The 118,679-nt window shown below is 39.2% G+C and overlaps 3 protein-coding genes across 3 annotated transcripts; 2 read left to right on the top strand and 1 right to left on the bottom strand.

Moving 5' to 3' along the window:
* The first annotated feature begins 632 nt into the window (after nt 1-632).
* Nucleotides 633-68,651, top strand: LOC118821708 (transmembrane protein 65-like). The gene is made up of 8 exons (XM_036590443.1): nt 633-889; nt 4,992-5,263; nt 32,445-32,489; nt 34,779-34,846; nt 35,383-35,437; nt 52,482-52,524; nt 61,241-61,346; nt 65,689-68,651. The coding sequence occupies exons 2-8, from the start codon at nt 5,002-5,004 to the stop codon at nt 65,824-65,826; spliced, it is 717 nt and encodes a 238-aa protein (XP_036446336.1). The 5' UTR covers nt 633-889; nt 4,992-5,001; the 3' UTR covers nt 65,827-68,651.
* A 17,099-nt stretch (nt 68,652-85,750) lies between these two features.
* On the bottom strand, nt 85,751-99,909 carry mboat1 (membrane bound O-acyltransferase domain containing 1). The gene is made up of 13 exons (XM_036590432.1): nt 99,584-99,909; nt 98,311-98,456; nt 97,787-97,864; nt 96,849-96,944; nt 95,007-95,062; nt 94,680-94,734; nt 90,874-91,066; nt 89,862-90,054; nt 89,423-89,526; nt 88,738-88,802; nt 88,291-88,423; nt 87,303-87,454; nt 85,751-86,432 (listed from the first exon to the last, which is right to left on the bottom strand). Exons 1-13 carry the CDS (start codon nt 99,668-99,670, stop codon nt 86,309-86,311), a joined length of 1,482 nt encoding a protein of 493 aa, XP_036446325.1. The 5' UTR covers nt 99,671-99,909; the 3' UTR covers nt 85,751-86,308.
* A 6,520-nt stretch (nt 99,910-106,429) lies between these two features.
* Nucleotides 106,430-116,763, top strand: LOC118821690 (transcription factor E2F3-like). Its single transcript, XM_036590420.1, is given in 8 exon segments — nt 106,430-106,902; nt 106,904-106,930; nt 109,156-109,267; nt 109,428-109,647; nt 112,052-112,210; nt 112,802-112,916; nt 113,359-113,500; nt 113,619-116,763. Coding segments are annotated over 8 exon segments (1,266 nt in total). The 5' UTR covers nt 106,430-106,659; the 3' UTR covers nt 113,867-116,763.
* Nucleotides 116,764-118,679: the final 1,916 nt, after the last annotated feature.

The raw sequence follows: 118,679 nt of genomic DNA, 5'->3' as shown, positions 1-118,679 counted from the left end.
TAGCAAACTTTGTTTGTGAGAGGATTTTTTCTAAGAAATAGGCAGTGTGTGATTGTAGTATTAACTTTGCTGGCTAAAATGCTAATTTCATACATTTGTTCCATCTAGGCTGTCTGTCTTTTTTGGAGCCAAATGAGCCGACGTTAGTCTAGATGACCACCAGGTGTTAATAGCTATAACTGTCAACTCTTATTTTAGCAACATCGTGACATATCGCTGCTTAAATCCTCCTTATACTAAATTTCTTTAGAGAGACCTTGAAGGAAAACACTGCCTACGAAGACCCTTAGACCGACAGCAAGGCAGCAGGAAACATGGCGTTAACAACAGTTACTAAGTGAGGGAGGGGTTTGTTTTGCGCACTTCAGTTTGGAAGCACACTTAAAAACGGGCGTCTTTTGAAGTGCCCTACAGAGGCTGCATTTTTGCCGTTTGGAATGCAACCAGTGAGGCGCCCATGGACAACGGTTACCATGAGCGTTCTCCCTTCAAAGGTGCCCTACGTAGACTGCAAGTGTCTCGTTTGGAACGCGCCCGCCGAGTCACGCCCTAAAATGAAAACGTCAGCTACTGTAGTTTTACTGTAAAAAAAAAAAAACCTACAGCATCTGCCGAATGTCGTCATAGCGACGTAAAGACCGAGCCGAGCTAACGTTAGCCGAAACATTTCTAGGTTACTGAGGGAGCAGCTCGACTGGAGGGGAAAGACAAGGACATGGGAAGGAAATGTTAGAGTTTATGTCACTTTTGAGCGATTTCGAGTCGGTGCCGGCTGGTTTAGCGGTTGTTCTTTGATAGACTCGGTCAATGGACAGCGTTTCTGCGGTTTTTGACTCCATGCTGAGCGGCTAGCGACGATAACGGGACTCGGCGGAGCTCTTGGTTGGAGGTAACGTTACATTAAAACAGACACTCATGCTTGTTGACTTGTGTGTGTTTTCAACTCGTTTTGCGTAGCGTAACCGCTCCTATTATGCTTCTGGTCGGTTAGCGACATAGTGTAGCATAGGATATTTTATTAATCTCATTGTGAATGTGAAATATTTAGTGTCATGCTCCATCACCGCCAGTGAAGGTGTGTAAACTGCGGTGTGTCCCGCTTCTCTCGCTGGATGAACAGAGGAACCAAAGCTGTGTCCTCCAGTCAAAGAAGTCCGCTCTCTGATGGGACCACAACGGGACAGGAGCTCCAGTTGGGACTCAATTTTAGAGAAAAAAAAACAAACAAAACAAAACATATTAACGTTACATGAAATAATGAACACTTTTTAAACACAGAACGTTAAAGCGGTTATTCAGTATTAAGGTTAGCATCGACACAAAGCTCACATTTAGGTTCTCTGGTGGCTAACGGTCAATCTGTTACTGCTCCACGTCTGACTGAATATTGTGAAAACATTAGTGGACAGTAGGTGTGACGTCCTTGTTTTTCAGTTAGATGTTTGTCTGGGTTTCTCTTTGCAGGTGGGGCCTAACAATGCAATTAGTCGATATATATTTATACAGTTTTTTTTGTTTTTTTTTTACACTTAAACCATTAAGTCGACTTTTCAGTAGTACCTGTATCAGTGCATGTCAATAAAGAGCTCATAAACATAATGACAGTCTAGTCTGCTTTACAGACAGTGACCATGTCAGTCATTTGTGCTCGGTGTGGTAGCCTCTCTCTCTCTCTCTCTCTCTGATGGGTGAGTCTGAAACGCTGAGAGGACTCATAGACAGAAAGGCATCAAGTCATGTCCCCTCCAGTGTTTATAAACTAGTTTTGAACTGGAGGCAGTATCAACTACATTTAGATTTAAAGGTGGCAAAATCTCTTATTGTTCAGCCCCTAGCTGAGTACTTTAGGGCAGTCACTATTGATTATATTAATAATTAAGTATTAAGGGGCAAATAATTCATTCTTGTATCACAATTCTCTCTTAAAGATTCTGAATTGATTAAAAAATTGAAAAAGAGTCGTCATCTGTTTTTACTTAGGCTCTCACTTACCCATAAAATAAACTCACGCCCACCCAGAGGCATTAAATAAATAAATAAATGGTTCTATATATAGCACCAAAAAGGGTTCTTTTATTGTTACAATGTCAAGCTTGTAACAATAGAATAACCCTTTTTGTTGCTATATAGAACCTCAACAAGGTTCTGTGTAGAACTTTACACAACACATTCTTCATCAATCTGAGGAACTGTTTCATGAACCAAAGAACCCTTTACGCATGCAAATGGTTCTTTGAGTGTCCTTGGTCTTTATAGAACCATTTGTCTTCACTGAGAAACCCTTGAAGAACCGTCTTTTCAAAAACCGTACGTACACTGATCAGGCGTACCATTATGACCATCTCCTTGTTTCTACACTCATTGTTCATTTTATCAGCTCCACTTACTATATAGGTGCACTTTGTAGATGTACTCCATCTGTTTCTCTGTATACTTTGTTAGCCCCTTTTACCCTGTTCTTCAGTGGTCAGGACACCTATGGACCGTCACAGAGCAGGTACTATTTGGGTGGTGGATCATTCTCAGCACTGCAGTAACGCTGACGTGGTGGTGGTGTGTTAATGTGTGTTGCACTGGTCTGAGTGGATCAGACACAGCAGTGCTACTGGAGTTTTTAAACACTGTGTCCACTCACTGTCCACTGTATTAGACACTCCTACCTTGTCAGTCCACCTTGTAGATGTGAAGTCAGAGACGATAGCTCATCTGCTGCTGCACAGTTTGTGTTGGTCATCCTCTAGTCCTTCATCAGTGGTCACAGGACGCTGTTGACAGGATGTTTTTGGTTGGTGGACTATTCTCAGTCCAGCAGTGACATTGAGGTGTTTAAAAACTCCAGCAGCTCTGCTGTGTCTGATCCACTCAGACCAGTGCAACACATACTTACACACCACCACCACACCAGTGTTACTGCAGTTCTGAGAATGATCCAGCACCCAAATAGTACCTGCTCTGTGAGGGTCCATGGGGGTCTTGACCACTGAAGAACAGGGTAAAAGGGGGCTAACAAAGTCTGCAGAGAAACAGATGGACTACAGTCTGTAACTGTAGAACTACGAAGTGCACCTATATAGTAAGTGGAGCTGATAAAATGGACAATGAGCATAGAAACAAGGAGATGGTCATAATGTTATGCCTGATCGGGGTAATTTTGTGTATATTAAATAAAGGCACTGAATGACCTATTAGGCTTTGTTCTAAGGTGGGCGCTTTTATGTGCTTCGTTTAAAGAGAAAAAATAGCTCTGATTGCATGTGTTTACCACACGTGCAGTAACAACTTTAAAAAGAAGTGAAATGTTGAGCTAATCAGAATTATATGACACAACGTGATATTTAATACATTTTCTTATCGATTTTTATTGCAATTTTTGTTAAATCAGTTAATGTTAAACATACAGCATCAAGATACATTGAGGGTGGTTGTATAATCACATCTTAGCACCTTGTATGGTTATCATATTGAATTGTGAGGTGCACAGATTATTATTTGTGACAAGTAATCTGCAGATGAATTTGATAATAATTGAATATTTAGGATTTACTGAACAGTAACATACTATCCAGAGCCTGTTAACGCTTTATTGGAAAATAAACCAAGAAGCCTTATAATAGCTTATATTAGCAAGAAACATGTCGGGTTCTTAGCTAAGTCTGAGTCAGGTCAGTCTAGACCTGGTTGTTTCAGATAGTCTGACCCCTTGTTCAACTTTGAAAAATACTCAATAATGTTTGAGGGAAAGGGTGGAGACTGTAGTGGAAAACATGCAAATGGAGAAACACCACTCTGCCTCTGTCTCCTTAACTCAGCTTAAATCTGTGACACAGGAGTGTAATTATTTGAGTATGCGGCTATTCCAGCTCATATAGTGTTTCAGCTAGAGCTTCCTAAGTAATATTAAACCCAATGTATAAAGTATACATACACCATCTTTAACTTTGTGCTAACATAACCAAGCAAGTCACATAGAGATGGAAATTATTGTTATCGTAGTGGTGGTGATTGGATAAACAAAGGCAAGAAATGCATTCTTTAGTATTTCTTTTTTTAGATCGAGATTTGCTGTGGCAGGTTCCCTCGCAGCTGACCTTAACATTAGGTAGGAGAGTGACAGCAACTTTGTTAACTTTACTATCATTGTGTGTAACTTATGAGCAGTAGACAGTATTGTTTATTGATTGTTGATAATGTGACATAGCACAGTCATCTGCTGTGACATGTACACCTATAGCAAAGTTGAATCAGTCGCGTGCCAAAGATGTGAAACTGACCATGATGATGTTATTTTGACAGTTTGAAAAAAAGTGCAAACTTTTTAACAAGACTGATGTCATTTATTTTTACAAAGACATATATTTTATTATATTATTATTATATTAATGGTAAAAAGAGGTTAAAATACTCTTTAAAAAACTTTTGTAGAGAATGTTTAGTTTGGCTTTGGGCCTATAAATTAAGATACATTCAATTTCTGCCTAAAAACATTTTGTTGGTGTGGGCTCATGAGAGTTTCCTCTCTTTCAATGATGCACACAGATGCTATTTGATTGCTAATAGGGGACCTTGTGCAGAATCTTCAGCCATTTATATGGTAACCAGAAGACCCTGCTGATCATTACCACCTAATTATTGCAAGTTTGTTGAGAAGGAAAGTTGTATTTATTTATTTAAATCAATTAATCATGAGTAATCATGTAAGAATAATCATGTCACCCCTAGTGGGGTTATGATGCATATAGGACAAGTTTACAAGGAAGGCACTGAGATTGTACAGATCAAAGATCTGTGGGATGATCCAGTGAATATGTCAAATATCTGCTGGACTACTGATATACAAGACGTTAGAGATGAGAACAAGTTGGGTAAGGACTTCAAAATGAGTGTAATGTAAGATTACAATTTCAGGAAACAGGTTAGCAGTTTTTACTGTCAGTAAAAATGTTGATAGTAGTTGCTGTTAACAGCTTTCCTCTTTATTTTGCTCTCTCTAGGATTCCCTCTATGCTCGTTCCTCTCCCTCTCTCTTCCATGTTGCCGTGTTTGCGGAGAGCCCTGCGGCCCACGCTGCTCCGGGCGCTCAGGCCACCGCTGTGCGCAACCCCAGGCCACAGCGCCAGTTTGGGCACACATGCACGCAAAGAGCCTGTGGAGCCCCTGAGCTCGCCACAGGGGGCTCGCGACTTCATCTATGGCCTGATCCCCTCTGAGCGCTCATGCCTGTTGCGCGAACTGCACCGCTTCGAGTCCATAGCCATTGCTCAAGGTAAAAGGGGGTGGGTCATAATAACTGAAATTATAGTTGGATTGTGCTGTTATAGTGTAACATATAAACTTTGCATTGCGTTCTTACGTAGTATTTGGTTGTCGTACACACATTAGACATTGTAGTGCATTGTACTTCATAGAGTATAAGACCTTGCACTGCATTGTATAGTATATAGGCTGCCAAATATACCCCTTTTATTTAGTAAAGAAATGGTTCTGTATAGAACCATGAACACTCAAAGAACCCTTTACATGATTTAAGGGTTCTTTGCATCATGAAATTGTTCTTCAGATTGATGGAGAATGTGCTGTGGATGGTTGTATACAGAACATTTTTAAAAAAATGTTCTATATAGCACCCAAAAGGGTTCTTCTGTTGTGATGAAATCAAGCTTGTAATGATGGAAGAACCCTTCTGGGTGCTATAAAGGTTCTATACATAGCCAGGTATAGCACATTCATGCACATTTTCCATCAATCTGACAAACCATTTCATGATGCAAAGAACCTTTTATCATGCAAAGGGTTCTTTAAGTGTTCATGGATCTACATAGAATTTTGCAGCCTATATACTACACAATGAAGTGCAAGGTCTTATAATCTATTAACTACATAACAGTATGATGTCTAATAATGCAAAGGGCCTTTTAATCAAGCAAGAGGTTCTTTAAGTGTTCATGGTTCTTACAAAAGAACCCTTGAGGAATCATCTTTTTCAAGAGTATAGACAACAGGGACCTATACAGTTCACTAATTGACTACTATGTGCTTATAGAAAAACAGAAAAGAAAAAACAAATGCTCTGAATTCACTGAAGGAACACTCATTATCTAGTGTAAATGTAATTCCGATTCAATACACAATGAAACATTAACTCACTTAAACATCACTTTTTTTCAGGCAGCCATATCTGGCCTTACAGCCATCAATGCTAAAAGTACCTTAGTATATATTTGTATATATTACTCTCTATTATATTTTAGTAGACATTGAATTGCGATGGTACTGCTATACATAGACTATTAGACAATGAGTTGTATTGCAATGTAGATAGACTAGTAGACATTGTGTTGTATTGCAGAGTAGCATATAGACTGCTGTATGTAGACTATTGGACATTGCGTTACAATGTTGTATATAGACTGCTGAACATAGACTATTACATATTGCATTGTAGTATAGTGCATTGCATTGGATTGCAGTATAGTATAGAGACTGCTATACATAGACTACTAGACATTGCATTGTATTGCAGTGGAGTGTATAGACTACTGTGGACTACTAGGCATTGTGTCGTATTGTAGTGTAGTACATTGCCTTGTATTGCACTGTAGTTTTTAGGCTGTTGTACACAGACATGGCATTGCACTGCATAACAGTGTATATACGTTAGTAGACATTGCACTGCAGTGTGGCCAATAGACTGGACTGTTGTGTTGCATTGCAGTGTAATATATAAACATGCATTGCATTGCACTTTAGCTTATAGACTATTTTGTTTCACTGCATTAGACCTGGCATTTCATGGCAGTGTTTCCCATTAGACATTGCTCCAGTGCGTAAGGAAAGGAAGGGGTTGGAGTTGTGTTAGTTGAACATACAGTGGGGTCCAAAGATCTGAGACCACTAATGAAAATGCTTCGATTTTACATTCTTTTCTAATTTAATCAAACATTTTAACCACAAAACAGATATTAACAGCCTAACATTTGTAGTATAAAGTGGAGTCTGAAATTTTAACATTAACGCACTAATGAATGACAGTGTGCTCTCGAGCTGATATGGGCAGCTTTGTGCAAAAGCCTCTGATAAGTAGATCAAATCTCACTGAGAGTCGTCTGAACACCAGCTTCAAAGGAAAAAAATCTGACCTTTTTGTACAAAGGCTTTAACATGGTCAGGTCATCTGCTTAATTTTAATTAGTGATGTAGAAATAGGGCAGAATGTTGTTTTCATTTTTCATAATTTCTCTTCTAAAATGTTTAAATTTTTTCAAAATTCTGAAATATTCTGTTTATTTCCAAGTTTGAATGGAGAAATCCCAAATTTTCAATGTGGTCTCAGACTTTTGGACCTCACTGTATGCTACATTTTCCATAAGTGGAGTGTAGATCTATGGCTTATACATATTGATATAGATTATACTTTGCATACTTTTAGAAAATGATGTGAGTAAATGCAATTTGTGCTTGTGTTAGCTTTTATTAAGATGTCCCTCTCCCTCTCAGGACATTATGGCTAGTACCGCTGTACCAACATGCATTTCGCTCAGCAGCTCACTGAGTAGGCTGAAGGCTTTACAGTAGTAATTGGTGTGTTTATTCCATTTACGAGAGAGATAATGGATTAGCATGCTGTGAATCAGATAATGGCAGCTTTTCAGGACTGTAGTGTTCTTCTTCTCAGCAGGCCTGCACATGGTGTGCAAATTCGTGTCTTACTTTCCAGATCTTTTCCCAGCCTTTGTCATAGTCTTCACTGAATATTCAGATACAGACTCTGCAAAGTCTTGACCCCTTTTATACCTAACTCATGCATCTGAATACTCTAATACTGCTGAATTGCAAAAGCTACAATATTTGAGGAAACTTGTACAGCGTTTCCTCTCAAGTATGAGCATTTGGTCTGTGAAATTTCACTGTGTCAGCAGGGAAAGATTTCACAGAGCAACTGAGATGAAGACAAGACTAATGCATGTGTGCATACACGTAATCACGCACTGTGATTAAGATAAACATGAAAAAACAAGTTCTACCAGCCACCAACAGATTTTGGAGAGACATCTTTAACATGATTTGTGCTAGAATTGCACTAGCAAAGCTCAATCAAATTTGAGGTACAGGAGAGTCGTGTGTCTGCACGTATCTTTCATCGGTTTCTTTGTGTGTGTGTGCGTGTGTGTGTGTGTGTATGTATTAAACACTTTTATCTTTGAGAGAGAGGAGAAAATCAAGCCCCACTCTGTCCATCCTTCCACTGTGAGACAACTCAACACTATGGGTCTAAAAGGATGTGCAGCTGTCAAGAAGCTCTTACTGAAAAATGGAAACAGACAAAAAGAACAAAATTTGCAAATCAAACAACAAAGCTGCTGGTATTTTTACCAGCTGGACTCACCACCCCAGAATCCAGACCTCCACATCACTAAATGTGCTTGGGCTTTCTTGGATTATGAGAAGCAGAAAATGCAACCAACCTCTAAGACTGAACTTTGGAGGTGTGAAAACATATCCTTGCTTCATTTTGTCTTCATTTGTGGAAAAAAAAACCACATCATCCATTTGTGCGATATTGGAGAAAAGTTGGACATGTAAATGCAAACATTTAATTCTGTAACTACATTTAAGTAATTAGATAGTTTACATCGAATGTAAAGGAAAACGACAATAGCAACTCTACGCTTTGAAGGGTCAGACAGTTCTTAAGATTGTGTCTTAAGAGAGTCTCAACAACCACTGTAAGTCAAGTTCCCAGCAACAGAAATGTAATACATTTAGCTAATGCATTTGTCCAGTCAGCATTTGAAATGCAGGTATGTTTGTTTGTGTGCATCAGATATTGTTCCCTGAGGAAAGATCGTCATTAGATTGTAGGTTCACCTGCCTGATCGTTGTGCTGCTTACTACTCCCCGTAGAGTTGTGGGTTTACCTGGAAAAGATTTATCCTGCTGTAAATTGTCAGCACAGCTTTGCTTTTGAGCCTGCATTGCTTCTTGCAAACCAAATAGCTTTGTACCAACAAATCAACCTCCAACACCCAAACCATTCTAGTGAATGAAATTCATTTTTCACTCTAAATTTCGAGACTCACTGTAATCTGTCATCATGGATTTCTTATGGTGTGTTATCTATCCTTCTTATGTACAACTGCGTACTGTCCTTCAGTGACCTGCACTGGATCCACATCAGTCTTGGAGGACACAAAGCCATGGGGAGATTTTGCTCGAAGCTTGTTGTTTTATCGCTAATTGGAGTTTCAAGAGGGCTCATGTCTAATATCTCCCATTTCCCCCCAGCGTGAGAGACCACTCTGTGAGGTCTGTCTCTCGGGCTTCCAGCCAGCTTAAGAAGCCAGTTACCATGGCAATTAGACTTGAGCGTTTAAGTCAGTGAGTGCTTCCAGCGTCTGGATGGATTTCTGTTAAAGACATACAGCCTGGACTCCTGATGGTCCTCATGATTGCATCCCAAGCTTTCTCCAAGAAGCAGTCAGCACCTATTACTATGCATTCACTGAAAGCTAAAAAGAATTTGCTCTCATTTAAGGGGAACCAATTTTAAAGGAATAGTTGCTGAAAAATCTCTTTTGTACAGTTTTTCTTTACCACAGATGTGTCTCATCAGCCATGATGTTTGGTTAGCTTTTTTAATTTTGCACTGGGGCTACAAAGCTTAAACCTCTCCAAACAGCATAATGCACATTGGATTCCTAACTCATCACATGATTGCCTCAAAGTAGGGATGCATCAGACAGATGTCAACATTTCCAACTGATAATATTTAGACGGCGCTGGACTACTGTGCAGTGCTAGTCCAGGTAATTTAGTCCCAATTTTCTCATAATTTATAAATGTTTTTGTATCTGTATTGGTATTAGCATAGACAAATATATGCATGAAAAATATCAGATATCAGTGCTGGCACACACATCTTATACTGGTGCAGTCCTACCTCAAATTATATTAAATGTTTATGTGGTTTCTGTCAAAAATGTGTTGCATAGCTAAAAACAGTAATTGCAGGCATCTTAAAAACTACTTTTTGTTTGTACTTTTATCCATGTTTATAGATAAAAGTATTATACAGTGTCAGAAACCACAGAAGCAGGTCTGTTTGAGATTACTGAACCTCTCTATGGTTTGAGGCAAGTCTGTAATGATTTAGGCATGCAGTTTGCACAGTGGTAATTGATGGAATATGAGCTTCCATTACTTCTTAGATACATTAACCCCATAGCTCCAGTGCAAAATTAAAGAAACAAACTTCAGACACCAAATATGTCTTAGCTTAATGACTACATTTGAGGAGAACTACGTAAAATTTTGATATTGCTATTTTATTCTTTCTTGTTGCTTTGAATCAAAATGATTGTATTGTACAATTTCAATACAATATCGAGGAAAACTTCAAAATCTAAAACTGAATTGCTGATATGCCCCTTTTGGAAACTACTTTTGTGAAGAAAGTGGGCATTTTATCACAGTGTGGTGGGTGGAGACAGGCGAGGGGCTGATGCTATACATGCATCCACACTCAAATGATTGGGCTTTTTTTTAAGTTGCTTATAAATTCTATAGTTTGTGGTTTTTGAGGGTTATTTTGTTGTAGAACTGGAACGACCAAATCAGTCTGAACCACACTGGTCTGTATAGTATATTATAGCTCTGTACAATCAAGACATTTTAAATGTGCCGATATCCTACCTTACTCTTGTATTTTTCCATCTGAGGTCAACTAAACAATTTTTTTGGGGGGGGGGTTATGTACCAAAAACAGTCATAATTAATTTTTACATGACCATTTTTCAACCTCTCTTTATCCCCTTTAATAAAACAGGCTGTTTTTGTTACTGTGCCTTTAGGGCTGATATAAGTAAATGATATCTGTTCTGATTGACAGCTCTGTATTGTGCCTCCTTCAAAAAGCAGTCCAGGCTGAAACACTTCTTACAACTTAAGCATGAAATGGAAGAGCTGAACTGCTGTAGGCTTAACAGGTGGATTTATAGAAATATGTTGGTTTTCACTTTAACCATATTTCATAATATATACATGATACATAATTCATAATAACGTTTATTTAAAAAGTGAGGAAAATTCATGATGTTTTCCATGATATAGACCTGTAATACATAAAATATAAAAAAAAAATCAATGGAATATAGAAAGTGAAGCCATGTAAAGGCCCATTTGTGCATGTTCTGGCATGTTATAAAGCAATATGAAGAAGTGCTGAATACTCAAAAGTGCAAAATACAGTCTCCGTCAGCATGTTTACAGTCTTGATATTCATCTTGTTGTTAGGTACAAGACGTGACCGTTGTTACGTCTATTACAGGACCAAAATTAGGAAGTGTGTACTTTGTCCACAATGTTCTTAGATGCTTTTTTTTACTGTTTAGTCAGCTGAAGCAATATCCAGCTTCATCTTAAGCAGCTTCATCTTGGGGAGACTAATATCATCTTGTGTAAGCTTGTCACTTTTATCATGTACCCTAATGGCTGCAGTTTTGATGCAGCAGATGTTTTCACTGGGTATCTGTGATGCAGGTGTTGTGGCTCCAGAGGGGACTGTCACCTTCATGCTATGGTGCTGCGTGGCTCCTCTTACACTGCATGTGCACTGCGAGTGGTAAGGGCTTGGCTAATTATAGAGCTGCTTGTGATGAACAGGCCAGTGACCTTGAGTCAGCTCATTGACGCGCCGGTGAGGACGTCATGTGATGTGCACCATTCACAAAATTGCCCTACCCCATTTATAGATGCTGTTATGATTATTTAAGCATTTTATCATTTCGACATTTCATCATTCATCCTTTTCTTTCTTGACTCCTGATTTTTTTCAATAATTTGATATCTTAATTTGTTTATGAAGCTGGGTCATTGTATATCCATATACACACTGTAGGGTACTGCATGCTTACTGCCCACTTTATTAGAAACCACTACTAGAACTGTATGATATATACATGAAATGCAATGTTCAATTAAGCTGTCAGCTATCATGATAACGAAACACTTCTCTTAGGAAACATCAACATCTATTTGACTGTCCCCCCTTGTGGAGTATTTGTAGCCTGCTAAACACGAGTGAGGCCCATGAGGCTCTTCATTTTAAATCAGTCAGAATTCTCTTAACAGCTTTAGCTATCCATGTTTGCAGGTAGGCTGCAGCACAGATAAATATGTATATTGTTATTTTCTATATGGATCATTCTTCTGAATTAGTTCAAACCGCAGTCCCACTGTAAAATAAGAATATTTTTAAAAATATACAAATAATTGACATAGTAATAAGCTAAATATATGCAAAATCACTATTTATAGGGTTTTTTTTCTGTTGGGAGGTGTCCGTCACAAACCCTAACCCCTAAATTTGAACTTGTGAACTTGCTTCTTTTTACCTTTTTTCAGTGTTGTTTTGTTTTTTTTTTTCAAATATCTTTTTGATCACTTCTACAGTGAAGTTGAAAGATTTAGATTTGTAGTTAGGTTATGTGCTCTCCTCAGGGAAAGCAGGGTTCTAGTCCAGCACAGGCATGTGCTTATTGGGCTTATTCCCCTCAATCTAATTAGATTACTTTGCTGTTGTGCATCACGTAATTTGATCTGTTTCATTTTGTGATTTGTTTATTTCCTCCAGGGGGATGCTCTGTACTCTTCTAATTCTTTGTTGTATATTACTGGTATTTAAAAAAACAAAAGTTTATGATTCATGATTCACAAAAAAAATCCACCTCGGGTTTAAGCTATTGTGACGGTTGATGCCAAAAGTTTGGAAAATTGAGCTTCTGACTGGACGTTCCGCTGAGCACTGAGGTATGCTGCCATCATTGCTGCTCCACTGAAAACAATGGAATATCCAGTTTACTGTTGACCGCCCTGCTAACATGTAAATGCAGCACTGGAGACTGTAGCCCATCTACAGTAATGCATAAATTGAGTTAGCCGTCCTCTAGGCCTTTATCGGTGCTCTTGGCCTTTGCTGGACTACTCTCAGCTTAGCAGTGTACAAACTCCAGCAACACCGCTATAAGCTAATACCAGCACCACACACACTACCATGTCAGTGTCACTGCTGTGCTGAGAATGATCCATCACCCAAATAATATCTGGTGAGAAGCTCCTGTAGTCAGAAACTGACCAATGATGAATGGAGTAGAGGGTGGCCAACAAATAGGGCATGACAGCAAATGGGCTACAGTCTGTAAGTGTACACCTATATTGTGAACATATAAGGTAGAGATGTGTAATAAAGTAAATGTTGAGTGTGGAACATGTAGGAGGTGTTCATTCATCAAACAGTCATCTTTCTTAAATCTATATGGAACATGAACAAAAGACGTCTTTGACTCTTCAGCTCTGGCGTTTCATTCGTTCTTTTACTTGAATGTCTGCTTGTTAGCAGGCTTCTGAGGATCTTATTAAAGTGCTTATGTTATCTGTAGTCAAAGTAGCTTGACAGTTCTGGGACACCTCTTGGATGAATCTCTTGAATCTCCCAGTTTCAAAACTGCCTTAAAAGTGTCTCCCATATTATTTCAGTGGTTCTCTAAAAGAACAGCTGTGACAGAAAGATCTTTTTTGCTTTCTTTCAATTACTCACAGTATGTGATTGACAATAACCATACTGAGTGCTTTTGACTGCGAGGTGTAGTGCACTACAGTTACCATATTTGAAGGCAGGGACATGTTCTAAATGGAAGTAATTATATTCTAGCGACTCAATTACCATAAAGATGTGACGAGACAGAACTTAGAGCCTTTATGTGTGGTGCACACAAATGATGCCTGTCACAGTTATCACATATCACCTAATCGCAGTTATTTAAGCTGAACGCAACTATCTTCTCCCTGTCAAGTTTGTGTCACAACAGAATGTGAAGAATGTGCATTTGTTGAGTTGGCGCAAATGCATGTTAGTAAAAGAAAGCAGGAAATGCTTGGCTCTTACGAAAACAACAAAAGTTCTTACTTCTGAGTGGTCCTGTAACATCTATAGGGGGCAGGAGGGCTCGATTCCATAATTTTTGGTCATTGCAGAAGGCAGATACCATGCCTGCACAAAAAGCCACCTGTGTTATGGTACAGGTTCAAACATCAGACATAATGGCTTCAGGTCTCTGGGAAAGCACTGTTGTGCCTCAGCTCTCGCAAAACGGTCGTCAGTCAAAGCAGCCTTAAATAAAACGGCATTAGGCTGAGTGGCCACAGACTTTCTTGCTAGATTAATTACACTTTTTAGGCCAAATTAAAGATGACAGTATACTACAATCAAGACTTTTACTAAACTGTCTTCTTTTATTTGACTGGTTTTCATTTTGTTTGCTTCCATGTCTGCTTCAGTATTAGGTACTGTCTCAAAGTCACTGGAAGAACAATTATGTTTACGCTTTGTGGACAGTAAAGCAAAAAAGTGTACCAGCTTAACTGCTTACCATGGTTATTTTTCACACTATACTGGAATAAGAGGATTTTGTTACCGGCATTTACCAAATTTCCAACCTCCTCTTTATTCCACTTTGAATTTATAACAAAATCAGTGAAAATTATACACACATAAAAACAGACGTCTTAAACACATTCTTTCTTTAACCAGACACATCAGTGTGTACAGTTGGAGACATTGTGAGTTACTTTTAACACAAAATGTGTTGAAATGTTTCTGTGCCCACTCACAGATAACACATTTTAAATGACTTTTAACACAAAATATGTTAAATCAGAAACAAAGTTTTTGTAAATCACAAAAAGTGTTAAAACGGGTGACACAAGTAAGTGAATTGTTATTTAACACATCACTTTTTAGAGTGTACCAGATACTGATTCATTGTAAAGCTTGGCTGTTCTAGTGTATCTCACCTCACCAGTAAAATAATATTGGACAAAATATGGAAATAACATCAGCTGAGTGCTGCAGGTTTGCAAATTTACATATTTCTTTCTTGAATAACATTTCATGTTTGCCTACTGAAGTTATTTCCTTCACAAAAGAATTGAACTTGGACCACAGAATTAGAAATGTAATATGAATTGGTTATCCCTTTAGTAAACCAGCTAAACTAACTATGAAAACACAGATTTAAAAATATTTACAACTTGTACTTACAGTATCATCATTGCTTTCTAGGTAAGCAAAAAGTTCCTCATCTGACAAAGTAGTGACATATGTCTCATCTAGAGCTGGGCAGTATGACAATATTTACCACTATTGTGATAAATTACATCACTATGCTTTTCTGAGCATATTGAGCAACACCCCTGCTATCAGTGTGTTTTCCTCCATGTCCATTTCAGTGGTAGAAACCATCTCAACATTACAAGAAGAATAACGCTTTGAGGAGGTAAAGAAGACAAACAGTAAAGCAAAGAAAAAAAGAGTCATCGTTTACCTGCTTACTGTGGTTATTTCCCACATGATTAACTGAATAAGAGGACAGTTACTGACACAAGCCTGTTGTTATCATGAGCTAAATCGTGAGTTCCTCCACTTTATTGCACATTGAATTTATACCAGACTGAGATTATATCAAATACCACTTCATTTTGAAACCCGGCTTGTCTAATATATCTCGCCTTATGCAACCAGTAAAATCATGCTGGACAAAATACATAAATAAGATCAACTGAGTGCAAGATTTTGCAAAATTTCTAACAAAGTATGCAACAAAGTCTGCACTAAATATTGCATTACAAGCCTTTTCCCTCACTCTGAGACTTCCTCTTAAGTCCCAGCACATGACAGACAAACATGAACAGCAGCAAGGGCAGATGCCTTGGAATAATAGCAGTGCATGCACATAAATTGACCTTACACTTACCACATCTGTTAGTAAGCTTGATAATCCACTGTTTCAGCAGTTCATATTTGAGACTGCTTATTTTTAAACCTCAAATACTCAAAGCACATGAGCTGTTATGGGCATGTGTGTATGTCATTTTGAGTCAAAGCACAAATGCTCTTTAATGGAATTAGTCAAAAGGTCAAATCCTCCGGCTAGAGCTGTGACTTTTGCTTTCCTCATGGTCATTTCAGGGTTGTTCATGTGCTAAACCTCTCATGACCCCTGTAGTGGGGAAAATGAGGCGCTGTTATTCAGCGTTGCTCTTGCTTGCTGGAGGACACCTGCCATATTGTCATATTGCTCCCCTTAAGACATCTCCAATTATCATTCCAGTCACTGTTGCTGTTTAAAACACATGTAAAAATTGCACCTAAAGGCGATTTAACCAGTGAGAGTCGCAGAGATGATCCATGGGGCAGGCAGAGAAGGAAATGATGGATGAAGGGTCGGGGCCAGCTGTTTAGCGCTACGGTTAGGGCAGTTTATTCAGCGAGCTGCAAGTGGCTCATATGCAGCTTTAATATGTTTAATTAATCATTTGGGGAAATAAGATGTAAACTTTTGGGGAAAAACAAGATTATTTAGTTGATTTCTATCCTCTTCAATGAGGTTTGTTAAGCGGGGGAGTTTCTTAATGTTTTCTCTGAGGGTGTATACGTAAGAACATCACCTGCAGCTCAGTTCTCTAGCTTGAATAGAGTGTGGGGGAGAGTGGGATATAGTTTCTGCTAAATAATTTTAAAAGTATTTGAGGAACATTAATACACTTTTTTATACAAGCAACCCACGCCAAACCCCACGTTTCCAGTTTGTACTGTTTGTGAACAACCTAGCCTAAAATGGAGTGAGTATAAATATTACAACTAATCCTATAAGTAGGTTTAATTGTAACTAATAGAGGTAGTTAGTGGGTTCCTAGTTGTAGCAGTCGCTGAAAGTTTATTAAATCAAAGCAAAATACAATTCATTCAACACAGTTCTGTGTTCTTGGAACCAGACAAGCTTTCCAACAATAATACATAAAAATATATAAATCAAAATAAATATGATTAATGAAAAGAGGCTGTGTAATACATGGCTAATTTATTTTTGACCACAAATATCAGCAGAATAAAACTACAACATAATTAATTTCCATAATTAAATAGTAAATGTTTAGTGACTCTGTATAAAAACCTCGAAAAAATGAACAGTTGTGAACTTATATGGGTACTGCTGAAAACCCTATACACTCTATGTATGTCTTTCATGTGACTTTTGGACCAATAGCAGTCATGAGGAGGACTCAGAACGAATGTCATGGTGATCAGGAGTTCCGTTTAGCAAGCAGTGCCCAAGCGACCATATGAACTTAAACCACCACGTCCTTTTGGCTGAAAAGACCTACTTCAAGACTGACTTAAGTTGTAACGCTGCATCAAAACTCAACCCGCCATGTGGAGGCTGTACTTTAGCTTGGCTACCTCTCGGTGTTTTGTCTACCTTATTCATAATGGTGCTATATTATACACCAAGAGGAAGATTAAAATAATCTAGCCATAAACTCTGTGATTTACACGCACAACTTAGTAATAGAAAAACACCTATGATTTAAAAATGTGCACTTTCATAGTATAAAACTCTTCAGGTTAAATCTCAAGAAATATCTGATTGCTGTCAAACTTTGCAGATGATGTTAAATGACTAAAAGTGCATTTATTTGAACCTGTTTAACTATATGAACTACCCATGATACGTTTTACCCCATATTAGTTTGTGCTCTGCTCTCCTGTACTGTTACAATGTACAGACAACTTTGGACCACATCAATTGGAAGAGAAAGCTTTCTCAGTAATCTGATCTCAGTCCATCAGCATCACGTTGATCCTGGGCTGGGTGGTTAATACGCTGGATGCCATCTAGGAGAGGGAATTTGATAAAATAATGGAAGTTTATTATGTGAAAATGTGAACAGTGAAGACTTTTATCCCGCTCAGGTTTTCTTGTGGCCTAAGTTGGGGTCACAGAATGGTACAAAAACAGAAACACTGGGTTGGAGATGATCTTTGAGTGTGGGAGAAGAGCTGTGAGGCAGAATAGAATTGAATTGGATCAAATTGCATTGAATCGGGAGAGCTGAGAGAGAAATGCACTTACCCACACACACACTCCTTTCTTAAAATCCAATTCTAGTTTCACTGATCCTTCATTCTGACATGCCAGAGCTGTGCTGGTTTTCAGTTTGGCTCTGCTAGTGAGCTCTCCATTCTGTTGCCATATGAAGTTGTGCCAGGGCTGTCAAACGTTCAAAATAGTTAAGCATGATTAATCTCATTATTTTGTCTAGTTAATTAGAGTGAATTTCATTTCTCTTATGTCCTCAAACATGACCCTAAAGATTTTTCCATTTAAAAAGCAGGACAATAGGTTATAGTTATATAAAAGGAAAAAGAACGTATTTAATACTTTCAGTAATTTAGCACTGGATGCGTGTTCTAACCAGTGAGTGTATATATTATATTTAGACCATTCTGCCAAAGTAGTTGAAACTGCAGTCCCACAGTAAAACTATTAAAAAAAACAATTCAGTATTTGAGCCTTATTTATATTATATTTACAAGGATTATGTTATGATCTATATAAACCCAAGACATTAATTGAGGTAGTAAGCTAAAAATCATAACCACAAAATTTTAACTTTTGTAATTTTTTTGTATTTTTTCATTTTTTTAAGTGAAGTTGAAAGATTTAGATGTATCTCATGAGTTTAATTGAAAAAAAAAGACTTTGAGGAAAAAAATGCTGTCCCACACTTTCATGTCACTACTGAGTCAGAAAGAGTTTTTGTCCATTGGTGGAGCCTTATTTTAGCCACATAAATGCATTTTAGAGCAGGAAGTGAGACTGCATCCCTGTCCCTCATGGCTCAATAATGATTTTAAGAAGCCCTCGTCCATTTGGCCTCATCCATGGAGAATCCCCAGTGCCATCCTAAGGGCCGTTCCATTACTTTATTAGCTGAAGTGAAGAATGTTAGAGGAGCCCTTGGAGGGGTGAGGGATCGAGTGAACACCAGTGTCGACTTCAGCAGTGGAACCTCCCGAAACGTCCAGAAATTACAACCTGACGCATTTCCCTTTTCAAAATAATGGAGATAAACTACTTTAAAATGTTTAACGTTTTTGAAACCAAAACATTTTATTTGCTGGGCTTAAAGTTCTCCAAACTACAATTTCATCATTTTCCACTGCTAGCTGGCTTGTTAGCATGCTAAAGGGTACACGGCTAACAAGATCAAAAAGAAAGGCATTGCACTACAGCTCTACTCCAAATTTATAACCAGCCAAAGCATGTACTTAGAGTATGTATGTTATGCTCAAACTTCTTAAGCGTTTTGCATTGTAAAATTTGCATGGCTAGCCTTGCCAGGCTAACCTGCCGATGACGAGCGCGTTCCGTTTGAATAATCCGCCCCTCCCTGTCCACGTTGGGTCCCTCAGGAAATTATTGTCGCTCACATTTTCCTCCTTTGTGTGTGTTTCTGTGACAGAGTTCAAGTTTGCCAGCTGGTCCCCTTGAGCCTATTTGCATAAGACGTGAGCTGCGTTGCTTTTCTGTCTCTTTGTTCCACTCCTTTGACGTGCTTTTTATAATAGAGGTGCTCTGGGGGACGGATGCAGCCCTTATTATTTCCTCTCTGTCTCTGTACCTCCTGGTTCTAATTGGTTTTTGGGGAATTCCGGGGCAACGTTTGAACGTGCAGAGTCTATCTCGGTGCCTAGTCCAGTGAGATGTGTCCCTGCTGTCCTACTTTATTTACCTCTTAATTTATTCAGATTCCTATTCCCGTTTTTCTTCCTTTGTGCCACATACACCGAGCTCTCTTGTATTTCCACTGCGAGAAAGCTGCTGTGTAATGGGAAAGTTTTCCCAAACTCTCGTGGCCACTGGCGTATGACCAGGTTAGAAAGAAGTATGACATTGCATCGACATTAGCTTGCGAAATGAAATCTGATCTCGTACCATCAGGGTACTATCAGGATACTATCAGTCTTGAACTGGATGGGATGCGTATAACCTGTTTCATACATACTACATCTGCAGTACAATGCGGTAGCATGACTTCTGCTACTTGCACATGGTGGCCATTTACACTATAATGTTTGCGCTGCAGAATGGTACAGTGTAACTGTACTGGAAAATTTAGAGACGTCCTTATTACAAACAGATAAATAGTCAGATCATTTACTTCACTTTGCTTAAAGCTGAATTATGTAAAATGTGTTTGTTAAAATTTCAAAACAGTAGCATTACTGAGTCAGGAGAAAAAAAACACTAAAATACGGTGTACTCGCTGCTGCGAGCCACAACATATAGCCTGAAATAATAATTTAAAAGTTAGAGGTGTCAGGTCGGATGTCACAGGAGTTTTTCAGAGCACGTCATACGTCTTTATGTATTAATGTCACACGCACAGACTCAAAAAGGTGATCCAGCTCAAATGCAAAATCAGTATTATACTGTTGAAGATATGATGACAATACATTATTCACTTACATCCTCAGACGCCACGTACTTCACCAACTTTTGAACACTCTTTGAACATGCTCACAATTATCAGATTAATCCATTAATCCGCTACGAAGCAGTCTGAAGCAGAACCGATATTATAGACTCTTCTTCCACACGCTGCATGCAATTACACATTTCCACCAGAGAGGTCTCCAAATCCCCAAATCTTACATAGTGTAGCTTTAAGAAGAGCATGTTGCATTAAAGTCTGTAGATCTACAAGAAAATGTCCATGTTACATTGAATATTACAAGTATTGTATGCAATTTTATAGTTTATTTCACTTGTTTAATGAAATATAGGCTCAACATCTATTCTGTAGATGTAGCACTGCCTCTAGGGTGCACTGTCACTCGGCTCACACAGGCTGTGTGAACGTGAAGATACATACAGTTGAAGAGTTAAGAGCCTTCTCAAGTTTTCTTGTGAGTCACATAATGGTACCTCATTTTCTACCTAATATTATCATGGCTTAAAGAAATCTAATTTAGTTTTGTTTATTTATTATTTTTTATTTATTTATTTTTGTCCTAAGAAGGACAAATGGGGTGTCTCCAAGCAAATTGCTTATCTAGATACAGAGCATTAGCTGATTTATTAGTGTTTGTTTGTAAGGTTCATAGCAAGAGATTAAACCCCAGGAAATGCAGTCTTTGTGGAATTACCCTCTCTTAAAAACCCATTTTAATGATTTGGTTGAGAGAATGTCATAAGGGAAATAGAGGATTGATTCGATCTGTTAAGGGACCCTAATGTCTACAAAACTCAGTAATATGAGCTTTTGTGAAATTCCTGTCATTTATTTTGTTTGCTGTGTGTTGAAACTATTTCAAATTTGCAGAATAGCTATCAACTAGTACTGCACATTATAACTTAGACATACCAAAGATGATGAGCCAGAGATGAATGGATAACAAAACTGTCTGAAATTTGTGTTTGACTTCAAACTTCAGATTTGATTGTTGACAAGGGCCATTGTGTGCTGAAGATCCTGTATGTTTCTCAGCAGGCAGATGGGCAGTGAACTGAATCAGTAGGTGTGTGTGTGTGTGTGTGTGTGTGTGTGTGTGTCTCCAAAGACTACTGAGAGGCCATTACCCAGTGAGATATACGATCCTGCTACACCATGTCTTAGCACTAGCAGATTTAGATCACTATACATCACTACCATTCTTCTGCTTGATACTCCCGTATTGTTCCCGAGTGCGGGCAGATTTTTAACGTTCACCGCCATCCTTCTGCTTTTATATTCTTTCCGCTGAGAACTACGTGTCTAGAGGCCGGTTATAGTGGATTTGTCCAAAATTGATGCACATGCTAATCCCTCTGGCTGTGCTGTATCCAGGGCACCATTTATTTCTGCCCACTCTCTTCGTCTTCTTAATCCACACCGCAGCAATAACAGCTAGTCCACACAGCTTCTACAAACATTGAAATCAGCCTTTATTACTTTGGCTACTGATTGTATTACTGCGGTAGTGGACACAAGGGTGCTAACTAAATTTACACATTTTAGTGAGACAGAAATTATATATTCTATATTTTAAAAAGATTTGCGTAGGTCTGTGCATTGAAATGCAATCATTTGATTGAATTGCTTTCTTATTCCTAAGTAATGAGCACTCTGGGGATATAAAAGAAATAAGTATTAAAACAGTTAATATACTTTGGACATCAAGTTTGGACATCCCTGCTGAGAATGTTATAAAGAATGGCAATTATTGAGGTGAAATTGTTAAAGGCTTCTAAGTCTCTCAAGCCATTCAGAACCAAGATTAGTTCTGTTGTTCCTGTTGTAATTGCAGAAAGGTGTTCTAGATTTGTCTATTAATTTGGTTCCCAGGCAAAGCAAATATACACAATGAGCTCATTTGAATGCAAATGTTCTTTATCTGCGAATAATGTTTTTTGTGTTTATCAGAATGTGCAGACGCAAACAAGCTCGTAAGTTGCTCATTAGATGAAAGCTAACTGTGAGTGCAGATGGGGATGGCTGAATGTCTCACTAGAGGCCCAGGCTGTCCTCTTGTAGCGAAAGGCTAAAAGTTATGATTCAATTAAGGAAAATCCCATCTGTCCCTTCTGGCTGCACTTTATACTTCAGAGTCCAGACGAGTGCCTTTTTGCCTTTCATTTTCCATTACACGTGAGTTCATCCCATATGGCATGCATGCCGTCCTCCTTTCATGTTTGTGGCAAGCGTTCTGGCGCTTGCATCTGAAAGGGTTATTATTGCTTATTAATGATATTTAACAAATATGACACTCAATTCATTATGATGAGAGCCTTTTTGGGGTCTGAAACGCATCAGCCATCTAACAGGCAAGGCTCTGCTCCATATTGATTCACACAGGAATGGAATTGATCTGCTCAAGCAACACAAAAAAATCCAGCCCATCTTTATCTCCAGCCAGATTGTTCTGTTAAGGGCCAAGTGTGGCAGCGTTCTCAAAGTAAGACAGTTAGTGCCTGACTCTATTTTAGGGCCTGGAGGATTTTTCTGCACTTCTCCAGTGCAAACTTTAAAGATATAACAGGGACCAGTAGTTTCAGTAATGACTCTGATCACCTATGAGACTTACTGATGAGCCCCAGAAGAGAGTGGGACATGTGATAAAGAAATATATAATGTCTCTGCGTCAGAAAGTAATTAATGCATAGCTATGAAGTTTTGTACTTTCTTTGATCATTGTCCAAAAAAAACATAAACTATATGAATAAAGGTATGTGGACGCTCTTTCCAGTTAATGAGTTCAGGTGTTCAGCCACACTCATTGCTAACAGGTGTAAAATAAAGCAAATAGCCATGCAATCTCCCTAGATTAACATCGGCAGTGGAGTGGGTTGTACTGAAGAGCTCAGTGACTTTAAATGTGGCCCTGTCATAGGATGCCACCTTTGCCACAAGTGAGTTTGTGAAATGTCTGTCTTGCTAGATCTGCTCCGGTCAACTCTAAGTTTTATTATTTTGAAATGGAGGCATCCAAGAGCAACAACAGCTCAGCAACGAAGCAGTAGACCATGCAAACTCACACAGTGGTGCCTCTGAGGGCTGAAGCACATGGCATGTAAAAGTTGCCTATCCTCTGTTGCCTCACCAACAGTTCCACAGTGCCTCTGGAAATAGCGTCAGCACAAGAACTGTGCATAAGGAGCTTCATGAAATGGGTTTTCATGGCCAAGCAGCTGCACACAGGCCTAAGATCATTATGCGCAATGCCAAGCATCGGCTGAAGTGGTGTAAAGCATGCCGCTGCTGGACTCTGGAGCAGTGGAGACATATTCTGTATAGTGATGAATCACACTTCACTATCTGGCAGGCTGATGGACGAATCTGGGTGTGGCGGATACCAGGAGAGTGCTATCTACCGGAATGTTTTTCAGGGTTTGGGCTTGGTCTTTAGTTCCAGTGATAAGTAGTAGGAATGCTACTGCATACAAAGACAATTAGAGAATTTAATGCTTCCAACTTTGTGGCAATAGTTTGGGCAAGTTCCTTTTCTGTTCCAGCATGACTGTTCCCCTATGCTCAAAAAGGGGTCCATAAAGAAATGATTTGATGAGTTTGTTGTGGAGGAACTCCAGTGGCATGTGCAGAGCCCTGTCCTCAAACCCACTTAACACCTTAAGGATGGAATGAGCCAGGCCTTGTTTTCCAACATCAGTGCCTGACCTAACAATTGCTCTTTTGACTGAATGGGCACAAATTAACACAGGCACACTCCAAAATCTTGTGGTAAGCCTTGCCAGAAGAATGGAGTCTGTTACAGCTGCACAGAATGCCAATGACTTTACAAAACCTGAATAAAAGAGTGGAGAAATATAACGAGTGCGGGATGCCTCCAGACTGGTGTACTGAATCGTACGATTAAGTGATTAACATCCTGCCATTCTCTGTGGCATGTGTAAAAATACTGACCCACTTGATGTCAATTTTAGATCAAGAAGGCAGTAGGATTAAAAGTGTTCATCAATCACAAAGACTTATTAACTAACTAATGTTTCAGTAGGAACAATGACTAAAGTGCCAACTGTATTTAGATCAGTAGATAGGTTGGAAATTGTGGTTGAATGCACACATTCAGTGACCATGATGCTTGTGCATTAGTTTGATATGAAGAGCAGCTGTTCCTCAGGTGACAAAAACATCAGGACAGGATGTGGCCAGACTGTCGTCGAGAAGTCCATCCACAGCTACATTTACAGGGATTTTATAATAGGGTTATAGTGCATAAGCAATTGAATTCAAATTCAAGTATGTTTTAATATTTGTCAGACAAACCAGAGAAAAATTCCGATTTGATTTCTGATCCCATCTGACAGCCCTACTATACATGTCAACAGAAGGGACACAGTCTATAATTAACAGCTGCTAACATCAGCAAGATGGACCTCTATGGTAAGGGTTCAAGTAGCCAGTTAATGTAGGCACATTTAAAATGTTTTTACTCTCATCAAAGCAAATTGTTGTTTTATTATTGCAGTATTTTTAAGCAGCAGCAGTGTTCTGTGCTGGAACTCGAATATTCTCAGAATCAACTCACTGTCCTCTCTCCTAGCTTGACCTTTTATTTCTTACCTAGTTCTTTCTTGTGTGTTGCTTTTGGGGATATTAAGGTTTGAATGCAGCCTCACATAACACTAGCGTGGTGCCAGGTCTGCCATAATTAAATGCCTGCGGCCTTTACATTTCCTTACAGCTTCCTTTCTTCCTCTATAGAGCGCATTAGTGTTTTTGTGCGAGCTATGCCTTCCAGACACATTAGCCTCGCTGTACTAGATCCGCTACCCAATTCCCACAGGCCCTAATAAAAGACAGAGGATAGAGCTTTACCTCTGTGAGACTAATGTTGGGGTGTGCCATTGTCTGGTGGCTGATTTAGTCAGTGGGGACATGAGACAGCCCAGCAGATTGTTCCTCGCACAGAACTACTCAGTCAAATGATTTAGGGAGATAGCCTGCTCGTGCTGACATGACTCATAGGACTGTGGTATTACACTCCAACCCTTTCAAATGGCCTGGATGAAGCTTTTTTTGCCTGCTTGTCAGCCAATAGCCCTGTCACAGAGAATTGTGTTCACTTGTAAGGAGGCAGGCCTGAACCAGGTTTTGTGCCTCAGGAGTGGCTGACTGAAGCGTACAAATGCGCTAAAGCACAGAACTGCAAAAGTGTGACACAAGGCACCAGGAGACCTGATCCTTTTCACTTAACGTGACTCACTGGAGTATGGATTCTAGTGTGTCTCACGCTGTGGTTTGGAGACGCACTAACTGAACTAATGCAACTGAACTTTGCATTTGGACGAATTTCTCTTCAACCAAAGTGAGGATTTTCGAATAGCATTATCTCTCACCTCTCCTCCTGTTGGACAGGCTTGACTTTGGGCATAAGATATCTGTCTGAGAAATCCTGCCTTGTGAAATGTCTCCTCTGGACTTGGCTGGCCTGAAACAGTGGTCTGCATCATATTTTTACAGCGAGCCCAACCTGTCTCGTTTTCGTGTGGGCCTTAAATTGATAGTCTTTCTAACATTGTATTTCCACTATTTGTAATAGTATATTACAGGCATTTGCCAGACATTTTTAGGCATAATACTTCATGAGCTTATATTTTTTTAGCAACATTTCTGTGATACCAAGGAAAAGATATTGTGGCTGGCCTAATGGCATGTTGCTTTTGTTTAGGTGCTATCAATTATTGGTTAAGGTTACTATAACTGTCTAGGCTACCCTTGCTTCTGTTTTCTAGCTATGCTAAAGGTTCAGGCTTGATGCTTTTAAAGTAATGGTTCTGCAAAAAAAAAATGTTTCTTTAGCTTAGCGCTGGAGCTACAAAGCTTACATTGCTAACAAGCTCTAGAAGTCAAAAGTCATCCAAATCTTTTCTATAAACAGACTTCTCTTAACTTGCTCAGGTATATGGATGGTACAAATATGTTTGCAATTTCTGTTATTTCTTATTGTAAATAACTGTACACGTGTTTACAAATACAAACAACAGAAATCGCAAATGTAATCCAGTTTCCTTATATCTGTGTGACAACTGTGAATGCAGGGGTGTCAGATTCTGTGGGGAAGTCTGAATTCAGCACAACACCTGTTGTCTAAAATGACAGCCTACAGTGTTCAGCTACACGGTAATGGTTTGTTCAAGTTCACAGTAAGTCATATTGTGTACTAAACCACATCGACAAGTCCATGCAACCTTAATTAAGACCATGTATTTATTGAAAAGATTTGGCTGACTGTCGACTGTCCTACTGTTTGTTAGCAATGTTAGCTTTGTAACTAAAGCACCAAACTAAAGAAGTAAAATTTGTATGGCTTATTTGGGGTAGGTTTTTTTGCCAAACCATTCCTTTAAACACACGTAAAGGGATGTGTACTTTATTTTTTATCATGGAAAATCCACCTAGGTTTTGGGTTCCATAATTTGTTTTTATTTAACATAATACTTGTTCAATGGCCTAAACAGATCTTAATCAGATGGACAATGAGTCTTACATACTCTTAGTTAGCATATTTCCAAAACAAGGTTAAGGGGTTTAAGGAGAGCAGCTCCAGTGATTGCACCACCGCAGTAGTGCGGCAGCCAACACTGAACAGCAGGAATCAGCATTTCCTTCATCTGCAAAGCAGCTCAGTTGTTCCCTGCTCTCGGGGGCAGAGCAGAGAGTCAGTGCAGGATCACATCCGATCAAAACGTCTGATCAGTCAGCTCTTTGTTCTGCAGCAGTCATGAGACAGTGTGCACAAAGAGCACAGTCAAGCGCTCCAGATTCCCCACCATGACTTTTTTCATAGGAGTATCAACCCACTGTAAAAAGAGTGTCAGGTTTTTTCGCCTGCTTTATCTGCTGCTCTAACTGTTGAGATAATGTGGTGGGAAGGTGTCGAATTTGAACACCAAAGAATTTAGTTTACAAGCAGCCTGATTCTCTAGAAGCAGCACTTAACAGATAATCACTGTAAATTTTGTAGCTTTCGATCTTTATATAGCAATAGGGGTGCTTAAATAGCTCAGTGACTGGCATTGAACATTCATCCTTGGACATTTTAATGGAGGCTGCATCAGCATGAGGTTGGGAGCTCAACAAATGCACAGCATGGAGTAGGCTAAGCCTCATGTCCTTAATGATGGATAGTCTCTGGCCACAGCAGAATAAGTACAATCTATATTGTGGTGGGAGCAATCGGTTTTGAATAAAAGTGATCAATAGGGATGCCAAAAAGAATGATATTGCCTGAAGTGACATGAATTTTATCTCTGCATATGTGTGAACTGAGGCTTTCACAAAATGCTGCACCGTGTGTGAAATCCAGATATAAATTTGAGGGTGGCTGACCAGAAAACACACTTCATAAGCTGCCACGATGACTGCATGTCTGGCTGCCTTCTCTGGTAGGAAAGGCTATGTCTGTGAAAGGCTCTTCTAATGAAAAACAATGCCTGAATTCTTAGTTCATAACTTATTTATAGCTGGATTTTCATTCAGCCTGTGCTGAGATCCAAAACTGCTTATCTCTCATTCTTCTCGTTAGATGTGCCTGCACCTCCTTTCTTTTGCAGAAAAAGTTGAAGAATATTGAACTTCTCTGATCTTTTATCTTTTTAAGCATAGCTGTACTGACATCTCCCCTGCAGTGAATTTGGCTGAAGAAAGCAGTGGTAGGCCTGCAGTGTAGGAGTGCATAGATGTGGAAATGGAACTAAAAGTAAACTCCTTCATATTTCTGCATTTGTGTAACAAAGAATCTAAAAATGTTTGGTGGAGTACAACTACAGACTGTAGACTAATTACTGATTGTATGTGCCCTTAGTAGTTAATGTATTATCTTGTGGCTCTAGCTTGTTGGTTATACAGTTGGAGACTGTAGACCGGTGGTCACCAGAGGCAGCTTTTTACATGCAGGTTGGAACTGAACTCTGCAAGGAAGTAACTCTTCAGGAGGGTTGGTGACCACTGCTGTGGGCAGTTTGTGTTAGATATCCTCTAGCTAGGTTATTCTTATGAACATGACAAATAGTGGGACCCAACTTGAAAAAATTATTTTAAAAGCTTAATGTTTTGGATGTCTGGTTGAACGATTCAGTTGATTTTAAATTGATTTTCAGTGACATTTTCCAATATAAGTGACCAAATTCTCATTACAACACAGTAAGACAAGAAGATAAATGTGTAAACAATGTTTTTTCCAGCTTTTCTTTTCTTAATCTATAAGCTGCAGGCTGGATGTCAGGGTGTCGTTTAGAGGCACAGCACCCCAGTATCCAATATATAATAAATAAATAAATAAATAAATATGCAAAACAAACACTGCAGTAATCAGAATTGTGGTAAAGAATGCCAAAAAACTTTACAATAGAAACGTGAATGATTTAACTTTTGGCTGATCCACATAGAGCTCCAGTTGATCTACTAAATTTTAAGAATATTGTTTATTTGTGTGATGATTGTGACACCCAAACGTTTAGGAACATAGTTTGAGGCTGTTTCATTAGAATGACCCAGCCCCAGTTTCTGACCACAAAAGTTCTCTTAGCTGGATATTTTTGAGTGCCGGTCCACTCTCAGCCTAGCAGTGACAGTGTGTAGAAACTCGAGAAACAGCACTGTGTCTGATGCACTCAAATCAGCACCACACACACTACCATACTACTACCACTTCAGTGTCACTTCTGTGTTGAGTTCTGTGGTCAGAAAATGACCAATGATAAATGGATTAGAGAGTGTTTAATGATAAATTGTGCATTAACATATGGTCTACAGTCTGTAATTGTGCTCCTATGTAGTGGACCTATAAAGTAAGTGGGGCTCATAAACTGGCCAGTGAGGGGAAGGTTGGTGTTTCAAATAAAGTGGCCGGTCTCAGGTATACATTATTTATTACCTGTCAAGTCTTTGCAGTGTGGAGACCTGGATTGGCTGGAATGAGCACAGTTTATCCTGTGTTTTCATGTTGTGCAGACCGACTAAGTTTCCTGAAACAGGATGCCCCATATAAGCCAGATATTGTAAGATAGATATTAGATACTGTCCTCCTGTAAAATCCATGCCCATAAGTGGGATGGTTTTCTGTATCAACCTTAGGTTGATCTGTAAAAATTTCTCATATCGAATAGGAGGAGCACTATAATGTAGAGGAATATGGCAAACATATATCACAATACACAGTATGAATCATTATGTTCAGTTTTTCTGTGGTTTGATAAGTTTGAAAAGAGAAAAAAGAGCCAGTAGTGCCACAAAAATATTATTAAAACTATTAATACGGTGATTTTTATTTAACAATTTACATGCTGTGCTAAAGTAAATCTGGTTAAACAGGATTAATTATGCTCTCATGTGTGTTTCTTTGTTCTTTAAGTACTGACGATGTCCACGATATACTCAGAAAAACGTATTTTGACATAATTTATTACAGTAATCATAGAATATTGTCGTATTGCTTATCCCTACTTAGATGTAATGTGGCCCTTTGTCTGATGTCTTTTTTTTCCTCAGAAACTACTCCTTGTAATAACATGTTTTCTTCACCCTCTCTGTCTAGAGCAGAGGTGGCGAACTGCAGTCCTCGGGGTCGTCCAGCATAGTTGGTGATTTTCCTGCTCTTAACACACTATTGAAACCTGGCAGTGGGCTACTTAGTGGAATGAGGCATGTCTGAGTAGGAAAATCACCAAACTTTGCTGGACTCTAGTCAGGACTCTAGTTCACCACCCCTCATCTAGAGCATGGTGTGTGAGGTTGCACACAAAGAGGTATTTCGCTTTCAGAGTTGTGAACTCGACTGTCAAACTAAGACTATCAAAACTAAGTGATCAGAAAATTATTACATAAAAATAGAAACAAATAAGAAATAAAGATCAAAACAGTAATTAAGCACAAGTTATTCATTTTCAGCTGATATTTCTGAGGAGATTACATAGAAAATCTAATTGCTTAAAGAAAGGGTGAGACAGAAGAAAATAAATGAAAAAACAGGAGCTTTCAAAACTGAAAATATTAATTTTGAAATTAATAAATTCTTTTAAAAAGATATATTAAGAAAATAACAACCATGAAATACATGATAGACCATCAAAAAAGCTTTCATCTTTGAGAAAGAGAAGAAAATCAAGCTCCACTCTTGCTTTACGTCTGAAACAATCCACATGTGCTTCTGTCCAAGACAACTCAACACTTGCCTATACATCGATCAGGCAAAACATTATGACCACCTCCTTGTTTCTATGCTCATTGTCCATTTTATCAGCTCCACTTACTGTATAGGTGCTCTTAGTAGATGTAGTCCATCTGTTTCTCTGCATACTTTGTTAGCCCCCTTTCACCCTGTTCTTCAGTGGTCAGGACCCCCATGGACCCTCACAGAGCAGGTACTATTTGGGTGGTGGATCTTTCTTAGCACTGCAGTAACACTGATGTGGTAGTGGTGTGTTATGTGTGTTGTGCTGGTCTAAGTGGATCAGACAGCAGTGCTGCTGGAATTTTTAAACACTCTGTCCACTCACTGTCCACTCTATTAGACACTCCTACCTTGTCAGTCCACCTTGTAGATGTAAAGTCAGAGTCGATAGCTCATCTGCTGCTGCACAGTTTGTGTTGGTCAATCTCTAGTCCTTCATCAGTGGTCACAGGACGCTGTTGGCTGGATATTTTTGGTTGGTGGACTATTCTCAGTCCAGCAGTGGCACTGAGGTGTTTAAAAACTCCAGCAGCACTGCTGTGTCTGATCCACTTGTACCAGCACAACACACACTAACACACCACCACCACATCAGTGTTACTGCATTGCTGAGAATGATCCAGCACCCAAATAGTACCTGCTCTGTGAGGGTCCGTGGGAGTCCTGACCACTGAAGAACACGGTAAAAGGGGGCTAACAAAGTCTGCAGAGAAACAGATGGACTACAGTCTGTAACTGTAGAACTACAAAGTAAAATGCACCTATATAGTAAGTGGAGCTGATAAAATGGACAATGAGTGTAGAAACAAGGTCATAATGTTATGCGTGATCGATATAAGCTGTTACTGAGAAAAGAAAATAGACCAAAAAAAAGAACAGAATTTGCAAATCAGACGTAGAGGCTGCTGAGCTCAACATGCCTCAACATGACTGAATTTGTGTGTCAAAGACTGAACTTTGGAGGTGTGGACAAATATCCCTGCAGATTTCTTTGAAAAACTGAAAGTGAGTCTCCCAAAAAGAATAGAAACTGTAAGGCAAAGTGTAACATACTGAAAATTTTGATATTATATTTTTTTGTAGAGGCATTGCTATAATTTAAAAAGATATATATTTTTTTAAACTCTTTTTTCCTTGGTGCTGAAAAATGAGTGAAAAATGAGAACTTGCACGTAATGGTCATTTTGACTCTCATTTGGTCTCTGACTTTTGCACAGTACTATAAATACATACATACACACATACATAAAGATTACAGTTAGAACTGACTAACATAAGTAGATACCAAAAAAAGAACTGTCAGATGTAAGTAATCAATTAGAATGATTAAGTAAGATAAAAACTTAACAAAAGAGGAGAGCCAGCTAAGATCATATGACAGTGACATATGGTGTCATATGACATATGGCTGAGTGGAGGTGGTTAGAGATTAAACGTTTTGTCGAGTGACACAAGCAAGTGTAGTTTTAATGCTGTAATACATTCAAACTGGTGCACTGTAGCTAAAAGCAAATTCTCCCAGCTCGGTTAAAGCTAAAGGGTGATCCAGTCTCTGGATTAATTCTAATAATTTTCATTATTTACAGTGAGCACTGATGTAATATTGACCCAGGTATGTGTTTAGTAACAGTTTTTCTCATTACAGAAGTAATTTGGCTAACCTCAATATTGAATTTTGACGCATCTGTTTAGCTCAGGTTAGTTTGAGCTTCTGTGTGTGCTCAGCTGTGTATTTGTCTCAGGAGGGTCCAGTGTGCAGTCAGAGCTGTCTAATCCACCTTGCCCTGCTGCCCACAAACGACTCCAAGGTCCCGCTTCGCATTTATGTCTCAGGAGATGACGTGGGGATTTTTTTCTCTCTCTCTTCTTACAGAGCAGCTGGAAATGGCTCCTCCAACTGCAGCTCAGCTGAGATATGGTAAGTGTTTATGCATGACTGTGTGCGTGTGTGTGAGGGAGGAAATGTGTGCCCATTTTCACATTCCACAAACACATTTCTTTGTAAATTGCCTTGCACCTCTCTCAGCTAGGCCAGTTCCTCTCTTCTCATCAGTGAAATGGCTGACAAAGTTGGATGTGAGTGCAAAGAAAGACCAACCCGGAATACTGTTTGCCAAACCTCTATCACTTTCCAGCTCATAACTTGTTTTAATGCGCACATAAGCATAATGCTGCTTGTTAACTGACAAACTTAAAATCACAGACATGACCAATGAAAACATCAAACATAGCACTGCACAAGGCTTTAGGTTTTAATGAATGAAAAAACGCAGCCTAATATAACAGATATGATGGTAACCTAATGTAGTCTACTTACTACGTTATACCATGTTCTATTAGCCCGAATGAATAAACATATATGGCCTGACTGGGGCTAGTGCAAAGTTCAAATGCATAGTTTAAACAACAGTCTACATAAAGTGTGTCACAGTACAGCTTTCAAGCAATTTTGTCAATGGACTGACTACATTGGCTAACTGTGATTAGCTAGGTGATGTTTAAAAAAAGAGTCAGTTTTAGCCTTAGAACTGTCATGGTTCTAAATACCATTTGTCATTTTTGTTGAGAAATACCAACCTTTCCACATGAGCAGGGGTCAGTCTTAGACTCCAGCATGTCTGGGTGTCTGGGTCAACTCTTGGCCAGCTCCATCCACTCGAGCAGAAGGCGTAGAAAAACTTGTGCTTCACGAAGTAGGACTACCTTAATGAGCTGCACTCTTGCTCCCTCAATTCAAAAACAAATTCAAGTTCAAGTTCAGTGAAAACTTGTATAGTCAAATATCAGATGTTCACTGGAAATTACATTTAAGTTAAACTTTTTAACCAAAAGCATTGATAGAACATTTGTTTATCTGGTTGATTATCTGGTTAACAGTTAATCGGTTAATCATTAACATCCCTAGTCCAAAGGCTAGTTTAAATAAAAGCCCTTCTTTACTTCCCTTTACCATTTTTACCTAAAACGTCTGTTTTTCCACTCATTTTGAAGATACACAGTCTGTACAGTGCTGTAACTGCCATGTTTGGCTAATCAATAGGCTAATAGATGCACTATTTCCACTATCTCCACCCATACATTCCAGCTCAGAAAAAAGTAATGCATGCTCGGTGGAAAAGTACCATTAGAAAGGAGTTTTATATAGTAAAAATGTTCCACTTAACCCTTAGAGATCTTGAGTTGTAATTGTAGTTTGTCATGTACTCTTCAAAAAAATGGCTCTACTACATCACAGTTTAAACCGATAACATATTGTAGTCTCCCTCCATCTCTAATGAGCTGCAGCAACCCAACAAGAAGCTTAGCCATGAACCTCATTCTTGAGTGGCCTCCATATTTAAGCTCTAAGCCTCTTTGAGCACACTCATTTGAAGAGGATATTGAAGAGTGCTGTGGTCATTATGGTGGGCTTCAGAGTTCATCCTGCTGGGTATTAAGGGAGTGGCCTCTGCAGCATGTCCAGTTTTAATGAGTTGTTCCGCTCCATGAATGCTAAACATTCTTCTTCTGTCAAACTATTGACTGTTGTATTGTACAGTTGTGTGAACCCTTTGGACTAATCTGGGTTTTTGCATGAATAGCTTCTAAAACATAATATGATGTTTATTTTTTAAGTTATTATTATAAATTAAAACCGTTTTATGATATGCGTTTTCATCAGTTACTTTTGTTTTAAGCTGTTTGTTCCGACTGCTTGCATGCTGAACGTTTCTATGTCAAATATGTACAAATACAGCTTTTAAATGGCCATTCATGGCTCTCTTGATAGTGATGGCTCTCTTGAAGTTATTTCCAGCCACTGCTATGGTGAATTTGTTACTAAAAAATATTGTTAAGCAAGCCAAACACAGCTTAGTTATATCACTAATATCAGCATCAGAGGACAACTTTTGGACGCTATACCGGAGACCTATGGATAAATCAAGCTAAGAAATAACTCACATAGCTATAGCAATATGCACTGCTTTTTAAATTAGACAAATACTTTCTTTGGGGTCAAGCTAAACTAAATAAATGCAATTAATAGCAATTAAGCTACACAGTATGATTTGTTGCAATCGTTTGGCAGTCCTACGAAGTACACATAAAAACAGGTGGATGGAAGCCTATCTGTGCAATTGTCCAGTATTGTGTTGTTTTCACAGCAGTTATTGAAGCTCTTCTTATTTTATCCATTATAGTCTGATTGATCTGTTTTCTCTTCCAGTGCTGCTCCACAATGCTATCCCCTTCATTGGCTTCGGCTTCCTGGACAATGCCATCATGATTGTTGCAGTAAGTTCCATTTATTATTGAAGGGAAAAGGCGGCATTTTAGCCAATTAGCTGCTTGTGGTTGTGTGAAAAAGAAATACAATATAAGCTGCTTGTGGCTGTTAAAATGAAAGACACATTCATTCTCAAGCTTTTGAAAAGGCCTTAGCCACACGCTGATAAGAGGTGCATTCAGGCTGAGCTGAGCCCAGCAGGTGGTCTCATGGGTTTTTCTCAGGTCAGATAAAGCCCTCAAGTTCAGGCCTGAAACCTTTTTCTGAGCACTTAATGTCACAGCTATCTGTCTTTATTCAGCACAGCTCTTCAAGCTCATTTTTGCACAAGCCTCACTTATTGTGAGTCAGTATGAAGTGCTTCTCTTCAGACTTGAACCATTCAATTTTAATGTGTGCACTTCAGCTGCACTCATCATGACGGTTCTAGTGGAGCGACAGGATGTTCCACACCACAGTCAGTTCACACAAAGAAGGCTTTTGATGAGTCTATGTCAGTTTACCTGAATCTTCTTAAACTAATCACAGGTGCCTTTGTTTACAGGGAACACAGATCGAGCTGTCCATAGGAGTGATCTTCGGCATCTCAACCATGGCAGGTACAGTTTGGGAACGTTTGAGCTAAAATGTGTTTTTTAAGTTGGAATGTTCATGACCAGTCAAAAAATGTGGGCACACCTCTGTGAATGTAGTGCTGTGGTTCTCAAGTCTCAGACTGGTATTGGTCTCGACCATTGGTTTCGCCAAATTTAGTTTCTGGTCCTGTCTGAATCCAGCTATTATTACAAAAATGATATTTATTTGTATTTTCTTTCTTTAACTGTCAGTAATGTGCACTGACTTGTATTCAAGCTGCACAGAATCCAATAGTTGCGTATGTCTGTGTTTGATTTAGCCAAATGGATTAGAAAACTGCCACGTTTGTGTTTACAAGTAGATGAGATGATTTATTATGATTTGAACATGATGTAAAACTAATCTTGTTTGTTTTGTGTAAAGAAAAACTACTCCGCATATTTTGCCATGTTTGTGTCAATCTCTAACATCAGAACAAATGGAAAAGATTCAGATTCGAGGTGCAGACCCGAACCTGTGAATACAGAAGGTAAATTGAATACAGATGTAATTTATGGCTACCACTAATGACTATTTTTCTATTGATTAATCTCTCTACCATTTTACCATTTTACCATCTAAATGATTAATTTTCCTCCAAAAAATCTAATTATGGCATTCCCTACACAAAGAATTGTTCTTAAAGTAATGCCAGAAATAAAATACTTAGATAACTGTCCCATCAAGCAAAAACATGCAAGAACACACACACTGTCACTGTCAGTCAGCATGGAATAAGCCCAGATTGTAGCCTAAACATTTTCACTTATTCAAAGGAGGCTCTACAGTAGCAGGCAGACAACTTTTAGAAACTTCTTTTGCATTATTTCGCCATAATTTTTAAAAGTTGTAGCATTGAATGGAGCTGACCAATGACTGGAGCCAAAAACGACTGACGTCATGCATGCAGCAATTACATAGTATATTTCAGGAAAAGCATTTGTAATCTGAATTAAAGTATTTAAGACATCAAAAAGTTGAATTAATTTATTTTAAAATGTTGCATTGTTTAAAAATCTATGTTTTTTTAATCATTGCTTGCGTCGACTGTTCTTGGCAGCCCTAATGTAATTCATTATATTACTATGTAATAGATTATATAATTATATACTTTCATTTAAACAGTTAAGTAAAAAGCTTTAGAATGGTTGCAATGACTCAACAAAAAAATGTAAAAAGGCCAGGCATTTGGACTGAAAGCCATCAAAGACTAGTTAAGGCTTGGCCACCAGGGGGACTATATTTTTAGGGTCTTGATCTTGACTTTTTTATTCTTGACCTTTATGGTCTTGGTGTCACTCTCATTTGGTCTTTGTCTTAACGTGGTCTCTGCCCCCTTTAGACTCAGTCTTAGCACTCGTTTAGTCATAGTCTTTCACTTGTCTTGGCCTTAACAAAGATGCTCTCTACTAGAGTCCTATGTATTTCATAATCTTAGCCAATTTAATCTTAGATATAATCTAGAGGCTTATGCTTAAATACTTGAAGTTACAAAGAGATATATAATAAAGTCAGTGCCTGTGTATGAATTTATTTCCAAAGGAAACATTTGAAATAAAATGGATTTTTTAAAAATGCCCCTAAAATAAATAGTTTTCAGCAGCCAACAAGGTCTCAGCACTTTATTAGGAACATTATACTGGATAGGGCCTCTCTTTACTCTCAAAACAGTCTCAAATCTGAATTCCATAAGATGTTGAAAACATTCCTTTGAGAATCTGGTCCATGCTGACATGATTGCATTATGCAGTTGCTGCAGATATTTCAGATGCACTTTCATGCATTGGATTCAGATCTGCTGACTGAGAAGGCCACTGAAGAACTTTAAACTCATTATCATGTTCATGAAACCAGTTTGAGATGGCTTTTGCTTTGTGCCATGGTGCGTTATGATGCTGGAAATAGCAGCTCAATTGTGGCCATGAAGGGATGCACACTGTCAGCAGCAATACTCAAATAGGCTGTGGCATTCAAGTGATGATTGGAATGAACAGGCCCAAGGTGTGCCAAGAATACATTCCTCACACCATTACACCACCTCCACCAGCCTGGACTGTTGACACAAGGCAGGTTGGGTATATGGATTCACGCTGTTGGCGCTACATTTTGGCCCTAGCATCTGTTTGCCAGACCAGACTATGTTTTTCCAGACTTCAGCTGTCCAGTTTTGGTGAGCCTGTGCCCACTGGAGCCTCAGCTTTCTGTTCTTAGCTGACAGAAGTGGAACCCGACATGGTGTTCTGCTGTTGTAGCCCATCTGCCTCAGGTTTAATGTGTTGTGCATTTTTCTGCTCACCACAATTGCACAGAGTGGTTATCTGAGTTACCATAGCCTTTCTGTCAGCTTGAACCAGTCTGGTGATTTTCCGTTGACCTCTGTCATCAACAAGATGTTTCTGTCCTCAGAACTCCCACTCACTGGATTCCTTTTTTTCTTCATCATTCTGAGTAAACTCTAGAAACTTTTAGAAAGGTTTAGATACTCAGGCTGTGGTAAACCCAGGTTTAGATACTCAGGCTGCACTTAATCCAGGTTTAGATACTCAGGCTGTGATTAATCCTCTTGCCCATGCACAAGAAAGCGTGATGTTTATGATGAATAGCCAGTTACGTGAAACATGAGGAAAAGTTGCTAGTGAGGAGTTGCCAAAGAAAAAATACTCATACTACCTAAATATGTGGAAAGTAAAGCATTCTACATGGCGACTGCCACCAGAGTTTGACTGAACTAAGCTTAAAGTTAGCTGGGTGAGCAAGAAATACTGTGTGCTGAGACAGACCCCAGATCCATTTTCCTGAGAAGGTTATCTGTAGTTTAATTTGTAACTTTTTAGAGCATCCCAAATGAGCATCCAATCATCAGTAAAACAAAAATATTATAAATATATTTGTTTTAGACAGCATGTGGTCATTGTTATTAGTCAGCATGTAATTTTACAGTACATTAGCTAGCAAGTTGGAGGGCCCCCCCAAAAAAAACACCTTTCAAACTGCACTCACAGAAATGACATGGATTTCATGGCCGAGCCATGTTTTTCAAAATGAGCTGATCAGATATAACTTCATTTTTAATGTATAACTTACATTGTTCCAGAAAGAATACAGACTTACATCAATACAATGAACAACAACAATAAAAACTGTGGAAGAAAAGTGAAATCTACCACATGAAAGAAGCAAAACTGAGCTTAACTTGGGTGCATCAATTATAAGTTAACGTCATCGCCATAATAAACAGATTGTTTCTTTTGTGAGAGTTTATCTCTCCACACTGATGAAGTGATTGTTAAGTTACATTTCTCTTTTTCATGTGCTAGAGGAAGTCAGTGTGCTGTGGCAGGTAATTAAACTCTCACGAAAGAAAAGAAAATTCAGAATAAAATCTGCATTTAACAGTCAAATTTAGCTTGTTGATATGAAAGCTGGAAAGAAAATCACCAGGAGTGCTGTGTGTAAGAGTGATTTTAATTATCCTGCTAGTAGTCAGCCTGTTTTTATGATGTATCTGTAATCTTATTACTGTCTTTTTTTCTGTACTGTAACCGTTTTTTAGCATCATGATTACATAACACTGTTTCATACCCAACTCTGGTCCCAACTCTGGTCCTAACTCAGTCGTTTTTTTCCCTAAAGGTGGACAAGAGATAGTGTAAGAGAGAGAGCAAGTAAAAAAAAAATATCCTGCAGTAGTTTTTCTTTTGGTATAAAAATTGAACCCCATGCGGTCGTACTGCACGTATGGATATACATCTCTGGCAAGTGTAATTACAAGAAACCACAAATATCATCAGTTTTTTCTTATTATGCTGTGTTATGACTGAGATACAGGGAGAGGTCTGTAATAGAAGTGGAGTTGGGGGAGAGGAGCCAGCCAGCTGTGTGGAAGCGGAATATGTGGTGAAATTGCTCTCCCATGTGAGACGCTCGAGCGAATGTGATGTTATTGATTTTCCTTTTTATGGCTCTAGGTTTGCCCCCAGTGCTTCTCAGCTCAGGGTGAGAGACATACCTGGATCTATCGCAGCGAGCTGTGTGGAGCTATTTCAAATAACACAGTGCTGTTAAAAGGAATAGTTTGATGAAAAATCATATTTACAGAATTTTTCCTCCCTTATGTCATATTTCTATCAGTCAGAACCAAGCCATGGTTGGTGTCTGAAGTTTGCTTCTTTAGTTTTATACTGGAGCTGTGAAGATATGGCTAAAATGTAATGGAAGCTTAGCTATACCCTACAAATCAGCACTGTGCAACCTGCATACCTACAGTACTGTGCAAAAGTCAGAGATCACTCTTGCATTTATTTAATTTCCAGTCAAAATGGCAACCTAACTATTCAAGCTATTCATTTTTCAGCTTATATTGACATATATTTAACAAAAAAGTATCACACAAGCCTCAACAACTAAATAAATCATATTTTTCAGTATTTAGTGTGTCCACCCTTCACCTGTACTATAGCTTCCATTCTTTTCAAGTGACTTGCTATCAGTTTTTAAAAAATCTGAAGGGGAACAGAATATCAGTAAATCCTTTGGAAACAGCTTTTATTGGGATGGACACAGCTCATTGTTGTTAAGAGTGTAAGGATGGAAGAGTTAAAGTACATAAAAATGAAGAGTGGACCAATTAAATACTGATAGATTTGAAATTATACTTAGTGTTGAAGGCTTTTGTGTACTTTTTTGTTAAATATGTTTTCTGTTTTTTCCTGACACTGAAAAATAACTCGTACTTAATGACGATTTGACTGGAAATGAAAAAAGAGTGGTCTTTGACTTTAAAAAGTAGATTTGCTCATGTGATTTTCACACTGTATAACATAATATTACAGCTAAAAACAGAAGTAGCAGCAATTCTGCACTTTTGCTTATATTTATGGATAACAGTAGCCATACAGTGTCTGAAACCACGTAAGTAAGTCTGTTTGAGTTTACAGTACAATTTGGCATGGTTTCATTTAGAAGATTTTAGCTTGTAGTTTTTGGTGGGGTTTAAGCTGCAATTACTCATTTGCCCAAGTGCAAAACTAAAGAACACAAGCACTGGACACCAAATAGGTCTTGGCTGATTGATTGCATCTGTGATAACAAGAAAACTGTGAAAATTAATCTTATAATTCCAAATAAGAAACTACACCAGTACACAGACACACTAGTCTCATTCCATTTTAGGCTGCTGTAATCTGCTGTGTGGGTGGATTGTGTCTATTTGGCCATGTTAGTGAGCTCTGATGGAATGTGGGATAGGTATGTTTTGGAGGTAGGATGGTGTGCCTCCTTCTCTCAGCCACACTGCTAGTCAATTTTTAAACTAGATATTTTATGCAGTGCACTGACATTCAGAAGAAAACGCTACGCTCTGAACTGTGACACCTAAGCCAAATATTCACTGTGCCACATATTGAGGTGAGAGAATGTAGGAATGTGAACTTCAACTGTGTGATTGGACGAGCCATTACAAACATTGTGTTCCAGAAGCAGTGGCATGCTTCTCATACTGCTATTTGACATTTGCAGATGAAAGCTGTTTGCATCAGCCTGACAGCAGGGATTTGTTGAAATGAGTAAAGACATTCTGTTGAAAGTGCAGATTTTCAGTCTGTTACCACATTTGTATTTGTAAGTAGAAAAAAGTTAAAACCTCCTAATTGTTGAGTTCAGGTGATTCAGCCACACCCATTGCTAACAGGTGTATAAAATCAAGCAATGAATCATAGCCAGACAATCTCCATAGACAAACAGTGGCAGTAGAGCTGGTCATACTGAAGAGCTCAGTGACTTTAAAGGTGGCACTGTCATAAGATGCTTCCTTTGCCATGAGTCAGTTCGTGAAATTTCTGCCTTGCCACATCTGCCCTGTTCAACTGTCAGTGCTATTATTGGAAATGAGAGCATCTAGAAGCAACAACTTAGCCACAAAGGGGTAGACCATGCAAACTAGCTCCAAAGTACCAGACTGCCTCTGCAAGCAACATTAGCACAAAAACTGTGTATTGGGAGCTTCATGAAGGGTGGTGCAAAGTACGCTGCCACTGGACTCTGGAGAAATGGAAATTTGTTCTCTGGAGTGACTAATCGTGCTTCACCATCTGACAGTCTGATGGACGGATCTGGGTTTGGTGGATGTCAGAAGAATGCTACGTAACGGAATGCCTAGTGCTATCAGTAAAGTTTGGTGGAGGAGGGATAATGGTCTAGGGCTGGCTTTCAGGGTTTGGTCTTGGCCCTGTAGTTCCAGTGTGGGGGTAATGTTAATGCCATGGCATACAAAGACATTTTAGACAATTCTATGCTTCCGGGTTTCTGGCAACAGTCTGAGCTTTTCTGTTTCAGTATGACTGTGCTCCTGTATAGACATGGTTTGATGAGCTTGATGTGGAGGAACTCCAGTGGCTTACATAAAGCCCTGACCTCAACCCTAATGAACACCTTTGGGATGAATTAAAATGTCAACTGCAAGCCAGGCCCTCTTGTCTAACATCAGTGCCTGACCTTACAAATGGGCTCAAATTCCCACAGACACACTCCAAAATTTAGTGTATTGCAAACTGACAATAATAACCATAGGTGTCTATGCATTCAAAAAGTTAAATGCGAATGTTCTGCAGAATTACTGCATATGTCATGGATAATGAGTAACACTGTTATAATGCATTCCATTATCTGAACAATTATGCCCAATCTAGCAAATTAGAAACAGCAGACCTGTATGCCTACCATCATCTCCGTGCACGAAGTGCACAAGCTCTGGAGGGAACTGTGATTACACAAGCAGGCAGCCAAGCCAAGCTAGTTTCTTTTTTCACAAGGAGGCCAGGGCTGAAGACTGCCATTGATCGTGCTTATGGAAATGGAACAGTAGCCCCAAAAGAGCAGGAAGCTGTTGTGAAGTGACTGAGGATACAAAAGCGGACAGTAATACTGTATGGAGGGCAGCATTGTTGTGTTTTTGCCTGGATAGTTTTGATCTCATTCCCTCATAGTCAAGCATGTCTGTCTGTTGTCTAGGTAGACCGTAGCTAGCAGTCTGTAATCTGGCCTTGCCTTTGGCGTTCCTCTCTCTTATAATAATATCTTATTATTTTAATTATCCTGCTAGTAGTCAGCCTGTTTTTATGATGTATCTGTAATCTTATTACTGTCTTTTTTTCTGTACTGTAACCGTTTTTTAGCATCATGATTACATAACACTGTTTTATACCCAACTCTGGTCCCAACTCTGGTCCAAACTCAGTCGTTTTTTTTCCCTAAAGGTGGACAAGAGATAGTGTAAGAGAGAGAGCACAGGAGGAAAGACCTGTGAGGTTTTTCAGAAGTACAACACAGATTTCAATAGAACAAAACCAATCCAAACTAATATCTCTGATTCTAAGAAAAAAAAAGTTTTTTAATGAAATTCTGTGATTAAAGCCGACTGTGACTAGGTGTTAGAAGACTACGCTGCTCCTTTGGCTCAATCCAGCTCGCCTCTGCCACACATCTGCGCTGTTCATGGGATTTAAATTTAAAGGTAAATTTTCCAAAACAATTTGAAAATAGATTATTTTGCCCAAAACTGAGCATAACACATAAAAGCCATTTGCCTGCCAGTTACATCCTAATGTCTGTATCTCATCAAAGCCAGGCAGCACACGAGTTTGTTTTTGTAGCAGAAATGCTGCTGTCACGTGATCAGCATATACAGTAGCAGTCAGAAGTTTGGACAAGCCTTACAAAAACACTATTTCAGCACTTCTTCAATAATTCATATGCTTCTGATGTACATAGCTGCTTGTTTTTAGGTGAAACTCTGATGTACAGTACCTCTCAGTTTTAACACATTTTCCTAGAAGGGCTTTCCTTTACTTTGTTTGCTATTTTCAAGATTTTAGAACAATAGTGAAGACATCAAAATAGGACGATATCGGAATCATATCAGTATCGGCAGATATCTGCTTTCAGAAGAATCATCTAATAAGATGTTAACCAATGTTAACATTTGACTGATATTTCAAAACAATATTTGATGTTGTATTTATTGTACTGCAGAAGAGCTGAACATTTAGGCAAAACCGGACTACTGAGCTAAAATGCCTGCATGTCCCCACAGAAATAAATGTTACTTTGTCTGTAATACTAATTCAGTGGAATCTAGTCTCTGTTTCAACATTTAAAAAATTATTAAACAAGTCAGAACCATTGCATATTTTGGATTTTTCAAAGTATTCGCCCTTTGCTTTAATACAGCTTTTCTTAGCGCTTTCTTTTCTAAGAAATAAAATTATTTGTGTTTTATTTCAAAAGTTTGTTTTGGAAACAAATTTATACATGTGCATCAATCTTGCTGTTCATATTTGTCTTAGAAACTAATTTTGAGCATTTAAGTATAATCCTTTAGATCAAAAGATCTTATGGTCTGTGTGTATGAACATACATTCAGTCAGTTGTGTCCTAAACTTTTGACAGGTACTGTAAATATTTGCCTATGATTATTACAGTCAGGGGTGAGTAATGGGAACCATGGCAAAGAAAGCTCATTATAAATGACTGTGTTTGAGAGAAAAAATCTGCACCTGCTACACATATGCTTGCCAGCAAACATCTATAAATGCAAATCATTCAGTTCTGAATGTTTTGGCTCCCATAGTTCATCACAGCTGGTATCTTGCTCCAAATACATAATTAATCAAAACACTGGCAGTCATAGGAGCTCACTGAACATGAGTTTTACTACACCAGAGCACAGCAGGATTGTAGTAGATTGATGGTTGTTTCACACATTGTATATTGTGTTCAATATGGTTATAGCAATGCATATACTTGAGAAATCTAAGACATAATGAGTTTTTGCTCACAGCCAAAGTTTGTGGAAGAGAGTGATAGATGTCAGTTTTTAATTGAACTGTTGTTTTTCTCTGTTTAAACTTTGGGATGTGTTGAATAGTCATGGTTAGAGGCTCCTTCGGCTCCTCATTATTATTGTTACCACCTGTGTCTTGTCTGTACTCCTTAGTTTCGCCTGTGTCTAGTGATGTTTGTGTCTGTATAAGCTTGCTGTTTAATGATATTCATCATAGTTTTAAAGGTCCCATTTCCTTCATTGTATTGCATTTTATTCCTGTGCCTTTAAAACTGATTTAAGATAAATGAGCTCTGTCGTGATTGGCTGCCCCATGTTGTGCCTCATTTAAAAGAGATGAAACCCTCCATAGAAGTTCAATATGAATGGATGGAGCTAGCTGTTACCAAAAAGTGAGGGAAATTCATTCTTTTGTGTTATGGACTCTTTAAGCACCGTTTGAGCTGAAGTAGTTTTACCAGAGGAGGTTCTGTAAGGGAATTTGTAAGAGATTTGGCTGCTTAGTACAGGATAAAATATCTCTGTTATTTCACCAAATCGACCCATATTGCATGGATTAACATATCACAGCATGGAATTTCACATTAGCAGTACATGACCGGTGACAGGTAAAACACTCAATAACAATAACAACACACAGCCTTGTATATTAGCAGGTTTTGTTATTATGAGGTAAATATGAAAAGCACTACTTTTACAGAGGGAGCTCTGGATTCAGAATCAAAGATGACTGTTAATACCTATTTCGAAGATTTTTCTTGCCCTGTTTCTGAGAATGGATTGTTCTGTGAAGTATCTCTTCAAGTACTTTGACCCCTTGACCATGATGTTTGGCTGATCCTGAATTAAACAACTTTGTGCTTAACCTCAGTTCCTCACACATGGTGACAAATTGTTGATTCTGCATTTTCTTTTTCCAAACCAAATTTGGGTTTTGTGACATTGTTTCACACTGCAGTGGCTGAAGTGTACCAAATTATACACATGGGTGCTTGTTTATAGGCCAAAAATTGTACAGGGATACTGTCTTGATGTGTTACTGTCACATTTGCCACCATTCAAGACAGAAAAACCCCTTTGCTTGAAAATAGAGATGCCTAATATCTGTATGTCAAAGCAATAATAATAAACCTCACTTAGCTGCTTCTTTATGACTGATTCGTCAACCAATCACAACCAATCAGGACAGTGATGCAGTATGTTCCTTGATCTGTGTGCCAAATCAAACACAATGTTTCACTATTATTTTATTGCTGTTCGATTTCATTTATTGCAAATGACCACAGTTCCTTTGTTTAGTGTGAATCTCAGTACAGGTGAAGTGTTTGAGGATCTGCACCAAACAAGGTAGACATGAAAATGCCCTTAATATCTCACACCACCATGTGCAACTGTTTCCGGTGACTTATCACTGACAACAGCATTGTTATCTGAAAAAGCAGCTTAACTTGTGGTGTTTGTCACTTTATCTGAGACACTGTTAGCACACATGCAAGAGACTAAACAAAAATAAACGCTTAGCTGTGTATCTCTGAAAACACGTTCCATCTGTCAGGCAGCATTAGTTTAGGATGTTGTTCCCACATTTGGAGGATTCAGGGTTTCTCCACAGTTTGTGGTATAAGAGGAAGTTGAAGTGTGCAAGTGTGTCGTCTCAGGTGGTTTCGTTGTTTGTGAGATGTTTCCCAGACTGAAGAACAGCTCTGGAGAAAGTTCAAATGATGCTGAAAGTTCAGATGAGTGCTGCAGAGCTGTTTCAGTCTGCTCGTAAGGCCAGGAGGCTTCGCCAGAGCTGACAGTAGAACAAATCACTCACAGAGACAAATCAATGTATATGTGTTTTCTTCTTTGGAGAAAGCTGAAGAAATGGGTGCAGGTAGAGAAAGAAGTAGATGTAAGGATCATTTTTAGAGGACATCATATATGATGGATTTTCTTGGACTAAAAGATGCAGAATGCAGCTTTAGTGCAGGATTTGGGGAGTGCAAGCAGAATTGAAATTATAGTAGTTCTGCTTTTCTCATCTACTCAAAATCTTGGTGCCAACTAGGGCTACTACTAATGACTATTTATATAATCAATTAATGTTGTCTTTTTAAAAATTAATTGGCTCATCTAATGATTTTGTTTCTGAAAAACAAATAAAAGAGAAATAAATAATTAAATAATAGCACAATTTGAAAATTCACCACTGAAATATCAAATTGCTTTTGTTTACATTACTGTTACATTTATTTCTCAGTTGAAATTGTTGCTCAATCAAAGGCGTCATTTAATACAGTAAATTATGGTCATATACAAAACATTAAATGTCCCTGGTCAAATTTTGTTTTGTTGATCTTCTAAAAGAACAAACTTAAAGATTTTTTGTGCACATTTTCCATTTTAAGTTTAACATATTGGAAAAAAATAAATGTGAAAAATAAAATGGGCCATAACTTTTGCACAGGCCATATTTTATGCTTTATATTTTCCCAATATGTTACAGTGAGCAAATAAACAGTAATTGTGCATTCAAATCTGTTACATTTTCATCCAGAGTGTTAATGAAGAAACACAAAATGACTTTATATTTCTTCTTTATTACTCAATTAGTGGCTATTGTTATTTTTCTTGTCTGATTTATGATTCTAGCACCTGTTTAATTAATTATCCATTTCCAATTTGTGTCACCCTGTGATGCTGAGTGGGGAATATCTGACTGGGCAATAGCTGATACATGATTAGCTGAAGGTTTCTGTATTAAACATTACTATAATTATGGCTGGCATGAATGACTGGCACACTTGTGATTTATGGCTGTGTATACAGATAGTAAGTATTAATGCACGCAACATAATTGTCCTAAGAGCATCCTAAAACAGATTAAACATCATCCCGTGCACTATTTTTATCCTCACTGGAATAACTGGACGGTGTTAGTCATTATTGAACTGCTACGTCAGCAGGGCATTAATGTAACTACACTGTACTTAACTTCACTGAAATGTTCCTCTCTTCCGTTAGATGTTCTGTTTTCCAAAATGTAGCCTGTAATGTTACCTGTACTGGACTGAAATGACCCACTTAGCTCAGTTAGTTACAGCACTGCCCTCGGGAGCACAAAACATTGGAACTAGTAATTAGTTTCATTTTGTCTCTTTTCGTTTGTGCATCAGTGTTGTGCTGCTGTAAAATTCCATCTTCTTTTACATGCTGTACATTGTAATGCACTTTGGTGGTCTTTCTTTCTTATCTTCATTTGTGCCGTCAGATGTTTTAAGTGGGGAACCTAATAACATGGGGCTTGTGAATTGCCTGTAGATGAGTTAACCAGTCAGAAACAACCAAACACAACACATGTAATATGATGCAATTGACCCACATTAACATTATTTAGTAATAGTAAGTAGCACAACGACAACAGAACATGGCCCTTTTTATATAAATAATATAGTCAAATTTCTCGACCAATCATAGCAGCCCTGGTGCCAACCTTCACCTGATATTAGATAGCCGTATTGTAGCCAATGCCTGGAATCTCCAGCGCTTATTTTGCAGAAGGATGTCTTATTTTATGACAGATTTCACAATGAATGACCTGTTTTTTCAGACGCTCACTGTGAAAACTGCAAATCGAGATTACTCAAACCTGCTGCCTTCGGTTTTACGCTACTCATTTCTCAGCCTGATGGATGTGGCGTTTGACTTTTTATGTGCCTTTGACGTTGTGTGGTGTGTGTCAAACACACTCAACTTGGACCTGTGCCAGAAAGCCTCTGCTCTTCCTTTTTCCTCCCCGTCCTTTTTCTGTTTTCCCTCTCTACTTCACTTTCTGTTTCTCCCTCTCTTTGTCTCTCTTCCTCATTCTCTTTTCGTCTCTAATGCAGGACGTTATTGAGGCCCCCCTTGTTACATTTGTTTAAAGTAAACTGTCACAGTGTAATGAGATAAAGCAGCTTTGCGTGGTTTCCTTTGAGATCAGAGTTTGATTGTTCGCCATCTGATATGAGTTTGCGGCTTCAGTGAATCAGAGAAAGCCACGTAATTTGTTCCCAGTGCAAAACCTTTGGGACTGTTTTTACCCTGAAAATTCCCACTGAGGATCTAAACCTCTTTTAAAGGAAAAACATACATAAAAACAAATGCAATCAGCATCCACTTTATTAGAAATCCCTACCTTGTAGGGTGTACCTCTATCTTGCTGGCACACTTAGAGACTGTAGATCATCTGTTGATGTACAGTTGTATTCTAGTCATCCTGTGGTCCTACATCAATGGTCAGTTTCTGACCACAGAGCTGTCCTTGGCTGGATATTTTTGAGTGGTGGACCACTCTCAACCTAGCAGGGACACTGGTGTGTCCACTCCAGCAACCACTTTGTCTAATACACTCACACCAGCACAACACACTGTGCCATTTCAGGTATTCGTTGAGGCTTCAGCTGATTGGCAGTAGTATTGTAAATCGCCAATAGATTCCAGCTATAGCAACTCCAAATCAATTTTGGCCATTTAAATCTCAGAAATCACACTGTCTGTAGCTTTAAGATTCCAGAAGTACAAAAGTAATCAGACTTGTTTCATAATCTTCATTTTCTTTTAGTATATTTTCTTTCAATGTGTCCATGTTCATAAGCTCACACATGTCTACGTATGTTGTGTGGGGCTTCTGAACAGTCTGTAGCAGCACATGGCAGCACCATGGTTATACTTGTTAAACATATAAAAAAAGACTGCAGGGACCACTTTCCCTCGTGAAATATTAATAAGGGTTTAAAAGACTTTAAAGTTGTGGTTATATAAAAGTTAGTAAAAATACAAAAAGGCAAAGCTTATTACTGTTATTAACAGCCTTATAATAATAGCAATAAACTACAGTATCGAAAGGAAAGCTATAGTAACAGTAACCGGTAGTGTGATTTTATAGGATGAGCTTTAGCTGTTTTAATATTTAAACAAGAAGCAGTTTTCTAGGTTTAAATAAGTTACACATTCTCTACAGGGAGCATACTTAAAGATGTTCTGCAGATTTTAATGCACAGTTTAATGTATTAACATATTGGAAAAAAATAAATGTGAAAAATAAAATTTTAATTGCACAGTTTAATGTATTAGGGAAAAAAACAAAATATAGCATGTTTCTTAACTTTCACACAGGCCACTGTATTTTTCCCTGTTTTTTTCCCCAGTTAAATTCAGCAAATAAACAGTAATTGTACATTAAAATGTGCAGAAGTGTGTTCTCTGTAGAGGATGTGTACTTATTTAATGTGGTTGTGATTAGACCAGGGTTCCCCAAACTTTTGCATACACCTGTATAGTCTGTAAACGCATGATTTATTAAACCTGTAGCAAAAACAGTAGCATTTCTGAGCAGAAAAACAAGCTTGTTTACTGTCTCTGGTTTAGGCTTCTGTGTGGTGTTACTACATAACCTGGTGTGCTGAAACAGATAATTGGAGAAAGGAGCCACAAAAAGGAGCAGGCTCTCAGTCAGTATTTACAGCTTTTTTCCTGATTGAGACCCGTCTTCTACCCCCCACTGTCCACCCCAACACAAACACACACACTACTAGCATTAATCTCCTGATTGCAACGGGGTGCTGTTGGATGATAATACATAGCATATGTTATCAAGTCTAGTATTATTATGTGTTGAAAATCATCCAGTACCCAAATAACATCTGGTTAGTGGACCTGTGCTTAGAAACTGACCAGTGATGAATGAAGTACAATGGGCTAATAGCTTGTTCATCAACAGTTGGGCTACCCTCTGTAATTGTATACTTACAGTGGGGTCCAAAAGTCTGAGACCACTTTAAAAATCAAGGATTGTTTTCATTTAATACTACAAATAACCAACAGAAAGTTTCAGAAGTTTGCACTATTTCTAGGTCATTATTCAAATTTAAGCAATTCGGAAATTAGTCAAAAACAGTGACCATATTAACACCTTTGTACCAACAGGTCAGATTTTTTTTTAGTTTTTTTTCTTCCTGTAAAGCTTGTGTTCAGATGACTCTCAGGTGGATTTAATCTACTTATCAAAGTGATAAGTATCTGTACCAACTGTCTTAAAAGCAAAAGGGGGACTAAAGCTACGTTCTAAAAACTTCTTTACAAGACTCATCGCTCAAATCCTATTTTTTGCTCAAATCCAATCTCTCTGACAGGATGGTTCACACTCGTTTAAGTGATTCAGATTTGTCATTAATTCGAACGAAACTGGCGTCCTGAAATGACCTGCATGAGCACATCCTACTCAGTAACGTCACGTGAATGAACCACGTGCATCAAGTGCACCATCAGCAAACAAACTAACGAGCAGAACGAGCCTTCGCTGCAAAGATAATTAACTCTGAACAGCTCTCAGCTGTTCATTATTAGAGCGAGACGAAGGTGAGAAAGGTGAGATGTGTTGCTTTCAACCGTTTACAGACTTTAACTTCTGTTTGGCGCTGCTGCCATGGTAACGCTGAATTATGGCGCATGCGCAGTGGAAAAAAAAGCGCATGAATTCCGATCTATGCGTTTACATTAAGGTCGCATGGCCACAAATCTGATACGTATCCAATCTAGGACCACATATGAATGTGGTCAGATTTGAAAAGATCAGATTTGCGTGTCCACACAGGCCTGAAAACATCAGATCTGAGTCACATTAGGGCAAAAAATTGGATTTATGCTACTTCAACCTGATAATGTGAACATAGCCTAAGAAGTACTAAGAAATTTTGAAATTCATGTAAATATTTCAAAGATTCTACTTTTCACTGAGATTGCTGATAGTATCATTTGTAATGAAAAAATAGCGTTAGGTAAGAAGAGAATGCTAAATAGAAGCATTTTCACCAGTTGTCTAAGATTACTGTTCTCTGAGATACCAACAGCTCTTCTCTCCTGTAGCTGATTTCATCCACTGGTATTCAGCATGTCATCACCATTAAATAATAGCGCTGTGCTACTTAGACACTTGGATCAATGCCTGCTGACTGATTGTGTAGATCAGTACCCAGCCCCAGTATCCTGCACACTAGGGCAATGATTCAGTCTGCCACGCTTGGTAGAGGATATCCGTAACCAGACTGAGGCTCTAATGAAGACGAATGGGAGTCTGAGATGCACATCCTCGTGTGTTTGTCTGGGATATAATATTTATTGACGTGTTGAGAATTGTCCTGTTAACCAGCAGAACACTTGCACCCTGTTACATTTAGACTTAATAACTTTATGACCATTTGAGGTCAACATGCTTCAAATTCCACTTTAAACATTAAATTCCAGGCACAGTTCTACATTACATCTGCCCACTACAGCAGATGGATGTCGTTGGCGTTCAGAGCTTAAAGGGGAATTCCACCAAGTTTTCTAAATATCTGCATAGTTAATCCAATAAAATGTGAACATTCAGAAGTCATTCAGAGTGGTTCAGTGTGAAGTGTATTTTAGAGCCTTTTGACATTTTAGAAAAACTTAGCGAGTCAGAATTGTTCACAGTGGTGGTGATCCGGACGTCTGAAGAGTTTAATGCCTCTAAAAGCTACGTCAGAGAAAGTTTCAGATAGTTTTAAGATAAGCGTGTAGCCTAAAATGTACCTGTAAATACAAGCAGATTACAGCAGTACATTGCAGGGCAAAATAGTTCCCTAAGAAAACTTATTTTTTTCATATTTATCTTTATTTTATCTTCTTGAACATTACATACAAACATGTAGGTTCACTGGTGGTTTTGGATAGTAAATAAAAATGACTATATTTGTGTTGTAGACAGAGTGACCCCTGGTTCCTATCACTATCACTGTAAAGAAAATCTGAGTAAGTTTCTCTATAATGAAGCATTTAACCTTATACCTTTCTGAACGACTCAACTATTGCAGTATGCAGACATTCTGAAAAAAACAACGGAAGTCCCGTTTAAAACTGAACTCCCAGTATTTTGGTCCTCTCTTTCATTCATAAATTCGCTTCTCATACTAGAGCCATAGGCATAGTCTGAACTAGTAAAATGATATATCACCAAGTTACAGTTAAAAATGTGAGCTTGTGCTCAGACAGACACTTTTAGCCTTAAGTCTTATAGATAGTCAGCAAAGGATACTCTGCTTGCATGCTCTAGTTGGTTCTGTTATGCTGACCTATTTTGGAAACAAGTTTGGCCTTTCTCAGTATTGTTCATTCATTCTCTCTCTCTCTCTCTCTCTCTGCAGCTGCTGCTCTCGGTAACCTGGTATCGGACTTGGCTGGACTTGGGTAAGAGCCTTTCTTGAACCTAAAGTTAAAGGGATTCCTAAATCCTCCATCTCAGTTTTTCCTTGACATCAAGCTGTCTTTATCAGCTGGGTAAATAGTCGGAAATGCTGATAAGTGCGGCTGGAAGCCAGATGGAGCTACTTTCACAGTGAATTACGATGGCAGTTGCGAAGACTAGTCTAGTCCTCACAAAGAGGCACTAATGTCAGGTCAGCAACATCTTCAAGTGGTTACAGAAACAGATGTTTTACGCAGAGGCTTCATGGATACATGCAGGTCTGTAAGCACTGACATGGAGAGGGACAAAAAACTGGCATCAGGATACTAGAATAATAAAAAAATAATAAAAATTCTCAGAAATGCAAGTTTAAGTAAAATTGTCCTGAGTGGACCTGGCCTGCACAAAGTGTGATTCTATACAGCAAAAACTAATTTATAAGAAAATCTGCAAAATAGTACCACTGATCAAGACTAGGCCCACTTGTCATCTTTGGACTAGTATTTTAATTTCACTTTAAAGCGACTCTGAATTCATTTCTAAGAAATATCAGTGGTCAGACTGGCAGACTGGATGAGCTGCCAGGGGAATTGCTCTCTAGAGCTCTGCTGGGCTTCTCTGGGTTGTGCTCTATTGTATTTAGGTTGGAGGGTGCTTAAAAGGAGAGAGAAGGTTATAGTACCAGTCAAATGTTTGAATATACCTAATGGAATGTATGATTTTAGTAATTTTAAAGATATTTTAATCTAAAGGCGAATGCGTAAAGGCTTGAAATTTGTTCCTAAGGCAAACACTGCTGTTTATGCCTCTGCCTGAATTAAATTAGAAGATAGATTTGATCTGTTTAATTTTTGGCTCATTTCATATTTATGTGTTATGTAATAGTGTATCATATCATATATCTTTACTTAATAGAGTTGATGTCTTAAGTGTTATATTTAAATGTAGGATATTGTAAGAACAGGATGTAGGTGTGTCTAGGCCTGTGCCTGAATTACTATGGTAACAGCCCCCAAACTCATTTACCGTCGGTTTAAAAACCACTGCAAAACAAAGCAAGACACTAGTATTCCCACAAGTGAACATAATTGAGCTTGTAAACATGTTTTTTTCTGATGTGACATCCTACAGCAATATCATACTCATTGCACCTAGCATAGAAGAGACTGTATACTCGGCTGATTGAAAGTGCTTGTTACTGCAGGCAGATATCACAGCTGTACAAAATGCTGCCCGTGTTACAGTGTGCATTTTAAGACATCCTCAGACCACAGCATCAAGTTTCAGACATCAGACAAAACAGCAGCAGGTCTTTGTACAAAGTGGTTATTAGGCTTGGGTGGTATGATGGTAATACAGTATGTCACAAAGTGTAAAAATGATGACAATACTTAAAAATGTAAACATTTCACCTATTTTGCATTTTAGAGGACTCACTGAAGAGGATTCTGTTACTGGCATTGACGTGCATCTATTTATTTTTTTTACTGTTACTGTATATCAGTTACAGTGTTGCAGTGTACAAACACCCAGCTCCTTATATCAGGAGCATATGAATTTTTAAATTTATGCGACTTTTTCTGTTCATCTACACGTGATTCGGCCTGATAATTGCTCAGTGTCATGCCCCAGTAAACTTCTATCCCAGATGTTTGACTGTCTCCTCTCTCTCCAACTCCGTCTGTCTCTCTCCTCGCTCTCTGAATTGGGCAGTGAATCATTAAAAAACAAACATCCAGCCTGCTCACCAGCACACCACAGTTACATCTAAATATCACTTAACCCATCACTGTCCTTCAGCATTTGGGCTACAGGGCTGACTGAGAGTCTTAGTAGGCTGTGCTGCAATTACCCCAAGTGACTTTTCTCTCCTGCAAGCACTTACTCACTCCCTCTCTCTCTTTTTCTCCCTCACCCACTCTCTCACTCCCTCAGGAAGACACTCACGTTGCTGCTTAATCACCCTTATTGGCTCACGCGGTGGAGGAGAGTGACCGAGTGAGCCAATAAGGGTGAACACTGCACAAAAGGTGTGTCTCTCAGAACCCTTCAGAGGTCTCTGGAGGCACACCTTTTGTGCAGTGTTCCCCCCACTGTGTTAAAATGAAGCTGCTGAGGGATCTGCGATCACCACTGATCTCTCAAATGTGCAGCTTTGAACAGTCTCAGTCCATTTTTTTGAGTGAAAAGTAAAGTTACTCTTGCCTTTTTAATGTTTTTTTGATCTATAAATAAACTAATTATAAATTGTTCCCACTTTGTACATGTGATAAAAGCTCCCCCACCTCCTAAATTCCAGTTTAACACCCAACTGCATCTACCATCGTCTTTATGACTTGCATAAACGCACAATTAAAAGAAAAACCCAAATAAATGGGTGGAGAAACATGACGAGAGCATGTTTCCAGACGTGTACTGCATTATACAATTAGGTAATGGACATCATACCATGCTCTATGGCATGTATAAAAATGCTGAGCAGGCCCAGTTGATGTATTGCATAACTATGGCCTTCACAGTTACCAGATCTCAACCCAGTTGAACACCATTGGGAGGGTTTTGGATTGATGTGACACTCTCCACCACCACCATCAAAACACTGATTGAGGGAATAGCTTTTGGAAGAATAATGTTCAATCTCACCACTTGATCTGTGGCTAGACTATGGCCTTCAGAGTAACCAGATCTCAACTTAATTGAACATTTATCTGAGATTTTGGATTAGTATGTTAGACAGAACTCTCCACTACCATTATCAAAACACTGATTAAGGGAATAGCTTTTGGAAGAATAGTGTTTCATTGATCCAGTACAGTCCAAGAGACTTGTATAAGCTGTACTAAGGCTCATTGAAGCTGTTTTGGCGGCTTGTGATCATTAATTTATTAATTTAGGTTGTTTATGTTAAATGATCTTATGTATGTTCTTTGGAAACCAACATTTCTCTTCAGTGTTGATTATGTAGGCGTGTTGATTAGGGTGTGGCAAGGGCCCCATAGGAAAATAAGCCTCACAATTCCCTGCTGTTAGCACATGGCCTGTTTCAAACATTCTGCCCATGTGTGACACAAGCAACATGGATCACCTTGCTTTCCATTTCCACGTCCGCATTAACAGGCTCGAATTTTTCGCATAGCCTGTGAAAAAACCTTTTCTTGTGTCCAGTGAAACTAATGGAAAAAAGCTGAAACATGGATTCTAAAATTAAGGGCCATTATGAAACAAAAACACTTGTTTTTCTGTGTGTGCTTGTAACATGGTCTGCTTTACCAAATGCACATCACAGATTGATTGTGCTGTGCAGAAATTACGAACTGACTTCCTGTTTCACAGCACAAAAGCTGTGTATGTGTGAATGGCCAATGCATGCAAGTAAGATAGAAGCTAGGATGAAGCTTATCTGATCTGATTAATATAAGGGAGTGGCCAATGAATTTTTATGGCTGATTCCAATGTCTTTTCAACCAAATTGACTGATGGCCAATTTTTTGTCCAATTTCGATTAGTCATTTTTTTTCACCGCTCATAATGAAGCACGTTAGCACTTTTCCAGCACTTTTACATGGGCCGATTACCAATTTTATGTTTTGTATTTTGTATGTTTTTGCCCCACTCAGTATCTGTGATCATCGTCGTCTGCCACAGACAGCCTGTTATTACGTAGTTAATGATCTGTATTCTAGAAAAGATTGTTTTGTGCTATGATGAAGCTGCTCGGTTTGCTGGTATAAATGCCTGATGTATTAGCTTGGTGGTTGTATGACCCTCAGCAATTTCCCAGCTTTGCCAACGGGCCTCATTACACACATCATCTCGAGCCGTGAACCGAGTAGGTCAGAGGCCAAAGGGTCTACATCTAACACAGGACTGCATTTCTATATATTAACCCACAGCTTATTTCAGTTTCCACTATCGACCTATAGTTTGTTGGCTGAATGTTCCTGAAAGCTTTTTTCAAACAATGTACAATGCTATATTTAATATTTAATTGCTTAAATTCAGCTGGCCTGTAACAGTTCAAAACATGCAAATAACTATGTGTTCTCACCACCTGCATACAAATTCTGTTTCTTACAATAAATCCAATGCATATCTTATGCAAATCTGTATGTGCAAAAGCTATAAACCAGCCTATGAGCAAAATGCATTGCTTAATCTGAAAGCAAGGAAAGTGAACTTGCTTTCCATGAAGTGTACAGTTGGAAAGTGTCTTGCATTCTGCTGAAAGTAGATCTAGATACAGAGAAATGTCTGGAGCATAATGAAGGTGTAGAATAACTTGTTTTTAGGAATCAGATATTAGGCCGTTCTATTCCCAACTGTTAATACAAAGCACAGCCCGTAGAATTGATTGTGCTCAGCAGAGTTCATCTAGAGTTTGCTAGCATTACCAAGGACTATCATGACTTCACTTTTTTTCTACTGTTGCATTCTACTTATTCAGTCTAATCGTCCTAGTCAAGTTCTCTCCAAATACTTGTTATGTAATTATGTAGTCAGCCATTCAGACAGTTTAACACTTTATGGGTATTACATTTATATACCTGTTCAGTGTAGACACAGACAAGACCTCCATTCTATAGTGCTGTTTTCCAAAAGGGCTGTCTCAGCCACATAATGCACTTGTGCTGATGCTATTGCTAAAACTTTTTTTTGGTATATTATACATGTACTGATGAGTCACAACACCAGCCTAATATGCTGTTGGTCCTCCATGTGCCACCAAAACAGCTCTGACCCACTAAGACATGGACTCTAGAAGACTTCCGAAAGTGCCCTGGCACCAAGACGTTATCCGCAGATCCTTTAAGTCCTGTAAGTTGCGAGGTGGAGCCAGCGCATCCCACAGACGCATCCCAAATGGATTGAAATCTGGGGAATTTGTAAGCCGGAGCAACACATTGAACTCTTTGACGTTACTCAAGCCATTCCTGAACAAAGTGTGCAGTGTGGTAGGGCTCGTTATTTTACTGAAGTAGACCACTGCGATCGGGGAATATCATTGCCATGAAAGGGTATACCTGGTCCACAGTGATGTGTAGGTAGGTAGCACGTGTCAAACCGACATCCACATGAATGCTTGGACCCAGGGTTTTCCAACAGAACATTACCTAGATCATCAGCCTCCCTCCACCAGCTTGTGTTCTTCCTACAGTGCATCCTGGTGCCATCACTTCCCCAGGCCATCACATACCTAGCCGTCCGTGTGATGTGAAAAAAAAAACGGACTTACTGGACCAGGCAACCTTTTTCCATTGCTTCAGGTCCAGTTCAGGCACTTGCATGCCCATTGTAGGCACTTTCGAGCATGGACGGGGTTAGCATGGGCACTCTGACCAGTCTGCAGCTACACAGCCCCGTATGCTTCTTTGCTGTTTCAAAGATGCTCTGACCTAGGCATCTGACCATAACATTTTGGCCCTTGCTAAAGTTACTCAGGTCTTCACACTGTCCATTTCTCCCACATCTAACACGTCAACTATGGGAACCGACTGTACGCTTAGCGTCTAAAATATCCTAGATCTTGCGTTGTAATAGACAATTATTCGCTGATCTGTGAGTGGTCATAATATTCTGGCTAATTGATATAAATTCCAGGTTATTTGTACTAATAAGTAAAGAAACAACAAATAGCTTAATGCACCTCTACGTAATGACAGTAAGTTTGGATTATTTTCTGTAGTAGTAACGCTGTACTGCCTGATGTGGTTGTTTGCTTTAGAGGTAGTAACCTCCTCAGGAGAACCTAGTTTGCAGATGCAGTACATCAGCGTCTCTCATTGCGAGTGAGCCGACAGCTCTCGGTTGACCCTGCCACCTGTACAGCCTGCTGTTAGTGTGCCACAGCAGCCGCTTCTCACCCAGAGCTCCACGATCCATCACTCTTACCCAGCCATCTTTGTGCGAGCACCGAGCACCATCGCTAACTCTGAAACATTACAGGCCCGGGAGGCCTACAGCATGACCCAGTCTGCTGTTTACCACCAGGACCGTTCATTTTCTCCCGTTGCAGCTCCTTACGGAGCGACCCATCTGCACACAGATGATGGATGAATATTTGGTTGCTGGGAGCTGCCAGTGTTTTCAGAGCTCCCGCTGGAAAAGCTGATAGGAAGTGTAATGAGATGTTATTTGGCTGTGATGAAATGGCACTGAGAAAGGTTCACCAGTCCAGTGCAGAAGAGCTTGTTTGATGTAAGGAGCTGAAGCTGTGGGAGTAGAAATAATTGTTTGCAGAGATTTTCCTTTTTTGATGAGTGTTTTTCAATTTTGTATAGTAGCATGTGAAACAGAATGTTGAAGGGCACATTCCCAGTATGAGGTGCTACCTGGGATGTAGGAATGATGTAGCTAATGTAGGAAGCTTATAGCCCACCAATAAGCATCATGCAAACTGTACTGAGTTGGGAAAATGAGAAATATTTTATATATTGACTAGATTTAAGATGTCCATTTACCAAGATTTTTTATAGAGATAAAGAGCATAATTAGGCTGGTTTAAATGGATTTCGATCCATGCAGTATGTAAAACATTGATTAAAATGACAGCATTCTTAGTTTTTGGTAGTGTATTTCAAATTTGGCACTACTGGGTCCTTTTTTAATCTCTGGAAAAAAATAAAGATTGTGATACTCAACATGTGCTCTGACAGTGTCTTAAAGTATTGCCCACCCCTACACTGTATAAATACTATTATCTGTAAAAAGGCAGAATACATTGCATAGCTGGATCAGTAGTAGCAGCCACCTTGAAGTCTGAATTTCCATAGCCTCGTCCATTTTTTGTCTTTACTCGATGTAGATCAGTGTTTCCCAAACCTGGTCCTGGAGGCCCACTTTCGTGCACTGCTTTATGTTTTTCCTGCTCCCAGCACACTTGGATAAACTAATCAGCTCATTTCCAGCCCATTGTTGGGTTAAAGTGGGTGTGTTAAAGCAGGAAAAGCACTAAAATGTGCAGAGCAGTGGGCCTCCAGAACCAGGGCTGAGAAACACTGATGTAGACACATAGGCTTCTTTTCTGCCTTGTGGCAATCTGTGGATGCAGTGATATCAGTAATGCTATTGAAAGTAAAGCTGAAGTGCTGGGTGATTTGTTTAGCAGAAAGAAGGGCAGTGATTTTTCTCATTAGTCTTCTGTTGATTTTATTAATTTGCTCAATATATCTGCCATTGTTGTCTCAATTCAAGCTGTCATTAGTTCCACCATGGCATCTGGAATCAAAGCATTCCCTCTGTGGGACAAAATGATTGGTTTAGGGAAAATAACAGAGGGCAGAAGTTTGAGTGAGAGCATCTTAAATCTATCTCATAATGCTGACAGTTTTGAGTGACTTTGGCAGACTTATTTTTCTCTGTTCCCAAAGATGGGTAGTGCTGGAAATCCACTTGACTGCCTAGAAATTGTTGATTGTTATCAGTTTCTTGAAGTTTCACAGAAATGTTTTTCTTCTGCTGCATGGACAGGTTTTTGTGAAAGTTTGTTTTGTTTGTTTACATCTCTAAGGGACACTCTGTGGATGGTTAGAGTCTATAATTAAAATGAAAATGTGTTTTAAACCTGAGAATTTTACAAAAAAAATACCAAAAACATGCTTTTATTTGGAAATCTAAACAGTGTTAGGTTTAGAGTAAGGAGAAAGTGTTCAGACACCTTTGTTTGTGGTTTTTAATATACTTACAGCACATATATCTACTTCACATTTACACACATAGTATCTTTTGACTTAGTATTTGTAAATGTGAACAAAAATATATGTAATCTTAAGCATAAATAAAGATGTTTAAAAAACTAAATTGATAGAGAAAAAAGTATACATATACATATTTGTAAAACATACAAAAAACAATGAGTGGAGCGATGTACCAGGACATCAGAGGAGAATTTAATTTAATCTCCCAAGAAAGTGAATCTGGGGAGCAGATGAACAAAACAAGACAAACTCCCCACACATACAGCCAAAATAAATCAAGACTGCTTACTGAAAAGTGATGTTGCTTGTATGACCTGGCCAATCTCCTGACTTGAATTCCATTTGAAATTTTTGGAGGATTTTGAAACTGCGAATCCAACATAGGCGCCCTCCTAACATATCTTTGTTTATGCTTATGAATACATACTTTCACATTTTAATGTACAAACTCAGAAGACATTATGTGTGTAAATTTGAAGTGGATATATGGAAGTACATTAAATAAAAACAAAAGTTTTATGCAGTTTTTCTCTTGTATTTGATGTAGTTAAACAGCCAACATGTGTTTGGTGTCCAAATTTTGCTTCTTTAGTTTAGCACTTGAAGGCAAACTCCTGTTCCCTCAAGTTGAGTCATCCAGCTCTTCATTAAGGTTATGCAGACTTGTTGATGTATGATTTACTGTGAACTATATAAATGATCAGAACTTCACTCTGGAGCTGAATACAGCAGATAGCTACTTTAGACAATAGGTATTGCACTGAATGCTGACTTCCCTTCACCTGCAAAAAGTAATGCAAAAAATGGCTGCAGTTACAGAAAAGACTGGTGTTGTACATGTAAACAGTCACGTACAACATTAGGACACCAAACATGTCTTGACTGAACAACTTCATCTGAGGTGGGTGGAAAATGATGTAGATTTGATTTTTCACCATTTCTTTAAGTTTGGGTGTAGGCAAAGTAATGTTGACCTACAGTAATGTGCACTTTAATTGAAAACAAATATTTCGTGTCTCTGTAGTCTTGCAGGTTATGTGGAAGCTCTGGCCTGCAGGCTTGGAATGCAGATTCCAGACTTGAGTCCCAAACAAGCTGATATGTGGCAAACCAGAGTCAGCTCTCATACCGTGAGTAATTAATCACTGTCTCACTCACTGTCTTTCTCCCTGTGTCTGTCTGACACTACTTTTTCTACTGCTCATGCTCAGTTTGCCTTTCTTTGCCTTACTTAATCAAGGCCTTCCTTCCTCATCGTTCAGCACGTCTGTCTCTCCTCTCTCCTCTCTTTGCTCCTCAATGTGGAGAAAGTCAGACACTCTGGTTTTGAAATAATGACCAGAGCAAGTTTTCTTGCTTTGTCTGAAGAACAAGCCCATAACCATAGTTTAGTGTAGTAAGTAACCATTGCTGAATGTCATTTCAAAATGTACCATTCATTTCCAGGTCATACTGTCCATATATGAAAAATAAGCTGTAAAAAAAAGCCTATTTTGAATTCATTGTTGTTGTGATGTCACAACATTTTTAAGACTGTCCATTAAGTCAACAACAGTTTAGACTGTTTATTCACATTAAAGTGGTAGACTTTGTTGTTTTTGCAGACAGTGTGTAGCAGGGTTATTTGAGAAACATCAGGGTTTTTCTGGCTGTTGGAAAGCCAGCATATCACTTCAGCCTTCCAAAGCATCCAGACATCTGAACGGAGTCCAACAACCCTGAGGATTTCAGACTTAACAGTTTGTTCTGGACATTTCAGCCCAGACTGCTTTTTAAATAAGTCATAGCACAAGTCAGTAATTATTTTTTTTTACACACAGTCAGGTCAATAAATAGTTGGACACAAAGTTATTTTAGCTGTCTACCACATATTGAAGTTGACATTAAATAATGAGTATGAGCACAAAGCCCAGACTTTCAGCTTTAATTTCCAAATCAGGAGTATGGTGTAAAAAATACAGCCATTTTTATACATAGCCCAAAAATGGGACAAACCAACATAATCATAAATTGTCATTTTTAGCCCCTTAAAATCCTAGGCTTATTACATACCAAGGCTTATTATTCAGTAACTAAGGGATGTCAGTGCAAACTGGTTGAGCTACTTTTATGTTATAGAAACGTGTAATAAAACTTTGGGCCTGCTTTTGGGCCCTGGACATTTAAGGGTTAATAGTTGGTTGCAAATCCTTTGCAGTCCAAAGGGAACCCATAGACATCACGAGACACCGGGTTTCTTCCCTGGTGATGCTCTGCCAGGCCTTTACTGCTGCTATCATCAGTTCATGCTTGTTCTTAGAGCGTTTTACCTTCAGTTTTACCTTAAGTAAGTGGAATGCATGCTTGATCAGATTCAGGTCCAGGGATTGTCTTGGCCAGGGTTGCTTTTGCAGTATGCTTTAGTTCATCATCCATCTGCACTGTAAAGCACTGTCCAATGAGTTTTGAAGCATTTGGCTGAGCAGATAATATAGCCCTATACACTTCAGAATTCATCCTGCTACTTTTGTCAGAAGTCACATCATCAATACATACAAAGGAATCAGTTCAGCTGGCAGCCATACATACCCACGCCGTAACACTACCTCCGCCATGCTTGACAGATGTGGTATTTTTTCAGTCATGAACCGTTCCTTCCCTTCTCCATACTCTTCTTTTCCCATCATTCTGGTCCAAGTTGATGTTTGTCTCATCTGTCCATAAGATGTTGTTCCAGAACTGTACAGGCTTTTTTATTTATTAATTTTTTTGGGGGGAAAACTCTAGTCTGTTCTTCTTGTTTTTGAGGCTTACCAGTGGTTTACATCTTGTGGTAAGCCCTCTTTGTTTACTGTGGTGAAATCTCCTCTTGATTGTTGACCTCCTGGAAGGTGTTCTCGATCTGGCCAACTGCTGTGAAGGGGTTTTTCTTCACCAGGGAAGGAATTCTTCTGTCACCCCCACAGTTGTTTCGTTTTGGTGTTTCTGAGCTCATCAGTGTGTTCTTTCTTTTTTGAAACTGTACCAAATTGTATTTGGTCACAGCTAATGTTTTTACTCTTTGTCTGAAGTTTTCATTTTTCAGTCTAATGACAGCTTGCTTCATTGGCAGTGACAGCTCTTTGGACTTCATATTAAGAGCTAACAGCAACAGATTCCACATGCAAATGCCACACTTGAAGTCAACTGTAGAGCTTTTATGTGCTTCCTTATAAGTGCAGTAATGAGGGGATAACACATACCAGGCCATGGAACAGCTAAACAGCCAACTGTCCAGTTACTTTTGAGCTCCTAAAAATGAGAGGGCTATGTATGAAAATGGTTGTAATTCGTACACCAAAGCTGAAAGTCTGCACTTTAAGCTGATATTCATTTTTAAATTCCATTCCATGTCTTCAGTTCGCAAGTGTTAAGAAAAATGCAGAATATTTACCCCTTAAATGAAGATAAACTGCAGAAGGAAAGGACATATTTCTGAATTTTGAGCTTCTATTTCCACCAGCCAGTATCACATACCGTACAACTCTTCTTTGTGCTTCTTGGATAATAGTGTCAGATGCGGTGTTGTGCATCTCTGCAGCATAAACAATGATTATGAGAACTCACTGTGCCGTCCCTAGAGGAGGTGATGATGGCAAGTACTGCTGAAAAAATGCTGTATTTTGCTGAGCTGCCAACAGAGACTGCCTGAGAAAGAATAGCTTCAAATACGTTCCCGACATCACAATAATTTATTAGCAGGAAATTGAATGATGTCCAGCATGATAAGCTCACCAGGGTGTGAAATTCTAATTGAACGTTTGGCTCCAAATGCTGTGTTTGAAATCGAAAAGGTCACTGTGTGATGGCCACAACTCTGACAGCCCAAATTCATTTTTCTGATTTTTTTTTTTTCTTATTGTTGACATATAGTTGATGAAGATGGGTTCTTGGGGGTGAAGCTGGGTTATATCAGAACTCCTTTTTTATTGTGTAAGAAGCTGATAAGCTTGCAGTCAGTCTGGATGGATTTGCAGGCCTGCTCTGATGGATAACATTACTAGAGTTCTGCAGATCCATGAAGCAACACGAACCATGTTCTTTTTGATTGTCACCAGTCTGTCATCCTGAACTTCCTGATAATCCATAGTACTTTTATACCCCCATAAATAAATCTGCATTGATTTGCTGCATAAACTTTCATCACTCTTCAGTGGACAAAATAGTTTTAAGTTAATTACTGTTGAATTCTGGCAGCATATTTTGCTGAGACCACTGGCTAGATGCTAACAATTCAGTACCATTGAAACCACTGCAGTCTGAACTCGCCATGACTTTATTAGAAACCCCTACCTTGTGTCTCCATGTAGCTGGTGACTGGTTACACTGCATTTACATTACAGCATAGAGAAACGTTTACTTAAATCAATATTTGGCCATGTACTAGGTGTGTTGCTGAATTGCAAGCAAGTTTTATTCTAGTTTTAGTATAGTTCTGCATTCAGATGAAATGCAGATGAGAAAATGTCTCATTTTTATTAAACTTTTGATCTAATGTAAAAACCTTCTTCCTCAAGTTGATTTCATCTTGTGGTTTGTATTTGGACATGACTTGTGGCAAAATGCATGGCATAATAATCTGATAGGCCGTTGTCTGGTGAAACTCCCTTTTCATTTGCATAAAAAGTTGAGAAAATCTCGACTTTTTATCGCTCTTCTCCCCTGTTATATGCTGCTGCTACTCATATAGTCCTTCACATACAACTACCACTTGCCTCCATAGAAATCAGTGGGAGGTGGAATGAAAATTATTTCCCTGTTCTGTAATGTAAATGCAGCATTTGAGACTGTATCTCAACCTCTGTTATCCTCTAGTCCTTCACCAAGAGCTGCTCTTGGCTCAATATTTTTGGGTGAACCACTCTCAACCTATGCTAGTGTCACAGTCACTGCTGTGTTAAGAATGGTCCACCACCCAAATAACATTTGGTCAACAAAGACACTGTTGTCAGAAACTGGCATTGTCAGGGTAGTGAAATAAAAAACGTAATCCATTACAAATTGCTTATTACTTCTTGAACCTCAAGGGAAAGCTTATGTTATTTTGTACCACATTATACCCATCACTGAAAACAGACCAAAAATGAATGGGGTGCATGGGGTCTGACAAATTGTTCAGCAACAAATGGGCAACGCTCTGTAATGATACACATATCTAGTGGATCTATAGGTCATTTAATGAACAGTGAATGGAAGAACAGGGCAGGTGTTTCTAATAAAGTGGACAGTGAGTGCACAGTAAGTTATTTCTTCTTCAGTGGTAACACTTGCAGTGAAGCTTATTCATTAGCCTTAACTTACATTTTCCTATGCTCCACATACACAAATTGCCAAATTTGAGTCTGCTTTGTTATACATTTTTGGGCATTATTTCTATAAAGTAGCTACATTAGTCAGCTAGAACATCCAAACAGGCACTACAGCTTCTTATTGCTTGTTCTGTTGCGCTTGCAGGGCAAGGCCATTGGAGTAAGCATCGGCTGCATCCTGGGCATGTTTCCCCTCCTCTTCTTCAAAGACGACGATGAGAAGAAAGCAGAGGAAGGGGAGGAGCAGACATCTCCTTCTGCTGCCACCTCCAAAAGCGCATGATGAGAAGGAGAAGCGCCCCAGAGGGGCCTCCCTGACAGACTGTTCCTCCTGTAAAATAAAGAACCTGTGGTCGGACCGCTCTTCAAGCTGTCCATCACAGCATCATTTCAGCCTGTTGCAGCAGGTGCTCCATCCTGAACTAACACCATGCGCATTTCTTCGACGACGTTGTTGTGTTGAAACTTTTAAGTACTGGCATCAAAGGTTTGAGACAGCACATAGTTCCAGACGAATGAGAGATTGAGCATCCTTCAACCATTCCGGCTGCCTCTTTCATTCTACAATATGGCTGTAGTTTTGTTTTGTTTTTCATAGGAATTGTGATCTCAGCTGTCAGGATGTACAGCCCTGGTCTCATCAGGAGCGATTGAAGGCCACTCTGACAGTCCAGTGGTGCAGAACAGAAATAGGGTCAGTTCCTTTTCACTTCAGAGCACTGCGGATTGAGTCAAAACTGCTAACATGACTGACGGTGAATGAAGGCTAGTGGGAAATATTTTGCATGAACTTGTTTGCGTAATGCTAGCAAGTAGTAGATTTTATTTATTTAATTTCACTTTTGGGTGTGCAGATTTCTCAAAAGTGTGCAGAGAAGGATTTGTGATTGAAGGGCTTGAATTACTAGCAGCGTTTGATTGAATATAGATATTAGTTCAGGCTGTCCAAGTGACAAATTTAAAAGGGGTCTCCAGCCTGAAACTAGCATTTAATATGTTATTTGTCATGTTATCTATAATTTTGTAGCATTGCATCCGTCAGCCTCGTCGGTTGGGCAGAATTTACAATTTTGTATTCGGTTTGTGTTTTGTCCATCGGCGTTCTTTCTCTCACTACAATACCCAGCATGCTTATGCAAATATCATAGTACCATTTGGAAACCCAGGCACACTGATAAAGAAATTCGCTGATATACCACTGAAAAAGTAATAAACATAATGATAATAATAAATATAAACATGATTTTTTTACTTCCTACCAGTAGCGTTAGCTATCTGGCTTCTTTCTGCCCACCATCAAGTTTCCCCTAAAAAGGGCTTCTTCCACCATCAAGAGGCATCATCAGAAGAGGTTTTTACTAGTCTTTAAACCTGAAATTCTCACTTTCAAGACTATTGGCACCGCTGGCAAGGCAAGCCGGCATCTTTGCAATATATGTAGCAATGGTCACATTTTTCATTTGGCTGGAGTGCCCCTTTAATTCACTTGGAATATTTTGATAGAACTGTACAGTATGGGTAATCTGAACTGGGAGTTACTGCTCCTTTCCTGATTTCAATAGATTGAAATGGAGTTGACTTCAGGCTCAATTCTTAGTATAAGTTGTTCAACGCCATTAAATTGACAGCATAAAATAGCAAGTTCAAACTAGAGATTGTGTCATGTGTAGAAGTGGCCTCTTATTTTGATGGGTCTGCAGCTGCACTGGAATCTGATACTGCCAATGGAATAAACTGTTTTATCATCATCTTACACTAGAAATCAGAACGCTAGAGATCAGCACATCTCCCCTTAATAGTGACTATGTGAATTGGAACTCTTTGAAGTGAAGGACTTTGGAGAACCTTTAATTTGTATTTTGTGTTGTTTCTTTGAACACATTTCTCTCTCAACGTAAGCGATGATTGAAAATACAAGGTAACCCCACCCTACCACCAGTGGGCAGTACTGAGACAGAACTGAAACAGGAGGACATCTGAAATGCATGAAGAATCTGAGCAGACTTCCCTGGTGAATACTTATGTTCAAATATTGTCCTATTTAGTCTGATAGAGCTTTAATCATGCATCAACGGAAATGTTTGAACACTTCCAACGCACAAAAACATTCACATACATATACATGCACGCTACGTTCACTACACATACCTCAGCCATGTTACTGTGTTATGTGCCTTAATGCAGGGGTGGCCAACAGGGGCCGTATGAAGGAAAAGTGTTTTAGGAGTCCACTGGCTCCCTTGGCCAACCCTGGCTTAACTCACACTGTAAACACAAAATATACACTGCTAATGGGAACCTGACCCGGCAAATATCTGTTCAATTACAGGCAAACTGTATATTCATCTCTTAACACTGCAGAATGTTTGCACACATAGTGTAAAAGGCTTTTTTGTTTGTTAATTAGCTTTGTGTCATTTATGAAGTGTTCATACTTTAAGTGTTTTGAACGTAACAGGATCAAGATGTCTGGACATGGAGTGTCCTGTAGCTCGGCCAACGCCTCCGAATTTCCGATATGATATTCTAGGCCACCGTAACCATGGAAACGCTCTGCTTCCATCTCTTCATTAGAGAGCTTCCTGCTGAGCCTGGCACATACACTGACAGCAAAATGTGAACCAGGGTTACAGGATCTAATTGACCTCGTCGCGTTGAGAGAAAAGAAGTAAGCACAAGCACTTACATAAGCAGACCAACGAAAACTGGCATGACGAAATCACTTTTTGTGTGTGTATGTAGATTTTTCATTGTGAAGTCGAGGTTGAATGAAACCGTTTAAAAAATGTTTCGACCTGTATTATACATCGACTTACATACCACTTCATTAAATATACCTCCTTGTATCTACACTCTTCATCCATGTTATCAGGTCTGTTTACCATACAGGTGCACTTTGTAGTTCTACAGTTACAGACTGTAGTCCATCTGTTTCTCTGCATACTTTGTAAGCCCCCTTTTACCCTGGTTTTCAATGGTCAGGACCCCCCACAAACGCTGACACGATAGCTCTGTTACTGCTCAGTTTGTGTTGGTCATTCTCTGGTGGACAGTTCTCAGTCCAGCAGTGACACTGAGGTGTTTAAAAACTCCAGCAGCACTGCTCTGTCTGATCCACTCAGACCAGCGCAACACACACTAACACACCACCACCACATCAGTGTTACTGCAGTGCTGAGAATAATCCACCACCCAAATAATACCTGCTCTGTGGTGGTCTCAAGGGGGTCCTAACCATTGAAGTACAGAGAGAAAGGGGGCTAACAAAGTATGCAGAGAAACAGATCTATATACATACACATATATATATATATATATATATATATATATATATATATATATATATATATATAAAACACTATAGCCTGTAATTGTACAACTAGTGCACCTGTACAAGTGCACCTGTACGGTGAGTGGAGCTGATAAAATGAACAGTGAGTGTGGAGACAAGGAGGTACTTAATGAAGTGGCTGGTCAGAGTGTGTACATATACAATGCCAGTCAAAAGTTTGAGCACACATACTCATAGACTATGAAACAACACATGAAATTATGTAGTGACCAAAAAAAACAAATTGTTTATTAAACAAATCAAATCTCTTCTTTTTAGATTAGATTCTTCTATTTTAGATTCTACGAAGTAGTCAGCTTTGCATACTCTTAACATTCTATCAGGCAGTTTCATGAGCAGCCACTTGGGATGCTTTTTGAATCATTTTGTAGACGTTCTGCATACATTGAGACGTTGCTGGTTGCTGAAAGCTACTTGTGTGGGGGGTATTTAAAGATTTGTTTTGTAAATTAATTCTTTTTCAGAGCAGAGCTCATTTACATATATCAGTCTTAAAGGCACAGTTAAAAACACCTGTTAAATTTGAAGTGATTAAGAGAAGTTGGAAAATGGTCTTATAAAAATGAATTATGGCTATTTTTGGCACAAAACTACACAAACAGTGGAGCTCAGGGGGAAAATAGGATGCAAGGGCCTTTTAAGACAACAAAAAGACATATTTAGTCAGATGTGGCCAAACTTTTGACTGGTAATGTACATATATTTATATATATAGTACTGTGCAATGTTTTAGGCACCTGAGAAAATGAACAGTTTATCTGGTGAGTGAGCACTGATCTGCTAAGGAAAAAAAAAACAGAATAAATTTAAAAACTACTAATACATAAGAAGTGATTTTGTATATGTCACAGGTTCCATTTAGCTATTTATAAACTTCTCTTCGTGGCAGCCCAGTATTAATTATGGTTATCATCTAATGCCTGATTTATCTAATCAGCACCTAATTAAATTAAATTAAGTGTGCTGCAGATGTAATTGAGCAAACCTGTATGACAGCTGGGGGCATCAAGGAGAAATCTGGAACCAAACCAGAGGTCCTCAGACTAGCTCACAAGACTACTTTTTGAAAACAAGAAATTCTTGGTACTTGCCACATTCGTGTTTGTTTGCAAATTTTTTAATAGTACATGGTGTTTTTGCAAGCAAACACAACTCCTGCCAAGATAAATGGTTTTAAACAGTTTGCTTGGGCGCCTACGACTTTTGCACAGTACTGTATATGTGGAAAGCTCAGAGTATGGGTGAGATGAGAGATTGTCTGATGATGGTTGCTGTGCACTAAAATAATTTGAGACTTAACTGGCTGGTAGTGACTATGCATTATGAAAACAAGGCCACAGAAGTACTGAAGGATTCAATTTTATACCTGCATGCATGTTGAATTATTTATTAAAAGCACTCTTTTAATGTATTGTTTTGTATCAATGTATTTTTTTTTTCTATTTTTTTCTGTTCATGAAGTCTGACTTAATTTGCATGTGGTGTTGAGAAAGTTGCTCATGAACTTGACAAAACATTTTGTAAGTTGAGATTGCATCTGAAATCTAATGAAGATATTTTGCATTTTGTTGAACTATAGCTCAGAGGCTGGGTTAAAGATCACTGAGTACTGATGATTAAAATGGCTTGCTTACTTGTAACTAATCAGTTAAACTATCCTGCTTGAACTGAATATTAGAATCTGAGATGATTAATGATGTCATTGGTAGGACTTCGGTTTTATCTAATACAAGTCACTCACTGAACTTGAACCCTGTTCTGGTTAGATGTTATCTTCTTTTTTGTTCTAAGTGGAAAACTTTCAAACTTCAAACAGAACTTTTTCATGTTAGATGAAAACATTCAGTCTGAAATAGGCCTCTACAAAGTAGCAGTCATTTTTCTGTTCAGTGAGTAACGGCTGTTCTTATCCCACAGTGTCTGTCCTGAGGGTTGTTTAACCCGGTACATTTGGATGATTTGGATTGAGCCAATGAAATTTCATGGTTGACTGTTCTTATATTTACACCATGTACTAACTTTTGCTTCTTTTACATTTTTTACTTGTTTTTTGTATTCATAAAAGTGGTTGAAGTCATTCATGAGTCTGCTGAAGCTTTAGGAGAAAATTGAATTCTCTCACGTGCATCTATATCATCTCAGCAGACTCAGACAAACAGGGCTGGTGTGTCACTGGATGACCACTATATTAATCAGATAAGGAAGAAATAATAATATATTTATTTATGTACATGACAACATGTAGCTTAATGTAAACTATTCAACTTGAATATTTCTGTGCTTATATGCTGTTATTAGGAGACTTTATGATTTGTCATTTTCATGCCACTCATTTCGTTCCTCACTTTAAAGCTTATATTTGATATATTCTGTGCTGTGACTGTGTCGGCTTAATTACCTTTCATCCTGTTATTTGCATTCCTCTAGAAAGAGCTGGGTGTTGTTATTGCTGCTCAGATGTTGAGCTGGCATTTGCTGTGTGTGTGGGCAGTCGAGCATCTCCCACTAGAGACGGGAGCGGCATATGAGGGGACTGCAGATTCGGTGTCTGAGTCCCAGAGAGGCTATAGGTTTAGTGTGAAGGGGGACTGGTGTTGTGTTGGGTCTGGACATGTGGAACAGGCTACTGTGGCTCATAAATTTGAGGCGTAGGCAATCAGGTGTATTGTCACATAGTTGGCAGTTTATTAGAAAAACCTCCCAAAAAAGCTGTAATAGTGTTAAAGGGCGGACACAGTAAATCCTGAAAAATTTGATATTTACTTGTTGAGGCTTCTGTGCATTTTTTGTTAAATGTGTTTTCTCTTTTTTTCCTGATACTCAAAAATGAATAACTTGTGTGTAAATAATTAATAAAATGATTGAAGGGTGATCTCAGACTTTCACAGTACTGTATAGATGCACTATATAGGTGTACAGTTACTGACTGTTGCCATTATCTATCTTAATCACCAGTGGTCAGTTTCTGACCACAGGACCACTCTTTGCCAGTTATTTAGTTGGTGGATCATTAACAGCACAGCAGTGACACTGACATGGTAGTGTTGTGCATCACTCTCATAATATCTGGTAAGTGGTGGTCCTGTGGTGATCAATTTCCACTGATGGACAAGGTAGATGAGGGCTGATAATTTGTGCAGCAACAGATGGTCTGCAGTTTGTAATTGTAAACCTATAAAGTGCACCTATATGATGCATGTACATGATAACATGAACAATGAGTACAGATACACGGTAGGTGCTTCTAATAAACTAGCATCTCAATAGTCATATACATTATTTCCTGAAACTTTTGGGCATCAGTAGGTTATTCCCAGTCCCAATGCAGGTCAGTAAAGAGAGGAGAGCGGGGCACAAACTGACTCTGTGTAAGATGTAAAATTTTATGCAGTTAAACAGATTCAAATAGAATCTCCCTTTGGTCATCTTCTGCAAATTTGGACCACTATCTAGTTGACATTTCTCAAGATTCCCCTAGAAGACTGTTTTGCATTAAAAAACATTTTTTTTTCCATCATACGTGTTTTTACTGATATACTGATTTGTGGGTATAAGTTAAAGAATTCACTCCTATCACTCTCTTAGGGGCTATAATACTGCATTGTTTTGAAACCAACTCTGAGTGACAGCTAGCCAGGCTAAAGTACAGCCTTCACATGGCAGGGTTAGTTTAACATGATGCTACGACTAAGCCTCCCAAAGTAGACAATAAGAACCTAATAGATTGACAGATTGATAAAAAACATACAAAAGACAGTGTGTGTGTGTGTGTGTGTGTGTGTGTATTTATGTTGGTTCAAAGAACAAATCAATCTGTTAAATTATTTGTGTTCGCATCAACTAACACCTAGGCCCACCTATGGTAAGTACCGTTATGGCAGGGGTGTCCTATCTTCTCCACAAAGAGCAGTTGTGGCAGCAGGTTTTCATTCCAAATAAGCAGGACCACAACTGATTCCACTTGTTTAATCGCTTAGTCTCAGTCTACAACAACTGATGAGGTTTTTGTGCTCCTGATTTTTGGAATAAAAAACCTACAGCCACACTCCCACCACTTTGGGCTGAATTTATTTTTGGCAAAGTTTATTTTTTTATAGCAGATATGTGTAGATTGCTTGTATAAAACAATTCTGAATAAAATATTTTGCAAAAATTATCAGGAAAAGACCCACACATTAGGTTGTACTCCACTCTCCTGTACTGTATATTAGAGGTAGTCAGAAGTTGGGTTTTGAAAGTAAGTAAGTGAGGGGCAGGTTGCTGGAATAAGTTTAGGGTCAGTCGGGGACAGTTGGAACACTCTGGGGAGGGGATGGCACTGTGCAGTCAAGAAGTGATGGGACTTGTAGCCTGAGGGAGGGATGTGTGTGCGTGTGTGTGCGTGTGTGTGCGTGTGTGTGTGTGTGTGTGTGTGTGTGTTTGTGTGTGTGTTTGTGTGTGTGCGCGTGATTTGACAAAGGAATGGAAGCTGTGTAAGTTTTCAAGGATGTGTGTGTGGCTATGTCTGTGTATTTCTGCAGTGAGGACAGTGATGGAGACCTGCAGTGTGTGCTGCTCTGGTATCAGCAGCTTTGTGTCAGAATGATGAGAGATTAGGTTGTGACAGTGATGGAAATGTGACTGACATTCCGCTCCGTCCACCAAACGGTCCAGGGTAACATGTCTGTTCACCATAAACTCACAGCAGCCAGGTCACGCACTGCAGTCACAGTATATTGTAAAGTTAGAGACACGATGGCACAATTGAATATTGTAGAATCAATGAGAATAAACTACAGATGATTTGAACTAGTACGTTTATTTGGGAGGGGGGCTAGATAACATTTAGGGGAGTCTAAAGCCCACCCTAAAACTGTCCTAGCAACGCCCCTGTCTAGTATTCAGTTGAGCCTCCCTTAATTAAGTCCCACCTCCCTTAATAGCTGTGGCTTTGACTGTCAAACTTTTACCACAGACCACCTGATAGCATCTGTAGAACCTTTGATAACACCCTAAAAATGTAATAGTAATGTAGAAGTGCAGAGAAGCACATTCGGAAACATTTCTAATTAAAAAATAAAGTAGACTTACAAATGATTAGTTGGACATGCGTTTGTGAATTGACAAAATGTGAATATAGGCTATAAAGGGTTCTGGAAATGTATACATGTTTACATTAATCAAACCAGAAAAATCTTTTAGTCCTTGCATGTTAAAGCTGCACTTTTTTATTGCTAACGAGGAGGAGGTTTGAGCGACTGAAGCTGCCCCTTAAGATGGGCTAAAGCTAACACTAGAGCTAACTCATCTTAACACAGTTCTCTGATGATATTTATCATTAGACATGATTAAAATGAGTTAGCAAATATAGTAATCTGGATAAACTTTAGCTTGCCTTAGTCTTTCCATTGAGCTGTGAGTTTGATCTTCCACCCAGTTTAATACAAAACCTTCTCAGCTTCAGAAATGACATAAAACACCACCACCTTTCCAGATGATCAGGATAGTGTAAGACACGTTCTCCGGTAACACCATTTCATTATAAAGAACCATTGAAGTATAAGCCTAAAGTGATAAATTGGCTGTTTAGCTATCTTGCTGTTGATACTAAGTAGATCCCAACTGATGACAGAAACAGTTCGAGCTCATGTAAATAAACATTACTCACTGCTGCCCTCTAAAGGTGTTACAGCACCAAAGCTCAGGCAATAAGATAATAATCATGACAGGTGTAGCGATTGTCTAAACAGGCGTCTAAGCTGCAAAACAGCCTATTTTGAATACACTGTTTCTCTGATGTCATGACAACGAACTTCTTTACATATATCTATCTATTTAGCCTGGGCAGTTTAGCTTCACCCATTAGTAAAGTTCTAAGTAATGTTTCAGCTCTGACTGCTTTTTGAAGGAGGCACAATATAAGACAGCCAATCAGAACAGAGCTTGTTTATCTTATATCAGTCTTAAAGGCACAGTAACAAAAACAGTCTGTTTAATTGTAAGGGACAAAAGGAGATTCTAAAATAGTCATAGAAAATGTAATAGTGTCCATATTTGGTACATAAAATCACAAATGGACAAATAAGTGGACCACAAGGGAAAGAATGAAATACAAGAAACATGAAGGTTATGAGTCTTTTATGAATTCACTAATGTTGCAGTCACAGTGTGTAGCAATGCAATCACAAAATGGTATTTTGCCCATATGTTTTCGGCCTGCGTGCTTTTATAGTGAGAAGCTGAATGAATGTAATATTTTGCCGTTTTATGAGTCGTCCGAGGGCCGAGGCAGCCCTCATCTCCCATTTATGAAATGCATGCCAATTCATTTAGTGCCATCAGGGGTCTGAATAAATGGTCATACAGGCTCTTATCCTGATTGGTCTCCATTAAAAACAAATAATAATACACAGGTTTTCTCACCCTGGAAATGCCAGAATGCAGCTTTTTAGAAAAAGGTCACCCTTGTGAGAAACTCTTTACTGAGTGCCATTCCTCTTCCTCATTGTGTTAGTTTTTGTTGAGGTGCTGTGAGGCAGAGCTGTTGTGTAGATGCAAATGAAATGTTCAGATGAAGGCGCAGCCTTTTGACTGTGGAATACTCATGAATTCGTTAACATTTTGCCTGGGGGGCAAAGCCGATCACTCCTGTGTCCAGTGGCCACTGAGTGTAATGAATTTGGTTGCGTGGGCACTTTTTCCCCCTATTATAATAAATTAAAGTGACCTTTTGCCTCACAGAATGTGCACCTCATTTTTATTTGTGTCAAGAGGAATCGGTTATTAAGCATGATTAGATTTCAGTGTTCTATGGTTGTGACTTGAGCAAAGATTCATTACAGGCATCGCTGGCCCTCTGTGTATCTGGCACATTCTCATAACCACATAATTTCTACTGGCAAGAAAAGATTCCTCTGTGTTCAGCATTGTTATTTGGCATAAAGGAATACTGTGCAGTAGTGATGTATAATTAAACAGAGGTGCAAAGTCACTAATTACTTTGTGGCCATTATTATTGCTATTCCAAGACCGCCTACACAGCTTTGTGCAAAAGTCAGACAACACCCTTTCATTAATTTCATTTCCAGTCAAACTGGCCATTAAGCAAATGTCATTAATTTTTAATGTCAGAAAAAGCAGAAAACTTCATTTAAAGTTTTATATATTTATATTTGACAGAAAGTTACACAGAAGCTGCAATATTTTTTTTCATCATATCATTTCATCTTATCAGTATTTACTACAGCTTCCACTCTTTTCAGGAGACTTTCAGTTTTTCAAAGGGATATTTTTTCCACACCTCCAAAGTTCAGTCTTAGAAGTTGGTTGCATTTTCTGCTTCTCACGATCCAGGTAATCTAGGGTGGTCAGTCCATTGTTCTGAGAACACCAGCAGCTTTTGTTTGATAAGTGTGTCTTGATCTTCTTTGCAGTCTGCCTGGGTTTGTTATCTTGCTGCAGAGTTCATTTCTTCCCAGTCATATATTTTCCAGAGGGCAATGCTTGATGAATTAAAATTTGTACTCATTAGCATTCATTGAGCTTGCAGTGTTTCACATGGTTTGAAGAGTCTTTTATTGCTTTGGTGTTGTACATATTGCCTTCTGTTACATCCAAAGATCTCATATTTAGTCATTTTAGATGCACAAGAGAAATTTTGTAAGGCAGCTAAGGTGTGTTTGGGTAGTTGCTTGTGTGAATGTTAGTGCCTCTCTGAAGAAGAAACATACTGTCAGTGAGGGTTTTGGGAACAGCTTTTGTTGGGAGGACACAGCTGTAACTGGTTGGTTTTAAGACTGGAAGGATGGAAGAGTTAAAGTGCACAAAAGTAAAGAGTGGACTAATTAAATACTGACAGATTTGATATTATACTTGGTGTTGGATGCTTCTTAGTGAAATATGTTTCCTGTTTTTTATGACTCTGAAGAATGATTAACTTGTACTTAATGGCTGTTTTGACTGGAAACTGTTGGTCTCTGACTTTTGCTCAGTACTGTGTATGCTCAGCTGTCACTGCTGACCATAGCAACTATCCAGCTGCAACAAAAACACTTTATTTTTAAATGAACTACTTCACTGTAAAAAATGATTTGTTTTGACTTGTAAGTAAAATGTAAGTAACCCGCCTTAAGATTTTAATTTTATTGAACTTCAGATAAGTTAACAGAATGTAAGATACAGATTATTGATCTGTTAATTTTCTAGTTAATGTTCAATGAACTCAAAATGTTAAGGTAGCTAGATTACTTACTAAGAGTAACTGCAAATATTTATTTAACCATGTTCAATCCGGTAGCATCATCTTAAAGCTGTCCAAATCACTGGCCAGCAGAAGGGAGAAGTGCATGTAAGGCTTAAGCATGACTCCGCACGACTTTTTTTCTTCTTCAGTGTAATAATAAGATATTACTTTGTGTTGGCAATCAATGGCCTTTATTTGTCTTTAGGGGTTTATAGATACTTAGGAAAAGGAAGCTCAATACTTTTCTGCTTTTAGGCAGCAATCTGCAGTTTTTAATCTCATCCATTTTCATTTGTTACTTTTGGAACTTGAAATTTGGCAACTTGCTGGCATTGTGGCCATTTCCTGGAAAGCATGTGAAAGGGCTCTACATCCCAGGTGTTCAGATCTGAAAGAGCTTTCACTTTTTTTTTTTTGGTCCAGGAAAGTCAAGAGGCTCATTTTAAACACAAGTATCTCAGTCTCATCTTGAAACGCTTCACTGAAAACTCACACTGTTCAAACACAATGTGCACGAAAGTCATAAGCCTGAGCACAAACAGAGCGATCGAAAGCCCTGAGTATCTGGAATAATCTGCTGCTGCTGCTACTGGCCCCTGAATGATGGATTACTACTGCATCATTTTGTGAATCTTTCAGCTCATGCACATGAATGACTTTCAACAAAATGCCAACAGCACGAGTTTTTAGGGAGTACTAGTCGTAACTGCATTTGAAATCAGTGTTACGATTGTTATGATTATGTTGTTCTATTTATTATTTGGTTTAGGAGACTTGAGCAATGTACTTTGAATATTTATCCCCCTACATTATGGTTTGATCCCTGTAAATTAAAGGGTTATAAATGATCATCTCTTTGTCTTTGTGTCTTCTTTCTTTCCCTGTTCGGCACTCGTCCATTAGAACGGCAGATCTCTCAATATCCATAATGAGATTACAGTTACTGTGTTTTATTTACGTATCTTTAGTGTTGGAACAATATCATGTGTCTCCAAAATAGTAGCTTTCCAGTTAATCCAGTTAAGTTAGTGCAAGTGTTTTTTATAAATGAAAGTTAATGCAGCAATTATTTATTCTAAGCTTTGTTTGTTTGTTTATTTGTTTATTTTATTTTTGTCCCCAGTTGTGTTGTGGGCAATTCTGGCCACTAGTTAGGTCTCCCTATGCCCTACACCATGATATCAAAGTGGGAGTACGAAGGCTAGCAGTTGTTTCCCTCGTGTGATGTGAAATGCCACCACATCTTTTCAAAATGCCGGTAACACAGCATCACTGGACAGCTCAACATGCGCATAGGAGAACACTAACTGCCAACTCTATTATGTCAGCTCACAGATGTCCGCATTGGCGTCATGCTGAGAAAGCAAGGCCAATTACTGACTGTGGCATCTCCCTATCATAGGGCCAACACTTGAACACTTGGACACTATCAACTGGTATTTTTATATATATAAAATACCAGCTGACCGTGTCCAAGCGTTGGCTGTCGGAACAACTGTTTGATGAATAATAGCCGATAAATGCAAATCTATGCCATGTTTGAGGTACAGAAGCAACTGTGCTGAGTTCTTGTAGTTGCTTATGACATACAGCTCCATCTCTCCAGACTTACTCAGAGGACTATTTCAGTTCAGCCATTTATTATTCTAAATTTACATAGATTAGCATGTATTACTGTGTAGTTACTCCTCAAATGAAGTAGTTGGGGAGATTTTTGCTTTATTGTCACCTGTGCTAGTTCATCAGTCTTCAGGCTGAATGTCTTTGGAGGCCGGTTACGTAGTTGTTTGGAGGCCGACGGATATGAACTGAAGTGTCTCATTAATCCTGCTGAGTTGGACCGCTGGGATTTCAGCGTTTTACTTACTAATAAACTCGCACTTCCACAGCTGTGATACAGAGTACATACATCATCTGACTAATGAATGTTCTTGCCTGGGCTTAACACTTGTAGGTTAAGAATTGTCTTTTCCTAAAGCACACATGAGAATAATGTATACAAATGAAGATTCTTTCTTGTTTTCCTGGAAACAACATTTGTAATACTGACAAAATATTGTATTAAGATTATATTGTTACATATTGTGATTGCAATATGCCTCACAGTACATTAAAAAGCCATGGATGAACCTTTGATTTGTCATGATAATGATTTGACAAAAATAATAATTGATCTGCATTATTTTTACCAAAATACCTCTTTACTGAAAGGCAGCATTAATAAGACTACATGACACCTACATAAGCCTTTAATGACAACTGATACAAACATTTATAAAGGTCCCCAACAAGAGTTAATATAAATGCTGCTTTTGTCCATTTTGTCCATTTATAAAGGCTGGAATGTCTATATAGGTTGTCATGAAAGGCTTATGTAAGTGGTGGGTAGTCTTATGAACTCTGCCCTTCAGTAAATTGCTACTGTATATCGTCTTTTGTGATGTCAGTATTTCAAACGTCAATATTGATAAACAAGTTAATTAATTAACAAAACATTTAAACAATATAAGAAACAATATAATATACTGTGTTTTTTTTTATAAAAATGTATTTTTCATTTGTTTGATGCTACGTCTGTAGTAAATAAGTCAACATTTATTTATTCATTCATTCATTCATTCATTCATCATTCATTCATTCATTTACATTATATTGGCAAAAGTATTCACTCACCCATCCAATTCATTGAATTCAGGTGTTCCAATCACTTCCATGGCCACAGGTGTATAAAACCAAGCACCTAGGCATGCAGACTGCTTCTACAAACATTTGTGAAAGAATGTGTCGCTCTTAGGAGCTCAGTGAATTGCAGCGTGATAGGATGCCACCCGTGCAACAAGTCCAGTCGTCAAATTTCCTCGCTACTAAATATTCCACAGTCAACTGTCAGTGGTATTATAACAAAGTGGAAGTGATTGGGAATGACAGTAACTCAGCCACAAAGTGGTAGGCCACGTAAAATGACAGAGCGGGGTCAGTGGATGCTGAGGCGCATAGTGCGCAGAGGTCGTCAACTTTCTGCAGAGTCAATCACTACAGACCTCCAAACTTCATGTGGCCATCAGATTAGCTCAAGAACAGCCTAGAGAGCTTCATGAAATGGGTTTCCATGGCCGAGCAGCTGCATCCAAGCCTTACATCACCAAGTGCAATGCAAAGCATCGAATGCAGTGGTGGAAAGCGCCACCACTGGACTCTGGAGCAGTGGAGACTCTCGAGCAGTGGTGTTCTCTGGAGTGACGAATCACGCTTCTCCGTCTGGCAATCCGATGGACGAGTCCGGGTTTGGCGGTTGCCAGGAGAACAGTACTTGTCTGACTGCACTGTGCCAAGTGTAAAGTTTGGTGGAGGGGGGATCATGGTGTGGGGTTGTTTTTCAGGAGTTGGGCTCGACCCCTTAGTTCCAGTGAAAGGAACTCGTAATGCTTCAGCAGACCAAGAGATTTTGAACAATTTCATGCTCCCAACTTTGTAGGAACAGCTTCCTGTTCCAACATGACTGCGCACCAGTGCACAAAGCAAGGTCCATAAAGACATGGATGAGCGAGTTTGGTGTGGAAGAACTTGACTGGCCTGTACAGAGTCCTGACCTCAACCCGATAGAACACCTTTGAGCCAGGCCTTCTCGTCCAACGTCAGTGTCTGACCTCACCCCTTTGTTAGCCCCCTTTGTTAGGACCCCCACAGGACCACCACAAAGCAGGTATTATTTGTGTGGTGGATCATTCTCAGTACTGCAGTGACAATGACGTTGTGGTGGTGTGTTGGTGTGTGTTGTGCTGGTACGATTGGAGCAGACACAGATTTTTTGTTTTTTAAATCGTGTCACCCAGCCCTTTGAGAGATTTCAGCACCAAAGGTCCCTCTCTAGTGTAATGAAACGTCTGTGTGCAGGTAATGAGTAACTTGCGTGGGTGAGATGAGAGACCTCTCTTCTGTGTTCTCAGCAGGAGCAGAGAGAGAGAGAGAGAGAGAGAGAGAGAGGGAGAGGGAGAGAGAGAGAGGGAGAGACCGACTTCACCACTGTGCTGTAGTGTAAGTCCTGTGTTGCCCAGAGGGAAAAGGTTTGTACATGAACTCCAATCTCGACATGATTTTCACATAATGCTGAAGTTAATATGCTTTGCACCTCCTGCCCTGAATGATTTCACCAAGCGTAAAGTGCACCACCCAGAGAGACTGAATCCCCTTTAGGCGAACTCAGTACTGCGAAAAAGCAGCAACAAATCTCCTGCACGTTAAATGGCCAGACATGCGGCCTGAGTGTGGCTAAACTTGCTGTGATGTGAAATTAATGTTACAAATGCCTCCAAAGCAAAGCTGCTGATTGTGAAAGACAAGGTGAGGCAAATTGAACAGCAATACTGGCTTGTCACATTGTGATAAACACAGCTTTGGTTCTGCGAGCTTGCTGCATTTGCCTGCACTACATGTGAAAAGCCTAACTCAGGCCTATCTAACTATACAAGTAGAGAACGTCAGCATCCACAGTTTGATGATGGAAGTTTATCTTTCGCTGACACTGATTGCCTACAGGGTACGCTTATAAAATGTTAAAGCGTTCTTGGCAGAAATGCTTCTTAGTAATAACAGTCCTTTTGAAAATAGGGTGCTGTGCTGCGGAAGAAAATAGCTTAATAATACTTCTTAAGATGGAAGTGGCTTATTTAAATGCAGTTTTACAGGAATAATGGAATGTTTTTGCTCAAAAGCATAAAAATTTCCATTTTGTCTTCTAATGAATTCACGTGTTACTTGTGAAATACATGCTTCTAAAGGAAGATACTGTACAAAAATCACCCCATAACCTTCCACAGGGCATAGAATAGTTCTTATTCTGTTATATATCGCTGAAATTGTTTACCCAGTTAAAGGGGAAACTCAGTCACTGAGAGTCATTAAAGGGGAAACTCAGTCACTGAGATAAAAACAGTCATTCAGAGTGATTTAATGTGAAATTCTGTCCATTCTAGAGAAACTGACCAACTTGGAATTCTTTACAGTAGAGTTGATAGGAACCATTTTATATATAATGTTGATGGTAAAATAGTGTTTAGCCAGAAATAAATGTTTTTTTGGGAACTATTTTGCCTCACAACACCCTCTGTGTAAACCTTATTGCAGCAGTATCATCAGGATATCAATGTATTCATAACTATTGCGTGTAATAACTTTCTGTGAGGCAGCTTTTAGAGGCATTAAACTCTTCAGACGTCCCATCGCTACGACTGTAAACAATTCTGACTCAGTAAGTATCTCTGGAATTAAGCATTTCACATCAAACCACTATCTTAACCATTTCACTATACAGAAGTTTGGAGAAACCTTTGCAGTTTGCATTTAAGACTGTTCCTTCAGGGATGCTGCTGCATCAGTTACAGTAAGACCTCTTTAAATATTTATCTGACAGGGGTGAAAGTGTCTACTCACACCTAAGCTTCTAGACTCCTAACAGAGGATCTGTTTGCTGGTGTGAGTGCAGATGGATGTGTGTAAATTGCACTTGCCATGTGGCAGGCCTGTCACACACAATTGAGTGAAGAGTGCCCCCTGCTGTTTGAATAGCAATGCTGTCTAAACCACAGTTGCATGATGCTTTTATTCCATACAGACATTAGTAACACAAGAGTAAGTAGCGGTGGAAGAATTCTCCACCCGCCTAAGTAAATAAAGCCAAGATAAAGGAAACATCTAACCAAGACTTGTTTTCCAGTACCATCCCCATGACGTAATAGTGAGCATGACTAGCATCGTTTGGAATGTGCCTAAACAGGACCACTATCTTTTCAGCTGTGCTAGAAGTCAGCGCAGGTCCAAAAGGCTGTTTCTCTGGGTCACTGACCCTAGTTAGACTGCAAATCATGTTCACTGAATAATTCTGAATAAAGTTGGCTTTTCTGGCTGCTTCCTGAACCTGCCTGCCTACTGATCCACAGAATACAACCATCTCCCACACCTCTATTCCCTGCTGGTCTAAGCTGGTTTATGCTGGTTTATGATGGTCTGGTGCTGGTTTAGCAGGTCACCCAACATGGTCATGCTGGTTGACCAGCATACCAGCATCGAAAACACAACACATGCTGGTTTTGTTGGTGACCAGCTATGCTGTTCCTGCTGGTTTTTGTAGCAGTATTGACAGAACGTTGGGCCTTTAACTGCCCAATGCCATCTTTAATAGTGCGTTCCGTTTACTAGAAGACATGGAATTTTATCTTTTGTGATGATTCTACCAGCAACTCCCAGTCCAAACACTAAATGCCTGTCAAACAGCCCTTATTTGTTCCATTATGTAGCTCCCCAGTCCATCTGCAACATGTCATGCCATAATGTCTGTCTCCTGACTAATTCATTAAGAGTGAATTAGAGACGTTCATTACCTTAAATTTAATTAAAGCCACAAAGCAGCAGGACAGCAGTTTCTAGATCGTAATAATTCAGCAGCCTAGGCTTGCGCTTCATATGTGTGACTAGGGATGGCTTGGCTTTCAAGATTATTACACTATTGTTAAAATATACTGAACAGGCCTCGGGGCCTTGTCATTGACTGTGAATACAACCAGCCAGTCATTCTCTATAATAATGATTTGTTTAGAAACTGAAAACAGCAGCAGCAGCAGCTCTGGACCTGGCATCTCTACTGAAAGAGTCACTGTGAAACTGCTACAAGGGAAAATATATGCTAATATGTCTGTCATAAGCTTGAAGTCAAACATGAAAAGTCTTTCAGAAGCTTCAAATATCGGTGTTTAACCTAGAATGGCCAAAAAAACTTCATCTTTTTAGCTTAGTGCTAAAACCCAACTAGAATCCTAGCTGAAGTTAGCATTATTGTACAATTGTTTTCCCCATGCTTTTGATACTTGAGTTTTGATACTTATGGTCTAAATTGAAGGCCTTGCTCTAATAGCAGTTAGTTTGCCATCTATTATATTGATAGATGTTAAATTTATTTAATTGAACCTTTCATATTTTATTCTAACACCAAAAATTAACTACAATTTACTTAAATATGACATCTTCTCCAGCTTTAAAATGACCTATTTATAATGAATTACTTCAATATGAGATGATCATTTAAAAGTAGGCTATCATACTCAAACAAGAGGCGTAGGCAGAATTACATTTTTTGGTAGGTCTGTTAAAAAGTGGGTAGGCCACCTAGGTCATTTCAGAGATCTGAAGAACCTAAATTGTCAAGCATCTTAGGCTAAAGCATTCATCCAAAGCAGGCAGGCAAAAATGATTATGGACCATTTATGTCTTACCTTTGAGGACTTTATACATGAAAGTAGACGACTCCTTTAACATTGTGAAATGTCATTGACATTTTGTAATAAAAGAGCGATAAATACCAAATTCGCAGACCACTGACAGCAATGACGCAGCAGCTATATAAAAGGCCCATATCCTACATTTGTCTTGGACTTTTTGTTCTCTGAGTTCCACTCACAATGTTTGTGTGGTTTTATGTACCAAATACAGTTATTCGTTTTAATATGACCATTTTCCAACCTCCCTTTATCCCTTAGAATTCAACTGGCTACTATCTTAGTGTGCTTTTAGGATTGATATACATAAATTAACTCTGTTTTCATTTGCTGCCCTGTATTGTGCTTCATTTAAAATCAGTCTTAGCTGAAATACTAGAAAGTTAAGCAGGATGCATGTAAATATGTTTGTTTTCATAACATCACAGTAATAGTAAATTCAAAATGGGCTGCTTCTGAAGCTAATTTCCATACATGGACTGCACGGACTGGAAAGTGTATGATATATTTTGAACCTTTAACAATGTTTATCTACTGCTTCAAACTTTTATTTTAAGAAAGTGAGGAAAATGTAGTTTATGCGCCCTTTAACACTCCCTCACTTTTTATTATAATTTCTTTTTGGCTGTGATGAGTAGAAAATGAGTAGAAAACAGCATAAAAGAAATTAAGGCTTGATATAAGGTTGCCAAGCAGTGATTGGTGGGCTGATAAAATAAGGCAGAGCTTGGGATCAATCGATTGGCAAGTGTAATGATATTGACTGGCCATAATACAATGACATCAAATCAGAAAATGGAAATGTGAAATAAAATCTTGAAAAAATGCATCTTAAAAATATTATTTTTGATTAGGTAGGCTTGTGATCAGCCAGGCCTGCTCTTGGCTATGGGCTTGGTTCAAACTACTCAAATACTTGGATTTCCTGTCTGACATCCAATCCAGCATTTACCTCATGCTGGATTGGTGCCACGTCTAGTGGTAAATCATTGCTGTCCCTACTTGCAATAATGTTTAAAGGGCCCCTATAATGGAAAACCTAATTTCTCTTCCTTTTTGTAGAAATAAATGCATTTGATGTGGTATGTGAACATTGTTAAAATATCAAAACTTAGCATTCACTCCCCAGTCCTGTATGGAATAATGGCTTATTTTTAGTTTTTCTTGTTGTGACATCACAAAAGTCACTAGGACATTTACTTGTATACACTTATTCATCAAAACACAGCCCATGTACACGTATCTGAGATAAAGGGAAGTTGGAAAATGGTCATGTAAGAATGAATGAGTGTGTTTGTTACATAAAACTCCACAAATGTCACAAGTGGGTTAATGAAAAGTAAAAACAATAAAACAGACATGAGCCCTTATTTGAAAAATTGTTTTATTCTTTACTCAAAAAAACTTTAAAATGGTAACATTACTGAAATCTTGTTTCTTGCAAAACCAATGCTATATAGACAATAAATACATATTAGACAATATTAGTTTACAATTAGACTCTTCTTCTCCCCCCGAGTTTAACAGTTTTAAAAACCCTTAACAAGGGCAGAATTAATTTACTTAGTAAAGGCTGTGACGTGTTCATTCTGCTGTTTCCAGAAAATGTTCTGTGTGTGTGATTCCGGAGTTTCAAAGTCTCTGTTAGAGTCTGAATCAGACTTGCGGCTCAGGGCTTTTGGGGTGCGCTGTCAACCCTAGAGCTGCCGTGTCCACCTCAGAGACTGTGTTTGTGTGTATGTGTGGGTACAGAGTGCTTCTCTGGCAAGCGTCCTGGCTGAGAGGGCAGCACAGGGCCAACCAGCCAGCTGGTCAAGGCCCCGTCGAGCTGTCTTTGTTGCGTTCTCACAGAGCCGTCTTTGTCCAGGCCCATGTCTCTGCTCTGCCTGCGCTCCACACACACATACACACACCGCAGCAGTGTTCAGTCTCCTTTCACATTATTGTTGAAGTGCTGGGCATGTTTTTCAGGCTTGGAGCTCCTGGGTTTGCTGGGCAGGAGGATTATAGCCAGAATGCTGATGATGTGCACATAAAAGTACACTGACCTGAGAAAGAGACAGAGAGGTAGAGGGAATGATCCTCATATAATGACACATTTAATAATACTTGACTTCACACAGACCAACAGAGAACTGAAATGAACTGATTCATATGCTAAGAGAACAGCATTTTACTGAATACTGTTTAGCTTTCACTTTTATTAGCAACGTTAGCATTATTAAAGATGTTCTAGTTTTAGACGTTCGAGTCTCTGATCAGCGTTAAAGGGTAATTTCACTGATATTTTCATGAGTTCTGCATTATTAAATGGTTAAAATGTAAAGACAGTCATTCAGAGCGGTTTGATGTGAAATACTTTGTTCTACAGAAACTTGCCAAGTCAGAATTGCTCATAGTAGTAGTGATAGTAACCAGATGTCCAAAGGGTTTAATGTCTCTAAAAGCTCCCTCATAGAAAGCTAATACATTGAAATGGTTGCGTATGCTGGGTGATGCTGAGTCGTTGTTTTCTGATAGTTTTAAGACAACGTTTTGGTCTAAAATGTGTTTTTTAATCCATTCACGGCAGAGGGGTACATGCAGGGTGCTGTAAGGCAAAGAGGTCCCAAAGGAACCAATTTTACCATTATTAACCACAACATACAACTCAGAAGACATATAGGTTCACTGGTGGTTCAAGTGGTTTACTAAACAAAATGGCTATATTTGTGTAGATGTAACACCTGGGTCCTATCACCACCACTGTTAAGAAATCAGAGAGGGTAAGTTTCTCTACAATGAACCACATCACATCACAACACTCTGAAACACTTTGTTTACATGTCAAAGGTCTAAATACGCAGATTTGCTCCTGGTGTGTTCATCAGCCTGTGATGATTGGGAGGACGCAAGGGTCAGCAGGACTGATCTCTTGCCTGTAATACTCCAGCGTAGGCTCCATGGCTAGCAGTGTGAAGGGCACAACAGTGTAACAGATGGCCAAGTGCGTGGCCAGCCATGTCACCACGTCATAGGCAAACTTCACGGTGGGGGAGCCCAAAAAGTACTGGCGGAAATTCCTGCGCACCTGGTCATGAAACAGAAGAAACATGAGCAGGGAGGAAGCATGCATGACAGGACAAAAGGAAAGCTGATTAGTGGTACTTTGGTCTGTTTCAACAAGAAAATGTGTTTGTATACATTTGAACACCTCTGGTCTAATGACTTGTTTTGTTGATTTTCTAAATGAAAATAAGTGAACACATCCTCTACAGAGATTTATTTGAGTTTAATATGCAGAAAAAATATATAATATATGTGCCTTAGCTAAAAGCCAGACTGTCTGTTTTTTTCCCACACAATTTGTTAATCCAAACAAACAGTAACTTTGCATTAAAATGTGCAGAAGCCAATAAAAACACCTTGTAGCTCCCCATTGCTGGTGTACAGTTAGAGACTGCAGCTCATTTGTTGATGCACAATTTGTGTTAGCCATCCTTTAGTCCTTCTCTGTGTTTCTGACCACAGTGTGGCCTCTGGAAGGATATTTTAGGTTGCTGGTCCACTCTCCACCTAGCAGTGACACTTTTGTCCTTGCAACCTCTCTGCTCTGATACACTCACAGCAGCACCACACACACTACCATAGATGGTATCATGTCAGTGTCACTACTGTGCTAAAAATGATCCACCACCCAAATAATATCTGATCAACAGCAGCCCTCTGGTCAGAAACTGACCAATAATGAACGGGGTAGAGAGACTAATAAACATGTGGATCAACAGATGAGCTACAGTCTGTAAATGTACACCCATAAAGTGGAGCTGTATGTTGGGTGAAGCTCATAGAAAGTGACCAGTGAATGGACAGACAAGGTTGGTGTTCCTAACAAAGTGGACAGTGATGGCATGTGTGTAGACTCACAGCACGAGCAGCGAGGGTGACGGGGATGCCTGTGAGGAAGGTGAAGTAGTATCCAGGGTAAACTCCGTGCCAAAGCGCTGACAGCACAAAAGTCAAAGGTGTCCGGTAATACGGCACCCGGTCGTAACACACACTGGACCGGATCACAGAGGACACAACAGGATCAAACAGAGCAAGAATACTGTCCCTCTCCCTGACAATACTGAGTAATTAAGCAACAACAGATCATCCTTAGCACCCATAATCCTTCATAAAATATTTATTTCATATTATTCACCTATATTATTCTTTTAATATTCTTGTCGGCAACCCTGTACCATTTTCTTAGCAGATACAATTTCCCCCCAAAAACGTCTCATGAAGCAGTACTTTATGTGCCATCTGCACATGTTAACTGATTGAATGCCTCATGTGTTGCTGGTAATAAAGAGCAGATTTGGTGCATACCTCTTCAGCCATACTCCAGTCTGAATGTTCCAGTTGTCGATGAATGCTTTGAAGCTGGTTGCTGTCTGTTCATAGAATAATAAAAGAAACAAATGGCTCAGTACAAGTTGGAGATTTTATCTGGCCCAGTGTTGACCAGAAAGGTAGCTTTACACATATCATGCACTAATGTATAAAACATCAGCCTTAGGAGGCATCTGTATGATTATTAAAGGAATAGTGTATTTCTTAAGGCTACACACATCTTTTGTCTTTTGTGACAACTGATTTAAACCTATGTAGACATCTGTAAAGCCTTAATCCAACCAGTGACACCTGCTGAGGGGAAATGACATCAAATGCTGTGCTTTTGTAAAGTGTTACAGAACACTCATTACTTCAAAATCTGCTTTTAACAGAAGCCAATGGGCAGTTGCTGAACACATTCCCACTGGCTCCTATTATAAATGTGCTTTGACTCAACAGGTTTTCTGTTCTTTTACTTACTGTACAAGGAAATTACTGTTCATGGTAATCATTTGCATGCTATTGATGTGGCAAATAGAGATTAGGTTGAAAAATCCTGGAGTGTTCCTTTAAGCGACACCAGAGATAAGCGTTTAAAGTGCTATGTGCCAACCAGTGACAGGAATACAGTACCAGGATTAATTGTGAGCTTGTATTTCTTTATGCTGAATGAACTTGCCTCAATCTCCCAGATGCGGATATTGGAGACGAGGTCCCAGGACACTTGGCCTTTCTCGTCCACCCCACTGATTCCGTACCCTGCTGCGTTATGGACAGCATCAGCTGAACAAAGGATCATCCAATATACTTGAATCAATGAACAGGTTTGTGCAAGGCAACAAGAAACACATAGTGGTGGTTCCCCCCTATAGTAGCTCACTTTATGGACCTTGCCAAGCATTCCTAACCCCCTTTCATACAAAACAAGCTACTACGTTGTTCAACTATATTGCAACTACAAGCACTTTCATTGTTTTCCACTAAAAGAGCCATTAAAATGACTAGGGCTGACACTGTCACACCACTTCCCTAACGATACCCTGGAATTAGCGTTGTTTACCACACAATAGGTTCAATGAAGACCAGTGAGTACTTTGTCTGGTGGGAACCCTACTCACAGAGAGTCCATGCAAAGTAGAACTTGGGTCGGGCCGCCTGGATGGCGATGAAACCATAGACCAGTTTCCTGAGAAATGAGGCCTGACTGAGGAACTCAGGGTCGACGGCATAGGTGGTGGGAAACGATTTTGTGATTGCGAAGAACCAGAACATGCAGCCGACACACACCAGCAGCTTCTGGCACACAGCTCGCTGAGATGGAGCAAAGGAAGGCATTAGTTTTACAGTACAAGTTGCTACGTTACCAAAAAGTGGCTTGATCTTCCGAGACAGCAGATGAATGAGGTCAAATTTTTGATGAATGGACTAGAGAGTGGCTGATATACTGTCCATGAAAACAGATGATCAGTCTGTAGTTGCACACACGTATAGCAGAACTACAAGTTCATGAAGTGACCAGTGAGTAGAAAGTATGCTGCAAAAATTATATCTTGGCAAGAAAAAAAAAAACATGATAACATAATAAATCCTATTGTGAGATTTATATAAGAATATTTTAAGAATGTTTAGCCCATTTCTAGATGGATTTGTACTTGTTTTAAAGCATTTTATGTGGTCAAAGTGTCTTAATCCACTGGCACTTAATTTTCAAGCATTATTTCTTGAAACAAGCAGATGGAGTGGCAGTGGAGTGAAACAATTTCTCTAGAGGAAATTACTTAAAAAGAAAAAAAAACTTTCAGAAACAAGTTGAATAATCTTATAATATTCTTTAAAAAATCTAATAATCAAAAACTTCAGATATATTATCTAGAATAAAGATCATTTTTTGCAGTGTATGGATTCTAAAGAAGTGGATGATTAGTGTAGATTACCTTCCTACATTATTAGCAATGTTTGTACTTCTTGTTTCTGTCCTTTTCATCTAGGTGCCACCTTAAATCTTTCTCCTGTATGCAGAAGCACTGTTCTGTGCTAGGCTGTTTCTGTGCTGCTCTGCGTGTCTTAGCCTGAGTGAACAGCCTTTTATGTGCGTGTGAATGGAGCCGTGAATCTCTCTTTGTGTCTCACCACAGGCGAAGGCTCCGAGAGCGCGTCCCAGCCGTTCTGCTCTGGGCTGCCCTCTTGTAGCCTCCTCAGCTTGCTCTGCACGTGCCGTCCCTCTATAAACTCTATGTAGTCCTTGTAGTTGCTGCACGGTCCTACCAGGATGCTCATGAAGTTCAGATTGTAGCTGAGGTACTCCAGCAGGGACGGTCTTGTGCTGTAGGGAGAAAACAGATGATATTTTATGTGAATAAGGTTGGTGAACTCTGACTTAAACAGACAAATTCAACACAGAGAGAGTAAATGCTGGGTGTGTTCAAAGTGAACTGAATGTGGATCATTTCACTCCAACTCAGCTACAGTCTTTGATGCAATTAATGGAGCCATGCAAAATTTCAAAGCTGTGGTCTAATTAGTTTTTAGTTATAAAGTTTGCACTACTAGGTTCTGAATTGTATCTTGCGCTAACTAGTGTTGTAGTACTCGAGTCCAGTCTTTGTCTTGGTCTTAACATAATTTGGTTTTGCTGCGATGTGGACTCGGAAATCGTTCTCAAGACCAGCTGAGTGCGATGTCTCTCTCTGTGGTAACTAGAAACTGAACTTTTTTCCTGTCAACAAGACCTTAAAACAGAATGAAACAGTTCTTTCTCTACAAGTTTAAATCAAATCTGTTTGCTGCAGTTTGAGGATCTAATTGATTCTTTCAATGATGGCTTAACTGGGTACTGTTTGTTTGTTGAGGTTCACTGCTTTGAAAATTCAAACATCCCCTGAGGGCAGACTGGAATGTTATTATTACTATGTTTTTATTTAATAATAAAAATGGATGCATGTTGTTTGGTTCATGTGCAGTTGACTGAGGAAGTTTTAGAGAAGAAAGACAGAGAATAATCTTACCATCAGTTTCCACAAGGTACAATGCAAAATTGGACTAAGACTATAATAAATTAATTATTAATATTATTTTAGCCTATTATATTTTACAAAATATATTATGGAATATGATATTATGTCTTAATTATACATCATGTATAATTCATGTACAATGAACTACAAACAAATTTCAGTTTTTTATTTTATTTTTCTATTCTGAAAAAATATTAATCTGGTCTCGGTCTTGTCTTGGTCACTCTTTGTGTCGGTCTTTACTCAGACTCGTCTACTACAAGAATATTAAATGCACTTCCTCTGTTAAGTTAACCTGTTTTGGCAATTATTTACATGAAACTAGTTTATTTAAATTAAATATTATCATTATTAGTGTATTTATACTCAGCTGATATTTCAGTTCAGTTAATTCATTCTGTACACAGCTAAGCTCAGTATTTAAGGCATAATTTGGCAAGAACCTAATTGGTCAAACTAATACTAATGCTAAATATTCACAACTAGAAAACCAACTGGAGTACAGCTCTGACATTTTGTATGATTGCATGAATTAAATCTTTTGCTTGATTTTTTTCATGGGAATCCATGACGTGTCTGGGCAGCTCTAGGTGTACTGGTACACAATGACCCTACATACACATGTGTATGTCTGTATTTTCTTTGTTTCTTGACCTTTTGCTGTATGTTTTCAGCAGTTTTCAGTCATGCTTTATACTTTTTCCTCATGGCCAGGTAAAATGAAAATCTTCTGCAAATCTGCAGATGGACACAGCACAGTCCATCCTTCTAAACTAAGCTCAAATTTGCTTGCGCAATTGGCTTCTCCTGTCCTTTTCTCTCCCATCAATGCACATGAACATTTGTAGAGAATCACAGTGTAAGCTTTGGAAAGTTACCTGGAAAATTCCCTCCCTTTATGAACCCACACTCGGCCTAATCTCTGCTTGAATATAAACATGCGCCATTGCTAAATGGACATTCCTCATGCTATTCCCCAAACAAGTGAAGGTATGGACGTTTAACTGGTCTGGCCTGACTCATACACACATGACCAAATGTGCTGGCCAATGTACACTCCACCCAGCTGCCTTAAAGAAACAGCTCAGTTCAAATGCACTCAGTTTTCCCCCCTTACCCTACACATAGCTGATCAGTCAAGACATGTTTTAGTCGAGTCAAACAAAAAATGGATTTAACTAAACAATAATAAACTACGTATAGCTTTCAAAGATTCAAAAATGTGCCTTTAAAAAGACACTGCAAATCAAACAAAGCAGCTGCTGGTGTTCTCAGTACAAAGGAGTGACCACCCCAAATTTTAGTCTTAGAAGCTTGGTTGCATTTTCTGCTTCTCATGATTGAAGTAATCCAAAACACATTCAATTATGTTGAGGTTGAAGTCTCCCAAAAAGAACAGGTAATTGTGTTCACAGAAAAAACTGAAAAAAATTGATATTATACTTAGCTGTTGTGGCTTCTGTATAAGTTCCTTTTAAGTATATATGTATTATGCATAAAACTGCATTTTTTTTGTTAGTAATGCATCCACGAATTGAGTTCAATCAGGTAACTGTAACAAGTCTTACTTACTTTTGTGGTTTAGACACTATGTGACACACTTTTATCTAGAAAAATGGACAAAAGTAGGTTACATAGTTAAAAATAGTGGCAGCATCCATCGTGAAGCCTGATTTTTCATTGAGATATTACTTTATAAGCAGTGTTCTTTATGCAGCTTCTAGTGTTGTTATATACCACATCTCCCTTCATTTCTGATCTTCTGATCTAGCAGTCACCTCCCTCTGACCTCTGCACTCTTTTCTACTGCGATTACCCAAAGCCAACAGGCAGAAGCAGAGTGATTAATAATCATAGCAGTAATCTTTATCAACTACAGTGTTTCATAACAGTAAGAAAATCAGAGCAGCGCCATATCTTTAGCTTAGAGATTGTGAGCCAACAATCAGTGATAAACTAGTTTGGCTTTATTACAATTGCACATGTTAGTCGGCATGAGTACTTGTTTTTACACTGTTGTATACTACTGCTGTGTAAAGGCGATGCAGTTGTTATATCTACTGCTGAGATTAAAACAAGACACTACATGCAGAAATTACATCAATAATTTTGAATATATATTGAACCTAAAACATGTCTTCCATTAAAATGTAATCATAAAATGTCAAAACTCCACAGAAATAGGTTTATTTCAGTATGTTTTGTCTATTAATGTCCACCCACGTCTAACTGTATTTTCAAAAGGTAGAAACATTACTAAAGGCTCAGCTCTGCTACACTTGTCACAATCATATCAGGTCATTAATCACTGAAAAGCTTGTTTCCTGTGGCTAGAATGTGTTTTATTTCATATGTACTAATAACAACATTCACACAAATGAGCACGTTTTCTAAGATCTCACTGGGTGAAGCAGTTCTGAGGCCAATTCTCAAACTTATTTCTAGAATACATGCATTCGTTACATTTTATATGTTCATTTTTAACCCTAATCTGAAGGATGTTACAGAAGGATTTCTTAATATATTGCACATAGCTGAATTTATACTAAATTTTGTTCTATAAATTACCTAAAAAATGTTTACAGTACAGTATAGTGCTTTTTTGACTAAACAATAAAACACTGAAATTCTAGCAATCTGTTCTGTAAAGACTGTTTTAATTGTAACATCATCCAAAGACTACATGTTTTGTTTTTAAAATATGCAAATGTATGCATATTTGATTGTGTAACTAGTTGTACAATTAAATGAACACTTGGGAAAACTTTAAATACAAAAAAATACTTGCAGGAATATCAGTAATTAACTGGCATATATTCACTCATTGATATCTACTACTTAAAAAATACCTGTTTTACCTGTAGTGTCTCGCCTTAAGCAACTTTGTTAGTAGATAGAGGTCAACAAGTATACTGTACATACGCTACTGTCAGACGTCTCTGCTCTGGGGTGAGCTCCTCTTGCTTGCGACACATACCTGCAAACATACACAGAACTGAGTATATCAACCAACCAAGCAACCAGTGATATACTTCAATTAAATCATGCTTTCCTTTATAGTCTCTCAGTTTGTATGCATTCTGTCAGTGTTTCTTGAAGCTCACTGCCCTGTACTTTTTAGTGTTTTCCCTTCTCCCAACACACCTGATCCAGCACATGTGCAGGGCAGTGGGCCCCCAGGACCAGGGTTGAGAAACACTACATTATGTGATAATCACTCATACTTATATGCTTATAAGTGTTCCTTACCATCATGAACCTGAAAGGCTAGAGTGGTGATCTTCTGCGTTATCATCATCAGTGGGCTACAGAATAAAAAAATGCATAAAGGACATGTGAAAACAGGAATCAGATGCTTTTTAGTCACACTGGGTATTCCAGTAGGTCTAAGAATTTCAGCAATTACATAAGTTCATGCTCTGATGGGCTTGGCACTTCCTCTCTGAAACCAAAGGAATGAAGCTGGATGCTTTACAATCAGTACAACCTTTCTAGCAGTAAAGTGCAGAAACAAATTATCCAGCATTACCCTTCTCAAAGTAAATACACTGTTCATTACTATTTATCCAATAACTGCATGAATAATGACTGCTCTTTTTGGACAGGAGGAATCACAGATGGCTTCATGGGCCGAATTCCCAGACGTGGATTAAGAATAGTCTTGGACTAAATTGCAATGCCAAGAGTGATTTGCTGTTGAAAATCCTTCTTAGTCTGGGCTTAAGCTTAATCTAGGGCTGAGAAACCAACCAGACAGAGTAAGAAAAGTACACAAATGAAAGTCAAGTTTCTAGCCAAAGAAACAGTTCAGAAAAGAATCTTATCCCACAATATATGACATCATTAAAAGCATTTTCATTAGGTTATTAAGTTACAGCTACAACACCCTTAAATTAAACCTCAGTTATACAAGCGGTGGAGTTCCGTTAACAAGAACACCAATGTAGAATAATGGGAATATAATTATTTGCTGAGTCATTTGCTTTCCCACCCACTGTTTCATATGGTTTTCTAATTAGAATGCTTTACATTCTTAGTTCTGCTGCCAAATGCTTTTCTATCAAAGCACTGCTGTGGCTAGTTTTATAGCACTTTGATTAAATTAGGCCAGTGGCTTGACACTGTGAGATGGGGAACAATAGGAGAACACCCAACGCTATTCTCCTGTGACGGCCCCATTCCTGGGCTGCCTCGGATGGGTGTAGCTGTGATTGCTGGCTCCATGTTTGTCCAGCAGATAGAACACCCTCTGTTTGGCCGACATACTGCTGACTTTGTGCAGGCTCTGCGCGGACCACTCATGTGACGAGAGCTGTATTAGATGCGAGATGGCATTGGCAAGGGACGAAAGTTACAAAGAGAAAACTGACCAGCGAAATAGGGCAGTCAGCCAGAGCCTGCACATCCAGGCTTTGCTAAACACCGTTTCCCTCCGAAGTTCTCCTTAACGTACTCAAACACTGAGTTCTGCTGCTAGTACTGAAGCTCAACCATCAGCATGTTTGCAAAAGCTTGTTTGAATGGGGCTGGTCCAGTTGGCATGCGCAGGCTGGCTATGGACTCTCTCCGGACTGAAAGAGAGAAGCTGCGAGATTGGCAGGGGAAAGAAGAGAGCCATGAATGGAACATCAGACTGTATCAAACTGGCTGAGTTTTGCAGCAGCATAATGAGATTCAGCTGATATGACCCACTCACCCCCACCCCTCCCTGCTGGAAAGCAGCCCTGCAGCCTGTCTGAGCCAAACTCGCCCAGCAAGGACAACCAAACAGGCAGGTGATGCAGCCAGCCGCACATTATCTCACACCTTTGTTTGCCAAAGGGTGTGTTGCAAACTTTCGGTGAAAGAGAACTAACAGGATCAGCAGATAAGCAGCAAAATCTGCCCCAAAGGAGTGGCCAGATTAACAGACTGTGTGGGTGGTTGAAAGGTAGATATGGCTAAGAAAAGCAATGCAAGTCAGACTAGATGCCGTGATGTCGCAGAATTAAAGTTAACATGTCTTGTAACAGTTAACAGTGTTCCTGGACCTCATTTACAAGCACTGTTTGTCATTTATCATGTACTGTCTGGCATTCCTTGAAGACTCACCCTGAGAAGTCTGTAGACAGGATGCCGTAGCTGAAGATGAAGACCCTGCTGATCTGGCACGCTGTGAGGTAGCCCACTGCCACAACCATAGAATACCTATGTTAAAGGATACTGAACATTAGCATGACTTTCTCGACAACAAAGCATACTTTGAAACTCTGAAGAGGTAGTTCAACCAGTCAAACGTAAAGGGTCAGGTTCCCAGGCAGGTATTACGCTTACTCTTAAACTATGTTTTCCTTTCACTGGAGAATCTCCATTTAAATGCTCTGTAGTCAAGGACTAGGCTTAATGCCTGTCTGGGAAACCGGCCTAAGGTGTCCAACAATAGTGAACGAAAGCAACATTAGCACAGTCATTGTTAGCCACAATGAATCATCCGTTGGTTTCATTAATAAACTAAGCAAGACTGGCTAGCAAATGATGGTCAGTTTTTACTGCAAGGGGAATTTTTTTATTCAGAAGGAGATCATAATAAACGGACTTGTTGGAATAATGTTCTTGTACTCAAATAATATGTTAGGAGTAAAGAACATTAGTCTTAAGTAAAATGTTCTCAAATTTAAAACAAGAAATGGTTCAAAACTCTACATACCACTGTTCACCCAATGCTATAAACCTTTTTTTTGCATTCTGTTACAAGTGGAGCTTAATAAACCACCCATATGCCTACATTCCATAAAAAGCACCCACACACAGCAGAACTAGTCCATCAGGCACGCCTGGTTGTACCTGACTATGGTAACAGTGGACACCCACCTATCCTCAGTGCCAAAACGGTGACGCAGTCAGAATCACTTCAGCACATAGTGCACTGTGGCTAACAATGAATGAATGAATTTTTCCAGTTAGGTTTTATTCACAATCTCTTAACTGCAACACAAGGCCTGTATCATGCATGTAAAAAATGACCAGTAAGAGTGTCCAGACTGGCTTACCAGTGAACATTGTGAACGCTCGCTTTGCACAGGATTATGTAGCAACCCAGCGTCAGGATGAAGATATGTGATGCATACCTAAAGGAGAAAATTGCAAGATCAATCAGTGCACTGCAGAGGCACCGGTTTCAGGTGATCAGCACCTGTGGGTAGGTGAAACGGGCGGGACAGGTGCAGTAGGTTACATTCTTTCGTTGTGCTGTGGAAAACTGTGGGAGTTGCCGCGCGTCCGAAAGTGCAAAGTTACAGTCGAGCCCTGCTGAAACTACATAAGCTGCAGTCAAGTTCTGTTTACGGTCTCTTGGGACTCGTGACAGAAGTCGAGTCCTTAACAACACATGACAGATTACAGAACCCTCATACAGAAAGACACAGTGTATAGGAAGTAAGTAAGTCAGCTGTACAAATTATTTCATACATCAATGCAAGTTGGCTGAGGAAGACTAAAGTCCTACAGCAAAGCACTGAGAACACAACAGTGAGGCGTGAGAGGGTGCAACCACCACCACACCCGTCCTCCTTACCATCCAAAGCAGAAGATGACGAATGATACCCCCAAAAAGGTGGTGACAGCGTGGCGCAATGCTGGACTGACCCGCTGAGGGCGTAAGCTCCGGCGGAACCAGAAAGCAGCAGCGAGGCCAACTGCCTGGCAAATTATGAAGTTCACCTGCGGAGGAGAGACGGAGTAAAGGGCCAAGAACCACTCAGACACGGTGCTGAGTCTCATAGGGTCACACCAAGTAGCAATACATCAATAGTTTGGCCATATGTACAGGGGAATTCCACCAATTTCTCAAAATCTTTGCACAATTGAATCATTAAGATGTAAACAAAGTCATCTAGCGATTCTGATGTAAAATGACACAAAGGATTCAGATTTATTTACAGTGGTGGTGATGGGAACCAGAGGTCACACTGTATAACATTTTTAATTTTGAATCAAAATGACCAATGGTCATATGTGTCTCCTGAGTTTTTAAATAGAATTTCTTTTGGGAATATTTTGCGTTACAATGCCCTGCATGTTATATCCCCAGATATAGATATATAAGGATGTTCTTAGGCCAAAAGCTTCTCAGAACTATCGTAAAAGAGTGTCCCAGGCTTCAGGCAGCATATTCAAAACCATTCCATGTAATAACTTCGGTGAGGGAGTTTTTAGAGGCATTAAATGCTTCAGATGTCTGGTTCCTATCACTCCCACTGTGAAAAACTCTGACTCAGTAACTTTGTCTTGAACAGAGCATTTCACATTGGAGCACTCTAAATGATTTTGTTTACATTTTAATCATGAAATATGAAATTTTGAAATATTGGTGGAATTCCCCTTTTAAACAAATCAGAAGGCAACAAGGACTGTTCAGTCATGGCACTGCTCCTAATACACACCAAGCAGCAATGCAACTAAAGTGTTCTCAGATCTGAAGGGTGTGTAGCTTAAAGTTTCTCACACGGTTACAGAAAGCAGCAATGTGGCTAAACTTACTCAGTCACTCAAATCTGAGAGGAGAAGAGCTTTGAAAGTTGACTGCTGGAAAGAATCATGATGAATTTGATGTCCTCAGTGTTGAAGAAATGCTGCTAAGTCGTAGGGTGAAAACTGCTCTGTCAACCTTTAAACTAAACCCACATTTCTAATAAAACTGGGCTCATAATAAGCAGGAGTTGGCTTGAAGTTTTAAGGCTCAGCTGATGAAAAAAACAGCAGTTGGAAATCTCTGGACTGCTCAGTGTCACTGCTGAGAGTGACTCGAAATAGCTCTCTGTCTGGTCCCGGTGTCTTCTTGGTCCTACCTGATCCAGGGGGACTCCGGTGAGGTCGCTGAGAGGCCAGAGCCATGTGCAGCCCGTGGTGGTGAAGCCGTCCGACCGCTCCTCCATTCCGCATCCACACTGTCCCTCCTTCCCTCACCAGCAGCCCGACTCAACGACCTGTTGCTCGGATAGACTCTCAGTGCCGAACCGCGAGGAGCAGCAGCATCTTCCCGGTGGTCTTCAGCACTCTCACACACTGATTTACACTCACACACACGCTCCCCTCTACACAAATCAGCACTTCTACAAGTTGTATCTGCTTTATCGAGGCGGGGCGCAGGAGTGGCAACGCGCTGACACACTGCCGTTCAGTGGAGCTTTGAGCCTCGCCCACCAAGGCCCTTCCGCGCGCTATATTTGCCCCTCCCCACAGATTATATGTTAGGTAAACGCCTCCCATCCCAGTGGTACTGTTCATGTTTACATGCAGCCTGATAATCCGTTAATAATCCGACTAATAGCTCAATCGGAATAGAATACGTCCATGTTTACACCTCAATCGGAATAGACTAGTCCGACCGAGGCTATTCGGAATACAATATTTATCACATTGAACGAAGTGGGAAATTCTGTAAATAATCCGTTAAAGATAAGAATAATAACCATGTAAACGCCTGTATCTGATTAACGTTACACTGCCACCTGTAAAGGGTAAGTACGTTCTGCGCATGTTCGTCGCGTCATAGCGAAAGTTTATTATGTTCTCCATGGCGGGAGCAGAAACTGGTCTGCAGAGGAGACGAAGTTTATGTTGTGAATGTTAAAAGACGGCAGTCAGACGGGCGTCCAGCTTATATACCTCAGAACACGACGTCTTCCTCTCATCCCTTCTTTAATAAGCACATGTGAAGTACATTTTCCTGAAGCTGCCATAATTTTAAAGCAATTAAAAACACAGGCGCGCCAGCTGAAACTCAGGTAGCACACTGCGGCTCATCTCACTGGACTCACGCGCTGCTCGCTGTCATGGTAACGTCTACACTAAGTGGTACTTTACGCATGCGCGTAATTTTGGGCCGGATTCGTTGTGGTGTGCATGTAAATGGAGATTTTCCGTCAGGTTGTTGACTAGAGTGAGCAGATAAACGCCTCCGTCTTAAAGTTTAATCGGAATGTATTCAAACGGACTGGCAAAAATCTTTGCGTGTGAACATAGCCAGTAATGTCTAAAGTCAACACTTTAACTTTAGACCCATACCTTGCACAATGTAAAGGTTACAGGTATGACTGTGTGTGTGTGTGTGTGTGTGTATGAGTGAGTGATTTTTTTGTATTTTATTCTATTCTATTTTATATTTATTTATTTTATTCATTACATGTAAATGTCTGTCTGATACTGTGCACTGTGAGCTCCTGTAACCAAAACCAAATTCCTTGTATGTGTAAGCATACCTGGCCTATAAAGCTTGATTCTGATTCTGATTCTGATTCTAATGTCGCTCCTCTGAGCGGTGGCCCCGCCCATTGTAGCTATGCCGTGTGTCTATTGGCCCCGCCCACTGCCCCTCGTGCTGCTGGCCTCGCTCAGCATTGAAATAAACTCTTCCTCACATTCTATTGGCCCCGCCCTCTGTACCACTAATGGTTACTGGAGCGCCTATGTGTTTTGGCCCCGCCCAACAGGCGCCACCATTCTTTCTTATGATGTTAGGCCACACCCACTATAGCGTCTGTCCAAGAACTGTCATTGCGCCTGTCTAACTTGAGTTCGGTTATACATAAATATGTACACTCCTAAAAAAGGGCCAAACCCAAAATTGCAAAAATATTAAGCTTTTAATGGTCGTAACAACAATAATAATATTGTTATAATATTAATAACAAATATGAATAATAATAACAAATCACCATTGGGGGACAAAGCTGGAAGCATGAAAATTCACTTACATAGTCTTCCTGTACGCAAAAGTAGAATCATAAGAAGATTTAATTGTTTGATATAAAACTCAGATGTCTGGTTTTAAAAAAAAATCCAAAATATCTTCTGGCTTGTTTTTTTTCTGAAATGATTAGTCGTTATTTGGTAATCTGCCACACCTGATGCAGCCTATTTCAAGCCTGAAAGCAAGATCCTAAATAGAGCCAACAGTGACAGATATCTACAGGTAGAGCTCTATGAAGGCTTGTGAGTCCCAAAGCAAACAAGTGAGAAAATCATTAAAAAAAGCAAAATATTATGCAGTTATATTATGTTGTGCATATATTATATTATGCATATATTATGTTGCTGTCAGGAACCACATAGCCAAATGCATCAGGCCAAATGCAGCTATTCTGAAATTTACAAGACCCTAAAGGCACAGCAAATCCATATTTCACTATCAGCTATTAGGAGAATAGGTCATCACTTTGAAACAACAGGTGATGTTGCCAGAAAGAAAGGATCTGAAAAGCCCAAAGCCTCTTCAAACGGAGATGACCACCTGCTGAAATTCACAGTTCTTAATGCTTTGGAGTAGAGGAGGAAATTGCAGGAAGGCTTGTTTCCCACAGTTGAGAAGTTGTTTTCTAAAGAGAAATGATCACATGTTATTTTTCAACAAGACAGTGGTCCTGCTCACACTGCAAAGACCACCAAGAAGTGGCTGGAGAACAGGATCAAGCTCTTGTTTTGGCCTGCTGAGCATTCAGATTTGAGCCCTATTGAGAATATTTCTCACATTAAACTGGGAAACATTTTATAACTACTCATCAACTGTTTGAAGCCATTAACAATGATTGGAGCAACATTGACTCTTTTTTCTGTAAAAAGCTGTCCGCAAGTTTACCCACAAGACTTCATCAGTTAAGGAAATCTTAAACAAATACTTTATCCATTTGTTTAATTCTTGCTAGTTTACTGACCATTTATTTGCTGTTAAGATCATTAAAAGCTTAATATTTTGCAATTTTAGGTTTGGCCCATTTTTTAAAATCAAATTATATATATTTTAAATCTAAATTTCCGTTCACAGTCTAAACTGTATCACAGGTGAAGAATTTTAATATTCTGATTTTAACAAACCTCTAATTCAGAACCTTGCTCTGTGTTTTAGAGCATCTTCTAAAATAAAAAAATGAGCAGTGATTTTTTTTTTAAATTGCATAACACGTTTAGTGATAATGACCTGTCCAGGGTGTATCCTGCCTTCCACTCAGTGACAGCTGGTATAGGCTCCAGCTCCCCTCACGACCCAGAAGGATAAGCGGCTTAGACGATGTGTGTGTGTGTGTGTGTTTAGTGATAATAATATATATGTAATAAATAAAACACACACAAATTTGAGGCAATTTTTGTGAACGTTGCAAAAATGGCACCATGGGTGTTAAAGCTCCCCACTCTTTAACATTATTCACACAATGGCCCCTTTCTCTCCATTTTTCTTTTCCGTATAGGTTTGATCAGTGCTGTCTTATCATATCTATATGTTCACATTTCAAAACAAAGAAAAAGACAAATATTATTTTACAGCCAGTCCAAGGTTGAAAAAAGGAAAAAAAAGAAAAATAGCTGGAGAGCCATTTTCCGCTTCTGTTTTCTGTTTACTTTGCCCTTTTGTTAAAATCTTAAAAAAGTATATTTTGTAACCTTTAAAGAATAATTCCACCCATTTTTCAAAATACCTAAGTTGTAAACAACTTAATTCAGTCATTCGTGCTCCCTCACAGAACATGAAACGATTAGAACTTCACTGCCTGATGTCTGAGACATTGTTTTATAATGGTTTTAGACTCAAACACATGTGTAAAGTCCATTCATGGTGGTGAGATACCTGCAGGGTTTTGTAAGACAAAATAAACTTTTTTCCTCTCCAGATTTACCTCAGGTTTTGCTCTACCACGCCCTGCATGTAGGCTACCTTTCTACCCTGAATGCATTTTAAAATGACCTATTACGCCAAAACCTCCATCAGGCAGCACATTTAGAACCATTTCATGTAATAACTCTGTGAGGGAGTTATGCAGAAATCTTTTGAGAAATGGTAGGAATTCTCCTTTAAAATCAAAATCCACTCCACAAGAAAAGAAAAAAAACATTGTGGTTATTGTTTTCAGAAGCTTCCTAAAAATGTTTCATCAATGATATCAGTGCTCAGGTCTCTGAGGGTTTAAGCTCTGACGCTGTATAGGCTGTAAAGCTGCTCTTTAGGATCTCTGCTGTGAACTGATAACCAGTTTTTATGTATTTGTCTTCACTTCTTTCAGTTCAGAAACAGATCATCCCTAAAAACAACAGAAGCTCTCTGTACTACATTGTTCTGCTGTTGTTTTAGCACGGAGCACCACCTGCAGGCCGCCAGTCACAATAACCCGAGAGCTCTAATACTGTGCAGTAAAACCTCTATTAGTTTGGATAATAAATTAATCCACACAGAAATGAGATTCTACTATCATGAGTGAAGCATTTCGAATGATGGACATGATTTTATAACATCCTAAGAAATTATCTAAAAATTATACATTTTTACATACAAATGCAGTTCTATCAAAATGGTCAATGACATGTTCTGTTGATGTTCTAAGTGTAAATAAGTCAACACATCCTCTACAGAGAACACACTTCTGCACATATCAGTGCAAAATGAATGTTTATTTGGTGAACTGAACACACTGGGGGAAAAAATAAAACACATAATATGGCCTGTGCAAAAGTTATGGCACATGTTAGAACGTTACACTCGCTAAAATTGCAGAAAAATGTTATATTCAACTGTATTCTCTGTTGATGATGTGTTACCTTATTTTCAGAAAACATGTTCTTTGACTAGGGTGTTCAAACTTCTGCAAACCATTGTATAATAAACAAGCACCATAACAATAAGGCGGTGCAAGGTAAACCATAATTTAAATAGAAATTGATATCTGAAACAAAAGAAACAACTCTTCATAACACAAAGGCATATATCACCACAGATCCAGGTATCAAAGCTTTCAGAGGTCACTACAGAGGTTACATGGACATCCTAATAAAAAAGAAGAAAAGGTCATAAGGTTACTTTTAGATTGGCTAACGAAATTATGAGAAACTCAGCTAAGCTATACATGAACACAGTCACCTCACACATTACATACTGTTTGACAAATTGGGGAAAAGTTGGTAAAACTACACTGAAGTAACCTGAAAAACCACACACTTAAAAAAGATGGTTCTTCAAGGGTTCTTTAGTAAAGGCAGTGGTTCTGTTTAGAACCATGCGTTCTCTATAACCATTTCATGCATAAATATTTCTTTGCATGGTGAAATCATTCTTCAGACTGATAGACAGTGTGTTGTATATGGTTCTGTATGGAACTATTTTGAAAATGGTTCTATGTAGCACCAAAAAGGGTTCTTCCACTGTTATAAGCCTTAAATTGTAACAATAGATTCTTGAAGAAGATTGATGAAGACTTTTTTAAGTGTGTATACAAACAAACTTCTAAAGTGGCAGAAGTACTGCAGTTACCCGCATTGTCTTCGACTTTAAGGAAGCATAACAAATAAACTATATATAGTTTTAAATGGGTGAGGAGAAGTACTATGCGAAATTTTGTGTGTGTGTATACACACACACACACACAAATTTCACATAGTACTTCTCCTCACCCATTTAAAACCTTTTACACTGTGAACAAATGCTTATGAGGCTGCCACATAAGTAGATGGTGTTCTTGCCTTTAGATGCTTTCAGCCAAACAACATTTGTAATGAAACAATACATGGATGGAATTCAGCACCACTAATGGAGGAAATATGTCTCATGCTTATAGTTCAGTTAGGTCAGTTAAAAAGATTGATGATTGATAATTGATAGGTTTGTGCACATTAGAATCTCCACTGGGTTGTTTTAACTTCTTACAGACCATCTAGCACATTGCCTTCATGTTTTGTTTCTTTTCCCTGACAGTCTTGTCTCTTACAGACGAATTCCATCAATGTTTCTAAACTTCTCCATACTTTAAAGGGTTAAGATGTAAACATAGTCATTCAGAGTGGTTTGTTGTGAACGTGCTGTTCTAGAGAAACATACAGTCAGAACTGTTCACAATGGTGGTGACAGGAATCAGGCATCTGAAGCATTTAGTGCCTCTAAAAGCTCCCTAACTGGAGGTTTTAAATGACAAACACATGGCGTGACGCCTGAGACAGGTTGTTCAGGTTTTGGCCTGAATCTTTTTTATATTTTTTATATACCTTCACTGTGGAGGGGCACATGCTGGGCAGTGTAAAGCAAAGCAGTTATAAGTATTATATGCTATAACGTGCATTTCTACCGATCTTGATTGTATCAGCTATACATTGTCTTATCTTATGATTGTTAGTGTACTCTGTTAGACGTGCAGCTGTGCTATTGTGCATAGTGTTATTTTAATATTTATTTATTTTTTTGTTTTATAATAATTAGTACTTTTAAATGCAAGCTATTTAACATCTAGTCAAGGACTAGTTGGAGCTGGGCTAACTCTGGCTCATTTACAGTACTTTTGATACTGTTTACTAATGTACATGACAAATATTTTACTAAAATATAAAAACCTTATTTAAATAATAAATAAGTAATAAAACCATAAACAAAACCGCATAAATAATATTCATCCACTTGCATGCTACTCTCAAGTGACGTAACAGCGCATGCGCTCCTCTTGTCCAATCGGAGGATCGGCCACTGCGTGTTCGCTCCCTGATTGGTGCAACTGACACCGACCGCATTGTTTTTACATGAGGGGCGTGGCTTTGCTCAGCGAGAAGGACCAATCCGCGCGCGTATGCAAATTTGGTTCAAAAATATTCGCGGGAATTCTGAGTTTCGCGCGAGCTCCTTTCGCGGGTAAAACTGCATCCCCCCTCATTCATTGTCAGCTTCCTGGAGCCATTTTCCAGCGAGCGGCGCAGCAGTTCGACTCCGTTTTTAAATCCAAACCATCTGCGCTTTAGTGGGACTAATATAATCCCAAACGTGGCCAAATCGATAGTTAAGAGTCTCATCTTTTATTTCAGACCGATATTGATGACATAAACGCGGCGTGTAGGTACAAAAAAAGCCTTCAAATCAAGGAGGGACAAAAGGACGGCCCCCGTACTCGAGTCCACGACGATGAGAAGAGGGATCTCATCAGCCCCGGAGAAAGTCATAATCGCAGGGGTTGGTGGCTCTTCGCTGGACAAAAACGCTGTTTTGACGGCCTTGTCTGATCGCCTGACCTCTCATCTCCCCACCACAGCTTATATCCAAATCATAACCCCGCCGCCGGGCATTTCTCAGACCTCCACCGTGTGTCTGTCCGATCCTCCGGCGGCCAGTTTGTACACAACCCCGCACGGGAACAACGGAGCCGGACCCACGACCTGCCCTAGGACGCCCTCCGGTAAAAATAACAGCAATAAAACAGAATAAAAACTCACTTTCTGAGCTCGGCCTATTTTAAAAACACCGAATGCTAAAGCTAAGTGTTTGCTAGCAGCGTAGCAGAGCGTTCGTTTGTTTTACGTCAGGTTTGCCTCCCTTAAACTCGATATCTTAGCCTTACAGCACCCCTTCAAACTTACTCAACTTCAGTTTTCCAACTAAGAAAGTTTGAAAGTCTCTTTTAAAGACGTCTCACTGACACGCATTGTGTGTTGCTGCCATATGAGGGGTAATATGTAAATGGAGAAATGTGGCAGTGGCTTCTTGGAGGTTTTTACTTTGGTCCTGGCTCTAAAATGAGCGTATGTCGTGTGTTTGTGTTTTCATGGCTGTGAAGGAGCCCCAGGCCTCCACTTCTTGTTATTCAGAGGGGGAAGGGTGCAGAGTTGGGAAAACGGATCTGCTTTTCTGTGGTGTTTTTCTTTGCTAGTGGAGCTAATCTCCTTAAAGGGCTTCCATCCCTTACCTTCCTCACTGCTGACCAGGCTTCATATTCTGGCCTGTTTTTGTGGCTTCATGTTTATTTTGAGCAGCAGAGTGGAGGTAAGTGCACTCAAGGGAGGCAGTTTAGGGAATCCTCAATTTTGTGTTTAAGGAATGCCACTTACTAGCAACGTTCAGCTTCTGAAAATAACAAAACCCTGTAATTTCAGAGGTAGGAGAATCTTAAACTGTCCTGGAATAACAGCATTGTTTTCTTCAATAACAGGAACTCACAGAGAAGTAAAGGTAGCAATCAAAAAACTTGCATGAAAGTGTCACTTCCAGAAAAACATATATAGCTCCATTTAAAATGGCATCTTTTGGAATATTTTTGTGAACCTTTGGGTCTAAAAATATGCTAAAGCTCTAAAAAAAGACTTGAGCAAGTGCTGCCTCAACAGAACTATAATATACTCTTAAGGATATAAATAGTGAAAGTAAATTCCTCACATATGGGAAGTGAATGCTGCTTGAAAATATTCAGAAATTAATTGTAATTGTACTGGAATGCACAGATCTCTAAGTACAGACAAAAGCTCAGGCAGAATTCAGGCTTCAAAATGGCTGCTACTACTTTTCTAAGCTATACAACATATATTTTTATCCATTTTTATAGATGACAGCATGTCATACTGTGTCAAACCACACATTCAAGTCTATAAGATTGCTTAACGTGTGATTTGAGGCAAGTATGTCATTTTAAACATGTAGTTTATACAGATCTAATTGGTGGAGTATAAGCTTCCATGGCTTGCTAGCACAATTAGCATCCTGGCTCCAGTGCAAACTAAATGAGTTTGGACACCATGGTTGGCAGCTGGATTTTCCAGATATTACAGGGTTTGTATACTGTTGACTTCAGTGTTAAAATATTTATAGGCTTGATAAGGTTTAGAGCAGTCTCTGCATAAATACAGATGACACTTTGGAAAGATCACCAGAAACCAGGGCCAGACTTTGGATAAAGACACATTGATCAGTGGATCTGCTTTTCCCAATCCATTTCCTGAGCACAGTATGTTTTTGTTTTCCCTGCACCGATCCCGCCAACACAGCGCATGAGAGGCTTAATGATTAATTGATCAGTTGAATCAAGTACGTTGGAGCAGGAATAAATGTTGGACTGCAAGGCCAGTGGTAAAACGGGGTCGTGGCAACTTGTTGGTGGTATGTTTGCAGAAGTCATGTGTCCATAATAATGTAGTTATAACTTCAGTCCTGAATTCCTCTGCACTGTTTTTTTCCTCTGCTTGATGTCTAGTTCAGCTCATGAAGGACTTGGTAATTAAGCTTGTTGTACATTTAACTGTTTTGCTGAATGAAACTGATATGAAGCTGATCACATGAAACTGATACCCACTGCATAATTATTAATCTAGAAATTGTCGCTTCATTGATTTCTAGAGAACTGTTTTAACCCTTGCTTACAAATATTTCAGCGGACACGATGCATTCGGCTCTGCTATTAGATGTCAACCTGAACGGTGTTCTCTCATCTCACACCTAGTTCTATTACATTCATAATTGCAGCTGGATAAAGTGGATTAGGGTTGGAGAAACTGTATGACTGTAGTATAGTTGGCCATCCCCTGTCTAGTCACTGCTTTATGTACTTCACACTGTGTATACAATGAATTAGGGGCCACGTATGTTGTCTTTGCTCAGGCTGTGCTCTTATTGTGTTTGAAACGGTTTCCACAGGCAAAGAGACGCTTGGCCTTGGATGATGCTGACCACTTGTATACGACTGAAGTAGCCAAAACACCCAAGACTCAAAATGGAGCACCGCTAGCTGTGCTGAAGGGCAACAAAAGTAAGAAATGGATTAAAATACGTAATACGGTTATACAGCGAATTGTTGTATTTTTTAGTTTAATTTGGATATTGAGTGTTTGTTAAAGTTTACTGACTGACGTGTTGCCCCAAGCGCATTATGACCAGTCTTTTTCCCACTTATGAATCTGTCCACGTAGCTCCAAAGTCTCCATCAGAGAAAACACGCTATGACACTTCTCTGGGCCTCCTGACTAAGAAGTTTGTGCAGCTGTTAGGCCAGTCTTCTGACGGAGTGGTAGACCTGAACCAAGCAGCTGAAGTCCTCAATGTCCAGAAGAGGCGGCTCTACGATATTACCAATGTGCTGGAGGGGGTTCATCTAATCAAGAAGAAATCGAAGAACAATATACAATGGATGTATGTACTATTTTAATTTTATTTTGTGTATTTTTTTAAGGAAAGCATTGAAGAGTTGAATGGGTTTTACCATGTTGTGTATACATTCAGGAACCTCTTTTTACAATGATATTTAGCTTAGCAGTGGTCGTGACATAACACTGCGGACTTGTGGTAGCCGCATAACCATGTGTCTGATAAAGCACTTTTGCAGATGAGCACCTTGCACATTATGTACATCACTGTTCTGCGCCCATGCACACAGGAAGTATGTCTGTGAGAGCTGTTTTCCTGCCTGTGGTAATCCTCTTTGACTGTATGCATGAAGTGAGCGTACAGAGGTACTAGGGTTCGCTTGCTGTGGTGAGACAGACCTGCATAAACAAATGGCATATTAAGCTGGACTAGGCCTTTGAAAAGCATAAGGATCTTTGTGGAAGTAAATCAATACTTTGGTACCAGGTCTGTGGCAACCTTCAGAAAATGAAATTGCACTTGTTTGTTTTCTTTTAAAAAAACTAGTTTTCTAGCACAGTGTTTCTTAAAGGAATAGAAAAAACATTTGCACACATTCTTCCTACTTCTGCTTTTTTGGTTTAGTGCTGAAGCTGTAAGGTTAACGTTGCTAACAAAGACAAAAAGTCAAGTCTCCCAGATGTCTTCCGTAAATGCCCAGAACTTCCCATCCTGCTCGAACGACTTCTGGGTCTTCATTAAGGCACTAGTTTGTTGGTATTGTTTAGGACGCAGTATGACCTTCTGTGAACTACACATTCACAAATGAACAAAACTTTAGTGGTCACATGCTGCGGGCACTACCTTTGTGCTGAAATCCGACTCTTCTGCAGATTGACTCTCCTTCTTGTGGACATAGGGGCCCTAGCTTGCGTTTAGATTTACTTTAGGTTGCTTTTTTTTCTTATCTTCAGTTTGAAAATTCTGGAATTATTATATAAAAACTTTTTAAAAAGGTAAAACAGAAATGTAAAAATCTAGGGGGGTGTGCGTGTCATATTTCAGCACCTAAAGTCCCCTGAAATCAGTATTTCGCTTATCTGAAACGTCTAGCTGCTGTGTTCGACACCAGGCATGGCAAATTGGAGACCTTCCTGGCCAAAGTGCTGCAGAGATTAGCGCTTACCCTCGTCTAACACTCTGAATTCAGTTCATAAAGGCCTTGCTAATTTGCTGATGAACTGAATCAGGTGTGTTTAATGAGGCAGTGTGCTGAAGCCTGCAGTGTTTGGCCTGCAAGGACTGGAGCCTGACCTGTGAGCTACATCATGAAGTTTTTTTCGTTTTCATTTCATTCACAGCAAGTCGTACTGTCGTAAACCACATGGACAAGCCTGTGAGACTTCACGAAAATCACCTATGCTGGACAACAGAATTAAAGACCCCTGGTCTGGAGTGTTGGTAGTACTGGTCTAGAGTCAAAACTGGTTCTGCAGGCAGAGGAATGTGTGAATGCTCACCAATATGAGAGCAAAACAATGTGAAAATAGCATGTAGAGTGCAGCTACACTCAGAACCAAACAATACTAATTGTGAAAAGCAGCAGAAGTCACAAATTCTTGGCTTTCTATGCTGTCGGGCTACAAGGTAGCCTCACCAGTGTCTGGGGCTGTTGCTGCAGGTTAAAAATACAGCCAATGTGATTGTGAGCCTGGGCTGGTCATACTATGTTTTTATTTTGTATTTTCTAATGTTCCTAGCTAAGAAAAATTAGCATGCTGCTCATGGCAAGTGGCAGAAAATGGACTTTACGACTGCTCTGTTTGTTTTAAATGTGAGTGTTGGGTCAGAGGATGACAGAAGAAAGCCAAAAACACATTAATGGAAACATGCTAAGGGTCTTTACAAAACAGCGTAAGCTTTTCCTAATAACGAGTTCAGTAACTGTGGTGTTTATTGAGTGTTTCAGCTTGATGTGTGTGTCTTCAAGGGCTTTTCACAAAAGATTTCTCAGTTTAGCCAGATAACTTAAGACTAAAGTCAGGCCTGTCCAGTAGAAGGATTTGAGGGATATCCCCTAGTTTCACTCTTTCAGGTGAGGATAAGTGGGCTTCCACCAGACACTGCAGGCAGGTGGACTAAAGTGTTAGTCAACCTGCACATAATGCAAGGGTCTTTATAATAGACACTTAGACACTTTTTACACAAATACTGTGCAGCTGATGGCTTGCCTAGTATTATTGAGTAGAGGAGTGTGTACTGAATAAACTGTGTTGTATCAGACTTGTTTAGTCCCTGTTTGGTGAAAACCTCATTCTGTTAGTGAGACCATTGTTATAAATGTGGAACCATGCCACTGACCCGAATATGTAGACTCCTCTCTTTCTACAGATGGATGTGGGGGCAACATTGACGTGTTGGTGAGATACTCCTTGTATGCATGTGGTAACTGTTTGTCTCTGTACCTCAGGGGCTGTAATTTGTCAGAAGTTGGTGGGGCTTTAACTCAGAAGCAGACTCTGAGCAGTGAGGTGGCTCAGCTGGTGCAGGAGGAGCGCCGGCTGGACGAGTTGATCCAGAAATGCACCCAGGAGGTGAAGCAGATGACTGAGTCGTCGAATGGTCAGAAATATCCTTTGCCTGGTCAAGAGCAGCGTTCATGCTGCACGCTTGCTTGAGTCGGATGTGTGCTGTGGTTTGTTTGACGCAAGCTGCCGGTTAATCAAGCTGCGTATGACCTGGATCTTTGCTGTTCAGACCAAGGATGCGTGACTGCCACATCACCCCCTATATGACTGCTTTGGCCTCCCCCCCGACCCCCACCCCCCCTGTTTTGTGTTGGACAAGATAGTTTGTTTGGTTGAATGGGGTTACAGGGCTGAAAGATTATCAATTACAACTTGAATGAGTGCAATTTTCAAATTTCAAGAGCTGTAAATTTAATTATCGCACAAATCCAAAGCTTATGAACTAGCAGTCCAAATCACTTAGCCCCATTTGATCAACAACAAAGACAACATTGTCTATTTGTATTTCACAATGTTTCAAATTAAACTAAGCTTATCTTGGTCAAGCTCTCTGTATACATGTAGAGAGAACACACCTAACTTTGACAGTTCATTGTGCTCACTCTTATAGAATTACTGAGCATAGTGGGTTGAACCATCATACGTTCTGATGAACTTTGGAATATTGAGTGTAATTCCTTAACCTTCCTCACATTCGCTTATGTGACATATCAAGACTTGCGCCGGGACCGTAGCCTGAGAGATCAGACGGTCATTGTGGTCAGAGCACCTGCTGGGACCAAGCTGGAAGTCCCTGATCCACAAGAGGTCAGTCTCTGGGTTGTGCCTGCTTCACAACCACCTTATTTGCATAACTGGATTACCCTGTAGTAAAGCAAGCTATGTGAGGATTGTTTCACTGTCTTGCCTGTCCTGACATCCAAAGATGTGTAAGCTTTTTCATTGCCATAACTTCAGTTTGAACATGGGAAAGTAGTTCCTGAGGGTCACTGTGCTACAGACCTAATTTAATGCACCAACTCTAATTATTCATCTCTTCAGCTTCTTAATGAGGTAAAAGAATTGTGTGGGGTAAAGCAGATAAACTTGTGCCTCTTCAGTGTTATGGTGCTTAAGAAATGCTGTTTGAAACAGCTAATGCACTAACGTGGTTAGGCTTCTGTAGGGTGCAGTGTTGGTTTTCTTGTTATTCTAGAGATTTTTCAAGGGATGCCTGAAGGTGCTAAATAAATTGTTTGATCTTTTACAGGGTTTACAAGTACATCTCACCAGTACGAAGGGCCCTATAGATGTCTTCCTGTGTCCGGATGAGAATACGCCTGACAGTCCGGTGAAAAATGAAGGTTTGCGCTTGAATGGAAACTCCTCACCTTTCATGAAAGTGTTAGACGGTGGGTTTACTGTGAAAGGCTGTTATTTGCCTAGTCCTGTTCTACCTTACATGCTTAATCTCTTGATTCTGTGCTACTTGTGTAGCGTCTTACTTATCTTCCTCATTTCTGCTTGCAGATGGAGGCTCTAGTCGGGCTGGTCCAGCAGTAACGGTCACCAGCTTGTCGCCCATCACATCTCCATACACCAGCCTGCTGCAGCAGACAGAAGACCAGATCCCCTACGCCGACGGGCCCTTCATCAGCCTGGGCTCGCCCCCTCTCAGTGAGGACTACCTCATGAGCCTGGGTGAAGGAGAGGGCATCACTGACCTCTTTGATGACCTGGACAGGCTTCCAAACCTTGATGACCTCCTGTGCAACTGAAAGGGTCTCAAGGTGAGACTCCATCTTGGTTTGAGAGGACATTTCAGCCCAACCTTACTGAGATAACAAGGATCCACTGTGCAGTTGCATTGACAAGTGCGACTTGCCCGTGACCTTTATTTGGAAGTGGCTTTTTTCAGTTTTTCCTTACCTCTTTAGCAGCATATAGGAGCTGCGTTTTGAAATGGGTATCAGAATTTACCCCTTTCTCCTGTCTTCAATGAAATAATTCTCTTTCAGAGGCCTTTGATTTATCATTGACTGTTTGTATAAGGAATATGTTCTCTTGCTCACATCAGTAAACATGTGAGTGTGAGAGTGAGTTTCTGTGTAGAATTACACAGCATATCTTCAGCTTATTCTGCTGCCTGTCTTGTTCATAAAGAAATGACATACTAGCAGCATAAGGTCACACCATTATTCAGGGGACACTTGTATAGAAATGTCTGCACTTGTTGCAGATTACTACACTCCCTTTCAATCAATGACCTGTTTAAGTGAAATCCCCTCACAATCGAGTTTTTCTTGACTATTGAAGGCCATTCATGTTCGGACACAGCTAAAGAGATCTCAAAGTCAAGTTTCTTTAGTATGGAGCTAATATCTTCTATAGACCAAAGGGTAAAATGGCACCTCATTCATTTTCATGGAGAATCAACATGTTCTGACACTGGCAGCGTATCCAGCTGATGTGAATTGAAACGGGGGATTTGCATGCGCCAGTGCCCAGTTCCATTTCAACTTTGGAAGTGCACTTTAGATCTCTTTTCCTGGATGTATGCTCGTGGTGCCACCATCCAACTGAAAAGAAGAAAAAAAGCTCTAGGCATTTTTGTGTGGGCAGTGATTTCTGTCCGTTGTGGCACTGCTTTACTGGAAGGGAAATGACTTGCAATTCTTGCTATGTTTTTATCAGCTTGTCATTGGAAATTTTCAGCTGCACTGTTGAGGTGTTAAGTATAGAAAGTGTGTTTTCTAAGTGTTGCTTGATCAATTTTAAATACAAGGCAGGTGTCCTTGACTAAAGCCATTGATGTTTAAAAGGTATGGTACTGTTCTGTAGGCTTGACCTAATTTAAGTAGGTGGTCACTCACTCTTGATCTTCAGTTGATCTGGAAATGAAGCTAACAATCATACCAAAACTCCACGTGGCTCTGTTGGACGATCCAAGCTTTCATTGGAGATGTCCAAGTCTGATTCTACGTTTTGTTTGCTAGTAGATAATTGGAACAGTGAATGTACGTCTGGCTGCTTCACAGCTAACACTTGGGTTCACAGACGGGCAAAATCTGCAGTACCTGGAGCTCAAGGCCTGTGATTTGAATACTTCTGTTTCACATCACTTGAATCACCTGGCATTTACCCTATGCTCAAATGGCGTAAATAGTGTAAATTTCATGCGTAAATAGCGTGCACTTCATGTATCAAGGTTGCATATCATCTGGGTTTTGCAAGCTTTACTGCTGCATAAGAGTTTGAAATACACACTCTGGAAATTTAACATGTTTGTTCTTATGATTCAATTCTAATATATATAACTTCTGTAATAACAATATAAATAATACATGTTAATTATTTGAATTGGCTTTTTGTGAAGGGGGTGGTGGTATTGGGCTGAATAATCCTGATTGGTTTGCCCCAGCACTATGTACTGCAGACTACCTCCAAACCTATGTTACATTTATAATATTGTTAGTATGTATTAAACTGTTCCTTTCTGTTTCTGTTCTGTTGCTTCCAGCATCACAACTGCTTTTGTATCAGTTTTCTCCGTTTTCTTCTCCCCCTCTTTCCTCCCCATTACTATTACTTTGAGCTGCTCATGTAATCCCACATGAAAGATTTCACCTTGGTCAGATACCTTATTTACTGCCATTTCTATAAATCAGTTTATCTGGAAAATTCTAATTTTATACACAACTTTCAAATTTCCATTTAAGTGACTTTTTGGTATAGTATGGGGTTTGAACATGTAGTTAATGTTCCCCGTTTGAGCCACATGGTGGCATTAGATTCAATGCTTTGTGCTGAAAACCATCAGTAACACTTCCTGTATTAGTCAACTGTGCCTTCAGCAGCTGTACGTTAGTAAGCATGCTTTTAGCATTTTGATATAATCATGCACCAAAAGATCTTAATGTTTTTGCTCAGTTGGTTTGTTTTTAAAAGAAAGTTAAGACATGAACATTGTAGCCTGGTGCATGTTTTCATTAATGCTGATCCTGCTTTGTGTGGCTCTGATCTAACAGTTTATTCAGTTCATTAAGGATTGAAACCAGATGTGATGGAACTAAATGCTACAAGCTGTTGGTACACCTGCCATGTTCTTGAGGCTTTTAGAGCTTCTGAGTTTGTCAGCTTGTGTAGAGTGTGTACACGATATTGGTAGGCATTTTGTGTTGCTGTAACTTTGATCAAAACAATGATTCAGACTCTAGGTCGACTGTATACTGTTATTCCCCCACATAGCTGGAATATACCCATGTACCTTGATGTACTGTAAATGATTAGTACTTAGCCATAATTATGACTGGATTATTGGTAAGAGTCTACTGCTTGTTTCTCTCCAGTGATTCCACCATGAAAGATTTACACTAGTTACCTGTCACCACCCTGTATGGTGTCTAATGAAAACCACATGATTTACAGTGTAGCTCGCTTACTGCAATACTTTGTCAGTTTTGTGGATGCACAGTTTGATTTTATGGTTGTTAGAATTAGGTTTATGAAGCTCATTGTAACTTTTGAAGTTTGTGGTTGTTTTTCCATCAGTTTAGTATGGTATCACATGCATTGCCCTTTATTACAGAATGAATGTTCACCATCAGATTGTGTAAGCAATGGTTAAGTGCATCCTGAAGAAATATACCAGTCTCAACTGTGGGCCCATAATGGAGAAAGCTGACCTTTTCCCATTCTTATCTTTTCAAAAAAAAAGTTTTCAGTTTAGGAAAGTGATTTGAATTGTGGATCCACCACAAGTGATGGAGCATTTCTCAGTATTTATTTAACATAAATGAATAACATAATATAACTATTTAATGTACTAACTTTGAATTTGAATTTTGAAATTTTTTGTTGCTTATTTCCCTCTTCACGTGTCTGACTTTTTGCACATTTTATGCTTTTATTCTCGTCAATTGAGACTTTTCCCAGTAAAACAAAAAAAAAAATGCAATTAAGTTTGCTAAATGCTAAGGACAGCTTGCTGTTCGTAATGTACTCTTTTTATATACGAGCATGGAAGTGACTGTGTGCTGTGGGTACTTGTAAATTTAGTTTTTAAATTTCTGCGTGTTTTGATAAGTAACTTAGCTTTCTATATGTAATGTCATTTGATATGAATTGTACATAAATGTCTTAACCGGGACCTCTATTCGGAATTCAAGGAGTGGATGTTGTCCCTGTTCTGAAGATGATCAAATTCTCCAGAACCTCAATAAAAGCAATAATAAGCAAAAAATCTTCTGTTTTGGCTGTACCCATACCGGCATTATACATGCCTTATTATTTTGTCATTTTAAACGTCATCCTTATGAACTTGTGATTTATGAAAAAATTCATATTTGTGAGGTAATTCGATTTTTTCACATGATTATCTCTGTAGTGCCGCCCTTTAGAAATACATTATACATTATGAATTAGATACATTGGAATTAGAAAATTCATTCACAAATTAGAATAATTTTCTTTTTTTTTCTTTTTTTTTGGTGATACAGATCCCACCCCCCCATGGGTGTTGATCGGAAATCGGAACACTATCTTCTATAAAGTGATGCATTTAAAAAGGGTTGGGAATAATTGGGGGCAGTGCCTAATTTTGTTCTTAACGATTTAATCTGGAAAGAACTTGGAGTCGGACTCCGGGATCTGTCTGTTCTGCAGAAAAGCCAAAGGAAAATAAATAACCATATTTTATGAAATTAAGTACTATATTTTTGTGTATTTTCTATGATTCCTTATTTGTTGGACTTGATTTTAATGTAGTTTTTCATTATTTTTGCTTTAAGACACAGAATAGGCGAAGCAGCGGTTTTCTGCCTATGTATGTGTACGTGTAATTGTGAGCAGCAGCGATGGGTGTTTTTGCTCGATGATGGGTCAGGGTGATGAGGTGATGCTCGTTATTGATTAGTACAGTTTTTCCCACCTGCCGGAACACGAAGCACCCAAACGTCAGTGTTTAGAGGAGAGCAGAAATCTACACTTCGATCAAAGATTACAGGGAAACTAGAAACTAAAAGATTGAGCAGCCTGTTCCAAACATCAAAATGTAGGTGTGGTTCACCTGCGTCCTTGTTAGAGGATCTGATTAATGTTCCACATGCACCTTGCTGAATCCAAAAACAAGTTTTAAATAATGTATTTAACTGTAGTGGTTGTAAAACTTTGCATTAAAATGCATTTAAAACTTTGTTACCCATGATATTGCAGACCTTTAGGCGTACATGCACACCTCCTCCCTATACAGAACTGCAATAAACTACACACTGACTTCAATCTTGTACATAAATATTTCTTATTCTAGCAGTTCATGTGTTACTGCATTCAGGGCTGTTCTCAGACTTTTGTCTTCTTGTGGCTGCTGTGGAGTGGACTGATCAGCATTATCCAACTGACTGCTTATGAACACAGGGCTACGGTAACGTCTAAATCAAAGCTAATGCACAAACTTACACTAACAGTTTATCCTGTGAAAGTTAAACAAAACATCTCTTAACAGGCTCTCAGTATCTGGTCTACATCATCTCTGTAACTGCACTGTTAAACCCTGATTGGACCTGGTAGGCCAACCAGGTCAGCAGATAGCTA

The sequence above is a fragment of the Colossoma macropomum genome, unplaced genomic scaffold (assembly GCF_904425465.1).
Source record: "Colossoma macropomum unplaced genomic scaffold, Colossoma_macropomum, whole genome shotgun sequence".
Classification (NCBI taxonomy): domain Eukaryota; kingdom Metazoa; phylum Chordata; class Actinopteri; order Characiformes; family Serrasalmidae; genus Colossoma; species Colossoma macropomum.
This window is presented reverse-complemented; position numbering and strand designations above follow the sequence as displayed.

Excerpts from the sequence above, each read along its gene's own strand:
- LOC118821708 (XM_036590443.1), top strand. The coding sequence starts at position 5,002 with ATGCTCGTTCCTCTCCCTCTCTCTTCCATGTTGCCGTGTTTGCGGAGA. Across the intron at positions 5,264-32,444 it reads GTCCATAGCCATTGCTCAAG|AGCAGCTGGAAATGGCTCCT; the intron begins GTAAAAGGGGGT and ends CTCTTCTTACAG. Across the intron at positions 52,525-61,240 it reads TCGGACTTGGCTGGACTTGG|TCTTGCAGGTTATGTGGAAG; the intron begins GTAAGAGCCTTT and ends GTGTCTCTGTAG.
- mboat1 (XM_036590432.1), bottom strand. The coding sequence starts at position 99,670 with ATGGAGGAGCGGTCGGACGGCTTCACCACCACGGGCTGCACATGGCTC. Across the intron at positions 95,063-96,848 it reads CTGTCTACAGACTTCTCAGG|CCCACTGATGATGATAACGC; the intron begins GTGAGTCTTCAA and ends TTTATTCTGTAG. Across the intron at positions 94,735-95,006 it reads AGCCTTTCAGGTTCATGATG|GTATGTGTCGCAAGCAAGAG; the intron begins GTAAGGAACACT and ends GTATGTTTGCAG.